Source organism: Oncorhynchus keta, chromosome 20 (assembly GCF_023373465.1).
Source record: "Oncorhynchus keta strain PuntledgeMale-10-30-2019 chromosome 20, Oket_V2, whole genome shotgun sequence".
Taxonomy (NCBI): Eukaryota; Metazoa; Chordata; class Actinopteri; order Salmoniformes; family Salmonidae; genus Oncorhynchus; species Oncorhynchus keta.
The window spans coordinates 8,137,239-8,262,990 of NC_068440.1; the positions used below are offsets into that span (position 1 = coordinate 8,137,239).

The following is a 125,752-nucleotide window of genomic DNA, read 5'->3' on the forward strand; positions in this document are numbered from 1 at the left end:
GAGATCCATACGTGTTAACTGAGTTGCACTGTCTATCAGTCCCCTGTAGATGGCATGCTCTGTCCATACGAAGTCTCTACCTAGCACTTTTAACAGGTGAGTAGGTAAATACTGAAAATCATTGGTTCAAGGGAACAGAGTATGGGCTTATTTCAAAATGTATTACCGGGGTGGAGGAAATCTCATAAACGTGTATAGTTTTATTGGTTAGGGGTAAATTAAGTCCCATACAATGCTTTAACCTCATATTCATCAAGTTATCCATAAAGGGAGCACTCTGAACAGAATACTTTTTACATCTACGTGTGGGTGTGCAAGTTGTGTGTTATTATTAGTTCTATTGTTACTTCATCAGATCTCTAGTATCCCGTTATACAAATATTATGTTACTTTATCTCTCGTAAACCATTATACATTTGTGCTACATCACAAATTCCTCTTCTACACCAGTGGTCTATTCATACAGGGGTTTAGAAATTCACTAGAGTTCTATTTAACAGCACATTCGGAAATAGTACTTTCTCCATACAGAATTCCTTTATAACAGTGTGTGAAAACCTTGTGAAGACTGACAGAAAATGTTTGACCTCTGTCAATGCCAACAAAGGGTATATAACAAAGTATTGAGATAAACGTTTGTTATTGACCAAATAGTTATTTTCCACCATAATTTGCAAATAAATTCATAAAAAATCCTACAATGTGATTTTCTCATTTTTTCTTTCAGTTTAATATCCACATTTCAATCTTATTGTTCCAAACAGCTTAACACCCACATTTCTATCAATAGTTTATTATCCACAGTAAGGATCTACCTGACATACCCAAATCTAACTGCCTGTAGCTCAGGACCTGAATCGAGGTTCTACATACTTTGATACCATTTGAAATGAAACACTTTAGTTTTTTGAAATGAATGTTGAAGAATTGCACAATTGGTGGCTGATAAATACTGTCTTTGCCCCACTGTATGTTATCTTTTTAGTCTGACATATCAAAACAATGAAGTCTCGTGTGTCTATAGTCTCAGTAGTTTACATAATCATAGAAACCAGGCTTTGGTTCTTTATAGGCAATGATTGACTGTGCCTCTGATTGAGAACGAAGAGCCTTATTGAAATAGCAAATCATGAAAACTAACAAAGAACCATTTAAATGTGACCATACTAAAAGTACCAAAGTATCAGAATGACTACAAAGGAAAAACCATACATTTTGGGGTATTTTCTTTGTACCATCATCTTTGAAATGCCTAGTAAGGCCATATTATATTCATTTAGGTAAAATGTTAAACTAGATGGCAAATGTACGTTTTATACTATCCAAAGAACCTTTTGCATTTCTGGCAAAATTGAATACTGACTTCAAAACCTAAGTGTTATTTTTTGGAGTTATCTATTTTCTTAAGGAATAAAGCACACAAAAAAACGAAAATGCTGTTTCTTATTTCAAGAAGTTGTTCTAATATCATCATGAGCTTTGACCACACGGGGGTGTATTCCTGTTTATTTACTGGGACCTAACATTTACATTTCAGTCATTTAGCCGCCAGGGACTCAAATCCCAGTGCCAGACGTGTCCCAATTAAGCCAGTACATGTCCATTCGTCTGAAGTTTGCTAGAGAGCATTTGGATGATCCAGAAGAAGATTATGACATCCAGTGGAAACCAAAATATAACTTTTTTCAAGACAATGAGTTGCATCTAAATCTTTGAAGCATGGGGGTGGAAGGATTGCTTTATGTTTATCTGCTAGGTATTCCTGCAAAAGAGGATAGAGGCCATTTTGTAAATGATACCTCCTTCCATCAGTCAAGGGATTCAGTTTTACGTGGGTATGTTTGGACCAAACACAGCCCAGTGAGTGAAGGAGGCTTTGAAACATTTCAAGGTCCTGGAAGCCGATCTCCAGATTTAGAAAATTTTGGAGGGAGATGCTTATTATGATTCTGGCAAAGCCCCAAAAGTTTACGGCTCTAAGGAGATATGGAGGAATGGACCAAAATACCAGCAACAGTGTGTGACAACCTTTGAAGACGTTTACCTCTGTCAATAACAAAGGGTATATAACAAAGTATTGAGATAAACGTTTGTTAAAATCAAATAGTTATTTTCCACCATAATTTGCAAATAAATTCAGAAAAATAAAAATTTTCTGGATTTTCTTTCTTCTCATTTTGTCTGTTAGGTTGGGGCTGAGAGAAATTGCAACCATCCATGATTTTTAATTGGGAGAACTTTAACCATGTTTTGAGGATATACAGTGTTTGTTTATATTTACTGTGTCTATTATACAAACAGTTTACATAATCAGTAAAAACAATAGGCTGATTGCTTCTTTAAGAGCCTACATATTGGGACAGTACTGTAAGAAGAACCATTTAAATGTGCTTAAAAGTACTAAGTATTTCCAGACATTGTCATTGGATGGATTTGCTCAATTGTTATGTTTTTTGATGGTGCCTCAAGATATTATTTCATTTAAAGTGTAGCTTCAGCCATTAAACTACAGAACAACATTTTAGCTAACCCCTAATTTACTGCAAAATAGTGTTGTTTTTGGTTCAACGACTGCAGAAAATGCTGTTTCTTACTGGTGTTACTAATCATGAGATCTGTTTATTTCCTTTTCAGTCCAGTGTATGAGATGTCTATTGAGAAAGATAAAGGCATCTTTGTTTGCATGGATAGTATTGACAGATTATCAATCTGAAGTTCTCCAACAGTGCATCACTCTGAGATGTTATTTTCTCCTACATCAAATAACTTCATAAATCCAACATTGTACTCTGCTGGCCCATTCCCTAAGTATTAAATCTCCAGTGCAGTGTTCAATCTGGCCACAAGGTGTCTAGCTGCTCTCATCACTGCTTTGTTATAGACCATAGGATATCCTGTGCTTTCCAAAATACCAGATGGTGTCTACAATCTCCAATTTGATACTGATGGATTGATTATATAACAAATGTACACTACCGTTCAACACTTTGGGGTCACATAGAAATGTCCTTGTTTTTGAAAGAAAAGCACATGTTTTGTCCATTAAAATAACATCAAATTGATCAGAAATACCGGGTAGACATTGTTAATGTTGTAAATTACTATTGTAGCTGGAAACGGCAGATTTTCTTAATGTAATATCTACGTAGGTGTTCAGAGGCCCATTATCAGCAACCATCACTCCAGTGTTCCAATGGCACGTTGTGTTAGATAATCCAAGTTTATCATTTTAAAATGCTAATTGATCATTAAACCCTTTTGCAGTTATGTTAGCACAGCTGAAAACTGTTGTGCAGATTGAAGCAATAAAACTGGCCTTTAGACTTGTTGAGTATCTGCAGCATCAGCATTTGTGGGTTCAATTACAGGCTCAAAATGGCCAGAAACAAAGGACTTTCTTCTGAAACTCGTCAGTCTATTCTGGTTCTGAGAAGTTAAGGCTATTCCATGTGAGAAATTGCCAAGAAACTGAAGATCTCATACAACGCTGTGTACTACTCCCTTCACAGAAGAGCGCAAACTGGCCCTAACCAGAATAGAAAGAGGAGTGGGAGGACACGGTGCACAACTGAGCAAGAGGACAAGTACATTAGAGTGTCTAGTTTGAGAAACAGACGCCTCACAAGTACTCAACTGGCAGCTTCTTCAAATAGTACCCACTAAACACCAGTCTCAACGTCTTTAGTGAAGAGGCGACTCCAGGTTGCTGGCCTTCTAGGCAGAGTTCCTCTGTCCAGTGCCTGGGTTCTTTTGCCCATCTTAATCTTTAAATTTGTATTGGCCAGTCTGAGAAATTGCTTTTTCTTTGCAACTCTGCCTAGAATGCCAGCATCCCAAATTCGCCTCTTCACTGTTAATGTTGAGACTGGACAACAGGACAAGAAAGTCAAGGTATTGGAGTGGCCATCACAAAACCCTGACCTCAATCCTATAGATAATTTGTGGGCATAACTGAAAAAGCGCGTTCGAGCAAGGAGGCCTACAAACCTGACTCCGTTACACCAGCTCTGTCAGGAGGAATGGGCCAAAATTCACCCAACTTATTGTGGGAAGCTTGTGGAAGGCTACCCGAAATGTTTGACCCAAGTTAAACAATTTAAAGGCAATGCTACCAAATACTAATTGAGTGTATGTAAACTTCTGACCCACTGGGAATGTGATGAAAGAAATAAAAGCCGAAATAAATCATTCTCTCTGCTATTATTCTGACATGTCACATTCTTTAAAAAAAGTGGTGATCCTAACTGTCCTAACACAGGGAATTTTTACTAGGATTAAATGTTAGGAATTGTGAAAAACTGAGTTTAAATGTATTTGGCTAAGGTGTATGTACATTTCCGACTTCAACTGTACATATTCCATTACAAATCAGCCGTTTTCCAGCTACAATAGTCATTAACAATGTCTACACTGTATTTCTGATCAATTTGATGTTATTTTAACGTACAAAAAATTACCTTTTCCTTCAAAAACAAGGACATTTCCAAGTGACCACAAACTTTTGAACGGTAGTGTATATATACAGGTAACTGCCAAAACAAAGGAAACACTTGAATAATGAGGGATACAAAGTACAGTATATTGAAAGCGGGTACTTCCGCACATGGTGGTCCTGAGCAAATCCTAAGCAGTTAACATCCCATCATGCTTAGGGTCATGTATAAAATGTTGGGCAGGCCCACTTGCCCATTAATTTGCCTGCAGTGGTTATGCCCCATAGGATAACAATGCCCCCATCCACAGGGCACGAGTGGCCACTGAATAGTTTGATGAGCATGAAAACAATGTGAACCATATGCCATGGCTGTCTGAGACCAGATCTCAACCCAATTGAATACGTATAGGACATTCTGGAACAGAGCCTGAGGCAACATTTTCCACCAACATCAACAAAACATCCAATTATTTAATTTATTGTGGAAGAATGGTGTCGCATCCCTACAATAGTTCCAGATAATTGTAGAGTCTATGCCAAGGTGCATTGAAGCTGTTCTGGCTCGTGGGGGGGGGGCCCAATCCCCTGTTAAGACACTTTTAAATAGGTGTTTCCTTTATTTTGGCAGTTACCTGTATGTGAAATTTATTCATGGGTAGAGATTATTTGGAAGATTTTTTTTTTTACAAGAATACTGGGTACGAACGCCAAGAAACATTCAGAGGCCTGTTGCAGGGGGTTCTGTATCTGAAGTGCAGAATCAAAACCCTTATTCCTAAACTGTCCCTATGAACGCTGATTTTCCTGCAAATGTATCGCTATTTTATTCGACCATAGAACTGAGTTTTTATATGAATAAAATAATGATTCATGAAATGTTAGAAAGATAAGCCTAACGACAGACCATTTGCGGATACTCTGTGCAATGTGCACAACAGCTCTTTCAACTCCGGTGGGTTGCTCAAATATGTAAACCATGGGCCCGTCATGGTTAATGCCAAGTCGTGGTCAGTATCAAGTGAAGGCAAAGGCAAATGTTTAGATAGTGGTTTTGATACAAGCTAGTTTGCTGAATTCCCTAGGGTAGGGGTGGTCAAACTCATTCCATGGAGGCCAACGTGTCTGCAGGTTTCTGGATTTTTTTCCCTTACAATTAAGACCCAGGCAACCAGGTGAGGGGAGTTCCTTACCAATTGGTCACCTTATTTCATCAATCAAGTACAAGGGAGGAGGGAAAACCTGCAGACACTCAGCCTTCCGTGGAATGAGTTTGACACATGTGCCTTAGGGTATCCATTGCACCAAAGCCTTCCAACGCCATTCCTTCAGGGTCAAACGCTGGTCTTTGCTCCAGCACCAGTCTATCATGGTCTCATACATTCGATAAAACCCACATGGAAAATGAAATTGGCACAGTCCTTTCTGGCTCTTGATGTGTTCCATTTTTAGGATGTTATTTGAGCTTCCAACATCAACATGTCTTGACTAGACTGAACTTGGGAGAATGTGAGTGTTGGGAGAGTGGGAGAGTGTTGTAATTGACAAATTGATGAGTATCAATATGAAATTTGGCTGCAGGCACAATGAACATCGATGTCTCTGCAAATATGGTCACTCACTGAATGGAGATGAGTTGAAATGACAAGCACTAGGCCTGTGGTAGCTCTCCAGCACCCCACATTTGAACCCTTGCAGTAGTTCAATCACATAGGCAAAGTAAAGGTCAACCTAAAAATATGGCAGATGACCTTCTCATAATCTGCCAAGCTACTGAATACATATACACTGCACCCTGGGATGGCCTATATCTCTCTATTTATATAGATTTATCATGTCAAAGAGGGTGACATTTTGGTAAGGCGACACCGAAGGGCAGGCACAACTTTACCATGGATATTTTCTGTGATATGGAAATATAAATATTTTATGAAATCTTATCAATGTCTTAATAGGCTATGTTAAGGTTGGGCAGATGCTGCCCTGGACTGGCAGCAGCAATCACTTTAACTGTTTATGGGGTTGTCATAGTCATCGGAAAGGGGGAGGTGTAACAGTGTAGCTTCCGTCCCTCTCCTCGCCTTGAACCAGGGACCCTCTGCATTCATCAATAACAGCCACCATCGAAGCACCGTTACCCATCGCTCCACAAAAGCCACTGCCCTTGCAGAGCAAGGTCTCAGAGCGAGTGACGTCACCGATTGAAACGCTATTAGCGCGCACCACCGCTAACTAGCTAGCCATTTCACATTGGTTACAGAGGCGCAGGTTCTGTAGGGATATATGCCGTACTCAGAACAACTGGGAACTTGAATAAATACGAGGTCAAATCATGACATCAGTGATTTTCAGGTTGGATGACCGTTCAAGTCGATTCTTCTCTGTCGGAGCCAGTTTTTTCGAGTTCCCAGTTGTTTTGAACGCACTGAAGTCAGAAGTCAGAGATTTTCCAGCACTGAAGTCAGAAGTCAGAGATTTTCCAGTTCCCAGTTCCCAGTTGTTTTGAAGTCAGAGATTTTCCAGTTCCCAGTTGTTTTGAACGCACTGAAGTCAGAAGTCAGAGATTTTCCAGTTCCCAGTTGTTTTGAATTTTCCAGTTCCCACTGAAGTCAGAAGTCAGAGATTTTCCAGTTCCCAGTTGTTTTGAACGCACTGAAGTCAGAAGTCAGAGATTTTCCAGTTCCCAGTTGTTTTGAACGCACTGAAGTCAGAAGTCAGAGATTTTCCAGTTCCCAGTTGTTTTGAACGCACTGAAGTCAGAAGTCAGAGATTCTCGAGTTCCCAGTTGTTTTGAACGCACTGAAGTCAGAAGTCAGAGATTTTCCAGTTCCCAGTTGTTTTGAACGCACTGAAGTCAGAAGTCAGAGATTCTCGAGTTCCCAGTTGTTTTGAACGCACTGAAGTCAGAAGTCAGAGATTTTCCAGTTCCCAGTTGTTTTGAACGCACTGAAGTCAGAAGTCAGAGATTTTCCAGTTCCCAGTTGTTTTGAACGCACTGAAGTCAGAAGTCAGAGATTCTCCAGTTCCCAGTTGTTCCCAGTTGTTTTGAACGCACTGAAGTCAGAAGTCAGAGATTCTCCAGTTCCCAGTTGTTTTGAACGCACTGAAGTCAGAAGTCAGAGATTTTCAGAGTTCCCAGTTGTTTTGAACGCACTGAAGTCAGAAGTCAGAGATTTTCCAGTTCCCAGTTGTTTTGAACGCACTGAAGTCAGAAGTCAGAGATTTTCCAGTTCCCAGTTGTTTTGAACGCACTGAAGTCAGAAGTCAGAGATTTTCCAGTTCCCAGTTGTTTTGAACGCACTGAAGTCAGAAGTCAGAGATTTTCGAGTTCCCAGTTGTTTTGAACGCACTGAAGTCAGAAGTCAGAGATTTTCCAGTTCCCAGTTGTTTTGAACGCACTGAAGTCAGAAGTCAGAGATTTTCCAGTTCCCAGTTGTTTTGAACGCACTGAAGTCAGAAGTCAGAGATTCTCGAGTTCCCAGTTGTTTTGAACGCACTGAAGTCAGAAGTCAGAGATTTTCCAGTTCCCAGTTGTTTTGAACGCACTGAAGTCAGAAGTCAGAGATTTTCCAGTTCCCAGTTGTTTTGAACGCACTGAAGTCAGAAGTCAGAGATTTTCCAGTTCCCAGTTGTTTTGAACGCACTGAAGTCAGAAGTCAGAGATTCTCCAGTTCCCAGTTGTTTTCCAGTTCCCTGAAGTCAGAAGTCAGAGATTTTCCAGTTCCCAGTTGTTTTGAACGCACTGAAGTCAGAAGTCAGAGATTCTCGAGTTCCCAGTTGTTTTGAACGCGGTAATAGCTAGGGGAAGAGCCCAATTTCGTTCTCTCATTATTATCTCTCTGAGGGAATACCTCCCGCTGGACTGTGAGTTATGGCTAGCTACTGTAGTTCAGGCTAGGTTTGTTGTTTTATGCAGCTCCCGTTACCCCGCTGTGTAACATTAAAACGCCTGTTGGCATTAACTGTAATTCCCTCTCTGTCCTTTTGTTATTTAAGCTAGTAGGGCTATCCCACTTCTGACACCAGTGTAGCGAACAGCGGGGAAGGGAAGTGAACCTGGGTCGCTGGTGTGAAACCCTACACATTGCACGAATACAGTTAACCCACTTGGTGGGAATTGTGACGTAGCTCAAATAGTGAGAATCGCCACACTACCCCCAAAATTTGCTGCGTTGGTGTCAGAAGTGGGATGGAGCCCATGAGGCCTCCGGAGAGACGTGTACATGTGAGGGATCTGGCATAGAGAAGCGTGGGGACACAGGGTAATGTAGTGACCTTAAATGGATACTTCCAGATTTAGTCCATGATGCCCTTTATGTACTTCCCCAGCGTCAGATAAACTTGTGGATACCATTTGTATGTCTCTGTGTCCGGGATGATGGAAGTTAGAGGTAGTTTCATGCTAGCACAATGACTGGAGGTCTATGGGTATCTGCTAGCATGCTGCTTGATACAGTTGAAACCAGGATTAATCTGTGAAGAGCATGCTTCTTCAGCGTACCAGTGGCCATCGAAGGTGGAGCATTTGCCCAGTGAAGTCAGTTACAACGCCGAACTGCAGTCAGGTCAAGATCCTGGTGAGGACAATGAGCATGCAGATGAGCTTCCCTGAGAAGTTTCTGACAGTTTGTGCATCAATTCTTCAGTTGTGCAAACCCACTGTTTCATCAGCTGTCTGGGTGGCTGGTCTCAGACGATCCCACAGGTGAAGAAGCCTGATGAGGAGGTCCTGGGCTGTGAGGCCCAGTTGGACGTACAGCCAAATTCTCTAAAACTATGTTGGAGGCGGCGGCTTATGGTAGAGAAATTAACATTCTCTGCCAACAGCTCTGGTGGACATTCCTGCAGTCAGCATGCCAATTGCACACTCCCTCACAACATGAGACGTCTGTAGCGTTGTGTTGTATGACAAAACTGCCTTTTATTGTCCCCAGCACAAGGTGCACCTGTGTAATGGTCATGCCATTTTAATCAGCTTCTTGTTATGCCACACCTGTCAAGTGGATACTGTGTGTAACTGTGTGAGAGCGAAGTCTTGCATTTCACTCATCTCAATGGCTGTTTCCCCTGCTCAGACATTGCATGCATCAACCAATGGTTGCTTGTCACGTCATGGACTGTGTCAGACTGACAGATTGCTATAACATATGATGTGGTTAGCTGATACATAAAATACCTGTCCAGGCCACAGGAGGCAGCAGAGGGATGGACGGGTCATAATAATGGCTGGAACGGGGGTAATGGAATGGCATCAAACAAATGAAAACCATGTGTTTGATATATTTGATACCATTCCACCAATTCCGATCCAGTCATTACCACGAGCCTGTCCTCCCCAATCAAGGTGCCACCAACCTCCTGTGATCCAGGCGTTGTAAGATCTGGCAGGCATCAGCAATGCCTAGGCAGGGGAAAGTAGTGCTGCTCATGGTAACATAATTTGGCTGAGTCTACCTGTATTTCCATGTGTGTTAACAAGTGTCAAATTAATTTACCAATCCATCTAGCCTCACCTGTTTCATTTATTAGTAGGTATATTGTAGTGAAACAGGCAGGGAGCAGGTCTCGAACTCTCGACCTTGTAGCCCGAAGTCCAGCGCGCTATCGACTGTGCCGCAAAAAGCATGCTCGAACTGCAGAGTCGATATCCGCGCTTATAAACCCAGGGTCGTTACAATATTAATGCAATATCAAATTAGCCTGCTAATGAGAACATATATTTTTTGCCAAGATGAGAACATATATTTTTTGCCAAGATGCGCCCAGTTGCAATGCTGCCAATCTAACCAAAAACAATAATAATGGAGGGTACAAGGCACGACTGTCCACACCGTCCAAATGAACGCTGCAGGTTATTTGTTCCGTATTTACTGCAGATTGACAAACCACTACGACCTTGACATTCTGACCGGGCGTGCGCACGCGGAGGCGTGTCCACGGACTCAATGGGAAGATAAAATGCGAGCGCACCTTTACTCGTCCCCGCTTCCCCTTTCGAACAAGTGGACAGACAGAGGCTATACAAGAACGGTACTTTAAAAACTGTATTTGCTCTTTTATGCTTTCCAAAACCAACTTTAATTGACAGTTTCAAGTATACCTTTAATTGTATGTAATTTACGCACTGTGCAGTGTAGGCCTAGGCGTACATGGTGTTTTGAATAGCTGTCTTTTGACTTTGGGCTAACCTATGTGTTTTCTGTGCATGCGGACTTAGTACATTTTCTCAACGTTTTCCATGACATGTCAACTGAGTACATTAACAAAACACTGCTGATAGATGGCACATTTAATGGCCATTTAATTTTATGTGGGTGTGGGTGTGGTGTGTGTGTGTAGATCAGTGTTTCCCAAACTCAGTCCTGGGGACCCAAAGTAGTGCACGTTTTGTTTTTTCCGTAACACTACACAGCTGATTTCAAATGGCTTAATCAAAACATGTTGAGTTGATCATTTGATTTGTCTTTCTACTACTAGAACAAAAACCAAGTTTGTGAAATGCTGACATCAATGTACATTCTACTCCTACTTGTTGATTTTAATTTGTTTTACTTTCAGAGGACTGTACCATATCAGGCAAAATGGTGAAGATTGGGATCAATGGGTAACCTGCTTTTTGTCAATACCTTTTTAAAGAAATGACTGGTTTTCTATCAGAACCAGAGAAGAGTTCAAAATGTCACAGAAGCGACCCAGGCTTGCGTTGCACAAATCTCTTGAGACAGTTTGTGTACTTTGGAACCAAGTTGGAGGAAAGCTCATGCCATACTGTAACTACTAGTTCACAAGCCTGGTCTGGACACTTATCATGTCCATTCTCTACTTATTTATAGTTTGGGTGTCACAGCGCCTCTACAGCGCTCTCTCTCTCGTATCTTCTCAGCTGTCACATTCCTTTATTCTATCCATCTATTAATATCCTGCTAACCTTGTCAGCTAAAGTACCCTTTTTTTGTTCTTTGACCAATCTTATCCTTTGAACCTTTATTTGACCAATAGACTGCCGGATGAAACGATTGCTATAAGCCCTTTCCCATAATCAATCTGTAATGATGCCCATTTCTAATCTGGGACACTAATGTGCTGATTGACCTATATATACAGTAAAGAAACTAAACTCTTAACAGTGAGCGCAATCGATCCTCGTGACTGTTCAGTTCCCTCAAAGCCTATGTCATAAGACTCATAAAAAGGTGTTAAGTCATACAAAACTTCATTGACTAGAACAAATAGCTTGTTAATGGTGAAGGATAGCAAGGAATTTGCTCCACAATGCCAATTTGACTGGCTCCTACTGTTGCCAAATAGGCTACTTGTTTTTCACCTTGTTTTTAGTCCTGATGTACTTTGACTCTCCTTTGGTGGTCAATACATTGACCCCTGTGAACACAGGACACCCTTTCAGCTGGGGGTGTATCTATCTGACTGTGTCACTGGGCAAAGTCCAAATGTGTTAAACATTGTGGTTATCCTTATGAGTGACACCGACTCCTCAGTCACAGGGATTTTATCATCCCCTCTGAACTTGATTGGTCTGTATATATCACAAGACAAAATCTGTGCAGTAATTGGCTGCTAATGTTATGTAAATACAAGTTATTTCAGCTGCCCAGGAATGGACTTTTCTGTTTTCTTCAAATTGGGATTTAAAACCATTCTAGACTGTAATCCAGTTTACTTAGTATTTCAGTGGTGTCTAGGCTTTTCTCAGCCACTGACTGCTAAAGTCTCCAACATTCACAGTATTTGACCAATGTGGTCCTATCAGTAATCAGCCAGAGTTAAAACCCTAACCATCAGACTTCGTTAATTTCACTGTAAGGGAGCAGTCCCATATGGATTGCTCTTAACTATTCACCCAATTTATGCTGAAACCATCTACACAACTGATGGCAAGATGTACATTAAGCTATACTGAACACAAATATGAACCCAACGATTTCAATTTTTTTGCTGAGTTACAGGTCATAAGTAAATTAGTTAACTGAAATCAATAAATTGGGCACTAATCTATGGATTTCACCTGACTGGTCAGGGGCTCAGCCATGGGTTTACTTGGGAGAGCATAAACCCACCCACTTGGAAGCCAAGCCCACCCATTGGGGAGCTAGGCCTAGCCAATCAGTTATCCCCCACAAAAAGGCTTTAAAACTGACTCCTCAGCACCCCACCCTCCCCTCAGACTATCCCACAGGTGAAGAAACCGGATGTAGACGTCCTGTGTTGACGTGGTTAAGGCTGATTGGACGTACTGCCAAATTCTTGAAAATTACGTTGGCGGTGGCTTATGGTAGAAATTCTCTGCCAACAGCTCTGGTGGGCAGTTATAACAATTGCATGCTCCCTCGGCTTGTGACATCTGTGGCACATTTTAGAGTTGCCTTTTAGTGTCCCCAGCACAAGGTGCCCCTGTGTAATGATCATGCTGTTAATCATCTGCTTATTATGCCACACCTGTCAAGTGGATGGATTATCTTGACAAAGGCTAAAATGCTCAGAGTGATGTAAACAAATTTGTGCACTGTTTTACAACAGCTTTTGGTGCCTATGGAGCATTACTGCTGTCATATTTCAGCACATGAAACATGGGACCAACACTTTACATGTTGCATTTTGTTCAGTATATTAAAAAAAAGCTATGATTTGAGGGTAATGTCCCTTTAACTGCACAGGCCAACCAAGCATAAACAGATGAGTCTTTAACCTGCTTTTCCAATTTGTCCTCAACCCCGCACTTCTCATTTCTGGTCACGCTGCACCAACCCAACCATATTGGGCATAAACAAAGGCTCTGGGCTCCATGTCAAGGTTGGCAGGTGTTGTAGAGCTGTCATCAGACATGTCAGTTTAGGGCTCCTGCTGCATGCCGGTGTGGTAATATGATACATGAGGATTAACTGTAAGACTCTTTCTCCTCTCAGATTTGGGCGTATTGGGCGTCTGGTGACCCGTGCCGCTGCCAAGGGCGGCAAGGTTGAGGTCGTCGCCATCAATGACCCCTTCATTGACCTGGACTACATGGTGAACGTCATACTGCGTTAAGAAATGCAGTAAACATAAACCAGTTTTAGCTGCTCGTGTTTACTGTACCATCAGTTACTGGCTTTAAAGTCCTGCCCCTGTTCCATAGGTCTACATGTTCAAGTATGACTCCACCCACGGTGTTTGGAAGGACAGCGAAGTGAAGCAGGAAGGTGGAAAGTTGATCATTGGCAATCTGCACATCACAGTTTTCCATGAGTGAGTTGGTTTTCCTTGACTTACTCTTTAGGTACATTGGTTCAAATGACACATTTGGATGCTTTTGTGCACCCATATTAAGCTTAGAAAAAAAAAAGATTCTTCTCTGGTTCTGGGAAACTGCCCCAGTGACTGATTGCTCTAGTAGGATAGAACAGGTATATTATGCCTATGGGTTTCACACGCATTGAAACCTTCTACTTCTGTAATTGGAACGCTAGCTTTGTTTAACCCCAACTTCATCTCGTTGCGTTCTTCAGGAGGGACCCCACCGCCATCAAGTGGGGCGAGGCTGGCGCGGACTACGTTGTCGAGTCGACTGGTGTGTTCACCACCATCGAGAAGGCCTCTGTAAGTACCTCCGTTCACTAGCAGTAGGAAGGCCATGGTCACATGTTTAGGTCGTTAGTGATTTGGTGTGCGTTCCTTATTCTGGTAGGCATGTTATGCAGTGTGACCCCACTTTCAATTATGACCCCTTTTTTTTTTTTTCTTTAACTCCCTTTTTTAATTTCATATGTCTTTTTCTGCTATGTGCTAAAGGTTGGCTGTCTTAGTTCATTCAGTAGCTTTGCATTTCCACAAACTTAACCTTTGCCCTCATCCCAACCACCCACCACAGGCTCATCTGCAGGGAGGTGCCAAGAGGGTCATCATCTCCGCCCCCAGCGCCGACGCACCCATGTTCGTGATGGGCGTCAACCACGAGAAGTATGACAACTCCCTGAAGGTTGTCAGGTGAGCCTCCTGTTGCGTTACCTTTTTAAAGAGCGTTGGTCATTCCCTGCGGCCAAATTATGACTTGTACAAAGAATGGCTGAAACAAACACGTACGCAGTGTGCTGTATTCTCACTCCGTCAGTCCTGAGTAATACTATTTCAATTCGAAGTGTAATGTCAGCTGATTATTTTATGAGTTGGTGGCACAATGTTTAATCATTAAATATTTAGTGTCATGTTAACACTTTCTATGTCCTCACAGCAACGCCTCCTGCACAACTAACTGCCTGGCTCCCGTCGCCAAGGTTATCAACGACAACTTTGGCATCATTGAGGGTCTTATGGTAAGAATGGGTCTTCATTCAGTGTTGACTTTTTTGAATGTGTCCTTTAATCTTAGTGGTGCTCCTTGAACCATGCATGGACGAATGTACCCCTCCCCCCCCCACAGAGCACAGTTCACGCCGTCACAGCCACACAGAAGACTGTTGACGGGCCCTCCGGTAAGCTGTGGAGAGATGGACGTGGTGCCAGCCAGAACATTATCCCCGCATCCACCGGCGCCGCCAAGGCCGTGAGCAAGGTTATCCCCGAGCTGAATGGGTATGAACCAATCCGGGACAATCATTTTTTTTAATGGAGGTTTGATATCATAGTTAACTACTGAGATTTATATAGCCTTAGTGCTTTTTACTAGGGTTTTGTTTTTTGAATAAATTGAGGCCCACTTGTGCTCGTAATGGTGTGGATCCTGAACCTTTTGTGTGTCTTTCTGACCCACAGCAAGCTAACCGGCATGGCCTTCCGTGTCCCCACTCCCAATGTGTCCGTGGTTGACCTGACTGTCCGTCTTGAGAAGGCCGTAAGTCTCCCAACAACGTTTTTATACTTTTGCTAATGTCTCGTAGAGGTTCGACTGGGATTTTGGTGCAAGTCACCAGCATTACAGCAATAGGCACTTCATACATTTTTATCTCGTTTTTTATTTTTTTTATTTTAAATGTTCACTCTTCTGCTTTAGGCGCCTTATGACGAGATCAAGAAGGTCATCAAGGCTGCTGCTGAAGGACCCATGAAGGGAATTCTGGGATACACAGAAGACCAGGTAAATATTTCCCCATTACAACCTTGTGTCCCAATCTGTCCTTTTCTTGAAGTGTGCACTTGTACACTACTTCCCATGAATTTAAAGTAATCTGATTAATCTAGATCAGGGTTTCCTGATCTGTCCTGAGCCCCCTGGGTACACCTTGTTTTTTGCCCTAGCACCACAGCTGACTCTCATAACCAATTCATCACGCTTTATTTGAATCAGCTGCGTCGTGTTAGGTTGACAAACAAAACGTTTGGGGAAACCTTGGTCTAGAGTACCCCCAGCCAGGCCACATATTTGGTGTATTCCACAGCTGATTTAAAGAGGCGCTTGATTAGGTGACAATTTGAACAAGTAGTGCTAGTTCTGGAACACATCAAATGCATGGACGTAGAGCACACTTCAGGGGAAAGGAGTGATTGGGACATAAGGCAGCCTTTCCCTACTCCTATGCCATGGGCCTCAAGGTCATAGGCTGAAATGTCTTAAGTGGCAACTCTAGCGAGCGCTAGTGATGGTTAATCGTTTCCACTAAGACTTGTTGCGCCCCCCTCAGGTGGTGTCCACAGACTTCAACGGCGACTGCCGCTCCTCAATCTTTGACGCCGGCGCAGGCATTGCCCTCAACGACCACTTTGTCAAGCTGGTCTCATGGTATGTACGCAGGAACCTACACATTGTGCTCACATCAGGTGTCCACCGACTCAGACGTTTCATCGACATGTAAAGCTGTGCATCATTTGCATTGCAGTGAATGTTGCAACTGTTAAAAATATTACCAGGGGCAGTATATGTGCTTTGAGGAACACTGAAACTTGCCTTTGACTTGTTAGTTTCCATCAACAAATTGATACCTTGCCAGGATCTAAACCAGGAAACAAACATTCAATTAACAAAAGGGCTTATTAAATAAACTCAACACATTTTGGAGAAGACAAAACAATGTTTGAACTTGATCGCCACATTAATTAACATTAGTATGGTCTTAGCTTTCCTGTGGTTGTAGGTTTTTGTGAATTTTCAAACTTCTGTCTTCTATAGGTATGACAATGAGTTTGGCTACAGCAACCGTGTTGTTGACCTGTGTCTGCACATGGCCTCCAAGGAGTAAAGTTTCCACACCACACTTCCAACCACTCATGACCTCTTCCTTCTCCTGAACGGACACCCCACCAGTCGGCTGCCAGAGAGCCTGTAGTGAACTCAACTCAATGGGAACATTTTTATAAGTCACACCTCTGTTCTGTTCAGTGAGGCTTGAGTATTTTTGCCTGCAGAATATTTCTGTTTACTACACTGGCTTAATTTGCACTCCTTCACAATAAAAGTCCTGTTATTAAACGATCATCTCATTCTTCCAGAGCACATGTTCATTATGGCACGCAACTGTTCTGAAACATTTTTGCAATGGAACTAATGTAACAGTGTTAAACACCACACTGCGTGGCCAAATGTCTCTACCCCACACTTCATCCCGTCACAGAACACAAACGTTCCCTCCGATAAGCTGGAGAGATGTGCCAGCCAGAACAGGCTGTGGTAGGAACCATTCAATGAACAAACATTTTTTTTTTATCACCAGTGATGGATAGGATTTGTTTACTGCTTTTCACTAGTGGAATCAATTCTTAAGCTGTCGTATGGAGCTGGTCTAACGTAGTCGACACACCCAATTGCTATGAGTTAAAATAAGTTAAGATGAACCACAGTATTGGACAGGTTCTTTTAATGTTTACATTTAAGTCCCATTTTGCTTGAAATAGTGTGGATCTAAAGGGAACTAGGACCTGCGGCAAGCTGACTGGTATGGCTTCCGTGTGCCCCTTGCCTGGTTGACCTGACAATCAGTCTTGTGAAGACGTAAGCTCTGTTTGTGACATTAGTCAGACTGACATTGTTTGTGGTGAGGAGTACGAGGGGTGTTGTACAAAAGTCATCAGTGACAGGATCATTGCTAACAGTATCAAAGCCAATGGCACGTTTTCTAACTGCTGCTTCACCCATTCTGGACCAATTTGACGGGTCGGGAGGTGCTCTGATCCAAATGTTTGGCTGGTCGCGCAATCAGTCTAGGTAGCCAGGCAAGTAAGTCTCCCAATCCGTATATCCTATGCTTTTGTTAGTGGCAACTAGGGTTGGTGTCAATTTACTAAATCAACTGAAAGTCCAGTGTTCTCCAATGCTTCTCTATAGCTAGGTTTCCATCAAATTAAAGATTTTCCTGCAAATATTCTAAAATCTGCATAAAGAGACTTCTCCACCAGTTGTGGTTCCACCAAATGGACTTGAGGATAAAAGCCAGTGTGACGCACGCAGTTGAAAACCTGGTGATTTTGGGAAATGTTTTATTTATTTCACCTTTATTTAACCAGGTAGGCAAGTTGAGAGCAAGTTCTCATTTACAATTGCGACCTGGCCAAGATAAAGCCAAGCAGTTCGACAGATACACAACAGTTACACATGGAGTAAAACAAACACACAGTCAATAATACAGTATAAACAAGTCTATATACAATGTGAGCAAATTAGGTGAGAAGGGAGGTAAAGGCAAAAAAGGCCATGGTGGCAAAGTAAATACAATATAGCAAGTAAAACACTGGAATGGTAGTTTTGCAATGGAATGTGCAAAGTAGAAATAAAAATAATGGGGTGCAAAGGAGCAAAATAAATAAATAAATTAAATACAGTTGGGAAAGAGGTTGTTTGGGCTAAATTATAGGTGGGCTATGTACAGGTGCAGTAATCTGTAAGATGTTCTGACAGTTGGTGCTTAAAGCTAGTGAGCGAGATAAGTGTTTCCAGTTTCAGAGATTTTTGTAGTTCGTTCCAGTCATTGGCAGCAGAGAACTGGAAGGAGAGGCGGCCAAAGAAAGAATTGGTTTTGGGGGTGACTAGAGAGATATACCTGCTGGAGCGTGTGCTACAGGTGGGAGATGCTATGGTGACCAGCGAGCTGAGATAAGGGGGACGTTGCCTTGCAGGGTCTTGTAGATGACATGGAGCCAGTGGGTTTGGCGACGAGTATGAAGCGAGGGCCAGCCAACGAGAGCGTACAGGTCGCAATGGTGGGTAGTATATGGGGCTTTGGTGACAAAATGGATGGCACTGTGATAGACTGCATCCAATTTGTTGAGTAGGGTATTGGAGGCTATTTTGTAAATGACATCGCCGAAGTCGAGGATTGGTAGGATGGTCAGTTTTACAAGGGTATGTTTGGCAGCATGAGTGAAGGATGCTTTGTTGCGAAATAGGAAGCCAATTCTAGATTTAACTTTGGATTGGAGATGTTTGATATGGGTCTGGAAGGAGAGTTTACAGTCTAAACAGACACCTAAGTATTTGTAGTTGTCCACGTATTCTAAGTCAGAGCCGTCTAGAGTAGTGATGTTGGACAGGCGGGTAGGTGCAGGGAAATGTACCGCTCATTAGTTTCTTGAAATCACTATGACAACTGGATTGGGGTGTGTGTGTGTAAGCTTTCCTCTGCATTGCTTTCACATGTCAGATAAGAGAATTCTTCAAGAAAGGGAGGAAGTAGGGATACGTTTTGAAAGCGCATCGGAAAGGGCCCAAGTTTTTCCTACTCATGTCCTGGGCCTCAAATACACACTGCCATGTCTAAGCTCTGACACAAGGGAGGAGTAAAGATACAAACTCACTCATCCTTCAGGTGGTGTCTGCAGACTTCCTCAGTGTCTGCTGCTCAATCCACGTTCCCTAACATGGCAGCCTTCTCTCCTCCAAAAGCTGACATTGACGCAGAAATACACCACCGCCAACCTAAGCTGTGCCACTGGAGCCTTCGGAGAAAAAGAGTCTCCGAGGATCACTACATTCCAAGCCAGAACCAGAATCCTGGTCTACAAACCACTAGTGCTCCCTACCCTACGATACGGACCACATACAGCAGGAATCTTAAAGCCCTGGAGTCTCCGCACCAAAGATGGCCTCCAACATCATGAGGATCAGCTGGGAAGACCGGCACACCAGTGTCCTTGAGGAAAACATCTGCAGCGTCAGCACCACCCCCGTTCAACACAAGCTCTGATGGACTGGCCATGTTGTCAGGATGCCCGCCTCCTGAAACAGTTCCTGTAATCACAACTAAACGCAGGACAGCTGGCTCCCGGAGGACAAAAGAAGGGACACAAGGGCAACCTGAAGACATAAACACGAGGCATAAACAAGTGTTTTAGCCTCGAACGTGTTAAGTGATAAAACTTTTCAACAACTTTCCTGAATTTTAACCTTAGTATCATGTGTCGTCTATTTAGTATAAAAATGGTTTGTATCAAACAAGTTATTCTGGAAATATTATAACATTAGCAAAACAAATTTGGGGAAATACTGGGTTGAAGGTCTTGTGGTTAAAGAAGCTGACACAATATGCCGTATGTATTTGACTGCACATTTTAATGGTAAGACTGCATAACTCACCACCAGGTATCAAATCAATTATAATGGGAGGGGGAATGGTGACACCTCCACACATTACATCATGGCAGTCTTCTACCCAGGAGCCAATAAGATGCTGTTCACAAAGTCTGATTCATATCATCGCACATTCCATTCCACATTCCAACTTAAGGGGGCTGAATAATTTTGCACGCCCAATGTTTTAGTTATTGATTTGTTAAAAAAGTTTCAAATATCCAATAAATGTCGTTCCACTTCATGATTGTGTCCCACTTGTTGTTGATTCTTCACAAAAAAATACAGTTTTATATCTTTATGTTTGAAGCCTGAAATGTGGCAAAAGGTCGCAAAGTTCAAGGGGGCCGAATGCTTTCGCAAGGCACTGTAGTCAGTTGTATAACAGAATGCGTTCAACTGAAACGTGGCTTCCACATTTAACCCAACCCCTCTGAATCAGAGAGCTGCAGGGAGCTGCCTTAACATCCACGTCATCCGGGCGCCGTTGTTGTTGGGGTTGAACTGCCTTGTTCAGGGGCAGAAGGACCGTTTTTACCTTGTCGACTCAGGGATTCGATCCAGCAGCCTTTTGGTTACTGGCCCAATGCTCCTACCTGCCAGGATACCTGCCGCCCAGAACTAGTCTTCAAGCATTTAAGCCACAAAAGACCAAACCATCTTTAAAGCATATTTATATATTTTTTTTACCTATAACTATTTCACATTTGCATGAAGCTCCATAGGCTATAGTACTTTTTGGATTCCCCACTGCTCTTGAACCGTTTACGCTACAAACACCAAACCTACGTTGAAATGTAGAGTCATCTTAAATTGATCGTAAAAGCTTTTTGATACCATTTACTGTAACCGTTTTAAATGAGCATAAAAGCTCCATGACACTGTAACGTCTTCTCGAGACAGAACGGAATTGCAGAGAGGTACGTTTCAACCATGTATTCCCTGAAATCAAAGCTACCCCGGGGTTGGTTACACTGAAAGTACATGAAAAACTCCTCAACTCTGAACTGAGCATCCTTTTCCCTCGCAAGCAAACTACTCCAGGTCAATGAACTCTCTCTTCCCACGTTCACCACCCTGCCTTTACTATGTGTGACACCCACCCCAAAACAACCCAACAATCCCCCTTCCTATTGGCTATAACTTGTAGCCAATACTCACTATAGATGAGCAAGCGCACACATTTTCATCAGGAAATGTCCTTTTCTATTTTTGGAGTATATAACTGATTGACATCAAACAGAGTTACTCTGGAATTAGGAAAGCAAACTTAGCAGAACAGACCATGGGAAAATACACTGTCACCTCGTCTATCCTCGGTCCCACAGCCGGCATCTCGGTACCTCCTTGCCAAAATGTCACACATATTTACACTATAAGAAGAGAAAGATATAGGCCTTCCCCGGGCTGACCTTTAGGCTTGACCTTTCCTTCGCCTGGGCCCTATGTGACGTCTGTGCTCTGAAAGAAGATGTCTCAATTTAGAGGAGAAGCCTAATTTCACGTCAACTCACTTTTCTTGCATGCTCAGACATCTGTAGCATATAGACCAAGACGATCTACACAGAGACAGATCACCTCTACTCGTCTTAAGGGTTTGAAACGTAGGGTGAAAGATGAACAAGCTACTGTGTGTCCAGTCATTTCAATTAATCTCCATTCAGTGACAATATCTGCAGGGACTCTGATTATGCAGCCAATTTCATATTGTCACTTCATCAATTTATCAAATGTCACACCCCAAACTCTCCCAAGTTCAGCCGAGTCAAGACACGCTGATCTTAAATATCATCCTAAAGATGGCATGTATCGTAAAACGGAAAAGTGGGTTTTATCGAAGAAGCGTCTACTTGTAATGATTAAGATATGTGGCTGTTTTCCCTTGAAAAGTGGAATTTGGGGACTGTAAGCCGCTCTGCATAAGAGCATCTGCTAAATAACTCAGTTGTAAATGTATATTGAACGGAAGTGTCATGAGTTACGGCATGAAGAGTGGTGCTGGAGCGAGAGCCAACATCTGACCCTACGGGAATAGAGTTGGAAGGCGTTGCTGTACATGTCAGAAGGACTTCAGCCAAATTGCTCCTATCCAAATCACTATGTAAACATTTGCCTCAGGCTTTAATTGAGTCATGTTACGACTTGGACCGAAACCATGGCAGGCCCATGGTGGCCACCGCTGCGGCCAGGCAGATTCCTACTGTGGCGTCTTTCCCTGCATCAGCAGTGGTGCCAAAGCCCTCAGGGAGAGGAGCACAGCCGGCCCTGGCCCCAGGATCTTTACCTGGCCCTGGGCCAACCTCCAGCAGCAACTCTGGATCCACCGTAGATTCCTCTGCTGGATGATAAGACTGTAATAAAAAAAAACATCCTCCTGACTCAGAAGTAGGAATACATGCATGAATGTAACGAATACAACATAAATAATGAATATAAAACGGAAGTACAGCTGGAATGGAATGATAAAAAACACTAACAATCGCCCAGCAGAACAACAACCCTTTAAGATAACAACGAACTGTATACAGGCGGCAGTGCAAACACAACCCAATGCCAAGGATCGGAACAACAATGCCAAACATACATTTGAATGCGCACTCAACTTTATGAGAGCAGCTCAGGGGATAGTATGCCAGGAGACCTGCTGCTGGGAAACCGTGGCTAGTGGGAGAGGTGAGTGGATTTTCTGGGCAGGCTGTAAAGGGATTGACCAATGGGAGGCCTGGTCACTCAGGTCACTCAAAGTTACAGACAGTCACAGGGGGCTGAGATGCTCCCTCCCTCTGCTCATCGGGCTTAAGATGCTCCCAAAGACAAACTGCCTCAACTCCCTTCCTGATCTCTTATATCTGTTTTTGTATGCTACAGTACATTTGCATTTCCTTTTTGTGTCGATTTTTAAGTGGGTTTTAGATACTTTATGTGATAAAAATCACTGTATCAGTTAGATGTATTAGTAATATTATTGTTCTATCTAGGAGCCTTGCAGCCTGGGCACAGTAAGGAGCTCACCCTGCCCCATTTTATGGCTCTGCTATCTTCCGCGGCAAGGCTAAAGTTTGGGGGAGCTTGAGAAAGAGATGAAGAGAGTGTCAGAGATCACCAGCAGGGGCATTCTAAACATGTATTCCTAACGGACAGTAGAACAGGAGGAAGCGTTGGAGGAACAAGGGAACGAGGCACAGTCTCAAGAGACTCACCATTCAAGTGACGCCTGCTATCCTCGATCCCACAGCCTGCCTCTCGCTTTCACCACCTTAAAAAATATATATATATATTGGTCACGTACACATGATTAGCAGATGTTATTGCGAGTGTAGCAAAATGCTTGTGCTTCTAGTTCTGACAGTGCAGCAATATCTAACATGTAATCTAACAATTCCACAACAACTACCTAATACACACAAATCTAAGTAAAGGAATGAAATAAGAATACATACATATAAATATATGGATGAGCAATGACAGAGCAGCATAGGCAGGATGCAGTAAACAGTATATACATATAAGATGAGTAATGCAATATATGTAAACATTGAAGTGGCATTATTAAAGTGACTAGTGATCCATTTATTAAAGTGGCCAATGATTTCAAGTCTGTATGTAGGCAGCAACCTCTCTGTGTTAGGGATGGCTGTTTAACAGTCTGATGGCCTTGAGATAGAAGCTGTTTTTCAGACTCTCGGTCACAGCTTTGATGCACCTGTACTGACCCTCGCCTTCTGGATGGTAAAAGGGGTGAACAGGCAGTGGCTCGGGTGGTTGTTGTCCTTGATTTTCTTTTTGCCCTTCCTGTGACATCGGGTGCTGTAGGTGTCCTGGAGGGCAGGTAGTTTGCCCTGGTGATGCGTTGTACAGATTGCACCACCCTCTGGAGAGCCTTGCGGTTGTGGGCGGTGTAGTTTCCATACCAGGCGGTGATACAGCCCGACAGGATGCTCTCAATTGTGCATCTGTAAATGTTTGTTCGGTTTTTAGGTGACAAGCCAAATTTCTTCAGCCTCCTGAGGTTGTAGAGGCATTGTTGCACCTTCTTCACCACACTGCCTGTGTGGGTGGTCCATTTAAGTTTGTCTGTGATGTGTACGCTGAGGAAATTAAAACTTAATCAAGCCTACTACTGTTGTGTCGTCTGCAAACTTGATGATTGAGTTGGAGGCGTGCATGGCCACACAGTCATGGGTGAACAAGGAGTACATGAGGGGGCTGAGCACGCACCCTTGTGGGACCCCAGTGTTGAGGATCAGCGAAGTGGAGATGTTGTTTCCTATCTTCACCACCAGGGGCCGGCCCGTCAGGAAGTCCAGGACCCAATTGCCCAAGGTGGGATTGAGACCCAGGGCCTCAAGCTTAATGATGAGCTTGGAGGGTACTATGGTGTTGAATGTTGAACAACATTCCTATATAGGTATTCCTCTTGTTCAGATGGGACGGTGCAGTGTGCGGTGTGATGGCAATTGCGTAGATCATTTTTGTTTGTGCGTAGGCAATAAATTAGACTAAAATTCTGCATGCATAGTAGCCTACTGTCGTGGTAGTAGTAGCCTTCTGGGCTCAAGTTTTGCACTAACAAATCCTCTCACTATCCACACCTGTCTTGGGGGCGGGGAAGGGGGTTATAGAGGATCTTGTAAATGTCAACCTCCAGTGACTTTTGTTTTTTTTTCTTACATGGACTCACACACCCTGTCCTCTCTCTCTCTCTCTCTCACTCACACACTCTCTCACTCTCTCTCTCACTCTCTCTCCGGGTTTATTTTGGTCCAGAGAACATTGATGCTTCGGTTCATGATAAGTAATAAAGAACCTATAACATTCAGTATCTACACTTTAGTTGCCTTTACATCCAAATTCTCGGAATATAGCATAACGTTTAAATGTATCTTGTGGAATCAGGCATCCTACAGCACATGCAGGATATCACGTAGCCATGGGTACCAGAACATCACATGCCCCATCATGTCTCAAAGTCAGTGTTGACTTGGACTGAAATAGGTTCCCGGTACTCATTTTGGGTTCTGGTACTGTTTATTTAGGTGCAGGAGCTCCACAATACTTTTGAGATCATATTCTATAGGAGGAACAGGAACTCAAGCAGGAGAACATTTGAGGTGGTGGTAGTCAGCTCCGGTGAGTTCCTGTCCAAGTCAAGCACTGCTCAAAGTGTCATACTCTGAATATGAGCCGGCTTGACTTTAGACAAGTCCAAGGGCAGCTGTGGTCTTACCTTGGGAAAAGGCCAATTGATGGACCCACTGTTATCACTCGAAGAAGCATTGGGTTTCATCCCATGTTCTTTCGACTGTTTTTCATTGCAACATACTGTCTTGCAGCCAAGCAGACCCAATGCCCTGGGAAAAAAATATTATTCAAATGTTTTCCCAAAGATTATAGCCTTTAAATAAAGATCATGTTAAACAGCTGGTTAATACAATTATTATCAAACTATCAAATCAATCCAAATTACAAATCTTCAATTTTTTTTGGCCAAGATGCATCCAGTTAATTCCACACGCAATGTAGCCAAGATGATCACATCAATAGTGGTGGGTGTTATTCAAATGAATTTCCTGTTCTGTAATTTATGTTCGTGTCGATTGCGACAACGACCTTGGCTCCCCATCCATCTGTGGCTTGACATTCTGAAGGGGCGTGTGCACATGACTTTGTGTTCACGTGGGGGCGTGTCCATGGACCATATAGGAACATAAATTGCGAGCGCACCTTGCCGACATTGTGGACAGAGCAACTCACAAACGGTACTTTTCAACGTTATTAACCTCTTTATGGCTTCATAGCCAACTTGACATTTAATAGTAGAATTATGCGTTGTTTTTTTTTGTGGCAATTTACACTTCGGCAGGTTGAGTCCAACCTGGCGTTTTGAATAGATGTCTTGTATGACTAAAATGTGTATAGATGCACGCTACAATGTGTGTAGATGAGAGAGAATAAATTAGCCTACGTGGCATGAATAGTTGAGTATTTTAGATGAGCAACAATTTTGGGCTCTTTGAAATGATTCTAATGTCAGGTATGCATTGTGCAATTCTTGGGATTCTATAGATGCCACAAAATAGATTTGTATCTAACACTGCTAGATTCTTTCTATAGTGGCGGTTAATCAGTGATGCTTAATGTATTGTTGTACATAGATGATTTTAGTTGCTTATTCAAATTTTGCCTCATGTTCATACTGTGCTGGGCTTTGTAACACACGTTAATGACCTATTCTTTTTGTTTTACCTTCAGCGAACTAGACCAGATCAGGCAGAATGGTGAAGATTGGAATCAATGGGTAAGTTGCATATTTTATCTTTTAAATTATAGATTTTAAAACTTAACCGGCTGCTGACAGGATCAAGTGACAAGGTAAGACCCTGGGCGGCATTGCACTTCTGTACTGTACATTCCATAGGTGCTTGCTCTCAAGTTCATAAGCCTTTTTAAATTTTATTTTTTTGTTTTAGTTGGGGGTGTGTCTGCTTCTGTCACTGGGCAAATTTAGAGTATTTGAAATTGTATTGTCTTAAAGAGAACATAGGAACTCTCTGTTGACAGGATCGGGTCACAGGATAGACCCTGGACTGCATTGTACTTCTGTAGTAGTCCAGGGTTCCCCAACTGGCGGCCGGCCTGCGGGTGACTTTTTTTGTGTGTCGCTCCAAGTCTTCAAAAAATATATATGAACGTATGCATCTTTGTTGTTGGACATAAAAAGACTGTAAAAACACCAGAAAATCAGCTCCAAGTGATTTTACTTTAGGAAATCTGTTCCAAAGTATTCCCACGCGTAATAGAGAGATATACAGTATGTGATCGTATACAAATGTAAGCAAGTTTTACTTCAATATTATATCCGTTTGGGCTTCTTGCAGTTATTTGTAATTATCTTCCGGGCCCCTGACCACCCGCTCAAGAAAAAATAAGCCTGCGGCTGAGTCTAGTTGATGGTCCCTGCCATAGGCGCTTGCTCTTAAATTAACAAGCCTGGGTTGTACAGCTTTCACTAGGAACCAAACAGAAGCATACAGGCTGAAATGAGAAGGGACTACCTGAACTTGTCCATTAAATGCTTATTTTCATTTTTCGTTGCGCTTTTTTTATTGTTGTTGCTATGGTGTGTTTCAACACCTCCCTGGTCTGGCCACTTACCATCCTCTTCTTATTTATGGTTTGGTTGTCACAACGCCTCTTTGCAGCACTCTTGTATATTTCCTCTCTTCAGCTGTCACATTCCTTTATTCTACCCATCTAATAATATCCCGCTAACCTTTTCAGCTGAAGTTCAGAGGTCACAGCGAGACCGTTTGGAGGAACTCTTACACCGATCCTATTCCTCTAACCTTTTATTTGACCAATAGTCAGCTGTCGCTAAACTGCAGGAAGATTAGAGTTTGTTATGATAGACCCTTTCCCAAAATCAACCTAACAGTTTTACTGTGCCCACTTGAAAGACGAAACGCTGCGACCTGGAGATTGATATTTCACTCCTCCTAAGTATGGAAACTAAATTATGTCTAATGACTGACTAAAAGATCATGCTGACTGTTCGCAGTTCCAAAACGGTTTGTGATGTATAGTATGATGTAACTTTGTTGACCAGAATTAAATGACTTGTTAAAGGAAATTCTTTCTGATGCTTGTTAACTCCTTTCTGATGAACTTTGACTCCTTTGCTAAGCCATATGTTGACCCTTGTGTGCAGGACTCATTTTTTTAGGTGCGGGTGTGTCTACCTGTGTCACATGGCTACTGCCACCTGCTGGTATAGTGTGTGATATGGATTTGCTTATATATGAATTAAGACTGATTTTTCTCTTCTCAGATTTGGGCGTATCGGGCGCCTGGTGACCCGTGCCGCTGCCAAGAGCGGTGAGGTCAATGTCGTCGCAATCAACGACCCCTTCATTGACCTGGACTACATGGTGAACTTTATACAGCCTACTGCTTAATATACCAAAATATAGGTTACTGAAATTGAGGGAGAGATGTAAACATATTTTACCAAAGTCAGACCTTGAGTGGGTCTTTTTTTTTTTTTTTTTTTGGTTAAACTCCAGAAAAATCTCAGGTGCACAGGTTTACTGTTCTCATATTCAACACTTCCCTAAAGGTTGTTGTTCCATAGGTCTACATGTTCAAGTATGACTCCACTCACGGTGTATGGAAGCACAGTGAAGTGAGACAAGAGAATGGCAAGCTGATCATTGGCAACCTGCACATCACAGTTTTCCATGAGTAGGTGTTTTTCCTTTTATTTACTAATGCTCCAGCTGCATTCATTGGCTTATTTTGTGCATGGTTTGAAATGACAACGTTTCTGAGACACTGTTTTGTGCAGAATGAAATTGATGGGTTATATACTACTTCTGGCAATATGAGTATTTGGCTATCTTAAACATTCACATTGACTCTTGGGAATGCCTTAGCAGTAGGCTAGACCATGTATACAAGGTATGTGGATACCCCTTCAAATTAGTGGATTCTGCCATTTCAGCCACGCTCATTGCTGACAGGTGCATTAAAAAAAAAATCTCTATAGACAAACAGTGGCAGTAGAATGGCCTTACTGAAGAGCTCAGTGACTTTCGATCTGGCACTGTACTAGGATGCCACCTTTCCAACAAGTCAGTTCATAACGTTTCTGCTGTGCTAGAGCTGCCCCGGTCAACTGTAAGTGCTGTTATTACGAAGTGGAAAAGTCTAGGAGCAACAACGGCTCAGCCGCGATGTGGTAGGCCACACAAGCTCACAGAACGGGACCGCCGAGTGCTGAAGCTCGTAAAAATCATCTGTCCTCGGTTGCAACACTTACTACAGAGTTCCAAACTGCCTCTGGAGGCAACATCAGCACAAGAACTGTTCGTTGGGAGCTTCATGAAATGGGTTTCCATTGCCGAGCAGCCACCCACACCTAAGATCACCATGCGCAATGCCAAGCGTCAGCCGGAGTGGTGTAAAGCTTGCCGACATTGAAATCTGGAGCAGTGAAAACGCGTTCTCTGGAGTAATGAATCACACTTCTACATCTGGCATTCCGACAGACGAATCTGGGTTTGGCTGTTGCCAGGAGAATGCTACTTGCCCAAATGCATAGTGCCAACTGTAGAGTTTGGAGGAGGAATAATGGTCTGGGGCTGTTTTTCATGGTTCGGGCTAGGCCCCTTAGTTCCAGTAAAGGGAAATCTTAACGCTACAGCATACAATGACGTTCTAGACAATTCTGTGCTTCCAACTTTGAGGCAACTGTTTGGGGAAGTTCCTGTTTCAGCATGACAATGCCCCCGTGCACAAAGCGAGGCTCATACAGAAATGCTTGTCGAGATCGGTGTGGAATAACTTGACTGGCCTGCACAGAGCCCTGACCTCGACCCCATCGAACACCTTTGGGATGAATTGGAATGCCAACTACGAGCCAGGCCTAATCGCACTACATCAGTGCCTGACCTCGCTAATGCTTTTGTGGCTGAATGGAAGCAAGTCCCCGCAGTAATGTCCCAACATCTAGTGGAAAGCCTTCCCAGAAGAGCGGAGGCTGTTATAGCAGTAAAGGGGGACCAACTCCTTATACAGGTGAACCCATCCCTGCATTGCTGTGGGAGTATATAGGACCCCTGTAATTCTAACCCTGGTTTTGTGGTATAATCCTAACTTCCATCTCTTTGCCATCTTCAGGAGGGACCCTTCCCAGATCAAGTGGGGTGACGCTGGCGCTGACTACGTTGTTGAGTCTACTGGTGTGTTCACCACCATCGACAAGGCCTCTGTAAGTACCGCTCTTCACGAGCAGTAGGAAGTAGGTCACATTGACAACGGTCTATACTTGAATTCTGTGAAAAGAAATGTTTTAATACTTCATGGCTATAATATTGTGGGTGAGCAGTGAGTAAGCACAGTGCTGTATATATTTTCATGTTGTAAATTGTTTTAATCGCCTCCAGACTGCCAATTTTTTTTTGCATATCATCGGCTGTATGTGACTGAACCAAGCAAGGCAGCCTTGATGTTGTGTATTTGTTGTTACACAAACGTACCCTTTGCCCTCTCACCCCACCATAGGCTCACCTGCAGGGAGGTGCCAAGAGGGTCATCATCTCCGCCCCCAGCGCCGATGCCCCCATGTTCGTGATGGGAGTCAACCACCATCATTATGATAACTCCCTGAAGGTTGTCAGGTAAGCCACTCCCCTCCACCATAACATTCTTTTAAAGGAGCCGTGTGACACGTACAAACAGTCCTGCCACATAGTCACTGACATGTTACTTGTACAAACAATCACTCAAACACACACTCACTCTGTTCCAGCAGGTCATAAACCCTCCTTCTGTCTTACTGAGAATGCGAGTACAAAAGTGGCCTGAAAACATCGGGACAATATTGCTAGAGAGGGTGTTTGACAGATTTTTGGAACAGAACTGTTTTCCACCATTTTGTCAAATTGTGTGTTCTCGCATTCCACGCGTAGTTTACGTCATAGGGATTCCCATAGACTTTGTATTGACATTATATGGCAGCCGCATGTCTCCTCTTGAGGTAAGAAATCCAGTCTGATTTGTTAACTATTGGGTTTTAATACAGGTTGCAGCTCTTTAAATTATTACTTTATGGCTGTATGGCACAATGCTTAATTACTAAACGTTTGTGGCGCTGTCATATTATTAAGAATGGTTCTTATATGCAGCTTTTCTAAAAGGCAATAAAGGAAACGGCAAGACGAAACAAACAAGACCATTTGAAAGAACTGAGGTGGAGTGGGAGTTATGGGAAGGTTTAGACAGGACTAGGAGGACCGGTGGAGAGAAGTTCTAGACTCTGAGTGTAGCTGTAGAAAAGACCCTGTCGCCAAAACTCTGGAGTTTGGACTGGAAGAACGCACCAGCGGAAAGGGAAAGTTGTGTTGCGTCCAGGTTTGTTTCAGAGAGGCAGGATTTAATGTGGTTCAAAGGCGGGTGGAGGAGTTGGCTTGATGTAGATATGCTGATCTTGTAGTCGGCGTAACAGTGGACGTTGAAGTGGCGTCGCGTCTTTTCCGAGTGGGCGCATGTTGATTTCTTATTGATATTGATGTCATGTCCTCACAGCAACGCCTCCTGCACAACTAACTGCCTGGCTCCCATCGCCAAGGTTATCAACGACAACTTCGGCATCATTGAGGGTCTTATGGTAAGAATGGATTCAAACAGCACAATTACCACAGGGACTGGGCTGTGGCGGTAAAAAGTGAGTCGACACTGGTGGAGACGTCAATGTACATGCTAATGCTTACAACATTCACGTTGCTGCTCTGCACAAGCCCTGGGTTGTGTTCCTTAGGGTACACATTGGAACATTTTTTTAAATGATGTTTTCTTATTCGTTCAGATAGTAACTTCCTGTTTGGTACGTAATGAACAACACCTCGCATAGACTAACATCCATATCACTTGTTTCTTCCCACAGAGCACAGTTCACGCCGTCACAGCCACACAGAAGACTGTTGACGGGCCCTCCGGTAAGCTGTGGAGAGATGGACGTGGTGCCAGCCAGAACATTATCCCCGCATCCACCGGCGCCGCCAAGGCCGTGAGCAAGGTTATCCCCGAGCTGAATGGGTATGAACCAATCCGGGGCCACTGGTTTCGTAATGGAGGTTTTACGACCATGGTGATAATGGATGGGATTTGTATCGTGCTCTTCACTAAGGGTGCATCTGAATATTGCAAAGCTTTTACATTTCCCTAGCCCCATCCCTTGGCTCTATATCAAAACCAGGGCTGTCATTACTTTTTAAATTCAATCCCAGAATGTAGATTTAACTGAACTTCATGACCCACAGCAAGCTGACCGGCATGGCCTTCCGTGTCCCCACTCCCAATGTGTCCGTGGTTGACCTGACTGTCCGTCTTGAGAAGGCCGTAAGTCTCCCATTCACCGATCTCTGCTCTTTTTGATGTGTTTTATTGAAATTAATGTTATACACAAGTAAAGCAACTCTGAATACCTAATTCCTCTTGCCCATGCTTCCAACCCACCGACAAGCTACCCTTGTTTTTGCACATTTCCTTACTGTCAACATAACATGCAACAGGCATTTGTCTCCATTTGGATACATTGTTCTACATTTTAATGTTTTCTCCTGTCTGCCTCAGGCCCCTTATGAAGAGATCAAGAGAGTCATCAAGGAGGCCTCCAAAGGACCCATGAAGGGAATTCTGGGATACACGGAGGACCAAGTAAATATTTTCCCATTCCAAGACCCTGCTTGAATACTATAAAATGCATCATTCCTTCCATACTTTCAGAAATCTGATCTAGCATGATTTGGTAGCTGTGAGTAAAGGTTCTGTGTTGCTCTCATGTCAGTGATGACTACAAAGAAGGAAATAAGGAAGGATGCGTTTTAAGAGTAGATCAACAGGGCCCAAGCTTTCCTTACACTCATGCATGCACTGAGCCTCAAGGTCATATGATACAATACCTGAGTTCAAACACTAGGGAGCAGTAGAGTGATTGTTAATTGGTGGTTCACTTCAGTTTTTCACATAATGAGCCTAAAGCCTGTTGCTCTCCCCCCTCAGGTGGTGTCCACAGACTTCAACGGCGACAAACGTTCCTCAATCTTCGACGCCGGGGCAGGCATTGCACTCAACGACCACTTTGTCAAGCTGGTCTCATGGTATTTATCTATCTAGACCTACACCCCCCCCCCCAACACACACACAATCAATACTATAATTTTGAGTATTTATATACATTAAAAAGACTCCTTCCTCTTGCTCCCTCTCCCATAGGTACGACAATGAGTATGGCTATAGCAACCGCGTCATTGACTTGTGTCTGCACATGGCACTCAAAGAGTAATGTTTCCACAACACACTTCCAACCCCCCATGGCCTCTTCCTTCTCCTGAACGGACATCCAAACAGTCCTCCGCCAGAGAAGGAGCCAGTAAAGTCTATAGCAATGTTTTATAACATGTCACACTTCTGTTCAGAAGACTGAGTCTGATTTTTGCCTGCAGAATATTCCTGTCCACCGCGCTGTGCCTTAGTTCACAACACAATAAAAGTCATTTGTTTCTGAACAAAAACATTTTTTTTTGTCGTCTCAGTCCTCAGGCGCACATCTTGTAAATGCATGAATTGTTCAAATCTACGCATGAATTTAGGTCTGTTTACATTTTATTTCTGTGAATCAAACTTGTTATTCAGGGTACGTTTCATTACAGCTCAACAGAGGCTGTAAAACATTTGGACCATGAATGGCATGCTAAAATATTCCCATTTACTCAAGTCGGAGTTTTAAAATGATGTTGACAAGAGAAGTGTAGACGGATTTATCTTGTCTGTCAACACCTAGTGGAAAGTGAAAGTATACCGTTTCTGAGGAGTGATTGAAAGTTCTTCAGAAGTGGGTTTAACTTTAAGAATCTTTTTAACTGAAACCATTTTCCAGATGGAAGCAAAAAGTAGACCAGTTCAGTAGTGCATTGTATTCTAAAGAAAAATGCTTGACTCCATATTGTTTTTGGTTCCTTAAACGGCTTCCATGATGGCAGGAGCTATTATAGTCAGTGATCAAGTCAATAGCTCAGTGCATTCAAATCACACACAGATCATTGCTCTTTAAACACGAGACAAGGAACGAGAATAGGCAAAGAGACTATTGTTCATGTAAGTATTGAACTTTCTATGGGTTTTTCATAACTGTCACTAACTTTTTTTTTTTACCACGACAGGGAAAACGGGTGCGCACTTCCAATCTATTACTATTCACTTAACGATTAAGTATTTCAGTGCATTCGGAAAGTATTCATACATCTTAGCTTTTGCCAAATGTTACGTTGCTTCTGTGATCTAGTTTACAAATATGGTCCGTGATCAAGATTGACATCGTGCAGGGTGAGCAAGAGCTGAAAACTGTATTTATTTACCATTCATCTGAGGCACTAGAGATGCAAATTTGTGGCAATTCCAAAGCAATACATGCTATACCACATTTTAATTTTTCAAAATAAACATGTAACTTGTGAAAAATACTCTTGTTTAAATCATCACCAATTTAAACAATTACAAGTTTTCCTGAAAAATCATCTGAATCAAAGGTGTTGCGTTTTGGGGATAAGCACGAGATAAGCTGTCTGTCCGATGGCGTGTTCGAATGGGCCTCGCAATCTCATATTTATCAGATGGGGAAATCGTAGATATGACACGAATGGGTTTGTCTTCGTCTTATTGCAAAAGTTAGATTGTGCCTTTTTAAATTTGAAGGCTAAATGGGTTTTACATGCCCCATCTTTTTTTTCTCTGTGTCTCATAGTGGAGGAAGATAATGTTGGGAAAACCTCTTCCAGCCCGAACACAGCTGCTCCTACCAATGCCACATCCAAGTCAAGTCAAAGCAAAGTCAAAGCAAAGAAAAAGTCATGGCTCCTGTACCCACAGCCCTGCACGTTGAGGAGGAAGAAGCACTTTCCTCCATTCAAGGTCTTGCTGCCTATGTCCACTCCCCTAACACAGGTCGGTCAAATTGACATTGTCACTGTGGAAAATGAGTGCACCCACTTAAAGGGGTAGTTTTCCAGGTTTTTACTGCAATCCTAATTGATTTTGTGTTCGAACGGGTAGACAAACATTGTTATCTTCCAAAAACGTAGTGATATTGTGGCAATATAATTTGGATTTAAGTATTTCTCAGCAATTTTGAAAAAAAAATATGTAGAAGCATGGCAGGCAGGCATACATAAACTATCCCTTTATGTTGATTGTTTCTGCCCCTTCACTTGTTCAGGACAAGACCAATGTAACAAAACAACCACTGACAAGATACCAACATCCATAACTTTAAGTATGGTTTACTAGAACAAAGACCACCACCACCTTTGAGAGAACACCATTTTCCTCAATTTACAAGTCAGTATACACTATTCTACCAGGACAGTGACAACCACCATTGAGAATAGTGCAACATCCTCCATTTCCAACTGTGAATATATCTCTTCCTGTTACACTCGGATGCATAAGTCTGATTTTAATGCCTAGGTCGATTCCTGTGGGGGACATACTGTACACACACAGTACACGTTCAAAATGCTATTGGAAGATGATCTTAGTGAATATTTCCTTCCTTCTGACATTTCAGTGGATGGCAGGCCAGAGATTGACATTAGAAAAGATGTTGGGGTGAGATCTACACAAGATGCGGCAGGCGTGCCCTGTCAGCAAGTCATGCTCTTCTCTCCACTCATCCAAGTGACTGCAAGTACAACATTCAACACTTAACCTTGGATATATGTCTGGATTACTGCAACTCGCTGTTGGCTGGGCTCCCTGCCTGTGCCATTAAACCCCTACAACTCATCCAGAACGCCGCAGCCCGTCTGGTGTTCAACCTTCCCAAGTTCTCTCACGTCACCCCGCTCCTCCGCTCTCTCCACTGGCTTCCAGTTGAAGCTCGCATCCGCTACAAGACCATGGTGCTTGCCTACGGAGCTGTGAGGGGAACGGCACCTCAGTACCTCCAGGCTCTGATCAGGCCCTACACCCAAACAAGGGCACTGCGTTCATCCACCTCTGGCCTGCTCGCCTCCCTACCACTGAGGAAGTACAGTTCCCGCTCAGCCCAGTCAAAACTGTTCGCTGCTCTGGCCCCCAATGGTGGAACAAACTCCCTCACGACGCCAGGACAGCGGAATCACCACCTTCCGGAGACACCTGAAACCCCACCTCTTTAAGGAATACCTAGGATAGGATAAGTAATCCTTCTCACCCCCCTAAAAGATTTAGATGCACTATTGTAAAGTGGCTGTTCCACTGGATGTCATAAGGTGAATGCACCAATTTGTAAGTCGCTCTGGATAAGAGCGTCTGCTAAATGACTTAAATGTAAATGTAAATATATGCACAACTTTTATGTATGTGTCAAAATGGTCAAATAAAATAAATGTTATTTTCCCATATTTCAGCCGTCCTCGACCAAACGAGAGGAAATCGCGTAATGGAGCATCAGCGCTTGATGATCAGCAACAACGTCCCTGACATTGGAGGTCTTTCTACTCCAACAACTCTTAGATTATCCCCAGGGAATTCTCATTTTTCTGGGGTCTTTTGGGAATTCCACATTTACATTTACATTTAACTCTTTTCAATACCAATACATGTAATTCACTTACGTTACACTTGTTGGAGAACTGTGCATTGAAATTACAACCATTATTAGGGATAATGGCTCATCTGAAAAGTGACGTGTTGGTTATTTCCATTCCAGTTTTATTTCAGTCTAATTCATTCTACATCTTCCAATCAGCCTTTGAAAAGGATGACCTAATAGACCTCTGTGCTGTATGTGCCTGCCTGTTGTTTTAAGGTGGTGTATAGCCAGTCAAAAGAAAACATCTATTCAAAGCCATGCTTGCTTCATTGTAATACATACTGTACATACATACACACAGTACCAGTCAAATGTTTGGACACAGCTGCTCCTTCAAGGGGTTTTCTTTATTTTTACTGTTTTATACACTAGAATAATAGTGAAGACATCAAAAACATTAAATCACACATATGGAATCATGTAGTAACCCAAAAAGTGTTTGAACAGATCTAAATATATTTTATATTTATATTATACTTATATTTTATACTTCAAAGTAGCCATCCTTAGCCTTGATGACAACTTTGCACACTCTTGGCATTCTCTCAACCAGCTTCATGAGGAATGCTTTTCCAACAGTCTTGAAGGAGATCCCACATATGCTGAGCACTTATTGGCTGCTTTTCCTTCACTCTGCAGTCCAACTCATCCCAAACCATCTCAAGTGGGTTGAGGTTGGGTGATTGTAGAGGCCAGGTCATCTGATGCAGCACTCCACCACTCTCCTCCTTGGTCAAATAGCCCTTCCACAGCCTGGATGTGTGTTTTGGGATATTGTCCTGTTGAAAAACAAATTATAAGCGCAAACCAGCTGGGATGGTGCATTGCTGCAGAATCCTGTGGTAGCCATGCTGGTTAAGTGTGCCTTGAATTCTAAATAAATCACTGACAGTGTCACCAATAAAGAACCCCAACACCACCTCCTCCATGGTTCACAGTAGGAACCACACATGCGGAGATCATCCGTTCACCTACTCTGTGTCTCACAAAGACAAGGCTGTTGGAACCAAAAATCTCAAATTTGGAGTCATCAGACCGAAGGACAGATTTCCACTGGTGTAATGTCCATTGCTCGTGTTTTTTGGCCCAATTAAGTCTTTTCTTCTTATTGGTGTCCTTTAGTAGTGGTTTCTTTGCAGGAATTCAACCATAAAGGCCTGATTCACGCAGTCTACTCTGAACAGTTGATGTTGAGATGTGTCTGTTACTTGAAGTCTGAAGCATTTATTTGGGCTGCAATCTAATGAATTTATCTTCTGCAGCAGTGGTAACTCTGGGTCTTCCATTCCCATGGTGGTCCTCATGAGAGCCAGTTTCATCATAGCGCTTGATGGTTTTTGCAACTGCACTTGAAGAAACTTCAATCAAGGTTCTTGATTGACTGACCTTCATGTCTTAAAGTAATGATGGACTGTAATTTCTCTTATTATTTGAGCTATTTTTGCCATAATATGGACTTGGTCTTTTACCAAATCTTCTGTGTAGCACCCCTACCTTGTCAAAACACAACTGATTGGCTCAAATGCATTAAGAAGGAAAGAAATTCCACAAATGAACTTTTAACAAGGCACACCTGTTCATTGAAATGCATTCCAGGTGACTACCTCATGAAGCTGGTTGAGAGAATGCCAAGAGTGTGCAAATCTGCCATCATGGTGAAAGGTGTCTACTTTGAAGAATCTCAAATATAACATATATTTTGATTTGTTTAACACTTTTTTTGTTTACTACACGATTCCATATGTGTTTTTTCATCGTTTTGATGTCTTCACTATTATTCTACAATGTAAAAAATAAGGGAAAACCCTTGAATGAGTGGGTGTGTCCAAACTTTTGACTACTACTGCATATGTTCATGTTCATTATAATTCGATGTATTCTGTGTAATTTTAAAATGAAAGGGATTTGACAAAAAAAATGCATTTTGTGAATGTGTTTTTAAAGGATCAAAACTATGAGGGGATTATTTTATTTTTCAAACTAATGGTATCTGGTAGATGGTAGATTTTCAGTGAGTGAGCAATTGTTATATTACTTTAACAGTGAATAACTGGGGGGTATATGTACATGTGTAGCATATATTTCAACTAGAGGCTTACTTTTGCACAAAACATGGCCCAAAAATTCCAATAAACCAGTAGTAGCCCATAGCTTTTAGACAATATGAGCAGAGAACTTTACACACGATCTTTGCTGATGTAAACGTGCAGTCAAGACGAGGGCCAGGCAGAAATAAACAGGGTACTGCGGTTTTTAACTACCGCCATGACTGGAGTAAACGCGCAATAGACATCCTCACTTTGGATAGGCTACTGCTTGGCTTGAGTGAATTTCCCGAGACTTTTAATTGATATCATAATGTGTGTTTAACACCAATGGCATTATTATTTGTTTCAATTATTTTGTTTCAATTCTTTATTTCAATCGAAAATGGCTCACAATTTAGGAGTTTTACGGCACACTCAGCGTCACTTGAGGACGTCGAAGCACATAAGAGACTTATCTCCTACGCCAAAGTTAGTAGTTGCACTGCGGCCAGCCAGGTAGCTTACGTAGCCTTCACCGCTTGATTGCTGCGGCTCTTTCCATCACTGGCGCGTCTAATTTTAAGACCTGGAATAGGCTACTTGTTTAATAGCACCTATTTACCTATAAATTATTTGATTTGTTTTCTTATTATGTTTTGGTGGAACGCACAAGCTAAGTCGTCATAGGTTAAGGCTATTTAGGGATAGTTTTAGAGCAAGTTGGCTATTATTTGCATCAGCAGTTAGCTTTCAAGCTAAATTAAGAAGTCTGTTTTGATGCCTGATTTTGAGCATTTCAGATTTTCATACTCAAGCATGAATCCATTATTGGGAGAGAACGCGTTCCTGGTTCAGCAACAGCAGCACAACCAGATGGGGAGCCATTCTGATTATTCCATGACAGGCCTAGACTCATACGGTGCAGCTGACTCAGGCTTCATCTTGGGCGAGCACAACGGGTTTGGACAAGATGGCATATCTGGCCTGGACATACATTCGCTGCCACCTTCAGGACTCGCTTATTTGCACCAGAACAACATGCACCGTGCACCGCCGCCCCCCGCAGCGATGGCCCTGCGTAACGACTTGGGTTCCAACATCAGTGTTCTCAAGACCTTGAATTTGCGCTTCCGTTGCTTTTTGGCTAAAGTTCATGAACTGGAGCGTCGGAATAAAGCTTTGGAGAAGCAGCTTCAACAGGCTTTGGAAAACAATGAGGACAATTCAGAAGGACACGGTAAAAAGCCATTGACTAAGGAAATGGGAGTCCAGACTGGTTTCGTAGGGCCCATCGCAATTAGGCCCGGACATATCCCACTCCAGAACGTCAATAACTCTGCATACCTGCCTGGGGGTCTTCTCTCTCCATCACTCAACAGGCCTACAACTCCCTCCTTTGAGTCCAACAGCAAATCAGTATTTAGGAACTCGACTCTGACTGACTCGAATTCCAACCTCAATTCCAACCAACTCACTCCACATATTTGCCTCAGTCCTTTATTAACCCCTACTGATACTTCCAACCCTATATCCAACATTAACGAGAAATATGTCAGTTCTGGGACTGGTATGTCTACTAACCCGCCTCCCCGGTTCCTTCCCGGCACCGTTTGGTCCTACAACCACGACCGCAGGTTTGGCACTGGGAGGGAGTCGCGCGTAACAGATATGGGTGTGCCTTGTGCCCAAACGGACGGCGTAGGTGTTCAAATCGACACCATCACCCCTGAGATACGGGCCCTGTACAACGTGTTGGGCAAGGTGAAACGAGAGAGGGATGAGTATAAATGCAGGTATGGATGAAGCGGTCTGGATGAAGTGGTCAGGAGTATCATGGTTAAAGATCTGGGTCTTTAAGCCGATGTTATTGTCACTTGTAGAACTGATGTGTGATGTCACTTATTGTTTCTCTAGCCCATCATTATTAGGGCAACACCCCTAGCCCAGGATTGGCCAACCCTCCTCCTGGAGAGCGAAGGGGTGTGGAGGCTTTTGTTCCAGCCCTGCTCTAGTCACACATCCGGGTCTACTAAATCAGTGATCCTGTTTTGTAGCTACATGTCCATAACACCTCAGTGTCGTTCTGCAGACATCTTGTCGGAATAGAAAACTAGCAAAATGATTGCGTTAGAGATATTTACAGTTGGTTCTCCTATTATAAATTTGGAGTGCAATGTATCTCAACTAACAGTAGCCTATTTTGAGCCCATTCAACCGTTGAGTGGTTTTGCTTTCTTCATACCAAATTACACCCCCAGAACCCAAGAAAATAACATTACATCACCATGCAAGGTCTAGATGTGCTGCATGCGTATCTTGTAATAAAAGGCAGAGCTTTATTACAGGCTCTGGTGTTGTCCAGCTGATGCTCATGCTGCAAAAGTACTGTGTAGCTTAGAGCTGAGTTGAAATGAAGAGACATCGGTTCTGTTGTTTTTGTCGTCGTCATCCATCATCATCCTCGTCATCATCCTCCATAAGATGGCTTCTGGTTAAGTGTTTTAGCTGCTCTACTTTTGTCTTCAAATTGCCCCTGTACTCCCCAAATGATATGGCATCACAAGGCTTCACTATAGGCTTGTAGGGGATCATAGTTCAAACATAGTTGAGCACAGCATTTAAAAGAACAGCATTGGCCAATCTCTTATCCAATAGGAGGATTATCTAGAGAAGGCTGAATTGGCTGGAGTGAAGTCAGCAGTACACTTGTTTTTGTCTCTTACATGGCCTTCCCCCATCTCTCTCCCCCTCCTCCGCCCCTCTGCGTTTTGTCTCAGCACCTGCAATGCAGCACTGTGCTGAAAGCTGTGACCGCTAGTGGTGTCACCAGAGGCTCTCCACATTATTCTCTCTCTCTCTCTCTCTCTCTTTCACGTTCCCTATTTCTCTTTCTCTCTCTCTCACTCCATCTCTTTCTCTTTTTCACTCACCTCCCGCTCCCACTATTTCTCTCTCTCACACACACAAACTCTCTTATCCTCTCTCTCTCCCTCTCTCTCTCCCTCTCCCTCTCCCTCTCCCTCTCTACCCATCCCGTACGGCCACTCGCTCTCTGCAGCATCCGTGAGAAGATGCGGACATCACTAAATGACACCAGTCACCTTCCCTATAGTCCACTGTCTGAATGTTAATGGCGACAAGGCAGCGTCATCTCTCAGATTTACAAGCCTCTATGACTTGCCAGTCGAAACACCCTCCTCTAATTCTCTTTTATGGAGAAGGTCAAATGGCTTAACAGGGAAACATTTCCAATCATTTGCCTCGGATCTCATTTAAAAGCAACTTTCTCATAACAATGCAATATCAGACAGTTGGTGTTTGTTTTTAATGAGTTTCCAGGGGGCTGTGGGAAGATGGAATAGAACTATTTTTCCATTCAATTTATGAAGTGTATACCGTTAATGGCTTGTACAACTTGCAGTATAGGCTGCCCAAGTATACCATTAAAAACAGGCTACTGTATACACTGCATCCCCACTTGAGCAGACCGATAACAGTGCGTATAGGCAATGTGCAAAATGGCACATGCACCCTCCTGGGTTAGACCACTTCTCACCTTCTGTAAGTGTCGCAGCCGCGTGCTCTACATGCATACTGCATCTGTTGCGTAACACAGCTGAGTAAGAGAGATCAGGCACACAACATGGATTCAAACACCGTCAAACTTTATTGAACCGCATGAACACAACACTGTAGCTCATAGTACATGGTATTAGGCTCTCTGTCTGATTTCTGTCTCTCTGGTATTTGTAACCAGTGTTATTATTAGACTTTTTGGCATTTGACAAAGTGATCTACCCTCAGTCACAGATGGTTGCAATAATTGAGGTTCTGGAGTACCCTAGTAGACAATAATGGCAATTGTGGGATTGAGCTGCTAAAATTGGATGTCTAAGTGGAAGTTGTATCTTTGCGTCTTCGACACTGGCTGTCTGGAAGCAGTGTCGTTATAACAGTGAATACTGACGTCAATACTGTTCCTGAAAGAGAAGAGACCGTGATAATGGTGTGTGATGACTCCCTCATCAATCTCCATTCTCAACAATAGGGTGTGTGTGTGTGTGTGTGTGTGTGTGTGTGTGTGTGTGTGTGTGTGTGTGTGTGTGTGTGTGTGTGTGTGTGTGTGTGTGTGTGTGTGTGTGTGTGTGTGTGTGTGTTTCAATAGATGGGAGGAAGAGTACACAGTCAGAGTGGACCTCCAGGAGAAAGTGGCTGAGCTGGAGGAGGTAAGCCCTTAGCTGTGTCAATGATAAAGGGCAATCTGCTACGTACATTTTTTTAAATTCATGATATAAAGCCATTGATTCTTGAATAATAAAACATGTAAATGCCTCATGAGCTTAGTCCAACTGTTTAACCCCCTCAGAACCCAAAATACACTGAATAAAAATAGAAAGCAACATGTGAACTGTTGGTCCCAGGTTTCATGAGCTGAAATAAGAGATCCCAGAAATGTTCCATATGCACAAAAAGCTTATTTCTCTCAAATGTTGGGCACAAATTTGTTAGTAAAAATGTGATCCTTTATCAAGATAATCCATCCACCTGACAGGTGTGGCATATCAATAAGTTGGTTAAATAGCATGATCATTACACAGGTGCACCTTATGTGCAGTTTAGTCACACAACACAATGCCACCGATGTCTCAAGTTTTGAGGGAGCGTGCAATTGGCATGCTGACTGCAGATATGTTGCCAGAGAATTTAATGTTCATTTCTCTACCATAAGCCACCAGACCAGGACCTCCACATCTGGCTTCTTCACCTGTGGGATCATCAGAGAGGGGAGAGCGATGGAGGTGTTGAGGAGTATTTCTGTCTGTCATAAAGCCCTTTTTTGGGGAAAAACATATTCTGATTGGCTGGGCTGGCTCCCAAGTGGGTGGGCCTATGCCCTCCCAGGCCCAACCAGATTAGATTAGGACATTTCAATTGACAGATTTTCTTATGTGAACTGTAACTCAGCAAAATATTAGAAATTGTTGCATGATGCGTCTTATATTTTTGCTCAGTGCATAAGCGTGTTTAACGCCATTGTTTGTAAACAATGTAATTGTAAACAACCCCTGTATAGCTTTAAAACGTGGTCAAACTATCATTTTGAGCTCATGGATGGTCAGTCCTTGTGTCCATAGCGCTGTTTATGAATTTGATATTGGTTACATTTCTCCAGCCCCGTCCCTAAGCTGTTTACTTAAACATGTGGCGGGTGGCTGCTTTGTTATTGTTTGAACTGCACACGATCCCTTTAATATTTCACACTAACATTATGATTCCACCTCAGATCACCTGGGTTGATTGGAAAGCAGCAGTAGAGAGTGTATTTTGTAACTTTTTAGCTAGAAAGAACTACAAATGAACTATACAATATACCACCCATTTTGTTGATTTGGTGTACTTATACTCATAATCATATATGTTATGTCATAAGTGCTATGCAAATTAGGCTCTTTGTGTGTGTGTGTGTGTGTGTGTGGTGTGTGTGTACAGGACCTCCAGGAGAGTGAGGTGTGTCAGGATGAGCTGGCCCTCAGGGTAAAACAGCTGAAAGCTGAGCTGGTCCTCTTCAAAGGCCTTATGAGCAACGTGAGTCCCTCGTAGCACTGTTGGAATAGCTCACCCCAAAAGTTGTTGAGATTTGTATACTTCAAAAGTAGTCCCACTCGCTTTTGAGTTACAGAATCTTGAGCAAAATACTTTTATGGTATTGGTACAGTTTGCTTCGGAAATGTCTTTGAAAAATACAAAGAAGATTTGGGAACACATATTTCCTTTTGCCAGTGTCACTCGATCTCCGCTCTCTTTATCAGAACCTGTCGGATCTGGACAGTAAGATCCAGGAGAAAGCCATGAAGGTGGACATGGACATCTGTAGACGCATCGACATCACAGCTCGCCTGTGTGATGTGGCCCAGCAGAGGAACTGTGAAGACATGATCCAGATCTTCCAGGTCAGGACTGCTTATAGGCCGCTATACTACTAACTATACTATCTGTTAAGTAGCCCCTAGACGGATTTAAGTACAACTTAGCATTTACCACCGTAATGGTTACGTGTAGGATTTTTCCAGGGTAAGCTAATCCTAGGTAATTAGTATAATGACCGTGTGACCGAATCTTTGGAGGCAAGTCCACTCATATCTTCTAGGTCAACTCACACCTGTGTTATTACACCTTAATAACCATGTTCATTACACCTTTATTGCACTGCTATTACACAGTTGTTACACCTTTATCTAGCAGATGGCCACACCTCCTTCCACTCTGACCCGCCGGCCCCGGAAACAGGCGGCCCAATCGGTTAAAGGCGGCGACGGGGACGAACCAACCAGCATCTCTGAGAGCGAGGCGGGCAAGGATGAGGAGTCGTGTAGCACGTCAGCCAATCAGATCAACGAGGAAATGCAGAGGATGCTGAACCAGTTGTGAGTTCTCTGGCTGCTCTTTAACTATGTAGGTTATGGTCAGCAATCGAGGTCTTGCTGAAGTCTCCAACGTCACACCTGGAGAGCCACTCTGCACTAAACACACTTCAAAAGCTTGTGGTCTAAATTTCAGACCGTGGTTATTTGAATCCGGACTGTTAAGAGTTTGAGCTGGATAAAAATCCTACACACTGCTGATCTCCAGGACTAGAGTCTGTCGCTTGTAAGATGTGAGTGGACCAGAGTCGGCCAGTGAACTATAAATATATGTACAACTGGTAAGCCATACTATTGTTGGTCTTGCAGGAGGGAGTGTGAGTTTGAGGACGACTGTGACAGCCTGGCCTGGGAGGAGACTGAGGAGACTCTGCTGCTGTGGGAGGACTTCCCAGGATACAATCTGGGGGCAGTGGAGACACAGGGAGAGGTAAGCCACTATACACTGGCTGATCTAAGATCAGTTATGTATTTACCAATGTAATGGTTCATGTTAGGAGCTGGCTAGGCTAAGCTGATCCCAGAACTGTGTTAATGGGCATGCTTTAACCAAAGCCACTGTACTTCCTGCTTGTCAATCATTCTTATGGTTGGGCTGCCGTATCTGTGTGTCTGTGTCCTACTTAACACATTGCATGTACGCCTGTGACATTGGCATGTCCTGATCCCTGGATCACAGTGTAATGTAGATAAGCTGGTAGCACACACACACACACACACAATTATCTTGATTTACCCCGGTACTGTTAGTCATTCTCATTCCCAATAACAATCTGGGTAGTCATGAGTGGACAATTTAAATGATAGTGACAATTTAAAAAAAATCTGTAGACAATATCCGAAAAAAGAGGCAGGGCAATGGATGAGAAGTGTTTTAGATATCCATATACTGATTGAAGTTCTTTTCATCTTATTCATATTAGGAAAATTAGCACAAAACAATGTTCTCTCTCTCGCTCTCTCTTACACACACACACAAACAAACAAACAAACAAACAAACAAACAAACAAACAGCAGCAGGAGGAGTCCATAGAGAAGGTAATACAGGACACAGAGTCCCTCTTCCAGACCAGAGAGAAGGAGTATCAGGAGACCATCGACCAGATCGAGGTGAGACACACACACACACACACACAAACAAAGCCCTTCTCTCAGTACCAGTTTTCCCGCTGCTATTTGTACAATATGAGGACTTTGCGGCATGAGAAGGCTATTTATAAAGCCTGCAGAGAGCGATGAAGCACTGCTGTAAACAGAGCCATAAATACATAGATTATTATATTATGGAAATTATATTATGGAAATAAACAAGACAGCCATTCCATATGCTTACATGAGTCACTGTTGAAATGAGTTCCTGTGCAGATGATAAGTTAAATTGAAGTAACAAATTGAAGGTAGTATAGTCTCTTTATTTTTTTAATAGAGCTCCTTTTCAGAAGTCGTCCTCTTATTCGCTAAATTGCTAAATTCATTGCTAAGTACAAATACAATCAACCAAAAAGCAAACACCGAAAAATAAAGTAAGATTTATGCAAATGACTGTTGCCTTTGGTTTTGCACTTGCAAAGATCCTGGCCCTCATTACTCAAAAAAAAAAATGTTCTGGTGACAATTTAAACCGGAGCGAATGTCTTACGTTGGTTTCCCGCAGTTGGAGCTGACCACGGCTAAGAGTGACATGAACCGACACCTGCACGAGTACATGGAGATGTGTTCCATGAAGCGAGGCCTGGACGTGCAGATGGAGACGTGCAGGAGACTCATCACCCAGAGTGGAGACAGGTATCAGACACCTCCGCATGGTGCTGAACACTCTAAACGCTCAAAAAGATACCCTAGGTATGAGATATCAGTATGAGATACCTGTATGAGATATCCAAACAGTCAAAGAGTTACCCTAGAGATACCTAGAGATACGGCTGGTATTAGACACCAGAAAGAGGTGGAAGATAGCAAGAGGAATGAGATCTATGCTGTAACTGAATCTTCTCGCTGGGTGATGCCAAGCACCTGGTTCATTCGTAATCATCTAACAATAACCCATGTAACGAAATACAATTCTTAATTTTGTGAAATATGTCTATTACACATATGTTACAGTACAGGTTAACTCTTTAATTCTCCCAACTGTACTGATAGTGATAGAATCCATATGTCATTACATTGACCTGTCTGTGAGTATGGTAGCCTGGTCCCAGATCTCCTATGGTCATTATAATGCCAATGACCATAGGGGCTGGCAAGACGGCACAAACAGCTTTGGGACCAGGCTATGAGCACGGACTGTTCGGGTCGTCTTGTCTCAAGGTCATTGGCAGTTGTATTGACTCCGCCTCGCCGTCTCCCTTTCAGGAAGTCTCCCCCTCTCGTTACTGCGGCCATGGAGGACTCTGATGACGGAGAGAAGGAGAGGAGTAAGGTGTCCCCACCCGCAGACTCTGAAAGTGATGAACCCTACTGTGACACCAAGGTTAATAGTGGTACGGTCCCTCACTTACCATGGAGGAAGTCCTAATCCTTACTGATGATGCCCTGTAGATGTACCATAGTCTGGATAGTGCTGTTGTTTACATTTTTTTTGCCATAAATGATGTAAAGCCAGCAGACTCTTTCCAGGGCCATAAATCACCACTGCCCTCTTGTGGTTCAGGTTATTACAACACCTAATCTGATAGGACTAAATGGCATTTAGAAAAGGAAATCAATTGGATTTCTTAACATTGTGATATTTCTATGATATGAACGATCAAAATATATACCTTTTTGTTAAGTTTGCCCATTGATCTTGCTATATGTATCAAGATTCAACCGAAAACAATTTGCACACGGTTTTTGTGGAATAAAGGCCTTATGTTACATTGCAGTTACAGATTTGAAACATCAGCAGAATTTTTGAAGGCAAACAACAACAAAAAAATGCACCATTGGCGAAAAATTGTCACAGGATAAGTCATTATCTAGCAGTCTGTCACATCTGAACAAAATTAACATTTGCAGTTTGCTAAAGGGAAAGGGCCTAGCTTTTGATAGCCATCGATGAAAATCTATTTTCTTTACAGTTAATATCCTTCTCATTCCATTTTGCCCATTTTGAAAGAATGGATACAAGAAGCATATAGAAAGATTCAAGGATGTAAAGCCTTTTTAATCAAGGATGTAAAGCCTTTTTAATCAATCTCATAACATTCATATGTACACATGTTATTAACAGAGAGGTTCACAACATTCGTATGGACACATGTTATTAACAGAGAGGTTCACAACATTCGTATGGACACATGTTATTAACAGAGGTTCACAACATTCGTATGGACACATGTTATTAACAGAGAGGTTCACAACATTCGTATGGACACATGTTATTAACAGAGAGGTTCACAACATTCGTATGGACACATGTTATTAACAGAGAGGTTCACAACATTCGTATGGACACAACATGTTATTAACAGAGGTTCACAACATTTGTATGGACACAACATGTTAACAGAGAGGTTCACAACATTTGTATGGACACATGTTATTATCCGAGAGGTTCACAACATTTGTATGGACACAACATGTTAACAGAGAGGTTCACAACATTTGTATGGACACATGTTATTATCCGAGAGGTTCACAACATTTGTATGGACACATGTTATTATCCGAGAGGTTCACAACATTCGTATGGACACATGTTATTAACAGAGAGGTTCACAACATTCGTATGGACACATGTTATTAACAGAGAGGTTCACAACATTTGTATGGACACATGTTATTAACAGAGAGGTTCACAACATTCGTATGGACACAACATGTTATTAACAGAGGTTCACAACATTTGTATGGACACATGTTAACAGAGAGGTTCACAACATTCGTATGGACACAACATGTTATTAACAGAGAGGTTCACAACTGTTATTTACTTTGCTTGGTTACATATTCATGCACTTTATTTATTTCAGCCCTTTTTCATTCCTCATTGAAATTCAGATAGCTACAGTATTTTTTTTAAATGAATAAATAACTTATTTTTATTGCTATTTGTTTTCTATTACAATTGCAACAATGAAAGTATGACAGTTGATATGTTTTTTTTTTAAATGAAATGCCCAGCATAATATTGTGTCGTTTTGCAAAGACAATTCACAAAAGCCATCGATATAATTATTCTCAATAGTTTAGAGTTAAAAGAAAAACATTGGGACCATTAGCTTTGTACAGTCATGCACATTGCTGTAATCCCAAACTTGAACCAAACATAGGAGCATACTGCATGTGGATAGTGTTGATATCACAACCCACATAAACGCGTCCTATAAAAGCACTCACTCAATGCAAGTGAAAACATACCCAGTCAGCAGTGAATTCATCTTCACCTGCAATGGGGGGGGGGAAAGCGCTCTGATTAACCAACGGTGAATCAGACTGCCGTTTGGTGCGCTTTAAAACCATTTGCTTTGTGTGCTTTTGCTTTGTGAGATCTGTGGTACTGTGGTTGTAGCAACATTTCATTGCACTTGAACATGCTCAATGTTTACAGTTGTAGGAAAACGTAAACAACAATCCTATCTAAGGGCTCGATTCAATCAGCGCAGAAGATCGGCCTTTATCGCACGATTGACATTCAAAGGTTTCTGTGTTCGCTGAGACCGCACATTCACGGTAAACGCTACTCATGTCGGCTCAATTGAAAATGACCTTTACATTTCAACCACACGATTCAATCGGGCCGCTCCTTTGTTTATTGATGTCTGAACGCGTCTTGTAGAAAAAAATCCCCCTACTTTGTAGAGTTTTGTAAATCTCCACATCTAAAAGTTGCACAAAATGATCTGTGTTGAACAGTAATTGTGACGCTGTGTACAAATGCTCAAATATAACATCTTCACTAGCTGTTAGCCTACTGAATGTAAATAACATGTAAGTGTACACTGAAGACGAAGCCATGTAAGAGATTTCAGAAAGAGATTTAAGACAGTATGGCTGAAAAGGTGTCCCATTGTATTAAGAGTGCCTTTGGGTGTTCTCATGGATACACAAAAAGCTAGTATACCTGTTGGTGTGCATGTATGTAGGTTACCTCTGTGGATATTATTTTGTGCAGGGTTTAAAATGACACATTGTGAGTTTCTGAGATACACTGCTTTGCGCAGAATCTAATTCATGGGTTATAATTGATGGGTTATATACTACTTCTGGCAGTATGAATATTTGTCTGTGTATCTTAAACATTCACATTGACTCTTGGGAATGCATTAGCAGTAGGCTAGACCATCTATACAATATATATACAAAAGTATGTGGACACCCCTTCAAATGTGTAGATTCGGCTATTTCGGCCACACATGTTGCTGACAGGTGTATACACTCGAGCACACAGCAATTCAATCTCCATAAACAAACATTGGCAGTAGAATGGTCCGTACTGAAGAGCTCAGTGACTTTCAACGTGGCTACGTCATAGGATGCCACCTTTCCAACAAGTCAGTTTGTCACATTTCTGCCCTGCTAGAGCTGCCCAGGTCAACTGTGCACAAAGCGAGGTCCATACAGAAATGGTTTGTCGAGATCGGTGTTGAACAACTTGACTGGCCTGCAAAAGGCCCTGACCTCAACCCTATCGAACACCTCTGGGATGAAGTTTAACACTGACTGCGAGCCAACTCCATGTAACTGGCCATGATTTCAGAATGAGATGTTCGACGAGCAGGTGTCCACATACTTTTGGTCATTTAGTGTAGCATCTGCAAGTAGTGCACAAAAGGCACAAATCTGGTAGCCAAAGTTCCAGAAATGCGTGAAAGAAGGAGACATCTATAGGCCTACACGTGATGATAATAATAAACAGAGATATCCACATACTGCACCTTTGGCCATGTAGTGTATGTCTGTCTATAACAATTGCAGGAATTGTTTCAGAGTTTACTTGTTCAACCTCTCTGGGGATTCAAAACATATCTTTCGTATGATAAAAACATGAATGTCTGCCTAGTCATTTCTCTAATCTTTACCGCAAAAAACGTAAACACAGACGAATGTACAGAAAGAAGCAAGCCACACAGCAAAAGCAGTCTGAAGACTTCTATCACTATAGCGACCAATAGACTACCATACCTCTTCATGCAACTGTGTACAGAAGCTCAGCAAGTAAACTTTTGAAAAAAAAATCGAAATGTAAATAAATCCATCTGTTGAAATGTGAATATTAGTAACAGCCGTGAAATAACACGATTGTATGTGGTCAGAGTTAAACATGACATGTCCAGTCTCAACATTATTTGAAACGCAGGTGAATTTTTTTCCAATATGAATTCGTCAAACAGCAGCATTGTAAAGGAAGATTAGAATGATTTAAGGGGTTGCAAACTATGACATGTACTGCTGTGAGACCAATATATTTGATCTGGGACTGTGTGTACACTGTATCTGTGTTACTGATCAACCTCTAGGTTTCTGGAAACAATCTGTCGATGGATTAATGGAAGTGGTGTACAGAATAAAATGTCTTGAAGGAGACTGTGGTCCCTGGAGTTTGTTTGTTTCTATTAATTTCCATGACAGAATTACCCCCATACTCCCTAATTATTTTATAATTCGCTTTCCATTTAGATTTTCCTAAAAGCCAAACAAGAAACGAATGATTCTTCTTTGAAGTCATTGCTGGAGAGGCTTTCTGCTACGTGACCACTACAGATGACCTTAACTTCATAATGATCTGCTGCCTAAACGGGATTTCTTGCTTATGCATAAGCTCGAAGCAACCAGCACACAGGCGCACTCACTCCCATGTACGCACACTCACTTTATGTTGAGCTAGTTCCATTTCTGTTTTGCAGTGGATTTACTCTTAGAAGCTGACATGAGTTACTTTCAAGCATCATTGGTCTGAGATAACCGAAACAAAGCAGTAGGCTCTCCCTAGAGGTTCACAAAATCAAGTCAGAGCAGCTGTAGTTTTTCTGATGGAATTATACATTCTGAGAGAGCGCACTTTTCTCAGACCTTCTCTCAGAAGCAAGTGATCATTCACATTGGCTATATTTTTCAATAGTCGACTATATCGCTCCAAAACTTTGGCTCTAGAGTTTTGACTTCAAATATAAGTGTTTTTACAACCATCGATTGGGACGGTCACATACACAAGGGAACCTGCTGCATCACTCTGTGTGCCTGCCGACTGCGAGTCGTGCGTCAAAGACTCAACGACATTATCCACAGGCGGCGCATCGCAGTTGTTTCAGCAGAGAGTTTGGAATAAATTGGACCAAAGTGACAGAAGACGTCTGGATTCCTACGGAGTACTGAACCAATCGTTCCCTTGTCTGTGGATAGTACTACTTTCACAAACATAGACATAGTCTCTCTCTCTCTCTCGCTCTCTCTCTCTCTCACTGTGCGAGCCCGCCCTCCCTCTCTCCCTTGAAAGCGGATTATTTATTATAAAGCAGCTACCATCGACATGTGAGTAAACTGAATTGTATCCTGTTTTTAAATCCAGCTAAATGTATACGATGTATTTCTAAAATAGTGTCTGATACGGTGTGATTTTAGGACGTTAGAGAAAGTGTTTGTTTTGGTGTTGTCAACGAAATGGAATTATGGGTTAAGGTCCTGCTAAGCTAAAGCGCTATTAAAATAGTTGCTGTTGTATATTTATTTTAGTATTCCAATAGTCTACCCGAAACAATCATATACATCACAGAAAGCAGGCCTATTACAATGAAACGTTAAACTTACATGTCTCTCAATATATTGTCAGTCTCACCATATCAATGGTAGAATGCCTCCATCAATGACTCAGTCAATATTAATCACTGTGCTCAACTTCATATGGGCTTTTATTGAAGTGTTGTAGTGTTTTTAAAAAATATAATTTTGATAGTTTACAATTTTTTTTATCTACTCGTTCACTTGCCTACCGCACTCTGCCTGGCTTGTTTATCTGAAACAAGATGCATCCATCTTTGTTAAGAGCAGCCTTCATGGCTTTTCCCCCCCACTAATCCCTCTCCATTTTGCCAGTGGAAATCAATCCTGTCTAATACAGGCTCTGTACCAAATCAAAACCAGAGTGGTTGTTTGGTCAGAGTTTGCTCAGACATGATGATGATTATTTGCTTTTATAGTTTAAACACGATATGGACAATTGTATACCATAGCAGATATATAAAAACAACTGACAAAAACTGCTTATTAATAGTTCGTGTTTGAAGAGGCCCACTTCAGTTATTTTTCACTTAGATGCTAATGCTAGTATAGCCTACTTACTATATGGCTTAGCAAGATCAGATAAAAATCCAAATCTATGTGCTTGCAGCAAAAAGGTTATGATATTAGTTCCTAACTAGCAGTAAAATGTCAAACAGGTACACAGTTGCTGTTGTTAGGAACATAATGCCTCTCTCTACGCAGGTCGACCCCAGACGCAGGAACCTCGGGAGCCGCTGAGGGAGAGGGGGGCCCTTCGGCCGCAGCACCCAACCTCACCAGTAACCGACGGCTACAGCAGACACAGGCACAGGTGGACGAGGTAAGACTCGGAGAATAGGGCCGTTTTTTAAAAGTGTTGCCCTTTCGATATGTCAGTGCGATTCATTTATTTAGACGATCATGTAAGCAACCTTTATCTGTCAGGGATGTACAGAAGGCGTATATGTGAAGCAAACTATTATAAAGACCAGGTGGAAGGTGGGATGAGATGATAATGAAGGGTATGAATAGAGGGAAGGAGGAAAGGATGAAGCCAGGGGAAAGAAGAGATGAAAGAATGAAAGGATAAAGGGTACTCTCTTTACTGTAGTACGGCGTAAGATGATAATTGTTTCCTGAGAAAATCAAAGTCAAGAACGATGGGAGAGCGGGGGTCCTAGGTGGAGAAGATGGGCAAGGTGATGGGAGGCAGGAAGGGATTAAAGGATGAGTGGTCCATAAAAGGAAGAATAATCGAAGAAAAGAGGGACGAGTCTGTGAGAGGGGGCCGAAAACATTGGGGCGGAAAACATTGATCACAGAGACGACCTGACGCATTCTCTAGCCATCTGTGTGAGTCACATCAACATTTTAAAATTTAGGTTTACACATCCTTTGTAATCCCCCATAATGAGGATGAAGAGGGCCCACAGAGGTAAAAACGTTGCTATTGAAATACCGTAGCGTTCAACCAACGATTCACAACATCCGTTCTGATCAGGCGTGATTGATTACCTGGTCATTGGGTAATGTCGACTGTGTCCTGTCCTTACCGTCTACCGTACATCACTGACGTTAGCAGCTAAAAGTTCACATTACTTCTGCTCTGTCAGAATTGATTTCCTGACCATTCGGGGCAATGCTATCCTCCACTGCAGACATTCTACAGGTAACTGACAAAATAATGGAAACACTTGAGTAAATGAGGGCTACAAAGTATATTGAAAGAAGGTGCTTCCCCACCGGTGTGGTTGAGGAGTTAATTAAGCAATTAACATCCCATCGTGCTTAGGCTCATGTATAAATAAATGTTGGGCAGGCTATTATCTTGGCTGCCATGGCTATGCGCTCATAGGATGACAATGCCCCCCACAGGGAACTCTTGGTCACTAATGGTTTGATGAGCATGAACATGGTGTAAACCATCTGCCACGGCCGTCTCAGTCACCAGATCTCAACCCAATTGAACACTTATGGGAGATTCTGGAGCGGCGCCTGAGACAGCGTTTTCCACCACCATCAATAAAACACCAAATGGTGGAGTTTCTTGTGGAAGAAGGGTGTCACATCCCTCCAATAGAGTTCCAGACACATATAGAATCTATGCCAAGGTGCATTGAAGCTGTTCTGACTCGTGGTGCCCCAACGCCCTATTAAGACACTTTATGTTGGTGTTTCCTTTATTTTGGCACATACCTGTAGGTTTCTTCATCAACAAGAATACAGTGTTGAGGTCTGGTATAGACAAACTAGCATGATGCCGACTGTCCACTCCTTTCTACTCCTGTCTCCTATAGGTTGTGGACATCATGCGTGTGAACGTGGACAAGGTGTTGGAGAGGGATCAGAGACTGTCGGAGCTGGACGACAGGGCCGACGCGCTGCAAGCCGGGGCCTCACAGTTCGAGAGCAGTGCTGCCAAGCTGAAGAACAAGTACTGGTGGAAAAACCTCAAGGTTCGTGTTTGTGCGTGTGCGTATGTGACCGACTGGGGTCAAACCCGGTTCTCCTGCGCGCCGCAGGTCTGTATTAGCCCTCTGAGTTAACGCCTAGGCATTATTTCAGGGGGCTAACATAAGTCTTCAGGTCTCATGCAACTCTTCACACAAGCAGGAGTCATTTGTGAAATAACCTTCACATAGGTCACCCTTTAATTATAAAGTGAGTTTGCTGTTTTATGCTTAGGCTTGCATAGTGCAGGCTACCATAGCATGGCAGTCACACACTAACTGTATATCATGATAAGGTATTGGGGTATTTCCAGTGCTCAGCCATTTTATACAAATTATTTCCCTATACAGAGAGCACTCTCTTACCAACATATCAGACCTAGGTTCACATAGTTTTTGAAATCCTTCACTTTAGCTGCGCTTGACTGAGTTTACCTGGAACCAACAGAATATGAAACCAACAGAACATTCCCAAAAGTGCAAATCCTGCCAGTCTATGTGACCCTTTGCCCCTACAACTACCATCTTGGGCCTTTGTTTTCTCCTTTCTCCTGTGACCTCACTTAGGGCTCTATTCACTCTGTATCGCTGAAGTGTTACAGATTGCACGATAGAAATGTAACGGGAATTTCCAGTTGAGCGACATATGCAACGTTTTTTATCGTGAATGCAGCCACTAACATGGAAACATTGCCTTGAAATTTCAATCACACTGTAACGTTAAACTTTGGCGATACGGATTGAATAGAGCCCTTACTAGACACAAAATGTAGATCCTTCTATCAACCATGCTTCAATCCACCTTTCTCACAGCATGAATTTATAAACCCTCAACCTCACCCCCAACCACCCCCTTCTGCTTTTGAGCACAGATGGCTGTCCCGTCGCCTGTCCAATCACGTGTGTCCATTGAGGAGGGGGAGTGGTTAGAAATCCCAATCTGGATTACAGTGTGGTGCAGGATTATAAACTCAGCTGTGGCTCGACTCGTGATGTAACCCCTACAGCTCATCCCTTTCTCCCTCTCACTCTAATGCTCCCTCTATTCCTCTCTTCCTCTGTTATGGACTAACCCTCGCTTCCTCTCTCTCTCTCTTTTGCCCTCTCGCTCACGATCCCCTTGTATAATCTCAGTCATCCAGTCTCCGCCCCAATAGTTTATTTGTATTTTTCTCCTCTCTTATGCTCTACAGAGCCGGCTCTAATATAATATTCATCACGGCTAACCTCTCTCTGAAGTTGAATTATTATTTGCCATACAGGCATAAACCACATCACACCGGTGTACCTGTTTAGGTCATTGCTGATGTAAAAAGGTCTTTAGAAAGGAATGTGATTTGATGATTGGCTTGCAGTAGTGTCATAGTCATGCTTACGTAATCCACATGGGACGTGCAGCAGCAGTATTATAGTGCTTTTGTTTCTAAACTCAGCAACACCCCTGGTGAGACAAAACCGAAACTCGTCAGTGAAGAGCACTTTCTGCCAGTCCTGTCTGGTCCAGCGATGGTGGGTTTGTGCCCATAGGTGATGTTTGGTGAGGACCTGCCTTACAACAGACTACAAGCCCTCAGTTCAGCCTCTCTCAGCCTATTGTGGACAGTCTGAGCACTGATGGAGGGATTGTGCGTTCCTGGTGTAACTCGGGCAGTTGTTGTTGCCATCCTGTCCTGCAGGTGTGATGTTCGGCTGTACCGATCCTGTGCAGGTGTTGTTACACGTGGTCTGCCACTGCGAAGATGATCAGCTGCCTTTAAAAAGGTTGGCTTTCCAGTCCGCTGCTCTTGGATTGAATCTCGGCCTATGTGACACACTACAGTTGGATCTGTTTGTGATCAGTAGCTGATCTACTGTACATTGTAAATAACCATGAGAGAGATGGAGATAAGCAACAGCAAGCAATATACACTATATATACAAAGTATGTGGATGCCACTTCAAATTAGTGGATTCGGCTATTTCAGCCACAGGTGTATAAAATCGAGCACACTGCCATGCGATCTCCATAGACAAACATTGACAGTAGACTGGCCTTACTGAACAACTCAGTGACTTTCAACATGGCACCATCGTAGGAGGCCACCTCAGATTTCTGCCCTGCTAGAGCTGCCCCGCTCAACTGTAAGTGCTGTTATTGTGAAGTGGAAAAGTCTAGGAGCAACAATGGCTCAGCTGCGGAGTGGTAGGCCACACAAGCTCACAGAACGGGACCGGCGAGTGCTGAAGCGGCAGGAGCTTCATCAAATGGGTATCCATGGCCAAGCATAGTTTTCGCTAGGCCCGTAGTTCAAGTGAAGGGAAATCGTAACTCTAAAGCATACAATTACATTCTAGACAATTCTGTGCTTCCAACTTTTTGGCCATGGAAACCCAACAGTTTGCTCCATACAGAAATGTTTTGTCGAGATCGGTGTGGAAGAACTTGACTGGCCTGCACAGAGCCCTGACCTCAACCCCATCAAACACCTTTGGGATGAATTGTAACGGGAACTGCGAGCCAGGCCTAATCGCACAACATCAGTGCCCGACCTCACTAATGCTCTTGTGGCTGAATGGAAGCAAGTCCTCGCAGCAATGTTCCAACATCTAGTGGAAAGCCTTCCCAGAAGAGTGGTGGCTGTCATAGCAGCAAAGGGGGGACCAACTCTATACTAATGCCCATGATTTTGGAATGAGTTGTTCGATGAGCAAGTGTCCACATACTTTTGGTCATGTAGTGTATATGCAAAGAGCAAGGTTACAGCTGTCATGATGAGAGAGTAAGTAACATTGAAGGGATTTTAGATTCAGCCCTCTCCAGATTAAACATGATACAGAAATGTGTTAGAGATAATATAGAAGTGTTCATATTTGAAAGTTTTATATCTTCTTTTTTTTTCAGATGATGATAATAATGGGAATCATAGGAGTCATATGTGTTGGAGTTGTCTTCTGTAAGTACCATATATATATCTATACTGAATCAAAATATAAACGCAACATGTAAAGTGATGGTCCCATGTTTCATGAGCTGAGATAAAAGATCCCTGAAATTTCCCATACACACAAAAAGCTTTTCTATAAAATGTTGTGTACTAATTTGTTTACATCCCTGTTAGTGAGCAGTTCTCCTTTGCCAAGATAATCCATCCACTTGACATGTGGCATATCAAGAAGATGATTAAACAGCATGAAATGCCACTCAAATCTGCAGTTTTGCGACAACACAATGCCACAGATGTCTCAAGTTTTGAGTAGTTTTAGCAAATTTGTCAGTTCGTCCAACCGACCTCACAACCGCAGACCACATGTAACCACACCAGCCTTGGACCTCCACATCATGCTTCTTTACCAGCCACCCGGACAGCTGATGAAACGGTGTATTTATGTCTGTAATAAAGCCCTTTTGTAGGGAAAACATTCTGATTGGCTGGGCCTGGCTCCCAGGCCCACCCACAGCTGTGCCCCTGCCCAGTCCCGTGAAATCCATAGATTTGGGCCTAATTTATTTATTTCAATTGACTGATTTCCTTATATCAACTGTAACTTAGTAAAATCGTTGCCATTGTTTTATGTTGCGTTTATATTTTTTGATCAGTATACATTTTCACTTACAGACGAAGTCTGCTTCACTTGAGTTTGTGAAATTGTGAAACACATGCACATTTATTTTTGTATCGCTATAGCCTGTAGTCTGAAAACAACTGTTTACTCTGTGATATTTATAGTGCATTCGGGAAGTAGTCAGACCCCTTTACTTTCCCCACATTTTGTTACGTTACAGCCTTATTCTAAAATGGATTCAATATTTTTTTCCCCTCATCAATCTACACACAATACCCCATAATGACAACGCAAAATCGGGTTTTTAGACATTTTTGCAAACATATTTAAAAAACTGTCACATTTACATAAGTATTCGGAACCTTTACTTTGGCAGCAATTACAGCCTTGAGTCTTCGAGTATGACGCTACAAGCTTGGCACACCTGTATTTGGGGAGATTCTACCATTCTTCTCTGCAGATCCTCTCAAGCTCTGTCAGGTTGGATGGGGAGCGTCGCTGCACAGCTATTTTCAGGTCTCTCCAGAGATGTTAGATACTGCCACCATCATGCTTCACCTTAAGGATGGTGCTCGGTTTCCTCCATTTTGTGACCCTTGGCATTCAGGCCAAGGAGTTCAATCTTGGTTTTCTCAGACCAGAGAATCTTGTTTCTCATGGTCTGAGAGTACTTTAGGTGCCTTTTGGCAAATTCCAAGCGGGCTGTCCTGTGCCTTTTACGGCTTCCGTCTGGCCACTCTACCATAAAGGCCTGATTGGTAGAGTGCCGCAGAGATGATTGTCCTTCTGGAAGGTTCTCGACAAAAGAACTCTGGAGCTCTGTCAGAGAGACCATCGGGTTCTTGGTCACCTCCCTGTCCAAGGCCCTTCTCCCCCGATTGCTCAGTTTGGCCAGGTAGCCAGCTCTAGGAAGAGTCTTGGTGGTTCCAAACTTCTTCCATTTAAGAATGATGGAGGCCACTGTGTCCTTGGGGACCTTCAATGCTGCCGAAATGTTTTGGTACCCCTTCCCTAGATCTGTGCCTCAACACAATCCTATCTTGCAGCTCTACAGACAATTCCTTCAATCTCATTGCTTAGTTTTTGCTCTGACATCCAGTTAACTGTGGGACCTTATATAGACCGGTGTGTGCCTTTCCATATCATGTCCATTCAATTGAAATTACCACAGGTGGACTCCAAGTTGTAGAAACAGGAAACAGGATGCACCCGAGCTCAATTTCAAGTCTCATAAAGTCTTTGAATACTTATGTAAATAAGGCGTTTGTTTTTTATTTTTAATACACTTGCAAAACATTTGACATTATGGGGTATTGTGTTGTGTATAGATTGTATTGTGTGTAGATTGAGAAAAAAAAAATGTAATCCACTTTTAGAATAAGGCTGTAACGTAACAAAATGTGGAAGAGGTGAAGGGGTCTGAATACTTTCCGAAGGCTCTTTACATGGTCTCTTTCATCTTCTCCCTTGCAGTGTATTTCTATTATTGACCTGGCCTCTTCAGGGACGGACAGCAAGCGCAAGACGAGATACTGAAATGCCGCCAAATCCACATGTGAATCCTGCCTTCCCTTGACCCCTCCTTCATCCCTCTCTTCTTACCAATGCCTTCCATCTGAAAACCACCATGCACGCGTAGACGTCGGCGCAGTGCCTCTCCCTCTTCTATCCTCACGGTTGTTCTCTGCCGCTGTGTCCTTGAGCAAGGCACTTAATCCCTACAATTGCTCTGGCGGCACTGCTCGGTGGCTGACGCTGTGCTTCCCCGGACCTTGTGGGTGTGCGTGTGTAAGGTTTGGGTATTGTGACAGAAAATCAATCAACTTCTGTTATAAAATGGACAATAAAGTATCTATTCTATTTTTGGCGCTCTCTCCAAGTCTTTTGTCTTTCTTCACCCCCCATTTGTGCTTGCACAAGGCTTATAACATTTAAATGACTGCATGGACTTCTCTGGTATATTGAGGGGGAAAAGGCAGGGGGACCACATGGACAAAAGTTATAGAGCTGGAACAAAGGGGGAGAATGAATCCTGTTTGAACGAGTTTCCCTCCATTTTTTTCCAATCAATGATTGTCTCTTCTGTTTTTCAAATTAATATGCACATCTTGTGAACTAACTTGTTAGGTATTATAGTGGTCTTTTGATATCCACATATCCTTTGTTTCTCTCCTTTAAGACCCGTATACCTCCCTCCAATGTAACGTCAGTGTAAAAAGATACAGTAATAGCAAAGACGGACAACAGGATATGAGAAATCGAGTTTCACTTTGACAGTAAACAGAGGGAAATATAGTTCACCCAGTTTACTTTAGTGGACAATCTGCACGGATGTAAAATATCATACTTAATGGAATGGTTCAGATTTACGTACAGAACAATAAGAAATGGTCTGAGACCAGGTAGCCATAGATGACTAACAAATCAACCAATATTTGGATATTGCCACCTAGTTTATCCCCTAAAAGTAAGTTAGCTGATTAAAACTAATGCCATCCTGAACTACCCAGCAACAGATCATTTTAGCCAAAAAAACCTGGTTGCCTCTGCCAGGATGCTGAAACTTGGCCACAAGTGATTTTCCAGCAAGATAAAGAACTCAAGCACACATCTAAACCAACAATCTTATCTGCTTATTTGTGGGTTCTATCCATAGAGATCCTATTATATTACTAGAGGGCGTATGTCATTTATCCTCAAAGTTCCATAATGGGATCAAAATGGCAGCCATCTTGGTCAGGGAGAAATCCAAAACCAGTCTAATTGGAATGAATGGCAGTAAAGGCATAGGTGATGCATTTCCTGCTTTTACATATGTAGGAAAATAAAAAGCATGTGATGTCATAAATTGTCTAATGGGATTTTAGTCACCCTAAAATATTGTCATCTAATAAATACAGTTTATATGAATTTTATACACATTTTCTGTATAAATATCAGATTTGTTCTTGGAAAGCTGTGAGTGCCATTATATGATACAATATCAGTAGGTGTTGCATTTACTACTTGTCAAGCCCAAATCAAGCGAAAAGCATTTTTATTTTTTACAAGCAGGAATGAGAGAATACAGATGGGTCGCGAGCGTCAACGGCATCATGTGCTTCAATTTAGAAAGCACGTTAATTTTTCTCGCGGCTACACAAAGTAATGCTGGTAAAGTGAGCAGATAAATTGCCAGAAAATAAACGGTGTGCATTATGTCAGGAATTAACATTTATAGTCAATTGTCTATTTTGTGTTAAGTTTAGCTGCCAGTGTCAATAATACATATTTGAAAACAATAACTTTATGCCTTTAATTTCAACACAGGCATATAGCCTAGGCAGGCTATGGCTGGGAAACTGAAGGAACTCTGTCCAAGAGAGAATACTGTTATGTAGAAAGAATGAGACTAGCTAAACACTTTATATAAACCAGTACAGTATGGTAGCTACAACTCTCCTTGTGACCCAACATAACAGGTGGCCGATACAGTGGCTCCCGTAGGACATATAAAGTGAGTCAAAAAGGAACACAACAAGAATTGACAAGGGCTACATAGCGAACATAACAATACAACCGTTTATCATGGAATTCACGCGCTCTACTCTCGCAAGCAAATTGACACCGTCGCTCTGTGTGGTTTCGGCTTAAATCATATCAACTGATTCGAGACAGTGTATGGCTGTGGATTGTTTGAATCGAATGTTGGCATATTTACGGTTAATAAAAAAAATTGAGTCATTCCTCTAAAACTGTCTTGCTAGCTAACAAAAATACAGTGCAGGTAAATTCTTCACAATATCTTACCACAGCACTGGCAAACCATGTTGACAAACTCCCTGACCAATATGACTGACCTTTGGACCATCATAAGAAGGTTCATGAACATTATAGTATTCAAATTCCTAATTATATAAATGTAATTATTTGCATAATTTCTAATCCCTTTAATTTATTCCCCCAACACCACTCCTGATTGCACTAAACTAATGGACAACCATAATTCTACTAACAGCTATTTTTTACTCACATGTATAGTACATGCAGTTAAATAATTATACATACAGTACCAGTCAAAAGTTGACACCTACTCATTCAAGGATTTTTCTTTGTTTTTCCTATTTCTACATTGTAAGACATCAAAACTATGAAATAACATATATGGAATCATGTAGTAACCAAAAATGTGTTAAACAAATGTAAATATATTTGATTTTTTAGATCCTTCAAAGTAGCCACCCTTTGCTTTGCACTCTTGTCTGGTTACTACATGATTCCATATGTGTTATTTCATAGTTGATGTCAATGTCTAGTTTTACAATGTAGAAAATAATTCAAAAAAAGAAAAACCCTTGAATGTGTAGATGTGTCCAAACTTTTGACTGGTACTGTACATTCCTAATTTTCTCTTTCTGCAAATGCTGGATTATCACCTGCAGTGGCCAATCCATCAATCATTCTTCAAGCCTCAAATGTCCACAGATGAAACCATCTTTCCAAGTATGATGCCATTTTGCAATTGAAACCCATTGAAAACCTAACCTTTGAACTGAAGAGGGCGGTCCATAAACGCAGACGAAGGATATCAAGGATCTGGAATGAACGCGAGGCATTCATTTTGACCCCTACCTTTAAAAAATAAAATAATTGTTCAACAAAATCTCTTCATCTGAGCAATTGTATTAGTATAAAATAATATTTCCCTTTTTTTTAAACATACAATATAGCTCAGTATTTCAAATATTTATTTGTGACATTTTTGCTCATCTTTATCAAGGGTGTCAATCATTTCAGACACCACTGTAGTTTGAATCTCTCATTACCCTATCTTTAGGAGGACTTATTCCACCCGCTGCCCTTCCTTCACCTGACAGTTGACTAATGGCAGATCAAAACTCATTTCACACATATAATAGATGTCGCCTGACCAGACCAGATTAAAATCACAATAGTCTGATGGGTGACAACATTAGGCTATCAATTGCCAATTGTGAATGAAGGATTCAGCACCGAGCATAGCGCCTCGGTGGGGCTTCGTTCATATGATGACGAGTAATATGTAACGTAAACAATTACTTTTCTCAAATGTAATGAGCAATATATATAACAGATTACTTTAATGAATCCAAACACTGATCGAGGACCACAAATCCCCAACATTACAATGATGTGTAATGTAGGGGGGTATAATGTAGGGGACTTGTATGGCTATATAAACACAACTTGTTTTTTTGGTGTACCCTCAAAAGTGTTCTACGGTTGAACGCCATGCCACATACATGACATTTGAATGGCTTCTCTCCAGTATGGATGAGCATGTGTCGTTTTCTATCTTTGCTGACATAAAAGCGTTTATCGCATACGGGACACGGATACGGCCGCTCCCCTGTGTGTCTCCGTAGATGCTCCTGCAGCTCACTCTTCTGCCTACAACCTTTTCCACACTCTTGGCACTTGAATGGCCGTTCTCCAGTGTGTGTCTGGGTGTGTATCCTCAATTCAGCTGTAGATTTGAAACCTTTCCCGCAGAGATCACAGAGGAACGGTCTCTCGCCAGTGTGGATTAACATATGCCTTCTTAACCATACCAACTGAAAAAACTTCTTCCCGCAGTCTGGGCAGATGAAAGCCGCATCTTTGTGATGTAACATGTGTTGTTTCAATAGCTCTCTTCTCTGGAACCTTTTCCCACAAGTGGAGCAAGAATGGGGTTTTCCCTCAACATGACTCTTAGAGTGTGATTGTAGTAGTTTTTCACTCCGGAAACCCTTTCCACACTCGGCGCAGAGGAATGGTTTCTCCCCTGTGTGAATTCGCTCGTGAATAGTCAGGGTATACTGTGTTCGGAATAATCGCTGGCACACAGAGCACTGGTAAGGAGTGGACTCATTTCTCTGATGTAAGCGCAGCTCAGTTAACGAAACAAAAGTCTTCTGACAAGAAGGGCATGGGAACGGCCCAGTAAATTGATGAGTACGACTGTAGTGGCTCTTCAGGTCCATGCCCTGTGAAAAGATCTCGTCACAAAAGGTGCACTTCAAGATGTCAGGGCACTTGTTGAGACTTTCCTTTTGGTGAGAAGCAATGTGCCTTACCATGGTTGCTTCAAATTTAAAAGTCTTCTGGCATACGGGACATGCTTTGGGAATTGTCTTTTTATTAGAGGACTGTGCTGTAGTGGTGGGAACTTGAGAGGTTGTTGGTTCCTGGGTTGCTGTACTGGACGGCTGAGGAATCTCATTTCTCTTTTCCCTAAGAGTCGTCGACCATGCTGGCCTACTCCCATTTTTGTGACTTCTATCTAACCGACAACCTCTTTTGCTCTGCTGGTGTCTCTTCCTTTGACTGTGGGATACAAAAGCCTTCAAACATCGGGGACACTTGAAGCGGCTTTTGTCTGGGGCATGATGGTAAAAATAGTGGCTTTTCAAACTAGACGTTTGTGAAAAAGTTGCATGGCATACAGGGCACGTTTTGGAATTATTTTTATTTAAGGGAAGTCCTGGAGTTATGCGTGCAGAAGGGTTATTTGACCCTAACTCCTTCCCTTTTTTGACAGCTTCACTTGTAGGACAACCTCTTTTGTTACTCTGGTGTTTCTTCAAAGCACTAAGGAAGGCAAAAGCCTTCAGACAAAGAGGACACTTAAAAAGTCTTCTGCCTTTGTGAAACACAATAAGATGCCTTCTCAACATATACTGAACTTGAAAAGTCTCATGGCTTAGATGGCATGTGTTTGGATCAGTACTTGCATTACTGGACTCTCCCGAGATCCTGTCCTTTCCATGCTGATGTTCATTGACCTCCTGTTTCATCATCTCCTCACAATCATTCTGCCAATGTTTTTGTAAGTCGTCCGGATGTTCAAAGCCTTCCCCACACTGGGTGCACTGGTGAGGGCTCTGCTCAGTGTGAGATCTCATGTGAGTTGTCAAATCCTTTGCTTCAACAAAACTCTTCCCACATAAGGAGCATATTTTGGCACGTTTGCTTCTTTTAGAAGACTGCCCCGTGGTATGGGAAGCAGGACGAGGATTACCACCTGGTGTTGAGAGGAGAGAAGTACCATTGTTAAAGAACACAGAGATGTCACTCTCAACCCAGTTACTTCACCCACAACTGCCATACCCCCAACTTAAACCATGGAGTTAATTCCACACACACACACACACACACACACAATAAATATATTGTTTAAAAATATACAAATGTTTTACTCACCTGTCACAAGACCGTTGGCATCAACTTGGGTTTGCGGCACTACGGGCTGAAGTTCCAAATCAGACACATCTTCAACTGCCCGTTTTCTTCCAATATTAATTTGGCTGTCACTTTCATCCCTCTTTCTCTCTTCCGTTGGCTCTCTGGTGGGCGTCTCGTCTTTCCCTTTTCTAGAAACCATTTCCTCATTTAGATGCTCCGACTCGACATCCACAGGAGGCCCTTCATCCTGATCTGAAGACATGACTCCATCTGAAACCTTGACAGTTTCCTTGGAACCAGGCATGTCAGGCATGGCGGCGAGAAAGGTGTGCAGTTCAGAAAAGAATGGACAGGTCGCTCGGCCACTACTGCTTGGGTTCCTCAGTGCTCGTCTGTAGCTGTGCTTCATGTGCTTCATCTTTGATTGGCACTGCTTCCACGTCCTTTTGATGCCAATGTTCTTTAGCCGCTCGGAAACTTCACTGTACGCGTGTTTCTTTCGGTAACTCTGCTCCATCATCTGAAGAACCTGTTTGTTTGACCATACAGAGATCAGTGCTTTCGTCCCCTCCAGGGTCCAGGTCCGTGTATCATTGTCTACCAATGTTGTTGAGGACATATCTTCAACCATCTGTTTGCGAAGTTTTCTGGGGGGGATTTTCATCTTGCTGTCACTTTGAGGGCTGCAAAAAGCATCATCCCTCTTTCCCTCTTCTGTTTGCGTTTTGGTGAGGGTCTCGTCTTTCCCTTTTCTAGAAACCATTTCCTCATTTAGATGCTCCGACTCGACATCCACGGGCCCTTCATCCTGATTCAAAGACACGACTTCATCGGAAACCTTGACAGTTTCCTTGGGCCCAGGCATGTCAGGCATGGCGGCGAGAAATTTGTGCAGTTGAGAAAAGAACGGACACGGTCGGCTGCTCGGGTTCCTCAGTGTTTCTCTGTATCTCCACTTCAAGGCTTTTATCTTATTGTGGCACTGCTTCGTTGTCTTTTTGACACCAAGCTCCTTTAAACACTCCGAAATTTCTCTGTACACATGTTTTTTTCTATAACTTTGCTCCATTTTATGAAGAATCTGTTCATCTGACCATACAGAGATGAGCACCGTTGTCTCATCAGGGGTCCAGCAGGTCCATCCGACGTCGTCTGCTGTCATCGATGACGTTGAGGACATGTCTTCTCCATCGACAACCTCGACCTGTAAAACATTATAAGCCAACTGATGCTGCAGTCTCTCCTCATAGTTCCCTTCTCCCCATTCTTCGTTCCTTCTATCCGTCATATCCACTGTCTTCTTAACCGTGTCCAAACTCATCCCCAGCGGCTTCTCTGCATGATCTTTCTCTATCAAAGTGTCCCTTTCTTTTTTGGGTGCACATGTGGCTACAGACTGGCTATGTGAGCGTGCTTCATCGATGTCCATTTCCACCCTCTCCGAGAACGTGTGAGACAGTGAAGAGAGGATGCGATCATCAGCACAAGATGAATGACCTGAAACATTGAAAAAAAGAGAATAAAATATTTTGTCTTCCTGTGACTTTAATGATATATAGTCATTGATTCTTGAAGAATATACATTGCACTCGGAAGGTATTCAGACCACTTGACTTTTTGCATATTTTGTTGTTGCAGCCTTCTAAAATTGATCAAATTGTTTTTTCCTCATCAATCTAAAACACAATACCAAAATATGACAAAGCGAAAACAGGTTTTTAGACATTTCTGCAAGCATATAAAAAAAACTAAAAACTGAAATATTACATTTACATAAGTATTCAGACCATTTACTCAGTACTTTGTTGAAGTACCTTTGGCAGTGATTACAGCCTCAAGTCTTCTTGGGTATTATGCTACAAACTTGGCACACCTGTATTTGGAGAATTTCTCCCATTCTTCTCTGCAGATCCTCTCAAGCTGTCAGGTTGGATGGGGAGCATTGCTGCACAGCTATTTTCAGGTCTCTCAAGAGATGTTCAAGTCTGGGCTCTGGTTGGGCCACTCAAGAACATTTAGAGACTTGTCCTGAAGCCACTCCTGTGTAGTCTTGGCTGTGTACTTAGGATCACTGTCCTGTTGGAAGGTGAACTTCACCCCAGCCTGTGGTCCTGAGCAGGTTAACATCAAGGATTTCTCTATACTTTGCTCCGTTCATCTTTCCCTTGATACGGACCAGTCTCCCAATCAATGCAGCTGAAAAAAAGGGTGCAAGGTTTCCTCCAGATGTGACACCTAGTATTCAGGCCAAAGAGTTCAAACTTGGTTTCATCAGGCCAGATAATCTGGTTTCTCATAGTCAGAGTCTTTAGGTGACTTTTGGCAAACTCCAAGCGGGCTGTCCTGTGCCTTTTACTGAGGAGTGGCTTCCGTCTGGCCACTCTACCATAAAGGCCTGATTGGTGGAGTGCTGCAGAGGTGGTTGTCCTTCTAGATGGTTCTCCACAGAGGAACTCTGGAGCTCTGTCAGAGAGACCATCGGGTTCTTGGTCACCTCCCTGTCCAAGGCCCTTCTCCCCCGATTGCTCAGTTTGGCCGGGCGGCCAGCTCTAGGAAAAGTCTAAAGGTATGTTATTGCTTTGTCATTATGGGGTATTGTGTGTAGATTGATGAGAAAAAAACTATTCAATACATTTTAGAATACGGCTGTAACGTAACAAAATGCTTAAAAAGTCAAGGGGTCTGAATACTTTCCGAATGCACTGTATATGCTTGTTTTAATCCATTATTTGTAAACATACTTGTAAACAAACACTTTATAGCCTCAACATGGTTCAAATTATAATTTTGGAATCATGGATGGTCAGTCCTTGCATCCATAGCGTCGTGTACGAATATAAGTGGTTACATTTCTCCAGCCCTATCCCTCAGATGTTTACCAAATCGATACCTTGAAAATAGAAACAGAGCGTCACCCATAGCATATGCCCAGGTTTCCTGTCAAACAATGGGAGCATCTCTGCAAAAGTTCCCGTCCAGTGTAGCAGGTTTAAATGTAATACGTTTATTTTCTACTGTTATGAAAACAGAGCTGGGGAAAAAAAGCCTACCATTAGTGAACAAATGGCCATGGCATCTGTGGTGTTGGAGGAGAGTCTTCAAAGGCTGAGGTTGAGTCACAGACTGTGCACACTCCTTCAGCACAGAGGGGGCAGGTCTGAGCCAGGATGCTGTCTGAGAACGGGAGGTGGTTTTAAAAATGTGCAACAAATTCAATTGACCAAATAACAACAAGAATGTATGGTACACTCAGCAATATGACAACATCAATTCAACAATCGGCCAAGGCTGACACCGCCGGCTCTTCCCAAATTGCTCATACCTGTTGAAATGTTGGTGTTGGGAGCAGTTTCTCCAGCCTGGAGAGGAACTCCCACATCAGAGTCTGCAGTGCCTTGTCATACATGGGGCCAAATTCCTCTGGAAAAACTTCCTAGAAGAGTCGAGTATAACAGATTAAATAAATGCATTCTTAATTGAGTGTGAGGCATCCCATTGACATAATTAGTAACTATACAAGTCAACTCAATATTAGCTAATGCAAGCTGAGGTTCAGCAGTACGGAGTAAGCCAGTAACAAGGATTTCAATGGAATAGGATATGGAATAGATTGTGCATGCACTGCTGTGCAGTTTAACGCCTAGATTTCAATGTCAGTTTAGCAGAAATATTGTTCTCACACCAACCTGGAAGAAGTGTTCCCTCTCAAGTGGGTCATCTAGAAGAGCTTGGACAAGTTCCAAGAAGTTTGACTCTGATGCCTCCACCTCTGTATCTATCTACAGAAAGTATACATAACACAGTAGGTCAATTAACCTGGCCGGCAGAGTTACAAGTCTTGATCAGACTGGCACTCACCTCCTTTTCTCTATGAGTGATGATGCAGGTCCTCATCCTGCTCAGGTGTGGCTGGACGGTCTCCGGGTCGGCTGAATGATCAGAGCGACACAACTCCAGAACCAGCTGTCAACAAACAGGTAACACTGAAACATTTTGGACACAAACCAATCTGGCAGTGAGTACGATATAATAATGTTCTAGTATGTGCTATATACTATAAAGTCAAAGCCTGTATCAAGTGAAGCCATGTCACTCAAGTCGCCATACTGGCTACACCCGCAGGGGCGCTTGTTTTCGTGAAAAGACCATAGCGGTTTGGCTAACACAGAAACTGTGACGGAGAGCATGATCAGAGAAAGCAGCAAAAATGATTGGTTATGTGGAACCTTCCTGCTGCAGAACCCATTGTAAATCAGTTATATGGCATACATCCACTTAGTACCAAAAATAATATGGTCTGGTTTTAGGGGCCCTTACTGTAGAGGACTCAACCATGATCATGTGTGTGAAATATAACAAACATTGATTGATTGATTGATTAGACATGATTCCATTTGAAGTATTTGTGTACTTGTTTGACATTTTATAACATCTTCTAAACTGTGGACGCGACCAATAAGCTGATGTGATTGTCTATTTTTACCTTTATGGGGAGTCCCACTGAAACCAAGGTCTCTTTCACAAGGGAACTCTACATGTGGACAAGGTCACCCAACTTCATACCTCAACCACACCCCTCTTAATTTCTCACCTGTGCCCGCAGTCCCATGACGAGCTGGACTTTCTCTCTGTAACTCATCAGGTCAGGGGTTATCTCCAACACAGTGGTCACAAACTCCTCCACCAACCCGTAGTCCATTGTGTCTCTGCGCTGAACAACTTGCCATAGAGCTGCGGACACCAGCCGCAGTGGAGGAACCAGAAGACGCAGAGACGACAGAGGAAGAGGACGACCTGGTAGGAAAGAAACGCTTTGTTGACGTTTCAAGCCACCTTTATTGCGATTGCGGACTATCAGACTTTTACATGTCATGTGGCTTTGTTGCCGAGTAGCCGAATGTGGGTGGCAGTAGCATGGAGCGAAATACCTGCCAAAAGGTTGAGCGTATGTATCGTTAGGATCGTAAGAAAAGCCATGCGTGAAACGTAAATGTGGAATTTATCTGTGAACATACAAACACCATGTTACGATTACAGACTAACATTGCAGGCTTGAACAAATCTTGTGTTGCAATTCTGACATATACAATAATACCTTTCAGAGTTTGGGCAGTTTCGTCTCACCAACAACAACCAAAAACGTACACCAAACGGTCTGTGAGGGGTGCTACGCGAACAAACATAACACACGCAAACAAGCATAACACCGTATTAAAAAATTACGTAGACATCCCCACGCATGCACCTTATCAAAATATGACTCATTTGGTATTGCACCACATGATTCTCTGGGCTCTGTTTGCAATCATAACCAGTAGTATCTACCAGGAATAATGAATCACAACCAGTAGTATCTACCAGGAATAATGAATCATAACCAGTAGTATCTACCAGGAATAATGAATCATAACCAGTAGTATCTACCAGGAATAATGAATCACAACCAGTAGTATCTACCAGGAATAATGAATCATAACCAGTAGTATCTACCAGGAATAATGAATCATAACCAGTAGTATCTACCAGGAATAATGAATCATAACCAGTAGTATCTACCAGGAATAATGAATCATAACCAGTAGTATCTACCAGGAATAATGAAACATAACCAGTAGTATCTACCAGGAATAATGAATCATAACCAGTAGTATCTACCAGGAATAATGAAACATAACCAGTAGTATCTACCAGGAATAATAAAACATGGAACAATAATAGATGTTTGGTGAATCTATGAATTATGAATGGCCACTGGAGTCTTTGCTACTCAAAATACATTAGAATATTTTTATATTGATTTAATCACTAAATTTAGCCAAAGCATATTCTGTAGGAGGGGTTAATATGAAGTTAAAATAATTTGACATGATTTATATGAATCTAGTAATGAACACACAGACTTTGAAAATAACACGGGAGAGGTTAAACGTAGTCTGGCATAGGTTTATTCCCACACTTTACAATAACTCTGTTGCAGTGGTCTTAGGTAGTCACCGTATAGGCTACTCCCTCCGACACACTGCTGCCCAGTTGAAGAGCTTGTGATCTCCATGCAGCACCACAGCACCATGCGCCTTAGGAAAAGCACCTCTTCTGGAGGCATGCAGTCAGAGTCATTATAGCCTCATGTAGGACTATTTGCCTACTAGACAAATAAAGTGCAGCGCATGCGATCTTCAGTTTCTTGGCCATTTCTCACATGGAATAGCCTTCATTTCTCAGAACAAGAATAGACTACCGAGTTTCAGAAGAAAGTTATTTTTGAGCCTGTTATCAAACCCACAAGTGCTGATGCTCCAGATACTCAACAAGTCTAAAGGCAAGTTTTATTGCTTTTTTAATTAGAACAGTTTTCAGCTGTGCTAACATAATTGCAAAAGTGTTTTCTAATGATCAATTAGCCTTTTAAAATGCTAAACTTGGATTATCTAACACAACGTGCCATTGGAACACAGGAGTGATGGTTGCTGATAATGAGCCTCTACACCTATATAGATATTCCATTAAAAAAATCTGCTGTTTCAATCAAATGTATTTATAAAGCCCTTCTTACATCAGCTGATATCTCAAAGTGCCGTACAGAAACCCAGCCTAAAACTCCAAACAGCAAGCAATGCAGGTGTAGAACTACGGTGGCTAGGAAAAACTCCCTAGAAAGGCCAGAACCTAGGAAGAAACCTAGAGATGAACCAGGCTATGAGGGGTGTCCAGTCCTCTTCTAGCTGTGCCGGGTGGAGATTAACAGAACATGGCCAAGATGTTCAAACGTTCATAGATGACCAACAGGGTCAAATAATAATAATCACAGTGGATGTCGAGGGTGCAACAGGTCAGCTACAATAGTAATTTACAACATCAACAATGTCTACACTGTATTACTGATAAATTTGATGTTATTTTAAATGAACAAAAATGCTTTTCTTTCAAAAACAAGGACATTTCTAAGTGACCCCAAACTTTTGAACAGTAGTGTATGTTCAACCTTTTGGCAGCTATCTCACTCCATACAGTAGCCTAGAAGCTTGCCATCTATTGGACAGTTTGTTACTACTTCTACACTGTCAGTGAAACAGAAATGAGTAAACTACATGAATGAAGGTAACTAAGATTTTTTTAAATAATAGTTACATGCATTTATTTGGCACTCCTCAATATAACTACTAACATACTACAGTCAATTTAATATAATGAAGCATTGATTTTCAGACAGTTTTTTTCAAACCTCCCCACCTTGCCCAAATCCGAACAGCAGGGCAGTTTTTCTTGAGCAAGGCACTTAAACTCCCCCAGCTGTTCTCCATCCAGGGGTGCTGCACACTGTGCCTCTCAACGTGTGTGTGTGTGTTGTCTGGGGGATATTGGGAAAGACAAGAGGACGAATTCCCCATTTCAACTAAGCTTGTCCTCCAGCCAGCGCTCTGCTCTCTCTTTTGAACCTTTTTCTGGTTGCAATTAAGCCTGGTTACAATCTTTAGACAGGCAGCCCAATTCTGATCTTGTTTTTCAGTCATTGGTATTTTAACCAATCAGATCAGCTCTGTAAAAGAGTTGCTGTGAGAAGAGCTGATGTGATTGGTCAAAATATCAATTAGTGGGGGAAAAAAATAACTGAACTGGGCTGCCCATCTAAATCCATCCTTAAACTCTTGAAAACGATGATCTGTGTGACTGGGTTTACACGGGCAACCGACTTTATTTTACACCAATTGGTCCTTTGACCAATCAAATCAGATATTTTCACATCAATAGCGACACTGAAAACTATTAATTTCAATTTGCTTACCATTATCTTCATCATCGTCGGTTTCCTTAGACTCGGGCATGTCAGGCATGGCGGCGAGAAATTCGTGCAGTTCAGAAAAGAACGGACACGGTCGGCTGCTGCTCGGGTTCCTCAGTGTTTCTCTGTATCTCCACTTCAATGCCTTCATTTTATTTTGACACTGCTTCCACGTCCGTTTGACACCAAGGTCCTTTAGCCGCTCCGAAATTTCGCTGTAAACATGTTTGTTTCTGTACGTTTGCTCCATCTTCAGAAGAATCTGTTCGTTTGACCATACGGAGATCAGCACCTTTGTCTCCTCCGGGGACCATGTCCATCCGACATCGTCTGCCAATGACATTGTTGAGTTGATAATCGCCTACAGCAGCTAGTAAGTTATAGTACAAGGTTAATATTAGTGGTAGTACCTAGCTAAATTCAAACGCTTCGGTCGCCTGAACAGTGGACTACTCCCTCTTTGGCTGGCTACTTCCAGGCGTGACGTATTGACGTCATCTACAAGGACCCGTGGTCGAGTTCCAGGTGGTCTTCTTTGCAGTCGTGCTGCGTGTCTGAATAGTGCCAAAGATGTAAGAAATGGAAAGGAATACGGACTCATTTTGATTTAAATGTCTCTGTAAAACAGCCCAGCTGATTGTATCAATGTCTGCACACGGAGTTCAATTTGATCACAATACATGTATTCTATAGAAGTGGCGAGGTCTGACATAATTTCAGAGATTACAGAAAAGCATGTCTATTTATTTATTTAATTAGGCAATACATTTTACATTTATGAAGTACTTTGAAAATTTGAATGAAAGAGTGCCTTCATGTTCCATCATAGACCTATGAATTAAAATGTTTACACAAGAAGGCTTACCATTTGTCCTATGGTTTATGTATCAGTTGCAGATTTACAATCAAGGGGCCTCGTGAAAATGATTATATTTTCTTTAGGAATCCAGTCTCAATTTACTGTTGATAGTAGAATACAGGGTTGCAATTTCTAAATTGGTAGTGTATCAGTAGTTGATAGTCACTCAGTTAAAATGTTATATATTCCTAGGTAAATTAGTCTCGCTAGCTGTCTAAACCTTTTAGTAATCAGGGATGAATTACCAAGGGTCCGAAGGGCACCTCCAGGGGCCCCCCTCTAGCCTTTTTGGGGGCCCCTCTTGATTTTGTTATTCAACCAGATATTGTATGAACATGACATAAGTCAAGGCAAAATGTGTATAATTGCAGGATATTAGTTTTAAAACTGCAAAGCAAATTGTGCAGTATTCCAGGAAAGTAGCTTTAAAACTACAAATATGTTCTCTACTCAACAAAATGTGTAGAATTGCTGAAAATTAACTTTAACATTGAATTTGATCATAAACCATTGAATCATACTCCCTCCTCCCAATAACAAGAAACACACCCCTTTATCATTTTATTTCCATCACCCCAAAAAAATTGATGTTGAGGTGGTGTTGAACAATTGAAGCACCCTATCGATATGACTCGAGTCTGATAATCTGTGCAATATGACTGAAATGCAGGCCAGAAACGTCAGGGTCATTCCTACAATGTGGTGCTTTTTCTGTACCCAGGAACTATCACTTCTTATTTAGTGTAAAATGTTGATTCCAAAAAGCTTTAAATATGAAAAGGTCAAGTGTCTTACTGTGAAAACACAAAAATGTGGATCTTGAAAGGTAATTAATTGTATGCATAACGCATACTTTTTCTCAGTGGATGTAGGTGTTTTTTGCCATGAACTCAACTGTTATCCATCAATGTCCATGAGAAATAGAACCCATTAAAATATTTAAAAGCTTTCTTCATTATTTTACAGTCCTAGTTCATTTCTCTCTCTTCAAAAGTTTTTTTTCATGATTATTGTATTTATTATTTTATTTAAGATTTTCTGTGTGTCCCTGATGTCACTTCCCACCCTGTTATTTTGTTGTACTGCTCCTTTAAAACAGCCCCTTCCTACAATGCCACCACATAGAGCTTGCCAGCTTGTAGTCCTTTAAAGCAGATATTCCTATGGGGGGAAATTAAAATGGGGAAAGAATAGGGTTTTGGGTTAAATGCCGATAATAAGGTCGGAGGTTAACACAGGCTTAGATCTTATATACGTTTTGTTTATTATTACATAGATGTTTCAAACCTCAAAGTCTAGTTAGCTGACAAAGATTATCTCATAGAACAAAAACAGGTCAGATCTCCTAAGCCTGTGTTTACCACAGACCTTATTTTCAGCGTTTATCCAAAACCCCTACAAAAGACACCATTCATTTCCCCCCATAGGCTTTGTCCAACGAACCATGGAGTTAGTGCCTACAAAACAACACCAATATTTACTATTTCTCTCTATTCAGGAAGTGTCATACTTTTTTGGTGGGAAAACAATGGTGCAAAGGCAAAATAAATAAACACTTATCTATTTTTGTCATGTTGTTATTCTGTATGTCCCACTCAAATTCCTCAATTTTAAAACGTTTGATAGGGAAGTTCAAATCCGGTTCAAGTGTTCACCATTATGCTACCTCAATCTTGCTCCCTCACAGAGCTATGGCCAATTTAGGCTCCAAATTTCCAGTTATGTTGACACTGTTAGGATTATGTACCTAACCGGTTGGAAAATGCACCTAAACATTTAAGTGCCCGAGCTTGACCAATATGTTTTTCATAAAGTCAAACATGTAATTTTTCTGATAGAATACAAAAAGAAAAATCTAAAGATACTTTTCCCCCAAAAGTTAGAAGGTCCAAAAGGCACCGCAGACTAGGAATGACCCAACTAAATAACTAAAATAACCAAACGCTATGCCCATGCCTTTAAAAAACAATGTAATAACACGTCCTTTTAAGTGTTTTTTTTTTTTTACAAAATCCATCATTGTAACAAAAAACAAAAACAGGCTACTACTCCGTAGTTTATATTGTTGCTGTCACTTTGTAAAATACTTTCTTAACTTCATATTATTACTTGACGAGACGCACATCTTAAAATGTGGCTTACAGGAACAGGTCTAGTTCTGTCAGTCAGGAAACCACTTATTATAATGATGTGTTACATAGGGGACTTGTGTGCCTATATGAACACCTCTTGGTTTGTTGGTGTACCCTCAAATGCCCTTTACGGTTGAAAGCCGTGTCACACACTTGACATTTGAATGGCTTCTCTCCAGTATGGATGAGCATATGTCGTTTTCTATCTTTGCTGACATAAAAGCGTTTATCGCACACGTTGCACGGATACGGCCGCTCCCCTGTGTGTGTCCGCCGATGTATCTGCAGATGACACTTCTGCTTAAAACTCGTTCCACATTCTGGGCACTTGAATGGCCGTTCTCCAGTGTGTGTCCGGGTGTGCAATCTCAATTCAACTGTAGATTTGAAACCTTTCCCGCAGAGATCACAGAGGAACGGTCTCTCGCCAGTGTGGATTAACATATGCCTTCTTAACCATACCAACCGAAAAAACTTCTTCCCGCAGTCTGGGCAGATGAAAGCGGCATCTCTGTGATTTAACATGTGTTGTTTCAACAGTTCTTTTCGCTTGAAACTTTTCCCACAATGGGAGCAGGTGTGGAGTTCTCCCTCAACATGAATCTTAGAGTGTTCTTCCAGGGTTTTGGCATCCCGGAAAGTTTTTCCACACTCAGCACAGAGGTACGGTTTTTCCCCTGTGTGAATTCTCTCATGAACAGTCAGCTTGTCGAGTGATAAGAATGAGCGCTGGCACAAAGAGCACTGGTAAGGAGTGGACTCATTTCTCTGATGTAAGCGCAGCTCAGTTAACGAAACAAAAGTCTTCTGACAAGAAGGGCAGGGGAACGGCCCAGTAAATTGATGAGTACGACTGTAGTGGCTCTTCAGGTCCATGCACCGAGAAAAGATCTCTTCACAAAAAGAGCACTTGAAGACGTCAGGGCACTTGTTGGGGGTCGAGTTCAGTCCGGCAACATTTCCATTTGACCCCAACTCCTTCCTTTTTTTGACGGCATCACTTGTAGGACGACCTCTTTTTTTACTCTGGTCTTTCTTCAAATCACGGAGGTACCCAAAACCCTTCATACACAGAGGACACTTATAAAGGCTTTTGCCTTTGTGAAATACAATAAGACGGTTTTTCAACACACACTGAAATTCAAAGGTCTCATGGCATAGATGGCATGTTTTTGGATCAGTACTTGCATCACTGGACTCTCCCGAGATCCTGTCCTTTCCATGCTGATGTTCATTGACCTCCTGTTTCATCATCTCCTCACAATCATTCTGCCAATGTTTTTGTAAGTCGTCCGGATGTTCAAAGCCTTCCCCACACTGGGTGCACTGATGAGGGCTCTGCTCAGTGTGAGATCTCATGTGTGTTGTCAAATCCTTTGCTTCAACAAAACTCTTCCCACAAAAGGAGCATATTTTGGCGCGCTTGCTTCTTTTCGAAGACTGCCCCGTGGTATGGGAAGCAGGACGAGGATCACCATCTGGTGTTGAGAGGAGGATACAGAAGGTAGTCACTCACCCCTAACTTGAGAGTTGGAATGACATTTTCCACACACGTAAAACGTCCATAAATGAATATATTGTTCTAAGTGATATCAAAATGTTTTACTCACCGGTCATCAGAAGGGTCTCATCAAGTTGCGTCAACATCACTACGGGCTGAAGGTCCAAATCTGACGTGTCTTCAACCATCTGTTCGCAACGGCGGGATATTCCTCCGATTTTCACCCTGCTGTCACTCTGAGGGCTGTGAAAAGCCTCATCCCCTTTCCTCGCGTCTGCTCTCACTCCGGTGAGTGTCTTGTGCGTCTCCTTTCCGAAAGCCATTTCCTCGTGTAGATTCTCTAACTTGACATCCACAGAAGGCCCTTCATCCTGATCGCAGAACATGACTTCTGGATCCGAAACCTTGAGCGTTTCCTTCGACTCAGGCAACTGGGTATCAGTTGCATCATGCGTGGCGGCGAGAAAGGTGTGCAGTTCAGAAAAGAACGGACAGGTCGCTCGGCCACTACTGCTTGGGTTCCTCAGTGCTCGTCTGTAGCTGTGCTTCACGTCCTTTATCTTTGTTTGACACTGCTTCCGAGTCCTTTTGACGCCAAGCTCCTTCACCTGCTCTGAAATGTTGCCGTACACATGTTGTTTTCTGTAACTCCGTTCCATCTCCCGAAGAATCGGTTTCTTTGACCATACAGAGATCAGCGCTTCCGTTTCCGTTGGGGTCCAGGTCTGTCCGACGTTGTCGGCTGTCGTCGATGACGTTGAGGACATGTCTTCTCCATCGACAACCTCGACCTGTAAAACATTATAAGCCAACTGATGCTGCAGGCTCTCCTCATAGTTCCCTTCTCCCCATTCTTCGTTCCTTCTATCCGTCATATCCACTGTCTTCTTAACCGTGTCCAAACTCATCCCCAGCGGCTTCTCTGCATGATCTTTCTCTATCAAAGTGTCCCTTTCTTTTCTGGGTGCACATGTGGCTACAGACTGGCTATGTGAGCGTGCTTCATCGATGTCCATTTCCACCCTCTCCGAGAACGTGTGAGACAGTGAAGAGAGGATGCGATCATCAGCACAAGATGAATGAGCTGAAAGTGGAAAAGAGAGAACAATAAAATGTCTTATTGTGATTGCTACATGGGTTTTTTATACCTTTAAATCCATTACATACCCATTGATTCTTGAAGAATATAACTTATAAATGCTTCATGAGCTTAGTTCAACTGTCGTAACCATATCAGAACCCCAAATATAAGATTGTTTGTAAAACACCATATAGCCTCAAAACCTGGTTAAAACTATTTTGGTATCACGAATGGTCAGTCCTCTGTTTAGAAATATGAATGATTTAATCTTTCCAGCTCCATGCCTCAGCTCTTTACGAAATCGATATCTTGAAAATAACATATTAAGCGTAAATGAATGCAGAGCCACGCTGCTTCCGCCCAGGTTTCCTTTCAAACACCAAGAACATCTCACGCTCTGCAAACGTTACACGGCTGTTCGTCTCTGAGCAGGTGGTTACAAACATGATTTAAAAATGTTACAAAACATTTATTTTCTACTGTTATGAAAACAGAGCTGGGGGAAAAAAGCCTACCATTAGCGAACAAATGGCCATGGCATCTGTGGTGTTGGAGGAGAGTCTTCAAAGGCTGAGGTTGAGTCACAGACTGTGCACACTCCTTCAGCATAGAGGGGGCAGGTCTGAGCCAGGATGCTGTCTGAGAACGGGAGGTGGTTTTAAAAATGTGCAACAAATTCAATTGACCAAATAACAACAAGAATGTATGGTACACTCAGCAATATGACAACATCAATTCAACAATCGGCCAAGGCTGACACTGCCGGCTCTTCCCAAATTGCTCATACCTGTTGAAATGTTGGTGTTGGGAGCAGTTTCTCCAGCCTGGAGAGGAACTCCCACATCAGAGTCTGCAGTGCCTTGTCATACATGGGGCCAAATTCCTCTGGAAAAACTTCCTAGAAGACACATTAAAGTGCATCTGAGTGGTGTGCAACAGATGAAATGCATTCTTAATTGAGTGTGAGGCATCCTATTGACGTCATTAGTAGCTGTACGTTGTTGGATTCTAGCTTGAAATATACTTCTTCATGTTTCCATACTAGAACGTATTGATTGAACTTGTTGTTTCTAAGGAGGGAGGCAAAGGGCAATAGTGAAGTCTGATAAGGCAGGCCAGCAGCAGGAGGAGCGAACTGATGAAGTGAGAGGAAACCTCTGGGGGGGGGGGGCAGAGGGGCCCACCACAACAGCCCTCCTACTACAGTCCTCTCACATACCTTCACTTCCACGCACACGGAGGTTCTAGCGTCCGGCAGTGAGAGGACCCAATTAAGGTCCTGCCTAGCAACAGAGAAGTATTGGCTGTCGAGACGTGCAAAGAGTTGACCCCGCCTATTAGAAGGTTATAAACACATGTGCTTGTGTAATCATGCCTCGTCTTCGCAGCTGTATGACCCGGTGGGTGAATAAACTTGGTTTGAGATTTTTCCTAGTTGTCCGTTTGAGTTTTTAACTCCCGTTTGTTCAGAACCTAACAGCGTCAACTCAATATTAGCTACAAGTTGCGATCCGGCAGAACTGAGTAGTGGGAGTGATGAGGACTTCAATGGGATACCATTTTTTGTATTTTTGTATTTTATTAGGATTCTCATTAGCTGTTGAAACGTGACATAAAACAGAACATTAATAGACAAGAACAGCTCAAGGACAAAACGACATACATCTAAAAAGCGGCACACGTAGCCTACATATCAATACATAAACACACAAACCATCGAGGTGTTGCTTTAGCTGGTTTTTTTTAAACCAGGTTTGCTGATCATTTAAGCAATATGAGATGGAAGGGAGCTCCATGCAATAACGCCTCTATATAACACTGTCCGCTTTCCTTTAATTTGATTTGTTCTGGATTTGGGGAGTGTGAAAAGACACCTGGTGACATGTCTGGTGGGGGAACTGTGTGCGTGTCAGTGCTGTTGATTATGTTATAACATGATTGTTCAACACAAGCGATTCAGTCAGTCTCTCCTCAACTCTTAGCCAAGAGAGACTGGCATGAATAGTATTTATATCAGCCCTCTGACGTACCGCTCTGTTCTGGGACAGCTGCAGCTTAACGAGGTCTTTCTTTGCAGCACTTGACCATATGACTGGACAAGAATCACGTTAAGACAAAACTAGAGCCTGCAGGACTTGCTTTTTGGAGTGTGGTGTCAAAAAAGCAGAGCACCTCTTTATTACGGACAGACCTCCCCCCCATCTTTACAGCCGTTGAACCTGTATGTTTTGACCGTGACAGTTTACTATCTAAGGTAACGCCAAGTCATTTAGTCTCCTCAACTTGTTCAACAGCCACACCATTCAGAATGAGGACAAGATTGTGCACACACACACTGCGGTTCAGTTTACCTCCTTGATTTCAATGTCAGTTTAGCAGAAATATTGTTCTCACACCAACCTGGAAGAAGTGTTCCCTCTCAAGTGGGTCATCTAGAAGAGTTTGGACAAGTTCCAAGAAGTTTGACTCTGATGCCTCCACCTCTGTATCTATCTACAGAAAGTATACATAACACAGTAGGTCAATTAACCTGGCCGGCAGAGTTACAAGTCTTGATCACAGACTGGCACTCACCTCCTTTTCTCTATGAGTGATGATGCAGGTCCTCATCCTGCTCAGGTGTGGCTGGACGGTCTCCGGGTCGGCTGAATGATCAGAGCGACACAACTCCAGAACCAGCTGTCAACAAACAGGTAACACTGAAACATTTTGGACGCAAACCAATCTGGCAGTGAATACGATGTAGGAATATTACAGTCGGTGGTATATCCTAAAGTACAGCCGAAGCCTGTATTAAGAGAAGCCACGTCACTCCGTCGTCATATAGGCTACGCCCACAAGGTGTTTATTTTCATTGAGAAGACCACAGCTGTTTGGCTAGCATGGGCACCTAGCGTGCGAGCTAAATCAAAACGTCAATACAATACAGCATATAAAGCGTCTGTTTAGTGTCTTGCAACAATTAATGTTGTTGTTATTTGATAAAATGACTTATCCGACTAGTCCTTCTCCTGCGCCTATCCATCCAGACCTTGACAATAGGCGGCATGACCAGAGTGTGCGGCTAATATGATTGGCCATGTGGGACAAGCGCAACCTGCCTCGCCTCCTGCAAAGCCCATTGTAAATCAGTTATACGGCATACCTTCACTTAGTCATAGAAATATGGTAGTGTTGTAAGGGCCCTTACTTTAGTCAGCAGCATACTACCCTGCATACCACTGCTGGCTTGCTTCTGAAGCTAAGCAGGGTTGGTCCTGGTCAGTCCCTGGATAGGAGACCAGATGCTGCTGGAAGTGGTGTTGGAGGGCCAGTTGGAGGCACTTTCCTCTGGTCTAAAAAAAATCCCAATCCCCCAGGGCAGTGATTGGGAACACTGCCCTGTGTAGAGTGCAGTCTTTCGGATGGAACGTTAAACGGGTGTCCTGACTCTCTGAGGTCATTAAAGATCCCATGGCACTTATTGTAAGAGTAGGGGTGTTAACCCTGGTGTCCTGGCTAAATTCCCAATCTGGCCCTTAAACCATCACGGTCACCTAATAATCCCCAGTTTACAATTGGCTCATTCATCCCCCTCCTCTCCACTTTAACTATTCCCCAGGTCGTTGCTGCAAATGAGAACGTGTTCTCAGTCAGCTTACCTGGGAACATAATGAATAATAAATACTGTAGAGGACGAAACAAACATCGATTTCTGTAGGGGGATTTCGACAACACCAGGTCACCCAATTTTCTAACTCAACCACACCCCTCTTAATTTCTCACCTGTGCCCGCAGTCCCATAACGAGCTGGGCTTTCTCTCTGTAACTCATCAGATCAGGGGTTATCTCCAACACAGTGGTCACAAACTCCTCCACCAACCCGTAGTCCATTGTGTCTCTGCGCTGAACAACTTGCCATAGAGCTGCGGACACCAGCCGCAGTGGAGGAACCAGAAGACGCAGAGACGACAGAGGAAGAGGACGACCTGGTAGGAAAGAAATGCTTTGTTGACGTTCCAGGTCACACTTTCTTGAAATTGCAGCGTACAGATGAGCAGATCTCACACATCCCGGTGATGTTTTGTTGCTGGCTAGCTAAATGTGGGTGGCAGTAGCCTAGAGATTTACCTTCCACTGGACAGGTTATATATCCTATAACTACTTAACTATAACTACTTCTCCACTTTCATAGTGAAACAGACTTGAACCTACATGAATATAGGTAACTAAGATTTTTTTTGTTTGTTTAAATAGAGCCGGCATTCCACTTACATGTAAGTACATGCCTTTATTTGATACTTCTCAATATAACAACTGACCACATACTGTACCTATACTGCAGTAAATTTAACATAATGAAGCTTTGGTTTTCAGATGAAAGAAAGATGTTTTTTAAACCTCCCAATCTTCGTTAAATTGACAATATCTTGCTTGTAGTGCCATTCAACTTTCTAAATCCATGCTGTAGTCACCCTTCCAGCGGGATCAAGATTAACAGCATCAAAACAATCCTAATCACAGCCTTTGGGTTTTGAAAAATGCAAAAACAACATTCATTCCTGAATAAAAGGTCAGATTGGATGACCAAATATGAATCCCTATTCTGAGAATCAGCATAACATTTTTCTGTGTTGAAATAACCCATTCTAACATTTAATTCAATTCGATTTCTAAAACTAGTTTTGAAAAACTGGGCCCTGCTGTTGTGTTCTTGAACAAGGCACTTACCCCCCGAAAACTGCTCTCAATCCAGAGGCGCTGCACCCTGTGCCAAGGCCCTGTGCAGTCGAAAACTGTTTATATACTGGAAAAAAAAAATAAACGCAACATGTAAAGTGTTGGTCTCATGTTTCATGAGCTGAAAGTAAAGATCCCTCACAAAAAGCTTACTTGTTGCCAATATTGTGCACAAATTTGTTTGCATCCCTGTTAGTGAGCATTTCTCCATTGCCAAGATAATCCATCCACCTGATAGGTTTGGCATATCAAGAAGCTGATTAAACATTATGATCATTACACAGGTGCACCTTGTGCTGGGCACAATAAGGCCACTAAAATGTGCAGTTGTGTCACACAACGCCACAGATGTCTCAAGTTGAGGGAACATGCAATTGCCATGCTGACTGCAGGAAGGTCCACCAGAGCTGTTGCCAGATAATTGAACGTTAATTTCTCTACCATATGCCACCTCCAACTTAATTTTAGAGAATTTGACAGTACTTCCAACCGGCCTCACAACTGCAGACAATGTGTAACCATGGACTAGAGGTCGACCGATTATGATTTTTGCCGGTTATTGGAGGACCAAAAAAAGCTGATACCGATTAATCGGCCAATTTTTTTAAAAACATTTATTTATTTGCAATAATGACAATTTCAACAATACTGAATGAACACTTATTTTAACTTAATATTATGCATCAATTTAGCCTCAAATAAATAATGAAAAATGTTCAATTTGGTTTAAATAATTCAAAAACAAAGTGTTGGAGAAGAAAGTAAAAGTGCAATATGTGCTATGTAAAAAAGCTAACATTTAAGTTCCTTGCTCAGAACATGAGAACATATGAAAACTGGTGGTTCCTTTTAACATGAGTCTTCAATATTCCCAGGTAAGAAGTTTTAGGTTGAGATTATAGGAATATTTCTCTCTATACCATTTGTATTTCATATACTGAATGGCCCACATACACAATCCATGTCTCAATTGTCACAAGGCTTAAACCAAAAAAAAAGTGGATTAAACAAGTGACATTATTTAGGGATCATAGCTTTCACCTGGTCAGTCTGTCATGGAATGAGCAAGTGTTCTTAATGTTTTGTATCCTCAGTGTATATTTCCACACTATGAGGTAGGAATAATACTGTGACAATGTGAAAATTCTGATAATGCCCTTTAGTGTAAAAGCTGTATGAAAATAACACCTGAAATTTCAGCCTGTTTTGGTGGGATGGAATTTTGGTCACCCTGATATACTAATTTCTTGACAATGGCTCACCGCTCTTCGTACTCAACGACTTCAACCTCCCAAAGTCTGGCTTCAATTAATTTATTTCAATGCTCTCTTTCCCATCCTTGCCTCTTTTGTCCTCACCCTTTCCCAGTCCCTTCCCACTCGCAAGGCAGGCAATACTTTTGCCTACTAATCTCACTGAAACCCACCCCCAGATACCCAGATGGCAATGCACTGTCACAAAGCGAAGATTGCTCTCTCTCTCTCCCACTACTATCATATCTACCTTCTGGTAAATCCATGGTCCTTCTGTAGCTCAGTTGGTAGAGCATGGCGCTTGTAACGCCAGGGTAGTGGGTTCGATTCCCAGGACCACCCATACGTAGAATGTATGCACACATGACTAAGTCGCTTTGGATAAAAGCGTCTGCTAAATGGCATATATTATTATATTATATTATTCTCCCTCCTGTATCCTAATTCTGCCTCTTCCACCCTACTCCCCTCCCTTTCCGCATCCTATGACTCGCACTCAGTGGAGACTGGTGGGAGGAGCTATAGGGGGATGGGCTCATTGTATTGGCTGGAGTGGAATAAATGGAACGGTATCAAACATATGGAAACCACGTGCTTTACTCCGGTCCTTTTATTCCATTCCAGCCAAAAGAATGAGCCCATCCTCCTACAGCTCCTCCCACCAGCCTCCACTGCTCACACTGTCCCCTTTCCTCCCAGTCAGCTTGGCCCTCCCCTCCTGCTCTGTGGCTGAGTGACTCATTGCAAGCTTACAGAACAGGGCGGTTGGCAGCTGAGTGAAAATGGAGTCAAACTAAACTTACAGAGGACCGGTCATCCTTTCCCACCCTCCTCTCTAGCTTCTCTTACTCTGTATCCATTGCTAAAGCCACTTTCTATTTTCAAACTTCTGTCAAGCTTCTGCCTCTAACCCTAGGATACTCTTTTCCACCTTCTCCTGTTTCCTTAATCCCCCCCCCGACATGGTCAATCCCTTTGAAAAGGTTGCCACGACATCCGCTCCTCACGAAACCAACACTCGGCTCCTCTGACTTAAAACACTACAGACAGGTATCCCTTCTTTCTTTTCCTTCCAAAACACTTGAGCATACTTTCCCTGACCAACTCTCTCGCCATCTCTCTCTCAGAACGATATTCTCGACCCGAAGCGGTCAAACTTCAAGACGAGTCACTCAACCGGAGACAGCTCTTCTCTGTGTAACAGAGGCTCTCAGCGCTGCCAAAGCTGACTCTCTCTCCTCTGGGCTCATCCTCCTAGTTTTATCCTCTGCCTTTGACACTGTGGACCACCAGGGCTGGGCGTCTCAGGCTCTTTGATTGCATCCTACATGGCAAGCCGTAGGAAAACACAACACAAAATCAGGTGACCAGGGCTTGGTTCTAGGCCCTCTCCTCTTCTCTCTATACACCAAGTCACTTGGCTCAGTCATATTGTCACACGGTCTCTCCTTTCATTGCTATGCGGATGACACTAGGTCCCCCCCCTTCTAACATCCAGATGGCAACACGTAGAGTGCCTGGAAGATATCTCAGCTTGGGTGTCGGACACCCACCTCAATCTCAACAAGATGGAGCTGCTCTTCCTCCTGGGGAAGGCCTGCCCTCTTCAAGACCTCTCCATCACGGTTGACAACTCCACAGTGTCCCCCACCCAGAGTGCAAAGAACCTGGACAACACCCTGTTGTTCACTGCAAACATCAAAGCAGTAATTCGCTCCTGCAGGTTCATGCTCTACAACATGGGTTGTATACCTAACACAAGAAGCAGCGTAGGTCCTAATCCAGGGACTTTGATATTTCGATTTAAAAAAACGGCTGTATTGGACCTTTAACGTGTGTGTCCGGGGTGTTGGGAAAGGCTGAGGACGAATGTCCATTCTAAACAAGTGACAAGGGTGGGTATAATTTGTGGAACGTTTAAAAAACTAAGTAAATACAAAGTTGTATAGCGGCAGAATAAGATACCGGGTAGTGAGTGGGCTATTGAATTACGTGTTTCACTCGCCACGTTTATTCCTAAAACTTTCTGTCCTCACTCTGGACAAACGTTAAGAATAAGTAAGCTACGTGGTGAGTTGATGCCTGTTCGGCAACTAGTTATCTAGGTGAATTGATCAAGCTACTTTGTATGCGTTGTTTGTTGGCAACCTTGTACTTTAGACGTTTTTGGAACGTTCTACAAATTATACCCACCCATATCCTGGCCGAAATTGTGACATCGCTCACACACTATAATTCAGACATTTACCCGGCGATAACAAAACTCTTGAAAGTCTTGATGAAATATAAAATAATGTTACTCCATTTTTTTTTGTAATTTAAATCTATACATAGTTCAAGAAAGCAATTAGCGATGATGGTGTGTCACTGAAAACTACACATTTAACCTTTGCTTACCATCTTCCTCGTCGCCAGTTTCCTTGGACTCAGTTAGATCAGGCATGGCGGCGAGAAATTCGTCCAGTTCGGAAAATAATGGAAAGGTTGTTCGGTCACTACTGCTTGGGTCTATGCGGGTTTGTCTGTATCTCCACTTCAAGGCCTTCATCCTATTTTGACACTGCTTCCACGTCCGTTTGACACCAATGTCATTTAGCCGCTCCGAAATGTCCCTGTAAACATGTTTGTTTCTACACGTTTGCTCCATTTTCAGAATATTCTGTTCGTCTGACCATACAGAGATCAGCGCCTTTGTCTCCTCCAGCGACCATGGCCATTCGACATCGTCTGCCAATGACATTGTCGACAATGTTGATCTAGTTTTGTTGATGGTAGCCTACAGAATCTAGTAAGTTAGCACATGGTTAATATCAGTGGTAGTAGCCAATGGCATCTGTGGTGTTGGAGGAGAGTCTTCAAAGGCTGAGGTTGAGTCACAGACTGTGCACACTCCTTCAGCATAGAGGGGGCATGTCTGAGCCAGGATGCTGTCTGAGAACGGGATGTGGTTTTAAAAATGTGCCACAAATTCTATTGACCAAGTAACAAGAATGTATGTTACACTCAGCAATATGACAACATAATACACAGTGGGGCAAACTTCCTGTTAGTACTACCAGACAAAGACATCAGAAATACAAGACTGCCACAATTCTCTCTTGAAATTGAACCTACCTGTTGAAATGTTGGTGTTGGAAGCAGCTTCTCCAGTCTGGAGAGGAACTCCCACATCAGGGATGTGTCAAACATGGGGCCGGATTCCTCTGAAAAACATCCTAGAAGACAGAACATCAAATTACAACTGGTGTTTTGGTCAGAAGCAATCACCCGCCGTCCTTATGGCACGTTTCCTCTGTAATGCATACAAGTTGAGGTTCAGCAGTACTGAGTAAGCCAGTAACAAGGATTTCAGTGGAATAGACTGCGGTTTAGTTTACCTCCTTGATTGAAATGTCTGTTTTATAAATATTGTTCTCACACCAACCTGGAAGAAGTGTTCCCTCTCAAGTGGGTCATCTAGAAGAGTTTGGACAAGTTCCAAGTAGTTTGACTCTGATGCCTCCACCTCTGTATCTATAGCACAGTTAGTAAATTAACCTAGCCAGCAGTTACAGTGGTAAGGGAAAAGTTTGTGAACCCTTTAGGATTTTCTATATTTCTGCATAAATGGGATCAGATTTTAATCCAATTTCTACCCGAACCCGATTGACAAGTTAAACTCTGAGCGGTTGTTTTGAAAATAGAAAGTTACATATTATTTGAAAGCTACAGGCATTGTTTTTTGGGAAATCGATAGCAAATCCTACTACTGTCATAAGAAACCCCCATGCTGAGAAATAAGTTCAGACATTTTGGGACAGTGACTCACGCAAACCAGATGCAGCTGGTTTCAAGTGGCCAAGAGACATGTGATCTCCTATTGCTATCTAGTGGACAAACTGGGAATCGGCTAGAGGATATATTTACATCAATGGATAGATGGAGCTTTCAGCTTCCTCCTCACATATATATGCTTCCTGTGAGATGAAGGTGTGGCCGTAGCACAAGCCCTGCACTTTTAAAGTGGCTGTGTTCCAATGGGAATTTGTGCATGTTTCGAGCACCACTATTAGGTAAAAGTTCTGACATTCTAATTGAGTTTGGAACAGCAATTGGTGACTTATTTGATCTCAAACCTAGACTTTCAAATCTCTTATTCCCCAACATGGGGACAATTGGGGAAGGACCCCTCACCCCCTGAAAAATAAAACCCCAAGTAAATGTACTTTGTTTGTTGGTCTGCTGCATCTTAGGCTCTGTAGAAGTCACATTGTTTCCGACACCTTTATCTGAATCCCAGTGTTTACCTTTTTAACAGTACTAAGCATGTGTGTAAGACTTAGTTTTGAAACCAAAATATACTTAATGAGCATTCATATATTCACTCTGAAGTGCCAGAGTGCACTCTGGGCCTTTGTAAGCCTTCATAAAATCATAGCTTTTAGAGCACACGCTGGACGCTCTGGCCGAGGAGCAGGGATGATCGGAGCATTCTTCACCTCACGGCAGTCAAGCACCCAAGCTAACTTTGGCCAGCTACTTCCAGACATAAATGAGAGAATACCCCACTCTGACCATTTTACTCACCCTGTTCTGTATATTTTCACTAGACCTGCTTATACACCATTGAATCATTCCCCCCCCCACACACACACACAAAATCACACGATAAAAAAACAAACAAAAACCTTTATTACATTTTTATTTAGGTCCCAAAAAAACCATCATAATAACATTATATCAATAATATTAATAAAGTCAAAACAAAAGGAAAAATTAAAATAGCTATTATTTCCACAGTGTCCAGGAGTCAGCCTGTAGGAACGCTGCAAGTCCATATTATATAAAGGGCCGTGGTTTCAAGCTTGGGCGCATCATCGTCTGCTGTGCCGATCAGGAATGTAGAGGTGGTGAGGTTCAAGGGGGCTAAGCCAGGCTACTGTTGCGACAGCTGTAAGAGAAAGAACGCAACAAGAACATTATAAAACGTGACAAGACTTGTGCACAAAACATTCCCACATCCCTCATTGGGGTGGGCGCTTACCTGCGGTTGTTGAGGCTGTGGTTCGGGGCCTCTGCTGGCCAGGCGACTGAGGATGTTCCTCTCGGACATCTGGAGTCTCACTGCGACCGGGGGTATCCGGGCGATGGTTGCCGGGAGACGGGTCACGTCTGCTTTCATGTCACTGAGCAGCTCCTCCAGCTGTTTCAGCACTGAGAGGGGAAAGAGTGAATGAGAACCTGGAAGTGCTTGCCAACATACATATGCCTATATACAGTGTATTCAGAAAGTATTCTCCAAATGCTCTTACATTACAGCCTTGTTCTAAAAGTGATTAATGTTCCTCATCAATCTATACACAATATCCCATAATGACAAAGCAAAAGACAGGTTTAGAAATAGCTGCAAATCTATTTAAATGAAAAAATAAAAATAAAAGCAGAAATACCTTATTTACATAATTATTCAGACCCATTGCTATGAGCTTCGAAATTGAGCTCAGGGGCATCCTGTTTCCATTGATCATCCTTGACGCTTCTACAACTTGGAGTCCACCTGTGGTAAATTCAATTGACTGGACATGATTTGGAAAGGCAACACCTATCCATTTAAGGTCCCACAGTTGACAGTGCATGTCAGATAAAAAACCAAGCCATGAGGCCGAAGGAATTGTCCGTAGAGATTTGCGACAGGATTGTGTCGAGGCACAGATCTGGGGAAGGGTACCAAAAAAAAAAATGTATGGAGAATTGAAGGTCCCCAAGAACAGTGTCCGCCATCATTCTTAAATGTAAGAAGTTTGGAACAACCAAGACTCTTCCTAGAGCTGGCTGCCAGGTCAAACTGAGCAATCGGGAGAGAAGGGCCTTGGTCAGGGAGGTGACAAAGAACCCAACAGTCACTCTGAGTTCCTCTGTGGAAATGGGAGAATCTTCCAGAAGGACAACCATCTGTGCAGCAATCCACCAATCAGGCCTTTATGGTAGAGTGGCCAGACGGATGCGACTCCACAGTAAAAGGCACATGACAGTCCGCTTGGAGTTTGACAAAAGGCACCTAAAGACTCCCAGTGAGAAACCAGATTCTCTGGTCTGATGAAACCAAGATTGAACTCTTTGGCCTGAATGCCAAGGGTCACATCTGGAAGAAACCTGGCACCATCCCTACGGTGAAGCATAGTGGTGACAGCATCATGCTGTGGGGATATTTTGCAGCGGCAGGGACTGGGAGACTAGTCAGGATAGAGGGAAAAATGAACAGAGCAAAGTACAGAGAAATCCTTGATGAAAAGCTTCTCCAGAGCGCTCAGGACCTCAGACTGGGGTGACACTAAGCACACAGCCAAGACAATGCAGGAGTGGCTTCGGGACAAGTCTCTAAATGTCCTTGAGTAGCCCAGCCAGAGCCCGGACTTGATCACTGGAGAGACCTGAAAATAGCTGTGCAGCGAAGCTCTCCATCCAACCTGACAAAGCTTGAGAGAGGATCTGCAGAGAAGTGAGAAACTCCCCAAAAACAGATGTGCCAAGCTTGTAGCATCATACCCAAGAAGACTCGAGTCTGCCAAAGGTATTTCAACAAAGTACTGAGTAAAGGGTCTGAATACTTATGTAAATGTGACATTTTTAAGCTTTTTATACATTTGCAAAAATGCTGTTGCTGTGTGATTAGATGGTATTGTGTGTAGAATGAGGGGAGGGGGGTTCAGTGTTGGAAAAGCAGCCAAGAAGTGCTCAGCATGTGGGAACTCCTTCAAGACTATTGGAAAAACATTCCAGGTGAAGTTGGTTGAGAGAATGCCAAGAGTGTGCAAAGCGGTCATCAAGGCAAAGGGTGGCTACTTTGAAGAATCTAAATGTATTTAGATTTGTTTAACACATTTTTGGTTACAACATGATTCCATGTGTGCCATTTTGTAGTTTGATGTCTTCACTATTATTCTAAATGGAAAAATTCAGAAAGACCCTTGAATGAGTAGGTGTGTCCAAACTTTTGACTGGTACTGTATATATACACACATAAAGGGCCGTGGTTTCAAGCTTGGACGCATCATCTTATGCTGTGCCGATCAGGACTGTAGAGGTTTATAGATGAACTGTAATATCTGGTGGTGACCCTCAGAAATGCAGGACTGATTATGGTAAGTCAGTTTATATTTGGCTTGGCTAACTAGCTAGCTAGCTTGTAGTATGATTTGAATGACTCAGCAACACCCGATCAACAGCATTGGCTTTTTGCCTCCTGCCCCAGTTCTTAGAGGCAAGTGGACAGCGGTGTGCGGAGATGCAGAAGCTCGCTCTGTAGGGGGCTTTTCTGGACCACTGCTGAGGTGTGGTGGTCTTACTGGTGCTTTTACAGTCGCCAAAGCGTCATCCAGGTGGGTGCCACATCTCAGTAGTGGACGATCCAGCCTATCTACGGAGGAGGAACTGTGACTATGGAAGACGACGAGGTGCCCGATGAATGATATCTCTACCTCCCTGCCTGGCTCTACCATTATGCTTCCCTCCTGTTAAGTTACTTCCTTTCTTACTTGGAATGAAAAGCGCTGTATAAAATACATCTATTATTATTATCTTTACAAATCTTCAACTAAGCCTCAAGGTACTTTATGTTAGGTTGATAAATGTATTACGGTCTGTTTGTCAGCAAAAACACTATCCTTCCTATTCCTTTGCACAGGGTCACGTTCAGTAGGCACAAAACGGTCAGACAAAGTTAAAAACGGGGAGGTACCATAGGATCCATTTGAATTTTCCGTTGCCAAACATTTTTTCGACAGCGTGACCTAATGAACTCGAACCGGGCGTACTAGGCGAGTTCCAGCTGGCTAGCTTACCTTTGTGCAGGACGGCATTGGCGGGCTTGTTCCCCGACATGGACTCCTTGCTGAGGTGTTGGTGGGACTCGGCCAGACACTCCACCTCGCTGAAGCGCGTGTTGAGGGCCATGGAGGGGTGGGAAGGGTCCTCTGACATGTTGAGGTAGGCCGCCCGGCGCAGCTGCTCCTCGATCACCAGGGCCTGCTCCAGCAGCTAGGGGGAGGAGGGACGAGGAGATGGGGAAGCAGAGGGGTGGATGAGAATAGAGCAATACAAAATGAGCAGCGTCTACATGGAGCACAACAAAACTTTACGCGATACGAGTGAAAATGTGAACTGCTGACAAACAGGCCTGGGAGGGGGGTGGTGTATAAGAAGAGGTAGCTTAGCTCCATGGCTAATATAGGGTTAATAAAGGCCTTTATACCTTGAACCTCCTGGCCAGAAACTTGTTTTTTATCTCCAGGAAGTTGCCTCGGTTCATTTCAGCCTTGAAGGGCTCGTTGAGGATGGCAAACTTCACGTCGTTCTGGATGTCCTGCCAACGCGCGTAGCCGTGTCTAGGGGGCGCCAGAGTCAAGGGGGGAAAAAACAAAAACAGACTGGCCCCACTGTTTGCGGTATGACCCAATATTGGCCTAATGTATGTGACCATGTATGTGACCGTTAACCAATACTTGAAGCTGGCCATAGTTATTAGATCTGTTGAAACTGTACTTTTTCCTGCTTACAGGCACTCCACCGTGGAGGCAATTTTCCAATGAGCGTTGCACTGGTTACATTTTGAAGAGAAAAATGTGACCGTAAACCACTGATGTTTGTTTGCAAAGAGCCACGGTGGGCAGCATAGTTTGTCAACAGTGGTGTAAAAGGATACTGTATGATGCCAGCCAGAAGCCAGTAGTCATGGCGACGGTGCCAGATCTCGTTGGTCTTCTTGGTGACGGTGGCGGCCCTCTCCTCGTTCTGCCACAAGGAGTGCAGCTCTGTAGGAGGGGGAGAAAAAGAGTGATTCCCTGAAGTAACAATTGAGACCATTGACAATGCTATTTAGTCCAAGAGTAGTGCTTAACCATGTATGAAACCAACCAAAAATCAGTTGAGAACGTGCGGAGATCTATGCATGCGTGTGTGTTTGTGGTATGCTTTCCAGTGGTAACACTCCAGTTCTCTTACCTGTGAATCCCCCGTCGGCGATGTTGAACATGAATCTCGTCTTGGCTTTCTTCTTCTCCTCACTGACTCCGGCCGCCGCTCCCTCCTTCACACTATCCCCGTTCTGCAGCTTGGCCAGCTCCTCCGCCTTCGCGCTATCCTTCTCCTCCTTTTGCTCTGCAGACAGAACGAGGTTGAAAATGTGGGGCGAGTGAGAGAACGGAGTGAAGCAGAAACGTGGACCGACACAAGGCACGGAACAGTATGTCCTTACTGCAGTTTGTGGATTGACGAGTGCAAAATGAGAATGATGGCGAGAGGAGCTACCTTTCTTTTCCTCTGAGGCAGGAGTGGTATCCATCTTCTCAGTCTTCTCTTTCTCTTCTGCTGCAAATCCAGAGGGATGGAGAGAAAAGGGGGAGGGAGGGACATTAGCAAACACCAAAACGAGCGTCCAATAGAAATGGCACTGTGGAAAAATTGAGCTGAACCATATTCTATTACGCCATCACCTTTGGCCTCGGAGTCTTCCGATTTGACCTCGGACACGTCCATCTTGGCCTCTGCTGCTGGAGACTTGGTCTCCTCTCCTCCCGGAGCAGTCTCCTCTGCGGTCTCGCCGTCCTTCTCCTTTTCCGCCTCTCCGTTGGTAGGCTTGTCTGTTTCCATGGGCTCTCCTTCATCTTTCTCTTTCGGTTCAGGGGAAGGAGTCTTCTCCTCGTTATCGGGGATCGCATTTACCTGAAAGAGAGGAACATTTCGTCGAACCAGAAAGCACAGAGAACAGCACAGACATTTTAAAACTTACTAAAAACTAACCATGCTGGACAAGGAGCTCCATCTCAAACTTCACAACAATGATATTTACTGTGGTATCAATACCCCATGTACAAGTATGATAGATTGGCTGACCAAAGCCAACCATTGGCTTATTCTAGTCTATTGACCAATGTGGATCAAGTGTATCATTCTTTACCTCTGGGTCTTCCGTCTTTCTGGACTCCTCCTTCTCCACCTCGCCATCTTTCTCGCCATCCTTCACGGCGTCCTCCATCTTCGAAGGATCGTCTGCTAAACCGACAGGACATCAGCTCTTAATCCACCTCCCACATCTCCAAGCACTGATTGACAGTTACACGTTTTACACACCCAAGCAAGCACCACTTTTTCCAGGGAGGTTTCACTAAAACCAGCATAGCAGCAGCAGCGCTTGAGTCAGTGGTTTGACCCTGCATATCTAGAGTCCTGGAACAGTGAGAGGGTTTGGAGGAAGACAGGGGGAGGGAGGGGACAGAGTTGGTTTACCTGGGGCAGGCGTGTTGGGTTGCGTGTCTGCGGGTGTGCCAGTGGAGGGAGTTTTGGGGGCTGGGGAGGGCGAGCACACAGAGGGGAACAGGGGTTAAAAGCATCATCGCAGGAGAGGGCCTATACTCTGCAAAGACGCGGGACGCACTTGCAGAGATTTTGGGTTACAGACCATAGGTCACTACAGTAGGGAAAGACGGATTAGCCGTAGGAAACGCAGGAAGAGCAAGGACCGGGGAGAGGGTTGTAGAAGAGGGCGTACGTAGCGGGCTGTACCTGTGGCGGGCGTGTTGGGCTGCGTGTCTGCTGGCGTGCCCGTGGAGGGGGTCTTCCCTGGGGAGTCGGGGCGGGCTCCAGCTGCAGCGGCCGCAGCCTTTTTACTCTCCTCCAGCTCCATCATCCAGGGCATGGACCACTGGCCGTTGACGTGCTCGAACTCCTGGACCTGGTGGGAAACACGGTCAGGGACACGCTACACTCTCACTTCAGCTTACGGCGGCGGAGTTCAATTCCTCCCAACTATCCCAAACCAGGAGTGGGGCTCTACCTTCTTGCGGATCAGCGACATCACACCGATGCGGGTGAGTACGTGTTGCCGCGACAACCCTTCGCGGGGGACGCCGTCGGCGAAGGTCTCGGCTCCGTCGGCGCCGGGCTCGCACAGGTGCCTCATGAAGAGGGAGACGTACGCCCTGCGAGAGAGAGAGGATCCGATGTAAAAACAAAATATAGAGGACAAATTCAACCAATATCAAGGCATTACTATTGTGGATTTACACTATAGTTACTATAGTTAGTTACTCACTTGAACTCTTTCTCAGATTTCCCGCGCAGGTCTCTGACCAGCCACTGGGTGGTGAAGGCGTCCTGAGGAGGCATCCCATAACGCATCACAGCATTCAGGAAGGCCTTCCTCTGGCGAACGTTGAAGCCCAACACCTGAACACCAGAGAGGCAGGGTTAGCGTGGAGTTAACAGGTAGTCCACATATTGACCCCTGACCTCTATTTCTATACAAGCCAATTGAATGCCAAGAGACAAGTGGTGGGTCGGCCCATCTGAAGATAAGCTAAATTGCAAACACATTTCAGGATCACGCAGAGCAGTGGTTCAGAGTGCAGTGATCGATGGACATTGAGAGCTGACCTCAATGTTGCCTCCCACTCTGGCCAGCAGGGGAGGCAGTGGCTTGTCCCGGTCGCCCCGCATGCCTTTCCTGTTGGGTCTGCGAGAGTTGGCTGCACCTCCAGAAAAAGGAAAACACGAAAAGTTATTCTCTTAAGTTTCACAAAACACACACACCCACTCTTGTAAACACCACCGACAGAGACGCCATCTGTCCACACACACTTTCGCTTACCTTCTGCCCGCTCATCAAAGTCCTCGTCACCCTCCTCGGAGGCCACAGAGTAGTCCGAGTTGTTGTCCGATTGGTCATCCTGCCAATCTGCTTGGAGACAGAAGACACGGGGCGCAATTTCAGTACACAGTCCAGAAACTTCTTTGAACTTATTAAAAGATTAACATTTAAGGGGGGGGGGGGGAGAGAAGATTCTACAAGGAAGTGGACTTTGAGTAAAAGGTTGACAACCAGACCAAGCACAGAGCGCTAGAGGGAAACCAACATCACAGATATGGGGGTGATGTGTCAACTTGCCCACAAGCAGTGCCCCGAGTGTGAGTAGCTGACTCAAACCACATGTGGGACAGGGAAGGGGTACAAAACACAAACAACCACAATTCAGTCACACACGCCAACTCATTCTTCAAATCTCATAGGGTTCTAGGATTAAAGAGGGCCATTTTCATCCTCTCGGTGAGGGGCCTGAGATCATGGTGGCCGTGCAGTGCATTGTGGGTAGTGCAGGTCACGCCCATTGCAATGCATTGTATTCAGGCGTCAAAAGTCAACAAGGAAAGCTGCCATTCCGACAGAAAACTAACTAGGACTTGGAACAGATACCCCACTCACGTTAAATGTCATTCTGAATAGCTTGGATTGTTGCTGGGAATAAAAGATCACGAGCATGTGTCGGAAGATTTACCAGGCTTTCTGAGAACTGACACAGAGGCTTTCTGAAGAGATGAGGCAAATTCTAACTGCCACCACAACTGGAGAGACGTACCTCATGCAGGAGGAGGAGAAATCAAACCAACACAAACACCTGACACCACTCAGTTACTAAGACTTCACCAGTGAAACTCACACCCACCACTCTTTCTCTCACACACACACGTAAGTAAGTAATGGCGCTTGTTGTTGTTACCCCGTCTACTACCTCGGTCCTCCTGGGAGCCGTCGTTGTAGTTGACCTGCTTGCGGATGCGCTTGCCCTTGCCCAGGTTGCGGGCCAGGTCCTCCTGCTGCTGCTCATAGTGGTGCCTGAGCAGCTTCTCCCAGTAGTCTGGGTCGACACTCTCCTCCTGCTTGATGATCTCCCTCTGCACTTCCTCCTCCTGAGGGGAGGGGGCAAGAGAGAGAGAGGGGAGGGAAAGGAGAGAGAGAGGGGAGGGAAAGGAGAAAGAGAGGGGGGAGGGAAAGGAGAGAGAGAGGGGGGAGGGAAAGGAGAGAGAGAGAGAGAGAGGGAGGGAAAGGAGAAAGAGGGTAGGGAAAGGAGAGAGAGTGGGGGGAGGGAAAGGAGAGAGAGAGGGGGGGAGGGAAAGGAGAAGAGAGAGGGGAGGGAAAGGAGAAAGAGAGGGGAGGGAAAGGAGAAAGGGGGGGAGGGAAGAAAGAGGGAGGGGAGGGAAAGGAGAAAGAGAGAGGGGAGGGAAAGGAGAGAGAGAGAGGGGAGGGAAAGGAGAGAGAGAGGGGGGGGAAAGGAGAGAGAGAGAGGGGAGGGAAAGGAGAAAAGGAGGGAAAGAGAGAGAGGGGGAGGGAAAGGGAGAGAGGGAGAGAGAGAAAGGGGAGGGAAAGGAGAGAGAGAGAGGAGAGAGAAAGAGAGAGAAAGGAGAGAGAGAGAGGAGGGAAAGGAGAGAGAGAGAGGGGAGGGAAAGGAGAGAGAGAGGGGAGGGAAAGGAGAGAGAGAGAGGGGAGGGAAAGGAGAAAGAGGGGAGGGAAAGGAGAAAGAAGGGAGGGAAAGGAGAGAGAGAGAGGGGAGGGAAAGGAGAGAGAGAGAGGGGAGGGAAAGGAGAGAGAGAGAGGGGAGGGAAAGGAGAAAGAGGGGAGGGAAAGGAGAAAGAAGGGAGGGAAAGGAGAAAGAAGGGAGGGAAAATGAGAGTCATTGATCAAGTGTGCAGGTGTCAAATGAGACACGTCAGTTACACACACACACACTCACACCGTCTGTGCTACAGCAAGGCCACTTGGGAGTCAACCTTCTAAAAATGTAAAACGTCACTCCGGGTCAAAGTGCCCGCTAAATGACGTTTTTTGACCGACCCCCCCGCCCCCATAACACAACTTACCGCCTCCTCCTCGTCCTTGACCACGTACTGGGCCACCTTGAAGGAGCCGAGGTACTCGTTCATGCTCCCGATCTCCGTTTCCTCCGGGGTTTCGGACTCCTGGTTCCTGTCCAGCAGCCTGTCCACCGCCATGTCATCGTAGTGGATCACCTGGCTGTCCTCCTCCTTGTTCTCACCTGAGGGACATTAAACATTTTCAGAACATGGTCCAAACATTATCAGAACGTTATGATGAACGTGTTATAAACATTGTCAGTACCTTACGTTGAACTAAATCTGTTCTAGACATCGTCACATTGGTTTACCCAAAATGTTGATCATTTCACCTAATAAGCACGAATAAGTAATAACCAACAAACTATCATCTTATTTGACTGTTCGTATCTGCTGGCATTTGCTTGTTTTCTGTTCACCTGCAACACGCTTCCAGTAACCTGCTGTGGGCAGGTAAAAAAATAAAATAAAAAATATACAATAAGACAACGTTTCATTGCTCCCTTTCAAGACAACTGAGAAGTGATTTGACAGATGAACAACTATCCACTCCATCCATGTTTACAACAGCAGGAGCCGGTTATTTTATTTTAATACCTTCTTTGTCCCCCTTTCCGAGCTCGTCCTTGAACAGCTCCTCCGTGCCGAACTTGAGGATGTCGTCCAGCTCCTGTTTGGACATGGAGCCCGTCTTGGAGCCCAGACCAGGACGCACCACCAGGTGGGTCAACATCATCTTCTTCTTGGCTACCTGGAGAGGGAGGGAACGTGGGACGTTTCAATGTCTGCGTCGACTTTCTTCCTGCCCGTATGAGCCAAGGAAATGTAATGAGTCGCGCTGATGACAGACGAGGCTCGCTTCCACACACATGACATTCATCGGATCCAACAACAAGTTAGCAATTCTATGATTCAGGCGGCTGTGTTGCATCGTGAAGAGGTCATTGTGATGTTGCAGGAGAGGGGACAGCCTCTTTACCTGAGTGATCCTCTCCTCCACAGAGGCCTTTGTGACGAAGCGGTAGATCATCACCTTCTTGTTCTGTCCAATACGGTGAGCTCTGCTGAACGCCTGAGATGAGGAACACAGAGACAAACAGTATGACCCTTTCATCCTTGCAACCACCTTAATTAAAGTTGATATAATAGAGAACAAGGAGATGGTGATGGCTCAATCATAAACTGATCCATAAGCACTTGGATTCGACGGGTGTAAGCAATATGGTAATAGCTCCACCTTGCCCTCTGACAAGCTAGGTGGAAGGTCCACCATAGTACTTCTACTCATCAAATTCTCGAAGATCATTGGGCTTGATTTGAGATTGGGCCGGTGTGTGATGGTTCCAAGTGTGTTACCTGGATGTCGTTGTGGGGGTTCCAGTCGGAGTCGTAGATGATGACGGTGTCGGCGGTGGCCAGGTTGATACCCAGACCTCCAGCTCTCGTCGACAGCAGGAAGGCAAACTGCAGCGCTCCCGGAGCTAAGGAACAAAACAGATCAACCACTCAGACCAAATCACTATACGTATATATCAATCACTTTCTACATCAATAACTATCTATATTTACATCAAATCACTTGCTTTCTCTTTATAATCATTCACTTTACAGGGATTACTGTTTTTTTCTGGCCCGCCAAAATCCAAAACAAGCAACAACAAAAAAAAAAAGTATAAGAATTATTATTTTCGGGATGGAAAAACCTGTGTTAAAACTTAGAGCTGGACTCCTTAATGGTGAAACAGTAAGTCTGCAATATTACAACAAAGTAGTAAACAACCAACACTGTTTTTCCTATTCGGACATCATTGCACGCGCGACAGAAGAACACAACATGTGCTGCAAAATAAAGTATGCCGCTCCTCAACAATAACGGGTTGTGGGGGGCGTCTAGTGGCGCCGTTTCCACCTACTGAGAATTCCATCTCTAAAAACTACTAAAACCTGATACAAACGGTGTAAATAAACATTTTTAAAAAGACAAAACGGACCCATATATGTTGTATTAATATCACGTTTGAGAACTAACCAAAGCTAGACAATCAGGGAGGATAACCAATTCCCCCCAAAAATTATTGCAACAAAGACTCAGAACTTCTTTGGAGCCCTGTTTTATTAAATCGCTAGTATTCTGAAGACCAAACTAACTTGAGATTGTATGCACCTGCGTACTAAAACAAGCCTGATTTCAACGAAAACCCCACAAGAACAAAACAGCGCTTTAGATAATCGTACATTGATATCATTCCGCCATCTAGGTTGTCTATTCCCACACAATTGAAATAAAGAACTAAATCAGGATCTTCAGAAACCGTAAGGCTGATGAATGTAAAATATCTTACTGTAAGAATAGGAGTAGCCTAATAGTTCTGCAGACTAGGCCATTCAAAATGTTTCAACATCATTTGTATTTTTATCAAATTAAATGACATTTAACACTTCAAATAAACAGTATCAGTCAAAAGTTTGGACACACCTACTCATTCAAGGGTTTTTCTTTATTTTTTACATTGTAGAATAATAGTGAAGACATCAAAACGACAAAATAACACATATGGAATCATGTAGTAAACAAAACAACAACAAAAAAAAGTGTTAAACAAATCAAAATATATTTTATATTTGCCTTGATGACAGCTTTGCACACTCTTGGCATTCTCTCAACCGGCTTCATGACGCAGTCACCTGGAATGCATTTCAATTAACAGGTTTGTATTCTTAAATTAATTTGTGGAATTTCCTTCCTTCTTAATGCGTTTGAGCCAATCAGGTGTGTTGTGACAAGGTAGGGTATACAGAAGATAGCCCTATTTGGTAAAATACCAAGTCTATATTATGGCAAGAACACCTCAAATAAGCAAAGAGAAACGACAGTCCATCATTACTTTAAGACATGAAGGTCAGTCTATCCGGAACATTCAAGAACTTTTCAAGTTTCTTCAAGTGCAGTTGCAAAAACCATCAAGCGCTATGATGAAACTGGCTCTCATGAGGACCGCCACAGGAAAGGAAGAACCAGAGTTACCTCTGCTGCAGAGGATAAGTTCATTAGTTACCAGCCTCAGAAATTGCAGCCCAAATAAATGCTTCACAGAGTTCAAGTAACAGACACATCTCAACATCAACTGTTCAGAAGAGACTGTGAATCAAGCCTTCACGGTCAAATTGCTGCAAAGTAACCACCACTAAAGGACACCAATAATAATAAGAGACTTGCTTGGGCCAAGAAACATGAGAAATGGATATTAGACCAGTGGAAATCTGTCCTTTGGTCTGATGACTCCAAATGTTAGATTTTTGGTTCCAACAGCCTTGTCTTTGTGAGACACAGAGTAGGTGAACGGATGATCTCCGCATGTGGTTCCCACCGTGAAGCACGGAGGAGGTGTGATGTGTGAGGGTACATTTCTGGTGACACTGTCAATGATTTATTTAGAATTCCAAGACACACTTAACCAGCATGGCTACCACAGCTTTCTGCAGCAATACGCCATCCCACTTGGTTTGCTTTTAGTGGGACAATCATTTGTTTTTCAACAGAACATTGACCCAACACACCTCCAGGCTGTGTAAGAGCTATTTGATCAAGCAGAGTGATGGAGTGCTACATCAGATGATCTGACCTCCACAATCCCATGACCTCAACCCAATTGAGGTGATTTGGGATGAGTTGGACTGCAGAGTGAAGGAAAAACAGCCAAGAAGTGCTCAGCATGTGGGAACTCCTTGAAGAGTGTTGAAAAAGCATTCCAGGTGACTAGCTCCTGAAGCTGGTTGAGTGTGCAAAGCTGTCCTCAAGGATAAAGGGTGGCTACTTTGAAGAATCTAAAATAACATATTTGTTTAACAGTTTTTTGGTTAACTACAAGATTCCAAATGTGCTATTTCATAATTTTGATGTCTTCACTATTATTCTACAATGTAGAAAATAGTCAAACTAAAGAAAAACCCTTAAATGAGTAGGCGTGTCCACATTTTGACTGGTACTGTATATAAATCCCTCTTGATATTAAAACAATGATAGGATATATACACCTAATTTAAATCTGAAGACTACAACTATATAATAGTCACTGAAATTGCAGTATACATAGTGATCTAGTTCGAGACTGAATGAGGAAGTTAGTGTGGGGTGAGCCTCACCATTGAATCTGTCGATGGCCTCCTGTCTCATGCCCCCGGTGATGCTGCCGTCGATACGCTCGTACTTGTAGCCCTCGTTCTCCAGGAAGTCCTCCAGCAGGTCAAGCATCTTGGTCATCTACGACAGAGGGAGTGAATGGGCCCGTGTGAGGTGTGTGCTTTTCGTATCCAAGACCTTTGAAATGTTTGGATCCTTCTTAACGTAATGTGATTCGTGGACTCAAATAAAATATTGATAATGTGCGTGTGTGTTGGTTCACTAACCTGAGAGAAGATGAGTACTCTGTGCCCGCCGTCTTTCAGCTTCCTCATCATCTTCTGCATTAGCGTCAGTTTCCCGGCAGACTTAGTGAGGGCGCTACCGTCGTACATCCCATTGGGCATCTTTGGGGCTTCCTGTTTGGGGTGGGGAACCAATCAAGAGTCAGAGCTTCAGCTATATAGAGCCTTACAGGAAAATACTACAAAAGTTATAATGCATATTATGAAAATGCTTTTGATGCAAATAGTATCTAGGATTGTATATACAAAATGAATGCACCACTACCCCACTTAGCCATCACGATACCATGGTCCATTCCCATTCAAATGTATTAATAAGTGGGTCATACCATGGCAGCCACAGGGAAGAGGTAGGGGTGATTGCAGCACTTCTTGAGGTCCATCACCACATTGAGCAGGGATACTTGATTTCCACCACTGCGCGTGTTCAGGGCCTCAAAGTTACGAGTGAGGATGAATTTGTAGTACTTCCTAAAAATAGATATTGTTTATTTTTTTAAATCCACAATTAATACCCCTTCCACAGTCCAATTATATTGTACAGTTCTCGTGAGTTGAGTATCCCAAGGGAAGATTGCGTTTAAGTAACAGTCTATGGAAGACTACTAATCATTCTAATTATATATTTGATCCCATCACCATTTTAGCCAAGTTAGACAGCACATACAACTGGGTCAACCACTATTCAAATGTACCCCTTCACCACACCCTATCCCTCCATGCACTTTCACTCACTTCTGCATGGGGCTGAGCTCCACCCTGACGATGAGCTCCGTCTTGGAGGGCATGTGTTTGAAGACGTCAGCCTTCAGTCTCCTGAGCATGTGGGGTCCCAGCATGTCGTGCAGCTTCTTGATCTGGTCCTCTTTGGCGATGTCAGCAAACTCTTCCAGGAACCCCTCCAGGTTACTACACAGAGAGGGGAAGTTGCAGGGAAGTCAGTAAAGGTTTAACTATAAAATAGCTGGTCTAAGATGAGTGGGGTGTGATACAGGTGATGTGACGTGGTCATTGGGATTGAGTGGGAAAGTAATGTGGACAGAACACACACACACACACACACACACACACACACCTGAATCTCTCTGGCGTGAGGAAGTTGAGGAGGTGGAACAACTCTTCCAGGTTGTTCTGTAGAGGTGTACCGGTCAGTAGCAGCTTGTGCTGGAGAGGATAGTTGTTCAGCACTCTGAAGAACTGGAGGGGAGAGAAAGAGTATTATTCATCTAAAAATGAAACACTTCTGTATTTGTCAATGGTACTTTCAGCCATACCAGTTTAGCTGGAGTTTGTTTCATTGTACAATGAGGGTATCCAACTAATGAGAAATAGAATTTGGGATTCCTCATTGCCCTTATACTTCCAAATTGATAGTTTTCCTGAATAAGGGAATATGTTGCACATAAAAGGTAAACTACCTCCATAACACAACCCTAATCTCTCACCTTGGACTGGTTGTTTTTGAGCCTGTGGGCCTCATCGACCACCAGACAGGCCCAATCTATGGAACCTAGGATGGCCATGTCGATGGTGATCAACTCATAGGACGTCAGCAGCACATGGAACTTCACTGATGAGTCTTTCTACAAGGCCACGACAGGGGGAACGGTTAAAAACGTGACACACACCAGCATATCATTGAAGGAGTGATACATTTCAAATAAAATTGTCAATATATCTCCTTTGTCGATAACAGTTCTAATTCATCGGTTCTTTTTAAAAACATTTCCCCCGTAATTCTCACCTTCATCTTAGAAGCCCTCTTGCCTCCGCGGATGGCGTTGTTCTCAAAGGAGAACTCGTTCTCTCGGATGACGGCTCTGCTGTCCTTGTCTCCTACGTAAGTCACCACGTACATGTCCGGGGCCCACATCTCAAACTCTCTTTCCCAGTTAATGATGGTAGACAGGGGGGCGCTCACCAGGAACGGGCCCTTGGAGTGACCCTATAAGGGGGAAACAAAAAAGTTAATGAAAATAAGACCATTTGTATGGGTGGCCCCAGATGGGAATCAAACACACTACCATTGGTGTTGCAAGTGCCATGCTCTACTAACTGAACCACAGCTAATTTAACTTAATAAAATATAATTTCTCATGTAACATTTCTATCATTCTAATGTTAAAATATTGTGTCATCAAAGACATTGCATTCTACACTCAGATCAATAGGTGGCAGTAGTCTCCACGTGATCACCACCAAAGAGTGTTAACACAAAGCTCAAGCTATATGTCTCAGATTTCACCTGACATATTATACAAACTGGCTGGGCTGGTTGGTATTGGTCTAAATGGCTACCTAGATGGCATTTCTGATCAGTTCCTGTTGAAATAATGGCTACCATGTGGCCTTATTAAAAAAAATAACAGCAAAAAAAGTAAACAATGACATTTATCAACAAGTAAAACAGAAGAAACATGCATCTTTCTATAAATAAACTGGGGCCAATGTGTGATGTTGGGATTAACATTTCAAAATGGTATGAAACACACATTTTAAAAATGGATACAGTTCCACGTGTGTACTCAGAGGAATATGCAAATTGGCCCATAACTCCACCTAGGTAACAACATAGGCCTAGGACTATACATCCTTTAAGCAGGGCTCATACAGACATTGGCAAGTCAAATTCAAGGACTTCTTCAAGCATTCAATTGTAATTTAAGCACCTCAATAGTTTACAAAACTGTACATGTGGGCCTAAAATACTGATTAAATGTTCAATATCCACTAAATGGCCAATAGTATGTGGACACCCACTCGTCAAACATCTCATTCCAAAATCATGGGCAGTAATACGGGGGTGGTCCCCCACTTTGCTGCTATAAACAGCCTCCACTCTTCTGGGAAGGTTTTCCACTAGATGTTGGAACATTGCTGCGGGGACTTGCTTCCATTCAGCCACAAGAGCATTAGTGAGGTAGGATGCCACCAAAAGTGTTTGATGGGGTTGATGTCATTGGTCTGTGCAGGCCATTGTCATGCTGAAACAGGAAAGGCCTTCCCCAAACTGTTGCCACAAAGTTGGAAGCACAGAATTGTCTAGAATGTCATTGTACGCTGTAGCGTTAAGATCTCTCTTAACTGGAACTAAGGCGCCCAACCCAAATCATGAAAAACAGCCCCAGACCATTATTCCTCCTCTACTAAACTTTACAGTAGGCACAACACATTGGGGCAGGTAGTGTTCTCCTGGCATCCGCAAAACCCAGATTTGTCCTTATGACTGCCAAATGGTGAAGCATGATTCCTCACTCCAGAGAACGAGCTTCCACTGCTCCAGAGTCCAATAGTGGTGCACTTTACACCATTCCAGCCAACACTTGGCATTGCGCATGGTGATCTTAGGCTTGTGTGCGGCTGCTCAGCCATGGAAACCAATTTCGAAGCTCCAGAGGAACAGTTTGTGTGCTGACGTTGCTTCCAAAGGCAGTTGGGAACTCAGTAGTGAGTGTTGCCATCGAGGACAGACGATTGTTACGCACTCCAGCACTCGGCTGTCCCGTTCTGTGAGCTTGCGTGGCCCATCACTTCACGGCTGAGCCATTGTTGCATCACATCATCACATTCGGCCGTGATTGGGAGTCCCATAGGGCAGCGCACAATTGGTCCAGCGTCGTCCTGGTTTGGCCGGGGAAGGCCGTTATTGTAAAAAAAGATTTTGTTCTTACATGACTTGCCTAGTTAAATAAAAGGTTAAAAAAATAACAAAATGTTGCTACTAGATGTTTACAGTCGACCGGGGCAGCTCTAACAGGGAAGAAATTAGACAAACTGACTTGTTGGAAAGGTGGCATCCTATGACGGTGCCATGTTGAAAGTCACTGAGCTCTTCAGTAAAGGCCATTTTGCTGCCCGTTGGTCTATGAGAGGTGTGGCTGAAATGGCCAAATTCACTCATTTGAAAGGGCGTCCATATACTTTAGGCCATGTAGTGTATGTTATACGTTAACGCAAGGACAGAAAAGTGATGTTTTTATGTCATGATTTTGGACAAATCCGTCAAGACGGCAACCACGAAAAAGGGTTAAACATAGAGAGTAAATCACCTCAGGAATTTTACTGAGTCATGGTTCCCCCGTATATATTAATGTAATGACATGGGGGGGGGGGGGGGTGGCAGATTTTTTATCAATGACTTGTCAACAGCTGTAACAAGTTATCCAGCAATGGAAATCCTCCCTGGTACCCTAGTAAACAGACAGACCCATATCCACTTTCACCCTTATTCTCTCCCACACACACACACACCTCTTTGTAGAGTGAGTAGAGGAACACGGCAGTCTGCACAGTCTTGCCCAGTCCCATCTCGTCAGCCAGAATAGTGTCTGTGCCCTGTGCCCAGGAGAAACGCAGCCAGTTGAGACCCTCCAGCTGGTAGGGGTGCAGGTTGCCCCCCGTACTGTCCAGGTAATCAGGCTGCCGCTCAAACTTGATGGTGGGCTGAAGAGGGGGAAGATAGAGAAGAACAGTGAGTTACTGTGGATGTCAAGACACACCACTAAGCGGGAAATATGCACCATAAGGGATTTATCATGTGTTTGACGTAACATAAAGCCGCAGAAAAAGAGATGCTAAAAGTCAATTTTAACGTAAGATACGGAGCAATTTATGACGACCAGGAATACCTGGTAAATCACGAGAAACCATATCTCTGATAAAAGACAAGCCGTGTCGCCAATCCAATAAAAATGACAACAGTCAACACTTACATCAACGACAGGATTCTCAGGAGGCCGGTCCATCCTCTTCGTCTTGCCTTTCACCTTGATCTTCTTCCCTGGTTTACCCTCGTCGCCCATCATCAGCTCCCTGAAACAGACGAGAAAGAACATTGTTACCCTCGGAAACAGACGAAGAAGAAACTCCTTCTCCATTCCACCTATACAATGTAGAGTAGGTGGCAATAATGCATTAGTTACCTGTGGTTCCAGTACTGCTGTCTGAAGACGTCAAACTCTGGGATGTCCATGTCCTCAGCCTCCCAGGTGGCTTGGTCGTAGGCCAGGTCTTTCCACTTGATGAGGTAGTGTACGTTATTCTTCTTGTCCTGACTACAACTCACAAAAAGACAAAACTTGGTTAGCAATGTTGCCAATTAAATCCAGTAGGCATGCATTCATGGATGGATGCATACACATTCAAAATTAGTGGATTCAGCTATTTCAGCCACACCCGTTGCTGACAGAAGTATACAAATCAGGCACACAGCCATTCAATCTCCATGGACAAACATTGGCAGTAGAATGGTCTTACTGAAGAACTCAGTGACTTTCAACATGGCACCGTCAAAGGATGCCACCTTTCCACATTTCTGCCCTGCTAGAGCTGCCCTGGTCAACTGTAAGTGCTGTTATTGTGAAGAGGAAACGTCTAGGAGTAACAAGTGGTAGTCCACACAAGCTCACAGAACGGGACTTCCATGCACTAAGCGCATATTGCGTAAAAATTGTCTGTCCTCTGTTGCAACACTCACTACCAAGTTCCAAACTGCCTCTGAAAGCAACGTCAGCACTAGAACTGTTTGTCGGGAGCTTCATTTCCATGGCCGAGCAGCCGCACACAAGCCTTTGATCACCATGCGCAATGCCAAGCGTCAGCCGGAGTGGTGTGGAAACAGTGGAAACAGATTGCCTGGTGTGATAAATCACAAGTTTGGCAGACGCCAGGAGAACACTACCTGCCCCAATGCATAGTGCCAACTGGAACACCGACTGCGAGCCAGGCCTAATCGCGCAACATCACTGCCCGACCTCACTAATGCTCTTGTGGCTGAATGGAAGCAAGTCCCCACATCTAGTGGAAAGCCTTCCCAGAAGAGTGGAGGCTGTTATCGCAGCAAAGCGGGCACCAACTCCATATTAATGCCCATGATTTTGGAAATGGGATGTTCGACAAGCAGATGTCCACATATACTACATGACCAAACGTATCTGCAACTGATTGGTTGAAATGATTGCTTTGACCCATGAGACATTTGCATCACAAGGAGAAATCCTTTACCTGACAAAAAAAAACATGCAGATTTCATCAAGTGTGCAGGAGTTCTCCTTTCCATTGAAGGGAAAATCCTGACTAGACACTCATTCACAAAGTGTAAGACTATGTGTCTGGCCTTGCTACTCAAAATCTGCTGCTATTTTGGAAATGTTAACTCTCAATGAGACTAAAAACACATTTGAACGCCATTTAGCAGCCAGTCCGGGAGTCTCGTCTGACCTGTGGTTGAGTATGCGGTGGATCATCATCCAGGCGATCTTGATGCCAAAGCGGTAGTACTTCTCCTCCATCTTGGCGTAGAGCGGGTCTTTGGCCTTCCTCTTCGTGCTCTTTTCCTCGTCGCCCTCGCCAAAGTCTACTGAAGGCGGCTCGTCCATGTCGTTCTTCCTCTGGTAGTTCCTGAACATCACCTGACAGTGCAGCTCCAACTAGAGGCAGGGAAAAGGTGGGTGAGAGGGAGAAGTGTGTGTGTGTGTGTGTGGGTTGTTGAACGTTGGTGCGACAACGCTCCTCTCTAATCCATTTCAGTGACAAAGAAGCGAGAGTGTGTGCGCCGCGCCTCTGAAAAGCAAAACTAACAACTCAAAATGAGGGTAGGTGTGTATGGGTGTGATTGCCTGCAACGTGGTGGCCGAGCGTAAGCCTGCGTACCTGTGTGTGTGTGTACATACCTGCAGCTCAGACACCCAGGAGCAGTGCCAGTAGGACATGTTGCTCCACTTGGCGAAGAACTCCCTTTCAGGGCGCCCGGCCAGAGGGGCGGGGTCGGGCTGGTCAGCCGGGAGGTCTGGGGGGCGGGGGATGGGCGTGGGCGGAGGGGGGTCGCCCCAGCGCCACGTCAGAATCTTCTGCACCTTGCCCTTCATGGGTGGACACTGGGGAGGGGAGGAAAGTGTCAGTGAAGAGGTCAAATGTCTTTAAACCCGCTCGCTTTTCAGGATAAATGGATCATAACGTCATGGTGAAAACTCCTCGTCTACAGATAAGTTAGGTAATGTTACATTCATTGTGTTGAACCATTTAGTCGTTTTGTTTTCCCAATATACTACCCAAGGGGTTAGGGAGCTAGGTTTAAATTTGGGACGCAGAATTCACTTTACCATGTGTAACTGGCTGTGCCCCGTGGTCCCATCCCATTGATTTACTCACAGTGCAGCGTGGGCAGATCCACTCTCCGTTGGGAATCTCAGGCAGGGGCGGGTTGAGACAGTGGATGTGATAGGAGGAGGGACAGGAGTCGCAGCAGAGCAGCTCGCCACCATCCTTACACACCCTGCAGAACTCCATGTGGTGGTCGTCCTCCTCCGGCTCTGCCTCCACCTCCTCCTCCTCTTCTTCTGAGCCCTCCTCCCGCGCCTCCCACTGTTTGCCCTCCTTCTCCTGTGGATGGGAGAGGGAAGGGGTTCACGTGGATTGTCGTTGAGCAACTGGAAAGGGTTAACTGTTTGACCGGTAGGGAAGCAAAGATGGTTACACACTTGAGCAATTTGAGAGCTAACAGTACCAGCATATACCACAGTACTACCAGCTAGCGGTTTATGATCATTGACTTATGGTTGTCAATATCAATAGCTCCTCATTACCCTCGACCAGATTCCTCTGTATTTTGTTGTCACTCCGATTGATCATTCTGGTTGGCTGACCAGTACCATATTGTCCGGTCACTTACTCCACAGAGCCGTTCATTGGCTAAGGAAGGTGTCACTCACGCAGTGTGGGCAGCTCCAGGTGCCCTCTGGGGCGTTCTCCATGTCGGGGTCCAGGCACACCATGTGGTAGGCCCGGGGACAGGTGTCGCACAGAATGATCTCCCCTCCCTGCTGGCACACCTCACAGTAGTCCTGGTGGTCCGTCTCATAACCGTCACCGTCCTCCTCGACTGGAGGGAAGGAACAAAAGGACAGAAGTGGGTGAGAGCAATTCAAACTTAGATACGGTACATTCCCTGAATAACCCACCCCCCACACCCAAAAAAGGAATGCATGTTCAACATTTTTGTTGTTTGACAAGCACCCTAATGAAATACCTGTGAGGCTATAACACTTTAGCGGTTACATATTGTGAGGAACGCACATTTGAATCAATCAGAATGCATTTTATAAAAGTGCTGTAGAATGAAACATTAGGGAATGGACATTGCTGTTCATCGCTCCCTTTTACTGTGTAGGTGGAGTCATTCATATGCAATCTAGGAAGCATTTCAAACTCCTGGGCGATATGTATCGATACTCTGGCGGAAGAGTTTGTCTACTGAATACATCAGTGTGTGACAAACTATTTTTTGTAAAGGCAGAACATGCTGCCCTGCTGAAAACGTACAATCTTCTAGTGGCTCAGTAAGACTGAGTGGTACTGGCTGAGTCAAAGCTAATTGGACATGCACACACATCCAAACTACAGCTGTGGAGTCTAGCAACTCAAGACCACTTTTAAATTGGATTTGAGACATACTGCATCACAGCCATGGATGCAACACAACTTCTTGGGGTTGAGATATGTATCAGAGCCATGAAAGAGACACACACACACACACCTGCAGAGTACAGACCCTTCTTCTTCTTGGGCTTGCTCTTGGGCTTCTTGGATCGGCTGCTGCGGCTGTTGGAGCCGTCCGACACGGACACGCTGTTCATGCTGGCGTCGTCAAAGTCACTCTCCACGTCAGGCTCATCCTCTTCACTCTGATAGGAACAGCCAGATAGAGAATGGTTAGGAACTTCGTTGTAAGGAGAAATGTGTCTAGGTTGAAGGCCTCTATGCCAAATGACAAAAACATTTTTGTCATCAACAACGAAGTCAATATGAGCCAAGAAAGAAGTGACGAAACAGTGGGGCCGGGAACTGCCAGGGACCTCACAATACTTATGTCCTGATACGATATGTATTGCGATTCTCACAATTCTATATGCATTGCGACGCGATGTTCCAAGCACTTACCGAGGAGCGTTTCCTCTTGCTGTTGAAGCCTCCTAGTTTGATCTTAAGCGGAGCTACCTTCTTTGTAGCCACTTTCTTCTTCTCTGCGGGCTTGGGGGTGGGCCTGGACTTCTTACGAGCATTAGGACCTTTGCCCTCTTTGGTCTTGGCCTTTTTCAGAGGCGGGGCGACCGGTGGCTGGGGCTCAGCGACCGGGGCGGGGGCGACCTCCGCCACCATGCTCTCCACGGCGGCAGACACGTTGGCGGCGGCCAGGGCTGCAGTAGCGGCGGCGGAGCCTCTCAGGGGATTGTTGGTGCTGAACTCACGCCACTTGGCACCCAGTACCATCATCATCTTGGACACGGCAATCTTGGGGTTCTTGGCCGCGATGAGCGGTCTGAGGGAGAGATGGGGGTGGATGGTGAGTAATGAGGACAACAACAACAAAAAATACGTAAACAGAGTGAAACGGTAGACGGGATCAGGGGGAGAAAGGAGAAAAAATATTTGAGAGAGCAAAAGGTGGGGTGGAAAAGCTTAAAATATAATTCATGCAGCAAGCATTGACATGGACAATCTCATTTACCTGACATATTGACTGAAGGCCTTGTAGTTGGTGAGGGAGCGGTAGTCCTCGTCGCTGAAGACGTGGTCAATGTCCTCCATTCCCCAGTCATCCAGGAGCTGGGACGACGTCTTAGGCTCCTAGATGAGACAATTCAACATGAACATTTGCTTAAAATGTGGTTCTTTCCAGTTTTTTCTTTACTGACTGGTCTATTGTGGTGGGACTATTTCTTGCCCTCTGAGTGTTGCCATTGTGTTCAATATCTACTGGGTCTTTGTTAACTCTCGCACGGCTTTGGACAAAAACACTTTCCTCCCACCATTTGGGACCATCGGTTATTTTAAGCCGAATGCAGTTATACCATGTAGCAAGAGCTTGCCTTGACAAAGGGCCAATTGCAGGTAGTTTGGTGTTGCCACGGTGACAGTATGTCCTTGCATAAGTGCACTTACCACTACCAGTCACCCTAGTGGTAGTCAACTCAGCATGGAAGTATTGATAACTTATCTACATCTAGAGGTTTACAAGTAGCTTATTCAATCACTTTCTCGGGAGCTCTGAGTTTTAGTTGCATAATGACAATTCAATTAACACCATTAAATATTATTTGGTCAACTTTAATGGCACCTCCCCGCTCCACAACTCTCTCCACCCTCGAACTAAAAAAAAACTCACCAAGCTATCGTCGTCGTCGTCCTCATCCTCCTCTTCCTCGGGTTCAGGGTCCTTCCTCTTGTCCTTTCCTCCGCCGTTTCTGTCAGTGCTGGTGCTGCTCCTCTTCTTCTCCTTGGAGGTGCTCCCCCTGTTCTTCTTCTTCTTCTTCCCCGGGTTGTAGTCGCTGCCCTCGCTGTCAGAGCGGGGCGCCGCTCGCTCCTCGTCCCTGTCCACCTCGGGGGTCTCCATGGGCTCGGGGGAGCTCATTGGCACATCCTGGAGAGGACACATGGGGGGGGGTGCTTATGAGTAAGCCCATTGGCTTCCAACAGGTGGCGGGTCCCTCCACTGGCAGACAAACGGAACATGGTGCGTCCCAGGAACGTACAGATATGATTAGAGACGTGGTCATGTCACTGTAGCCTACCTCTCTGCGAGAGGTCCGCCTCTTGCTGCTTTTGTTCTCCCGGCTCTTTTTGGCCTTCTTCTTCTTCACCTTCGGGGCCTCATTCTCTGACATCTCCTCTTCCTCATCTGCAATGAGGTCAGAGAAACAGCTTAATAATAGCTGTAACAAAGAAGGTCAATTGAATATCCTTGCAACCTTGATAGCTGCAAAGTCATATGGAATCGGGTTCCAAGGCCTATTATATAATTGCTCATGGTAGATGTAAGCAAATGGCTGTTGGCATTGAAATCAGCACCAAGTAGCCATGGTCTGACATGTGATAAGCTGTCTGTAAGTCAAAATGAGGGGTGCTGGGTGTCTAATTAAATGCCACCTGAATTCCACATCAGCATTATCTGGGTAATGGTTGAGTCCAGTTAGCCCAATTGTAGAATTGGATGTCCCAAAAACAAAATTGGAAAAGATGGCTCTTCCAAGTTATTATTTGGATTAGAGTCGGGTTATATATGGTCAATGATTTTCACATGTGAGAGGTTTGAATGCAAAAAAAATGTTTATTTTTAATTTTTACTAACGACTTTCTAAAAGGTGGCCTGGCGACGCCTGCTATGTCTAAAATCGGGAAAATCCATCGCCTTAACTTCCCCATCGAGGATTCTAATGGGATATGCATTGCCATTGCCATCCTATCCGAACCTGTTGTGTAGTAAACAAAGTAGTCAGCTAGCCTAACGGTTTTATTGTCCTTCGCCAGCTAATGTAGCCATCTACGTTATATAAGTCAAATGCAGTGACACGTTCCGTAAAATGTACAGACAGAGTGAATTGGCTGCATTTGTTTCTACCACGCAAAGCGGCGCTACCAAGCACCCGATGATAGGAGGAGAAAGTCGCCGTCGTCATCTGCCATCTTTCAAGCTAACTGGCTGGCTCCATCTTGTCATCGGGCACGTAAAAATACCGGTAACATTTGCTAGGCCGCAAGAATATGCCGGTGGGTCGGCATGATTTGTGTAGCCAAAAGTTTAAGTTCTGTAAATTGCTTCCGTACGGGAAAACATCTGTCCGTTTTGCAAACTTACATTTCAAAGGCTACGGCTTGCAATAAAAACCGAAACAAAACGTAAACTAGCATTGTTAGCACACGCAAGCTAGGCTAACGCATTAGCCGGCTGGCTACAGTAGTCAGTCACTCAACTAGCACAGCTTAGAGGCTGGTGTCCACTGTTCCTGCAACTACTTAGCTAGTTAACTTTTCCATAACTAGTTGACTAACTAACCTTAAACACTGTGATTCTTCTTGCTTAAATAACGTTAGCTTACCACAACCTGACAAGTTAACTAACCAGTATCAACTAACAACCTACTTGTATGTTAGCTTGTTATCCATATATTCAAATTCACGTCACCTTCAAGTTCTTTACATCTTTGGCTCAGTTTTACGATTAACTCGCATTATTTACATAAAGTATATAACATTTTGATAAGTTAATTTCGTTGCCATAAACATTTGTTGAAGTGGTCCTACCTTGCATTAGAGGCCGGTCCTCTGGGGCTCCAAAATCATCCCTATCGTCCTCGCTTCCAGACATAATGCTAGCTAACTTTAAAATTTAGTTAGCTAACTTTTTAAAAAAAAGTTTAATTCCGTGTTGCCTCCAGAGTCCTGTCCCAGTATTGAGTCCGTCCAGGTGGAGCGTGGAGTCGGGTAGGACAGGTCGGCAAGGTGGAAATAAAAAAGAAACAAGAAAATTGAAGTGAATATTCAGAACTGATTTCGTGCATTGAACAATATAAATACATAAATTGCCTCTTAAGTAGGTGAAATAACTTCTGATGTCAATTGTTTTAGCCAACACTAGGCTACTCAAGACTACCAGCCTTTCAATCTATGCGTAGTCTCGCTACATTATAGCTAGCTAGTTAGCCATTAGACATGCCATCGTCGTGCTACTAGTTTTCCGTCCCACACTTGGTTAGCTAGCCCGCTAACTCCAGCTCAATCACCGGCTAGGTTCAGAAACGAGTCACACATTCGTCCCAAAACATATCAATAAATGACGAATTTCAATTGTTTTAATTTGATAATTGAATGGTCCAATATCACAAATACAATTCTAAACAAACTACAGTAACGTTACTCACAAGTTGAATGGTTCCACTGTTTGAAAACAGAAACAACGAAAGGAGACGTTTGCCTTTCTTTCAACAGTTTTTCTATTTTGGGTTACAATAGCTAGCTAACGTTAGTTCCAATAATTAAAATGCAGTATTTGTCTTATGTTGCCTGGCGATGCACACGACGTCGCCGTCTCCCTCTCTCGCATTAAACACCCGCGCACACACACACAAAGAGATCAGGGGGCAGACATCCCATAATAACCCCCCACACACACCCCTCCCCCACTCTGCATAGTTACCTTGCAACATACAGACCATAATAATCCACCCCATTCCTCCGTGCCCCCCTAGCAACCAACGTTACTATGGGAACACTCACCCCCACCCAACATCCCATAATAATAATGAGCATAGTCACTGACATCCCACAATAAGCATAACTCCAAAAAGAGAGAGGGATGAAAAAAGACGTCACATGGCAACTCCTCCACATGACTGCATGTAGTAAACTTCTGTGTCACAATCTACATGTATGTAGAGACACTGTACTGTAGGAGCATATTTCAGCATCTACTGACACAAAGCATGCAGACGCATATGATATATAGGAGCCATATAAACACTTATACACCATTACATTCCTTGTGGAGGGTCACCACAGGGCACACTCAGGTAAACGCTCTACTGTGAACTTGGGGAGACCCACTTGAAAAACATTGAATGATTCCAATGATTTGCTCTACCCCTATTATTTAATCTACACACAAACCAAACCATCATGAGTCAAATAAAAACATGTTGTTTCCAGTCTAAGCAAACACAAAGGCAAAACAGAAGTGCCATTAACTCAGGGAAACCCTGCTGTAATGATGGCCTTAGGTATATTGATAGGTCACCATGCATCATAGACACATACTAATGAAGCCTCATTTCAAAGCTATGTCTCAATCAAACCTCTGTATCTTCCTAGATCTAGCCTAGAAAGCGTAACCAAAGGCTGAGACCCAGGGTCTGCGAAGTAGGTCTTGTGAAGGCCTATACTGTATTGCACTCAATGGTGGGAAAATTGTTTGAATCCTAACATGATTCTGTAGTGCTTCTCACTGCATGGTTATTAGAGTGCAAAGTACTGCATATAAAGCTAAGCCAAAGCATTGATAATGTACAATGTGGATATGAAATGCAGGCTTATGCAATTAGCTCATAAGTGATGCAATGGGCCTTTTTCAGTACTGGCAAAAAGACAGACTGCATCTACCACCATGTGTGTTGCATTGTGGCAAATGTAGTTTGTGTGAAACACCGCATTTAGCACAGCCAAAGCGTAAACCTTCACAGAAATCCATCCCGAAATGTACATAAATTAAAGGGGTTACGGTTTTATTAATTACTGATATAGTCAGGGTTCAAACCATTCTAATTACACTCCAGCCTATTCAGGAAGTGAACTGAAATGGAACATTTCCCATTCTGACATATCCTATTATTCTTCAAGTCATGAATTGAATTTGAATGAGTTTTCTTGAATGGCCTTGAATTTAAATGATTTCACCCCACCCGTGTGGATATGATTTGTGTATGAACCTTCAGCCATGTACTTTTCCAGATCAGATTCTGGGTTGTGTAAGTGGACAGCTATTCAAGTATATCAATACCTTATGTTAGAATTGTATAAACTCTAGGCCTACATTTAGTTTTTGACACAATCCATTTCCAATGGTACCTTCCACAGTCTTTCAGTCTATCCTTCAACCCTCTCTCTCGCCCTTAGCTCATCACTAGAACGAATTGCAAAAATCTCTGAAGCTGGAGTCTAACTTTAAGCATCAGCTGTCAGAGCAGCTTACCGATCACTGTACCTGTACACAGCAAATCTGTAAATAGCACACCCAACTACCTCATCCCCATATTATTACTTACCCTCTTGCTCTTTTGCACCCCAGTGTTTCTACTTGCACATAATCATCTGCACATCTATCACTCCAGTATTAATGCTAAATTGCTGGTTAAATAAAGGTGAAATAAAAATAAATAAAAACTAAGCTAAGGACCCTGGGATTAAACACCTCCCTCTGTAACTGGATCCTGGACTTCCTGACTGGCTGCCCACAGGTGGTGATGGTAGGACACAACACACCCTGCCATGCTGACCCTCAGCATAGGGGCCCCTCAGGGGTGTGTGCTTAGTCCACTCCTGTTCTCCCTGTTCACCCACGACTGCATGGCCGCGCAAAACTCCAACATCATCATTAAGGTTAGCCGACAACACAACGGTGGTATTCCTGATCACTGACGACGATGAAACAGCCTACAGGGAGGAAGTCAGAGACCTGGCAGTGTGGTGCCAGGGCATCAACCTCTCCCTCGACGTCAGCAAGACAAAGGAGCTGATCGTGGACTACAGAAAACGGAGGGTCAAGAACGCCCTCATCCACATCGATGGGGATGTAGTGGAGCAGGTCGAGAGCTTCAAGTTCCTCGGTGTCCACATAACTAAGGAATCATCATACACCAACACAGTCGTGAAGAGGGCACAACAACACCTCTTCCCCCTTAGGCTGAAAAGATTTGGCATGGTCCCTCAGTTCCTCAAAGTTCTACAGCTGCACCATTGAAAGTGACCCCAAGGCGCAACAGAGTAGTACGTATGGACTAGTACATCACTGGAGCTGAGCTCCCTGCCATTCAGGACCTCTATACCAGGCGCTGTCAGAGGAAGGCCCTAAAAATGGTCAGACTCCTGCTAAGTAGTTAGTTAAATAGTTAACCAATAGCTACCCGGACTATCTGCATTGACCCTACTGGTACCCCATGTATATAGCCAAGTTGTCATTACTTATTGTGTATTTATTCCTCATGTAGTTATTATTTATTTATTTTCTCTCTGTATTGGGGGAAAGAGCCCGTAAGTAAGCATGTGATTGATGGATTCACTGCAGTTCTTTCTTGGCCCCTTTCACTCTTTTAGCCTACAGTTCCACTCTCACTCAGCACACCTTCATTTTCTCTCTCTCTCTCTCTCTCTCTCTCTCTCTCTCTCTCTCTCTCTCTCTCTCTCTCTCTCTCTCTCTCTCTCTCTCTCTCTCTCTCTCCCTCCCTCCCCCTCTTCCTGGTTTCTTGCTCTTGCTCTTTCTCTCTCTCTCTCTCTCTCTCTCTCTCTCTCTCTCTCTCTCTCTCTCTCTCTCCCACCTCTTCCTGGTTTCTTTCTTTCTCTCTCTCTCTCTCTCTCTCTCTCTCTCTCTCTCTCTCTCTCTCTCTCTCTCTCTCTCTCTCTCTCTCTCCCCCTCTTCCTGGTTTCTTGCTCTCTCTCTCTCTCTCTCTCTCTCTCTCCCCCTCTTCCTGGTTTCTTGCTCTCTCTCTCTCTCTCTCTCTCTCTCTCTCTCCCACTTCTTCCTGGTTTCTTGCTCTCTCTCTCTCATGGTGAGGCAGAGTGCCGGCACAAAGAACAGCGGAAATGAAGCACAAGCACATTCTCTATCTCTTCTATCTTACTTGCTCTCTCTCTTTCCTCCCCTCCCCCTTCCTCTCCTTCACTGTGGACACAGTGTTTGTGTGTGCAGGGAGGGGGCGGTGGGGGTAACATCCCATAATCACCAATCATAAGGATATGGGGTGGTTGTCAAGGATACCCGCACGCAGCCTGCCCCTCCCCCACACCGAGGGACGCACCACTAAACATCCCATAATATAATTTCAGAGTAAAAAGAAAGTACAGACCATAATATTCCTTCCTGTCCCAGTTGTCGCTATGGAGATAAGCACCCGCGAGGGGGTGGGGCTTACAGGCGGGGTCAGATTACCACGTAAGCCAAAATACAGACCATAATACTCCTTCACCCCCCACCAGTCCCCCCTCCCTCCACACCCTCTCCATTCCAGAGATCCTTTAATGTTAAACTGTCACTAGGCAAAGGAGTTCATATGGATATGATCATACACACCCACTGATATAAGCAGAAAGCACACCGGCAGACAGATAAGAAAGCAACCGCTTGACGGACAGTCGGACAGGTAGACACACGTGATGGCGTGCACACAGGAGGTATTGGCTTGCTAACGAGTCAATGCACATACTGTATTGTGAAAACAGAACAATATGCCCTGTTTGATGGACAAAAATAGCCTACCTATTTGCATAGCCATTATGATTATTCATTTCCAACATCCTGAGCTGTATGTTTCTTCAAAAATAGGACGGATGTAATTCATCTGAATGAATCTATGGAGATAGGACAATAGCAGAGACAGATAGCCAAGGAATAGAATACCGTGGATGTCAAGTTCAATTTCACCTGTGGTACAAGAACTCTGAAAACCAGTGCAATGATGATGTCTCTTTCTGGTCAATATAACTTATTTTCCTTTGTTCTTATCAATGGGGCGAATGTATGAATACATACATCCTGGTTTCATAGAGAAAAGATCTCCAACCTTTGCTCAAGGTCTATGTGAAGAATAGTGAGACAGTATGAGCGGAAGAAGTACTTTGGCAGATTTCTTTCCCACAAGCCCAGACTGAGTTTCCCAGACAGACAAATGTCTCTCGTCTTAGTCCCTCTCTGTCTCTCAGGTCTGTCTCCTTTTTATTCAACCCACACCTGAGGATAAACATCCCATAATACGCAACATGTAGTGGAGCCTTGATCTCGATGTGTACTCAGGGCTCCCTTGGTAACACCGACACATTCTCAGGCAGGGAGGAGGGAGGCCTACAGCACAACACTCAAAAACAGGCCTAGGCCAGACCATAATATTCAACCAACCACCCCCTCCCTCCCTAATCCCCCCTTCCCTCTTCCCTTTCACACCACCCCGCCTCACCCCCCTGCCTTAGTTCCCGCCCCCACCCCTCCCCCCGCCTAACAACGCCCGGCACACCATAATATGCAGAGCTGCTGCCCACCATCCCTCCCTCCCTTCCCCCTCCCCCATATCCGCTGCCACTCCATAATAATCGGAGTGTTAATTCGCCTTCCCCAGCTCTGTCTCACTACTGTCTCATACGCACTCCTTCCAGAGTCTTCCATTTTTTTTGTTACTGAAGCTGGGGGCACACAGGAGCCCCAGAGCTCAAAATACACTGCGTGCTGCCCGTGACGTCTGCAACGAACTTCATCATGCTCAAGGGTTCTTCTCTCTTATTACTGTATCTTTCTCTTGGCAGCCTTTATACAATCACAGTATGGTTGAATGTATGCACACACCACGGCTATAGGCTACATCGGGCCCCATTTTCAAAGCGTTGGCATAGGTGTACCATGCGCACGTCGCAATCTGTGTGATTTCCTCAGGTTGTTTGTGCTATTTGGGGGCTGTGTCAACCTGAGAGTCACCTAAGGGAGATGGGCAACGGTCATAGGGGCTGAATGGGTAAATGGTGTAATGGGCCCTATTATAAGAATGCCATGGAGATCTGAGTCCTTACATCCAGAGAAAGGTTGCTTTCTCTTTGCTCCCAGTTCCACTCAAGAGGCCTTACACACATCACCATTATCTCTACCCCCCTCCCTTCCCCCACCATCGTAGTGACAAAACAAAGAACATCCCATAATATCACCATTGGGCCGCCTCGCCGTCACAGTATGCATGGTAACCGGTTATGTCAGAGATAGAGGGACTGTGATGCTTGACTGTACTTTCGACATACAAACCAACGCATGAGCCTTTAGGGAGTTTACGCAGTTCACATACAGACTGTAAACAATGAGTATTTACCATAGGTGAAATGTATATGCTATTGTTAACCGTGTATGTGTAAATGTCTCCATGTATGATTTTATGAACGTGTATATTGTATATATCACCGATGTAAACAGATACTGTCCTTCGGATGCATTTCAATTTCCCAATATTTTTGGGACGTACCTTTTGTTTAGGCAAACCGAGAGGTCAGGTTTCTATCACATAATTCCTCTCTTCTGCCCCCCACTGTTGCCCCTGGCAACATTATCATAATGAGGTCAAATTGCCATCCCATAATATGCGCTAACCAATCTGACTCGGGCAGTGTGGGACACACAGCAGACAATGTGACACCGGCTAACTCCACCCACATGACCACACAAGAAGGCTGACACGTCTAATTTCTCTGTGGATAGCTCAGGAACCCTTATTTCACCAGACCCTTCTTGAATCCTTGACATCAGGCTCATCGACTTAGTTATAAAAGGGAGCTGACATCTGTACTTCTCTGGAGTGTATTTGACAGGTAGTTGGTTGTCCTATACACAAGTCACAGAAAGGCCACTATCAATACATGTTTTTGTAGGTGAAGTAGCCCATGGGAGCATTCACTAAGTGGACCAGACACAACCACATCAAGACACTTGGGCTGTGTGGCGAGTGACTCTCCGGACTGTTGTCTCTGGATAACAGAGACACAGTAATCACGAGTGATGCTTTAGAAATGCACCAACTGAAGATACAGGTTTGGTAAGAGTATAGGTTCTACACTCACTGATGACAGGATGTGATTATATTGAGCACTTTGCATTCCCAACGATTTACACGTAGGCCCACAGTAGGAGTGGGTGCAGGCTGTTAAGAGGCTTAGGTTAGGACAGAGATCTTGAGTGTAGCCTCACTTGTGAGGACCGGCTGTATCTCACATCAGGCTGTGCTCGGGAGTCCTATAGGGCGGCGCACAATTGGCCCAGCGTCGTCCGGGTTAGGGGATGGTTTGACCAGAGGTAGGCTCCTCATTGTAAAATAAGAATTTGTTCTTTAAATGACTTGCCTAGTTAAAGAAATAAATAAAACATTTTTAAAAACACAAGAGACTTTACCTTCAATGGCCCTATTGTGACCTTAGAAGACGTTCAATTCACAAAAGAGAAGAACATGTCAAATAAAGTACAGGGGCTCTAGTTTAGCTTAGTAATGAAGGGAAACCCGTCTGGGAGGAAGGTACGGTGAAAGAGACTAGAGACCAGTATGTCAGACTGATACACATTGACTGTGACATAAGATAGCGCTACACATCATTCTGTTGAAGATATGGAGGTGAACTGGGACCTTTGTTTGTCAGTGGAGGCCATTTGTGGCTCTTTGCTTACTCAATTACTCGCGGAGTTAGGTTCCCCAATGTATTTGCAATCCAGGGTTGAGTTTCGCCTAAAACCTAAAGATCATATTTACTAGTAAGATCATTCCATTGGTATGCACTATGCAATGGATGAACAGTGATCTTTAACGCTAAAGATTATCTTTGTTTCAGGGAAACTCACTCGAAGAACTATTCTTTTCACTTAATCAAATCACACAAACCAACACACTCCCATTTTGCTCTGCTCAAATCTCTCCACTACTGTTTCCCACATGGAGACTCTAAAGCCAGTGGTTCTTCATTTCATCACTTCGTTTCATTGAAACGAGATCCATTTTAGATCACCAATCAAAATGGGACTTGAGTGATGAGCTCCGCTCAAAACAGATGGCATACCTCCCTCTAGTGGCAATAAGATGTAACAAAGTAACCCTCAACCTTCCAACGGAGGGGGTGTCTCGTGTACATTCGTATTCATTCACTTAGTCCAACCACTTCAAATACGGGTTCCACTGGTTTCATCAACTTGTCTCAGCGCTATTAATCTCTGGGAAAACGATACTGGTTAGGACGGTTGTTTCCATTTAATATGAATGAGAAATCATGCATAAAATACATACGTTAAAGCCTGCTGACTTTGCTACAGACCCTCATTAATCCCCCATGATGAGCAGGGTTCTCCTTTGCGCCATATGGAAATGATTCAACAGCCCAGGGCAGATAAACGTATTGAAGGACATTGCATGTTTGTTTTTCGATACATCTTCTGTTTCTCAGAAGTGTTTGCAATTGCTTGCTCTGGATTCAGTGAAAGTTAAATAAATAGTACGGGACATGACATTAAGAAAACTAGGAACTTCACCCATCACTAACCAAGTAGTTATATTTAGCATTTTCACCATGCCAAGAGAAGCGGACTGTAGTTTCGAAGCAGCCACTTTGTTCCTTCACCACTTGTCTTTCTGACAGCATGTTTCCAACTTTGGTATTGCGTCTAGTTTTGATTTTCCTCTCTGGACACTTTCCCCAACTATTTCAACAGAAGGGACTTGCCTGAAACATATAACAAGCAGATTATACAGTTACTGCCTCAGTTTAGAAACTCATCCTCATGGAGCTCATGGTTTAATACAGAGGCACTAACTGAGTGACAAATAGATTAAGTCAAATAGTTATTTAATGCGTGTGGTTAAAGTCTGCAAAACAAGGATAGTTATCATGGACAACGCACACAGCAAAGACAACGCATGAGTGGCTTTGGGACAAGTCTCTGAATGTACTTGAGTGGCCCAGCCTGAGCCCGGTCGATCATCTCTGGAGAGACCTGAAAATAGCTGTGCAGCAAAGGTCACCATCCAACCTGACAGCTTGAGGGGACCTGCAGAGAAGAGTTTGAGAAACTCCCCGAATACAGGTGTGCCAAGCTAATAGCGTCATTCCCAAGAAGACTCAAGACTGTAACCGCTGCCAAAGGTGCTTCAACAAAGTACTGAGTAAAGGGTCTGAATAAATATGTACATATTTTTTTTCTTGCCAAAATTTCTAAGAACCTTTTATTGCTTTTGTCATTATGGGGTATTGTGTGTAGATTGCTGTGGGAAAAATACAATTTAAGCCATTTTAGAATAAAATGTGGAAAAAGTCAAGAGGTCTGAACACTTAACGAATGCACTGTACATACACACTGAGCAAACATATAAACACAACATGCACCAATTTCAAAGATTTTATTGAGTTACAGTTCATATAAGGAAATCAGTCAATTGAAATGAATTCATTAGGCCCTAATTGATTAATTTCACATGACTCGGCAGGGTGGCCCTGGGAGGACATAGGCCTACCCACTTGTGAGCCAGGCACACCCACTGGGGAGCCAGGCCCAGAAAATAAGAATGAGTTTTTCCCCACAAAAGGGCTTTATTAAAGACAGAAATAGTCCCCCGCCTTCCCTCCAGTATACATACATAGATAAAGTTGAAGTCAGAAGTTAACATACACCTTCGCCGAATACATTTAAACTCAGTTTTTCACAATTCCTGACATTTAATCCTAGTAAAAATTCCCTGTTTTAGGACAGTTAGGATTACCACTTTATTTTACGAATGTGAAATGTCAGAATAATAGTGGAGAGAATGATTTATTTCAGCTTTTATTTCTTTCATCACATTCCCAGTGAGTCAAAAGTTGACATACACTCAATTAGTATTTGGTAGCATTGCCTTTAAATTGTTTAACTTGGGTCAGAAGTTTGAGGAAGCCTTCCACAAGCTTCCCACAATAAGTTGGGTGAATTTTTGCCCATTCCTCCTGACAGAGCTGGTGTAACTGAGTCAGGTTTAACGATGGTCATTATAGCCAAACCGTTCTATTTTTGTTTCATCAGACCAGAGGACATTTCTCCAAAAAGTACTATCTTTGTCCCCATGTGCAGTTGCAAACCGTAGTCTGGCATTTTTTATGGCGGTTTTGGAGCAGTGGCTTCTTCCTTGCTGAGCGCCCTTTCAGGTTATGTCGATATAGGACTCGTTTTACTGTGAAAATAGATATCTTTGTACCCGTTTCCTCCAGCATCTTCACAAGGTCCTTTGCTGTTGTTCTGGGATTGATTTGCACTTTTCGCACCAAAGTACGTTCATCTCTAGGAGACAGAACGCATCTCCTTCCTGAGCAGTATGACGGCTGCGTGGTCCCATGGTGTTTATACTTGCATACCATTGTTTGTACAGATGAATGTGGTTCCTCCAGGCGTTTGGAAATTGCTCCCAAGGATGAACCAGACTTGTGGAGGTCTGCAATTCTTTTATGAGGTCTGGGCTGATTTCTTTTGATTTTCCCATGATGTCAAGCAAAGAGGCACTGAGTTTGAAGGTAGACCTTGAAATACATCCACAGGTACACCTCCAATTGACTTAAATTATATCAATTAGCCTATCAGAACCTTCTAAAGCCATGACATCATCTTCTGGAATTTTCCAAGCTGTTTAAAAGGCACAATCAACTTAGTGTATGTAAACTTCTGACCCACTGGAATTGTGATACAATGAATTATAAGTGAAATAATCTGTCTGTAAACAGTTGTTGGAAAAATGACTTGTGTCATGCACAAAGTAGATGTCCTAACCGATTTGCCAAGATGATAGTTTGTTGCCAAGAAATTTGTGGAGTGGTTGAAAAACGAGTTTTAATGACTCCAACCTAAGTGTATGTAAACTTCCAACTTCAACTGTATATACACACACATGCATACACTACTGTTCAAAAGTTT

General features: G+C 43.5%; 7 protein-coding genes across 72 annotated transcripts; 4 read left to right on the plus strand and 3 right to left on the minus strand.

Annotated features, from left to right (window-relative positions):
* Positions 1–10,344: 10,344 nt before the first annotated feature.
* LOC118399275 (glyceraldehyde-3-phosphate dehydrogenase-like) lies at positions 10,345–16,826 on the plus strand. Its single transcript, XM_035795222.2, has 12 exons — positions 10,345–10,462; positions 10,991–11,036; positions 13,354–13,453; positions 13,563–13,672; positions 13,933–14,023; positions 14,295–14,410; positions 14,655–14,736; positions 14,844–14,995; positions 15,176–15,254; positions 15,414–15,497; positions 16,042–16,139; positions 16,527–16,826. The coding sequence occupies exons 2-12, from the start codon at positions 11,014–11,016 to the stop codon at positions 16,594–16,596; spliced, it is 1,005 nt and encodes a 334-aa protein (XP_035651115.1). The 5' UTR covers positions 10,345–10,462; positions 10,991–11,013; the 3' UTR covers positions 16,597–16,826.
* An 8,754-nt stretch (positions 16,827–25,580) lies between these two features.
* On the plus strand, positions 25,581–32,991 carry LOC118399276 (glyceraldehyde-3-phosphate dehydrogenase-like). The gene is made up of 12 exons (XM_035795223.2): positions 25,581–25,675; positions 26,169–26,214; positions 27,745–27,844; positions 28,048–28,157; positions 29,595–29,685; positions 29,979–30,094; positions 31,002–31,083; positions 31,360–31,511; positions 31,736–31,814; positions 32,049–32,132; positions 32,478–32,575; positions 32,691–32,991. The coding sequence occupies exons 2-12, from the start codon at positions 26,192–26,194 to the stop codon at positions 32,758–32,760; spliced, it is 1,005 nt and encodes a 334-aa protein (XP_035651116.1). The 5' UTR covers positions 25,581–25,675; positions 26,169–26,191; the 3' UTR covers positions 32,761–32,991.
* Positions 32,992–38,492: 5,501 nt separating this feature from the next.
* LOC118399277 (non-homologous end joining factor IFFO1-like) lies at positions 38,493–51,013 on the plus strand. 50 transcript variants are annotated; one of them, XR_008072520.1, is made up of 11 exons: positions 38,493–39,868; positions 42,241–42,301; positions 43,566–43,661; positions 43,886–44,026; positions 44,316–44,500; positions 44,807–44,927; positions 45,513–45,608; positions 46,153–46,340; positions 46,854–48,035; positions 48,076–48,115; positions 48,196–51,013. XR_008072520.1 is itself a non-coding variant. In XM_035795225.2 (9 exons), exons 1-9 carry the CDS (start codon positions 38,853–38,855, stop codon positions 47,014–47,016), a joined length of 2,067 nt encoding a protein of 688 aa, XP_035651118.1. In that variant the 5' UTR covers positions 38,493–38,852; the 3' UTR covers positions 47,017–51,013. The 50 variants fall into 50 exon arrangements, 3 of the variants coding, with proteins under 3 accessions (XP_035651118.1, XP_035651120.1, XP_035651119.1); XR_008072524.1 differs by having other exon boundaries at positions 46,854–47,914; positions 47,996–48,035; positions 48,076–51,013; XR_008072527.1 differs by lacking the exon at positions 48,076–48,115 and having other exon boundaries at positions 46,854–47,914; positions 48,156–48,235; positions 48,276–51,013.
* Positions 51,014–51,367: 354 nt separating this feature from the next.
* Positions 51,368–60,048, plus strand: LOC118399279 (vesicle-associated membrane protein 2-like). The gene is made up of 5 exons (XM_035795228.2): positions 51,368–51,953; positions 52,905–53,022; positions 54,479–54,637; positions 57,513–57,564; positions 59,648–60,048. Coding segments are annotated over exons 1-5 (348 nt in total). The 5' UTR covers positions 51,368–51,951; the 3' UTR covers positions 59,665–60,048.
* Positions 60,049–61,194: 1,146 nt separating this feature from the next.
* LOC118399280 (zinc finger protein Xfin-like) lies at positions 61,195–73,490 on the minus strand. Of its 2 annotated transcripts, XM_052472004.1 has the most exons (9): positions 73,143–73,288; positions 72,590–72,707; positions 69,951–70,153; positions 69,218–69,322; positions 69,046–69,138; positions 68,682–68,792; positions 68,410–68,533; positions 65,378–66,856; positions 61,195–65,198 (listed from the first exon to the last, which is right to left on the minus strand). In XM_052472004.1, exons 3-9 carry the CDS (start codon positions 70,056–70,058, stop codon positions 63,316–63,318), a joined length of 3,903 nt encoding a protein of 1,300 aa, XP_052327964.1. In that variant the 5' UTR covers positions 70,059–70,153; positions 72,590–72,707; positions 73,143–73,288; the 3' UTR covers positions 61,195–63,315. The 2 variants fall into 2 exon arrangements, with proteins under 2 accessions (XP_052327964.1, XP_052327963.1); XM_052472003.1 differs by lacking the exon at positions 72,590–72,707 and having other exon boundaries at positions 73,143–73,490.
* A 923-nt stretch (positions 73,491–74,413) lies between these two features.
* LOC118399046 (zinc finger protein 574-like) lies at positions 74,414–88,598 on the minus strand. Its single transcript, XM_052472005.1, has 10 exons — positions 88,109–88,598; positions 87,799–87,899; positions 87,082–87,615; positions 82,478–82,680; positions 81,287–81,391; positions 81,113–81,205; positions 79,500–79,610; positions 79,228–79,351; positions 77,741–78,715; positions 74,414–77,608 (listed from the first exon to the last, which is right to left on the minus strand). Exons 3-10 carry the CDS (start codon positions 87,422–87,424, stop codon positions 76,179–76,181), a joined length of 3,384 nt encoding a protein of 1,127 aa, XP_052327965.1. The 5' UTR covers positions 87,425–87,615; positions 87,799–87,899; positions 88,109–88,598; the 3' UTR covers positions 74,414–76,178.
* Positions 88,599–89,348: 750 nt separating this feature from the next.
* On the minus strand, positions 89,349–115,682 carry LOC118399281 (chromodomain-helicase-DNA-binding protein 4-like). 16 transcript variants are annotated; one of them, XM_052472008.1, is made up of 42 exons: positions 115,467–115,682; positions 114,850–114,987; positions 113,340–113,446; positions 112,934–113,188; positions 112,277–112,395; positions 111,709–112,087; positions 111,320–111,452; positions 110,481–110,650; positions 109,921–110,151; positions 109,443–109,646; positions 108,991–109,199; positions 107,694–107,825; positions 107,484–107,583; positions 107,023–107,214; positions 104,516–104,716; positions 104,217–104,354; positions 103,847–103,968; positions 103,507–103,680; positions 103,101–103,242; positions 102,754–102,885; positions 102,490–102,607; positions 99,703–99,827; positions 99,326–99,418; positions 98,944–99,097; positions 98,766–98,789; positions 98,353–98,528; positions 97,215–97,404; positions 96,307–96,397; positions 96,094–96,193; positions 95,753–95,886; positions 95,495–95,639; positions 95,224–95,392; positions 94,948–95,007; positions 94,619–94,713; positions 94,155–94,383; positions 93,970–94,029; positions 93,664–93,819; positions 93,365–93,473; positions 92,915–93,047; positions 92,505–92,700; positions 89,708–89,877; positions 89,349–89,614 (listed from the first exon to the last, which is right to left on the minus strand). In XM_052472008.1, the coding sequence occupies exons 2-42, from the start codon at positions 114,911–114,913 to the stop codon at positions 89,600–89,602; spliced, it is 5,946 nt and encodes a 1,981-aa protein (XP_052327968.1). In that variant the 5' UTR covers positions 114,914–114,987; positions 115,467–115,682; the 3' UTR covers positions 89,349–89,599. The 16 variants fall into 16 exon arrangements, with proteins under 16 accessions (XP_052327968.1, XP_035651135.1, XP_035651134.1 ...); XM_035795242.2 differs by having other exon boundaries at positions 96,094–96,185; positions 96,308–96,397; positions 97,227–97,404; positions 111,305–111,452; XM_035795241.2 differs by having other exon boundaries at positions 96,094–96,191; positions 96,308–96,397; positions 97,227–97,404; positions 111,305–111,452.
* Positions 115,683–125,752: the final 10,070 nt, after the last annotated feature.

Coding starts and splice junctions, on each gene's coding strand:
- LOC118399275 (XM_035795222.2), top strand. CDS start 11,014: ATGGTGAAGATTGGGATCAATGG. Junction 11,037..13,353: donor GTGAAGATTGGGATCAATGG/GTAACCTGCTTT, acceptor TTCTCCTCTCAG/ATTTGGGCGTATTGGGCGTC. Junction 15,498..16,041: donor TGGGATACACAGAAGACCAG/GTAAATATTTCC, acceptor CGCCCCCCTCAG/GTGGTGTCCACAGACTTCAA.
- LOC118399276 (XM_035795223.2), top strand. CDS start 26,192: ATGGTGAAGATTGGAATCAATGG. Junction 26,215..27,744: donor GTGAAGATTGGAATCAATGG/GTAAGTTGCATA, acceptor TTCTCTTCTCAG/ATTTGGGCGTATCGGGCGCC. Junction 28,158..29,594: donor CACATCACAGTTTTCCATGA/GTAGGTGTTTTT, acceptor TGCCATCTTCAG/GAGGGACCCTTCCCAGATCA.
- LOC118399277 (XM_035795225.2), top strand. CDS start 38,853: ATGCCTGATTTTGAGCATTTCAGATTTTCATACTCAAGCATGAATCCA. Junction 43,662..43,885: donor TCAAAGGCCTTATGAGCAAC/GTGAGTCCCTCG, acceptor TCTCTTTATCAG/AACCTGTCGGATCTGGACAG. Junction 45,609..46,152: donor AGACCATCGACCAGATCGAG/GTGAGACACACA, acceptor GGTTTCCCGCAG/TTGGAGCTGACCACGGCTAA.
- LOC118399279 (XM_035795228.2), top strand. Junction 53,023..54,478: donor CACAGGCACAGGTGGACGAG/GTAAGACTCGGA, acceptor TGTCTCCTATAG/GTTGTGGACATCATGCGTGT. Junction 54,638..57,512: donor ACTGGTGGAAAAACCTCAAG/GTTCGTGTTTGT, acceptor TTTTTTTTTCAG/ATGATGATAATAATGGGAAT.
- LOC118399280 (XM_052472003.1), bottom strand. CDS start 73,482: ATGTCATTGGCAGACGATGTCGGATGGACATGGTCCCCGGAGGAGACA. Junction 70,154..73,142: donor CGACGATGATGAAGATAATG/GTAAGCAAATTG, acceptor CTTTCCTACCAG/GTCGTCCTCTTCCTCTGTCG. Junction 66,857..68,409: donor TGGCCATTTGTTCACTAATG/GTAGGCTTTTTT, acceptor TCAATGTTTCAG/GTCATTCATCTTGTGCTGAT.
- LOC118399046 (XM_052472005.1), bottom strand. CDS start 87,424: ATGTCATTGGCAGACGATGTCGAATGGCCATGGTCGCTGGAGGAGACA. Junction 78,716..79,227: donor TGGCCATTTGTTCGCTAATG/GTAGGCTTTTTT, acceptor TTCCACTTTCAG/CTCATTCATCTTGTGCTGAT. Junction 77,609..77,740: donor TGAGACCCTTCTGATGACCG/GTGAGTAAAACA, acceptor TCTCAACACCAG/ATGGTGATCCTCGTCCTGCT.
- LOC118399281 (XM_035795231.2), bottom strand. CDS start 114,913: ATGTCTGGAAGCGAGGACGATAGGGATGATTTTGGAGCCCCAGAGGAC. Junction 110,152..110,480: donor CCTGGAGCTGCCCACACTGC/GTGAGTGACACC, acceptor TCCCATCCACAG/GAGAAGGAGGGCAAACAGTG. Junction 94,030..94,154: donor GGAAGACTCCGAGGCCAAAG/GTGATGGCGTAA, acceptor CTGGATTTGCAG/CAGAAGAGAAAGAGAAGACT.